At 53.4% G+C, this 122,836-nt stretch overlaps 8 protein-coding genes and 1 long non-coding RNA gene across 14 annotated transcripts in view; 4 read left to right on the forward strand and 5 right to left on the reverse strand.

The window, feature by feature from the left end:
* SCAMP2 (secretory carrier membrane protein 2) overlaps positions 1-16,013 on the forward strand; it is a 21,256-nt gene extending 5,243 nt beyond the window's left edge. The window contains exons 2-10 of one of the 2 annotated variants that reach the window (XM_024761742.1): positions 5,815-5,883; positions 6,322-6,420; positions 6,985-7,113; positions 8,384-8,501; positions 9,032-9,160; positions 9,853-10,012; positions 11,131-11,232; positions 14,105-14,222; positions 14,479-16,003. In XM_024761742.1, coding sequence (XP_024617510.1) covers positions 5,815-5,883; positions 6,322-6,420; positions 6,985-7,113; positions 8,384-8,501; positions 9,032-9,160; positions 9,853-10,012; positions 11,131-11,232; positions 14,105-14,222; positions 14,479-14,613 — 1,059 coding nt within the window. In that variant the 3' untranslated portion in view covers positions 14,614-16,003. Of the gene's footprint in view, positions 1-5,814; positions 5,884-6,321; positions 6,421-6,984; positions 7,114-8,383; positions 8,502-9,031; positions 9,161-9,852; positions 10,013-11,130; positions 11,233-14,104; positions 14,223-14,478 lie in introns of both variants that reach the window. The other variant, XM_024761741.1, reaches the window with a different exon arrangement.
* A 581-nt stretch (positions 16,014-16,594) lies between these two features.
* On the forward strand, positions 16,595-23,301 carry ULK3 (unc-51 like kinase 3). 3 transcript variants are annotated; one of them, XM_024761830.1, is made up of 16 exons: positions 16,654-16,791; positions 17,475-17,615; positions 17,700-17,820; positions 18,386-18,490; positions 18,992-19,135; positions 19,315-19,397; positions 19,922-20,077; positions 20,249-20,354; positions 20,562-20,602; positions 20,820-20,922; positions 21,059-21,123; positions 21,210-21,288; positions 21,364-21,404; positions 21,771-21,818; positions 21,974-22,040; positions 22,161-23,301. In XM_024761830.1, the coding sequence occupies exons 1-16, from the start codon at positions 16,690-16,692 to the stop codon at positions 22,175-22,177; spliced, it is 1,419 nt and encodes a 472-aa protein (XP_024617598.1). In that variant the 5' UTR covers positions 16,654-16,689; the 3' UTR covers positions 22,178-23,301. The 3 variants fall into 3 exon arrangements, with proteins under 3 accessions (XP_024617596.1, XP_024617597.1, XP_024617598.1); XM_024761828.1 differs by having other exon boundaries at positions 16,595-16,791; positions 21,210-21,404; positions 22,161-23,292; XM_024761829.1 differs by having other exon boundaries at positions 16,595-16,791; positions 17,743-17,815; positions 21,210-21,404; positions 22,161-23,292.
* A 2,829-nt stretch (positions 23,302-26,130) lies between these two features.
* Positions 26,131-30,910, reverse strand: CPLX3 (complexin 3). The gene is made up of 3 exons (XM_024761832.1): positions 30,604-30,910; positions 29,342-29,429; positions 26,131-27,628 (listed from the first exon to the last, which is right to left on the reverse strand). The coding sequence occupies exons 1-3, from the start codon at positions 30,765-30,767 to the stop codon at positions 27,404-27,406; spliced, it is 477 nt and encodes a 158-aa protein (XP_024617600.1). The 5' UTR covers positions 30,768-30,910; the 3' UTR covers positions 26,131-27,403.
* Positions 30,911-31,186: 276 nt separating this feature from the next.
* LMAN1L (lectin, mannose binding 1 like) lies at positions 31,187-40,304 on the reverse strand. The gene is given in 14 exon segments (XM_024761721.1): positions 31,187-31,953; positions 32,278-32,284; positions 33,006-33,133; positions 33,793-33,916; positions 34,840-35,000; positions 35,890-36,110; positions 36,419-36,551; positions 37,177-37,216; positions 37,218-37,227; positions 37,811-37,931; positions 38,299-38,398; positions 39,808-39,866; positions 39,958-40,076; positions 40,172-40,304. Coding segments are annotated over 14 exon segments (1,464 nt in total). The 5' UTR covers positions 40,290-40,304; the 3' UTR covers positions 31,187-31,830.
* An 8,002-nt stretch (positions 40,305-48,306) lies between these two features.
* On the reverse strand, positions 48,307-65,250 carry CSK (C-terminal Src kinase). Of its 2 annotated transcripts, none has more exons than XM_024761760.1 (13): positions 65,135-65,250; positions 53,217-53,296; positions 52,759-52,872; positions 52,542-52,654; positions 51,974-52,193; positions 51,070-51,163; positions 50,821-50,886; positions 50,633-50,732; positions 50,453-50,543; positions 49,889-49,962; positions 49,607-49,802; positions 49,412-49,498; positions 48,307-49,165 (listed from the first exon to the last, which is right to left on the reverse strand). In XM_024761760.1, exons 2-13 carry the CDS (start codon positions 53,229-53,231, stop codon positions 48,983-48,985), a joined length of 1,353 nt encoding a protein of 450 aa, XP_024617528.1. In that variant the 5' UTR covers positions 53,232-53,296; positions 65,135-65,250; the 3' UTR covers positions 48,307-48,982. The 2 variants fall into 2 exon arrangements, with proteins under 2 accessions (XP_024617528.1, XP_024617527.1); XM_024761759.1 differs by having other exon boundaries at positions 52,759-53,106.
* Positions 64,399-72,507, forward strand: LOC112410933 (uncharacterized). The gene is made up of 2 exons (XR_003005534.1): positions 64,399-65,088; positions 72,150-72,507. It is a non-coding gene; the product is annotated as an uncharacterized LOC112410933 (long non-coding RNA).
* A 20,908-nt stretch (positions 72,508-93,415) lies between these two features.
* Positions 93,416-94,905, reverse strand: LOC112410910 (cytochrome P450 1A2-like). The gene is made up of 3 exons (XM_024761722.1): positions 94,898-94,905; positions 94,648-94,734; positions 93,416-93,713 (listed from the first exon to the last, which is right to left on the reverse strand). Exons 1-3 carry the CDS (start codon positions 94,903-94,905, stop codon positions 93,416-93,418), a joined length of 393 nt encoding a protein of 130 aa, XP_024617490.1.
* Positions 94,906-94,973: 68 nt separating this feature from the next.
* On the reverse strand, positions 94,974-101,671 carry LOC112410949 (cytochrome P450 1A2). Its single transcript, XM_024761786.1, has 7 exons — positions 101,596-101,671; positions 99,474-100,313; positions 98,771-98,891; positions 98,211-98,300; positions 97,811-97,934; positions 96,570-96,656; positions 94,974-95,635 (listed from the first exon to the last, which is right to left on the reverse strand). Exons 2-7 carry the CDS (start codon positions 100,302-100,304, stop codon positions 95,338-95,340), a joined length of 1,551 nt encoding a protein of 516 aa, XP_024617554.1. The 5' UTR covers positions 100,305-100,313; positions 101,596-101,671; the 3' UTR covers positions 94,974-95,337.
* Positions 101,672-114,332: 12,661 nt separating this feature from the next.
* CYP1A1 (cytochrome P450 family 1 subfamily A member 1) lies at positions 114,333-121,202 on the forward strand. Of its 2 annotated transcripts, XM_024761833.1 has the most exons (7): positions 114,333-114,435; positions 117,262-118,126; positions 118,681-118,807; positions 118,896-118,985; positions 119,079-119,202; positions 119,348-119,434; positions 119,598-121,202. In XM_024761833.1, exons 2-7 carry the CDS (start codon positions 117,290-117,292, stop codon positions 119,881-119,883), a joined length of 1,551 nt encoding a protein of 516 aa, XP_024617601.1. In that variant the 5' UTR covers positions 114,333-114,435; positions 117,262-117,289; the 3' UTR covers positions 119,884-121,202. The 2 variants fall into 2 exon arrangements, with proteins under 2 accessions (XP_024617601.1, XP_024617602.1); XM_024761834.1 differs by lacking the exon at positions 119,348-119,434 and having other exon boundaries at positions 114,348-114,435; positions 119,598-120,400.
* The last annotated feature ends 1,634 nt before the right edge of the window (positions 121,203-122,836 follow it).

Genomic DNA, 122,836 nt, shown 5'->3' on the forward strand with positions numbered 1-122,836 from the left:
CTCCATACCTCGACCATCCCGGGGAGTGGCCAAGCCTGTACCACCTACCTGAGAAGGGTCTCTGGAGCCCGTACCCTCTTCTCTATCTCCAGAGTCATCCCTTAGTTCAGGCCTTATTATCACCCACGTGGATTCTTGTGTCCCAGTCAGTCTTCCCACCATCCTCCTTCCCTACACATCACACTCTCCTCACTGCTGGCAGAGGTGATCACTGCTCACAATCTCTAGTTGTCCACATTGCCCACAGGGTGAAGTCTGAACTCCTGCAGTACGGCCTGACCTATTCTGCAGGCTGGGTCCCTGGTGCTCCTCTCTGTATATACGCACTTCACCCCACTGCCTCCAGAACCTTCTCCCTGAACACACGCAAGCTCTTTTTAAAGATGCTGTGTCTTTGCAAATGCTGTTCTTCTCTTCCTCTTTAGTGCTTGCTAAATTTCTTTCCTCTTTCAAGATCCAGTTCAGATGCCACCTCAGTGAAGCCTTCCCTGAGTCTCCAACAGCTTCCTCACTCCCTCCTCTGCGAGCCTATTGCACTTGCGCGCACCTTGTTCAGCACTGATAACGTGCTGTCACTTCTTGCCCTGGCTTCTGTTGTGTTCTCTGTGCTCTTTGCTTCTTGGGGGCAGGAACCAAGGCTTTTTCTTTGTGCCCTTGCCCTGTGCTGGTGTGGAATGGTTTGTGTAGGGAGTAAACAGACCGAGGTGGAAGGAGATGGCGGGGGCTCCGTTTGATTGAGGACAGGCTGTTCCGAGAGGAGAGCTGGTGCCAGGTCAGGGAGGGCCTCAACGCCAGGCCGGGGACTTAGACTCACTTTTTTGGGTGCTTCTGTACATCACTGCTGTGGCAGGGAGGGAGCCCCCAAGGTGCATGTTGCTTATTTGGTGGGTTCTCAGGCTCTCTTTTTAAAAATAAGTGTGTACGTGGTGTACGTGTGTGTTTAACATAAACATAACATAATCACATTATAGAAAATTGGTAAAACAAAGTAAATCATCCATATTTCTACCAGTCTTTTACAACCATTGTTATTTTGATGTATTTTCTATATGAGTACTTCTGATAGAATTGTCATTTGATATTCATATAACCAAGCCTTTTCTCTATTGCTGCCCTGTGTTCATAGCTGTGATTTTTAGTGTCTGTTTAGGCCATTGAGGGGATGTGCACCAAAATGTACTTGTGCTCGCTGTCACTGGATATTTAAGTCATTCTCTGCTTTTTTTCCCCAGTTGTAAATACTGGTGCAATGAATACATTTGCAGATACAGATTTTTACATATTTTCCTCATGTTTCCTTTGGATGGCTTCTCAGGCTCTGGCTCAGAGAGTACCAAGGTTAACTGTGGCTCTTTGTATGCCTGGGACCCAGCCAGCCGATCTGGCGATGACTGCCCCTTCTTGTTCTATGACACACAGCCTTGTCGCTAAAGCAAATAGGACTTCACAGAGGTTCCAAAGGATTGGTGACTCTCTGCCTCCCAGAGAAAGTGGCCGAGTTTCTTTTAGTCCATGAGGTATTTATTTAATGTATTTGGAGCCTGAAATAAATCTCACATTGGGAGCCTGGGTGGAGTGTAGGGTGGGAAAGCAAGGAAGAGTCACAGTAAACTCGAGCACAGCCAGGACCTGGGAGATGCATGGAAAGGGGTTGCCAAACTAGTGAAAGCAAGTGTATTTTTCAAGGCCCTTCCCCGGCAGAGTTGCAGCCTAGCTGTGCTGCGTCTTTTTCTCAGTCCCTCACACCCCAGCTCCACGGAGTGTTCCTTTGCCCCGCAGCTGTGGTGGCCTGAGCTTTCTGACTGGGCCTTTGCTCCCCTTCCTCCCCTCCTCTTAGAACTGTGCCTTTCTCCAAGCCCGCCTGGGCCTCCTCTCCCCTCCCCTCCCCTCCCCTCCTCTCCCCTCCTGTTTTTACTCCCGTGCTGTGTGCACGTGTCTCAGCTACCAGACTTTGGTCTCCAGAAGGGCAATAGCTGCGTCCTTTTCCTCTTGGTGTGTCCCTCACACTGTTTGTGACTGCTTGCTGAGTGAAAAGAACTGAGATCAGGAGCCTTCTGTTTGTTATAAATTCAGTAAAGGGCATTAACCAGTTTGAGTCCTTTGGGCACTGAGGGAGTGTCAGGTTACTTCTTTGTAGTTGAAACTTAGCTCTCACCATGCTTTTAAATAACTACTTGACCCATTTGTGAGCCAGCTGATGCTGGGTGAGTGGGAAGGAAGGTTGCTGCTGTTGACTTCTTACTTGTGACTTGGAGTAAAATCTGAGGGTCCTCATTCAGGCCAGTCAGTGTGGTCCTTACTTGCAAGATTCTCTGCCTGTGTCCTACCAGGGGTGTTCGCCAGGAAAGACTGCTCTGAAGTCTGGGAATAAAGAGCCGAGCAGAAGCAGTCGTCCCAGTCACTCACGGTGCCCTTGTCAGCATCCCTCGACCCCTCAACCCCACGTTGACTGAACACCTTCCGTTGGTCAGCCCCCAAGCCAGGCTTTGGGGACGCACTGCCCACTCAGGTTTACCACTCGTGTCTTTGGAGACAGACAGACTTGGATTCAAAATTGGGCTCAGAGACTTCCCTGGTGGCGCAGTAGTTAAGAATCCGCCTGCCAATTCAGGGGACACGGGTTCGAGCCCTGGTCTGGGAAGATCCCACATGCCGCGGAGCAACTAAGCCTGTGTGCCACAACTACTGAGCCTGCGCTCTAGAGCCCTTGAGTCACAACTACTGAATCGCGCACCCTAGAGCCCGTGCTCCACAACAAGAGAAGCCACTGCAATGAGAAGCCTGTGCGCCACAACAAAGAGTAGCCCCTGCTCGCCGCAACTAGAGAAAGCCCCAACGCGACCATAACTAACTAACTAACTAACAAAAACAAAATCTGGCTCAGCCACTACAGTCCCTGAGGTCTTGGATGAGCTACTTCCCCTCTCTGAGCTGGGAACTTCCCCTCACAACAGGATGGTTGTGAGGTTGAATGAGGAGGTGCGTTGTAGCTTTTCTCAGCCAGTGCTGCTCAGCTGAGCTGTGGAACACAGAAGCTGAGTGCAGCTAGTGTTTTCTCCATTCTCCCAAGGATGGAACATAACCAGGACTGTTCTAGATGTGCAGGAGAGAAGTCAAGTCACTGCAGACAGTGGATGCCTTGGGGCAGTGGGGCTTAATTCTGTCGAGGAACCAGGTTGAAAAAGAACCTGGTAGAAGCTTCTTTTCTGGTGGCTTGACACAGTGGCCAGTTCTGGGATGACTAGAATTCCACAGTAGCATCGCTGTGTGATGAGCCTGGCACATGGTAGACACTCAGTAAATGTCTGCTCCCTTGTCTGTCCCTCTTCTTCCCTCCTTCTCTCACCAGGCCTCAGCCTCTCTTGAAGCCATATACATCTTTCAGAAAGAGCCTAGGTCTCCTCAGGTGGAAAGTACCCGTGTCTCCCAGAGTGTTCCAGGCTCCTTTTCCCAGGCAAGGTGCCTCTGGGCCTCAGGGCTGCTGCTGTGATGCAAGTGGCCCTCCCCTTCTGTGTGCCCTAGCATTTGGGCAGTAGCTCCTGGAGAAAGCAGAGGAGGGCCTGCAGCATCTAGCACTTATTCTCAAACATTACCTGAGCTTCTGCTTGCATCAGGCTCTCTTCACCAAGCACTGGGGAGCCAGAAATACGAACTAGATCCAGAAACACCTGGTTACAGAGTTTATAGCCTGCTAGAGTAGACAGGATTTGTTTGTGGTGAGCCTGGTGAGGGTCCAGGGCCGATTTTTTTAAGATTTTAGAGAAAGGAGGAGGGGTCACTATGGATAGGGTAGTCAGTCCCCCTGCCTCCCAGAATCCTCTTCTGGCTGACCTTGGTAAAGGAAATGATGTCTCTTCATGGCTCTGGAGGCTGCCTACTAAACATGTGTATCACAGCCAGGCATGTGCGCTGGCTCCTGAAACTGCTGCTGGAGCTGCCCTGCTGTCCTTGTCCTGTAGTGACAGACTCAAGTTCCTTGGACAGTGGATCTAATTTCAGTGACTGCAGCTCACTTTCTCTGCTGTGGCTTGATGTCTGTAGAGTCTGAAAGGGGAACAGATACTGAGCCCCAGATCTTTCATGCAGGAAGGCAGCTCAGTAATTCTGGGATAAATCTGCTAGATGTTCAGCCAACAACCTCAAGGCCAGTTCGCCAACTTCAGGTGGCCTCTCAAGCCTCACCTTGTCACTTTGTCCAAGTTGCAGGAGCCACCAGGCAGGGATGGTGTCCAGCAGAAAGGACACAGCCACACTGCCTCTTTGCAGAGGAGACTGGGTGAGGTGCAGAGGACAAGGACCATCCAGAGACGGGAAGTGAGTTGGGGCTGGGCTAGGCCCTGGGACCCTGCAGACACAGGCTCACCTTCTAGGAGCTGACGGCCTTGGTAGGAAGTTAGTGTGTGTGAAAAAGGTATGTTCGGTGCTGACCCGTGGCTCTATAAATGTTCAGAATAGCGAGCCAGCTCCCATTTTGAGACCTAGGACAAGTACTGCACTGTGGCGAATATCCGTTTCCACATCTAAAAATTGAGGGGTGGTTCTCTGAGGGTCTGTTGTTAACGTGTTTAAGAATCCAATCTATGGAGGCTTCCTGCTGGAGGGGAAGCTGGGCATGAAGGACAGGAGCATCCGGACCAGTAGTGAGGGACTAGGGGTGAGGTGTACAGACAGGGAAGCCTAGGTGAGGCCTTATAATGGGGACCTTGGCAGAGTCTGGTGGCAGCTGTTTCCCTCAGAGGCATCTCTGTCCAGCTGGACCTGAGCCCCATGCTATTTTGTATGGGGAAGGGGAGGGAGTGTACAGGAGCTCTGTTGGGTGAGGGGCAGGATGAAGACAGCCCGGCCTCAGGCCAGCACGGAAGCTGCTCTGGTGGAGAGGGTGGCGGAGATCCCTGTGTGAGGCCCTCAGCATGAAGGGTTGGCCTCGGCAGAGATCAGATGGGAAAGGGAAGATTGAAAACTCGGGAAAAGGCTGTGTTCTGAGGACATTTTTGCATTTTCTGAAAAGAATCTGGAAAAAAAAAACCCAAAACAATTTCTTGGCTTTTCATCTGAGTCCTTCATATCTGTATTCCTAGCAAGTGTGCATGATTTAATAAAACTAGCACTGGCAGCCAGCAGCATGTTTTTGTTCCAGAATCTTAAACTGTCCTTTAAAAAATAAGAGGAATAAATGTTTTCTGTAAAATAATAAATAAGACAGTACAGAGAGGTTAGAAAGTGAAAAGTACATATCCATCCACACCACCTCATTTACCCGCCTCCCCCACCTGCTTCCCCTCCAAAAAAAAAAAACAAACCCTCCCTGGAGGTTAATACTATAAACCATTTTAAATTTCTTTGTTTTCTTTGTTGTTGTTTTTTTTTGGCTGTGCTGCGTGGCTTGTGGGATCTTAGTTCCCCGATCTTAGTTCACTGGCTTGAACCCGGGCCCCGGCAGTGAAAGCGCCAAGTCCCAACCACTGGAGTGCCAGGGAATTCCCTAACCGTTTTGAATTTCTAAAGGGCACTAATAGGAACTTGTGTGGTGTGTATTCCCATGCCTCAGAGTGTAGACCTTGCTCTGGGTCTCTTCCGGGAAGTCATCTGGGCTGAACCGCTTCTTTTCCAGAAAGGGAAAAGCGATTGCAGCTGTGGTGTGGCAGAGGCTGGGCACAGGAGCCTTCGGGAGAGGCTTTCCAGGGCACTAGGAAGGGCCATCAGCAGCCTTCAGCCAGGTGTCCCTGGGAGGGGCCAAGAGATGGTGATCTCCCTCTGCCTCACCAAGGTTCTCCCTTTTCCCTAGCGTCTAATGGCTCTTTTTCACTTTCTCAGGATCCCTCTGTGACCCAGCTGACCAGTGCGCCACAAGGAGGCCTGGCTGAATTCAACCCCTTCTCCGAGGTTGGTGAGCATGCCCTCTTTCTGAGTCCCTGGGTCCTCTGGGTGGTGCTGGCGTCTCTGGGGTAAGGAGACTTGGCAGAGACAGAGACAGAATAGCTGCAGTCCTCAAAGGGACAGTCCTAATGTGAACTCAGGGGGGTGGGGTAAGGATGAGGAACTCATCCATTCTCCCCCTGGGGTCCGTGATCTGGGCCCCTCCCAGAACAGGGCCAGGCAATGCTGGGGAGCTCTGGATCCAGCAGGGGTCTGGGTTAGGCATCACATCGCCCAGAGCCTGAGGCTCGTTGGCCAAGAAGCTGCAGAAGGAGGCCCAGGGAAGGCCCAGAGGGAGTGCCCCTCACAGGCAGGGGCATATCACTCACCCTGCTGTGGGTTTGTCCCCACATGGCCAACTAGTGGAGGCCCACTCACCTCCCTCCTCTGATCTGCCCCGTGCAGACAAATGCAGCGACAACGGTTCCTGTCACACAGCACCCTGGGCCCTCGCAGCCGGCAGTTCTCCAGCCCTCAGTGGAGCCAACACAGCCAACCCCCCAGGTACTGTTGACAGGATCCCTGTGACTGCTCCTTTCCAGAAAGGGGCACACCCAGACCAGTAGCTGAGCCCTGAGATTGAGGGGTGGGCAGAGGGCTTTCATCCTGGCTTCCCTTTCAGGGTCCTTTGGATCATCTCTTGGAAGTTGGTCACTTGCAGATGGAGAGTCTGCTCTGCCAACCTATATCATCTCCCAATATCCTCTCCCCCACCCTACTTCCACCACCCAAAATAAGCTCTACTCACCAGGCCAGGGTCCTTGGTGTCAGAGAGAGCATTTGATCCTGTTGTGCTGTTCCACACCCTCCTTGGGCCTTCGGTTTGTTCTCTCTTACACAGGGCCCAGAATCTCTCCTCTCCCTCCCTCCCTCTCTCTCTCTCCTCCTTCTTTTTTTTTTTTAACCTCATTTATTCCTGCCCACCTTCCTGTTTTCCTTTGTCCCTTCACCAAATACTGTGAATCTTTCTGCTTTGTGCCCGACACTCCCCTCCATGCCTCACTGCCCTACCCCACGCTCCTCACTGCCCCCGGTGAGTATGGCCCACAGTGGAGTTGTATGTTGCAGCTCCTGCTTAGACAGGCCAGCAAGTTCCTGCCTACCAGATTCCTGGCAGTGAGCGAGCTCTCAGAGAGGCAGATGCTACTAGGAGGAGATAGTATTCTCAAAGACAGCCACATGCGAAACCTTCCGAAGGTAGGCAAAGTATAGATGAGCAAGAGTGAGGGCAAGGCCCCTGGAGCCTGCCCAAGCTGGGCTGTGGACTCTAGCGGGCCCCAGGCTGCCCCTACCGTCTGACTGGACTTGCTCTGAACGTTCTGCCCTGCCTGGGCCCCTGAGCCCCACCCATGGCCCTAGAACCCTGTGGAGGTGAGGCAAGGCTTAGGGGCAGGGGTGACTTTGCTGTTCGGCTGGGTGGTGGGCCGTAGGGACCTGGTCCTAGTCAGCTGAAGTTGCAGACTTGGGAGAGGAGGCTAAGCCCCTCCACGTGGTTTCGGGTGGTCAATTCTTCCGCCCCCACTGCCTGAAGTTTACCTCCTGAAGGTAGCCTTAGCTCTTTGGAGAACGCCTTTTGGAGAGAGAGCGCACGCGCGTAGCTACGTATGTACAGGTATGCCTGCCTTGTCATCCTGTGAGATGACCTGTTTGATACCTGCTCCCTAAAGAGGACTGTAGACTTCAGGAGGAACCAGGTCCCAACAGGGGGAGCAGGGCCCTGGGCTGGAACACCAGACCCAAGCCCAGCCGTATTCAGCCTCACGTGTAGTATCCTAGCTGCCTCACTCAGAGGCCCAGCTCTGCCTGGAGAGGGAGAGAGCTTGGACTCTTCATGCCATGAAAGCCGGGCGAGGCAGGGCCAAACCTAAAGGGCTGTCCTGGGTTATACTGGGTAACAGTTCAGGTGGACCTCTGGGCAGCTCCTGGGGGTGGGGCGGGGGGTGGTGCTTAAACATAGATCCCCGAGGCTCTGGGTACCCAAGGCTGCGCTCGAGTATCTCCCTTCCCCTCGCACTGATGTCAGGTTTGCACTGTTTCCCCTTCACACACACACACACACACACACACACACACACACACTCTTCAAGTGAGGTTGGGTCTCTGGGTTTCTGGTTGTAGGTTAGTTTCTTGTGAGGTCTTTTTCCCTTTGCCGTTACTCCAGAAATCACTTTAACTGAACTTTGCCTGGTCTCCAATATGGGAAATAACCCTAACCCTAACTCAAGCTCAGGGATGAAGGGGAGAGAAGAGACCTGGTAATGGCTAAGGGGCCAGAGGTGGTATAGAGGTGGTAGGGGGCAGGTCACCTTGGCCTCTCTACGGTGGTCTCAGGTACCCAAGACACCCTGGGGCTAGGACTCTGGGCTCTCCCTGCATGGGGGCAAGGCCCCTCTGACTTCTACTCATGCTGACACTGTCTCACTGTCTCTTGTGTCTGGCCACCCGCCACCTCCTCTGTTCCCTCCAGGCTGTGGCCTCTGCAGCCCAGGCAAGCCTGCTCCGGCAGCAGGAAGAACTGGACAGGAAAGCAGCTGAGCTGGAACGCAAGGAGCGGGAGCTGCAGAGCACTGTAACCAACTTACACAGTAAGGGAGGCCACCGTGCTTGGCTTAGGGAGTTCCCCAAGCCCTCTTGTTCTGGGGCAGCCTCGGAGCTTTGCTGAACTCCTGTTCATCTTAGAATGGCATTGGCCTTGGGGAATACCAAGTAAGGTGGAGGTTAGGAGACTTGCCATGTAGTCCTAATGGATATAGATTATTTCTACACTCCTTCCCAGCTCTAGAATTCTTAGATAGAGTGGGGGCACTGATCCCAGGATTCCTTACTCATGATGAGGACCCTTTGCGCTTATGGTCTGGTTGTTAATGAAAATAATCACTTAGGCTGTTGAGCTCTGTGTTTCCCAGTACATTTGGGGTCCATTATCTTGGCGTGAGCTCATGGGTATTTGTGTCCCATCACCCTTTTCCCATCTCACTCCGTATCCATAGACCCCGAGCCCCGCCTGCTGGCGCCGCTCTGGGAGCCCTGGTTTGACCCATGAATGAGGCCAGTGTGTGCATTCCGCCAAGCTGCTGCTGAGGCTGGGCTCACGTCCTCACCTCTTTCCACACAGTGAGAGAGAACAACTGGCCGCCCCTGCCCGTGTGGTGCCCTGTCAAGCCCTGCTTCTATCAGGATTTCTCCACAGAGATCCCTGCCGACTACCAGCGGATATGCAAGATGCTCTACTATCTCTGGATGTGTGAGTCCTGCTCCTGCCCCTTTGAGCTCCAGGGTGAAATGGGCTGTGACTCAAGAGCCCTATCTCTGCTCTGGCGGCTCCTCCCTGGCGGGCTCCAGCCTTTCTGAGTGCTGGGCTGGGGGGTGCCTTCTGCCCACATAATTGGCCTTCTACAGTCTGCTGCCTGTCCTGGGAACCTCCCCTCAAGGGCCACTCCAGACCATGGATCGGGTAGAGTGGGACTAGCTGGAGGCTTCTGAGTTCCTGCAGAGCTCACTGCACTAAAGGACCCTCCTTAGGTGAAGGCCTCCCCTCCCCACAGTCCGCTCAGCTCCTAGGAGTGAGGATAAAAGACTTCCTGTAGCTCCATTGTGGGCTGTGCAGGACCAGGGGAAAGAGTTGCTGAGAGAAAGACTTCATTCCCCAAGGGTCAGCCCTTGGGTCTGCATCTGCCCCTCCACTGCCATTCCTCATACACCTACGCTGTTCCATCGTCTCTTTAGGAACTTGGTTTGGTCCCTGGTTTTAAGGTCGCAGAAAACCAGGATTTGGGAACTAACCCCGCCGATGTACAGACTGAGGTCCTCTAGTATTTCTGCAGCTGCCCTCATAGCCTGGACTTCTTTTCCTTTGCAGGGGGTGGTTTGCCTTGTTGGGGAAGCCTTCAGTCACCTTGGTACAAGCCTCTCTATCTCTCCCCTCTCCTTTCCCAGTGCATTCAGTGACCCTGTTTTTGAACCTGCTTGCCTGCCTGGCCTGGTTCTTAGTCGACACCTCCAAGGGAGTAGACTTTGGCCTCTCGATCTTGTGGTTTGTGATCTTCACCCCCTGTGCCTTCCTTTGTTGGTACCGACCCATCTACAAGGCTTTTAGGTGAGTGGGGCTGGGGCAAGGGGTGAAGCTGGCATCCCCGGTCGCAGGCCAAGGGCCATAAGCCCTGGGGCCCCATCCCAGTCTTAGAGCAGAATGGATTGGTGGGGAAATTCACTTTCCCATTTCAAGCCATAGTGAGAGCAGACAGGAAAGCTGTTTTCCTCAGTTGTACCTGAGGTCTGCTCTGGGCCCTGTCCTTGGACTAGACACAGGAGACCTAGAGAGGAAATCAGGAGCCTTACTTGCCTTCCCCCTGCTCCCAGTTTGTCTGGTTCAGTGGGATTTTAGTCACTGGGAAGAGGGTGTGCTTCTCTGATAGAAGTGGGACTTCTCTGATAGACAGAGTCTGACAGAGTCGGATAAGCTCTCAATGGCTTACCCCTCCATGCTCATTTCTGCTCCTCCCCCACCTCCCCAGTAACTCTTGAGCATCGCTGAGTGCCAGTATTTGACCGGTTGACCTAGAGTCGATTCTGTGGACATGAATGAATACACCTCACAACCCCCTAGGGCTTTAGAATTGTGCCTCAGAGTTGATGCTTTCAGGACAGAGCCCAGCAGGCCCCTGGAAGAGGGGGCGGGGCAAGTGGCTGAACCCTCCCATGCACTCAGCAGGGTTGCACTCACTGAATATGCACTCACTGCATTCTTGCCCTCCAGGACACCGAGATGGAAGTACTCAAAACACCAGTTTTGTCTGATATTCCCTACTCCCCAAATACCTTTTCTTCTGCCCAGAACTACAGTTCTATTATAAAAGATTTATCATCTTTATAACAGGCTTAGATTTTCTTCCCTGTTATAATGCAAATAAGTACTCCAGGAAATGGACTGTTAGGCTGTTTACATTGTCCTTGGAGTGAGCAACTTTATTAGTTCTTTGAGGAAGCAGTCAAGCACTGACCCCTTAAATTGGAAGGCAGTGGAAGGCAAGCCCTTTTTGATTATGGTGGTGAGTGCCTGTGTCCTTATGGACAGTGTGGCTGGCCCGCTGGAGCTCTTTCTACTAGCATCCTACCTCCTGGCTCCTAGCGAGGAAGGTGTCATAGCAAGTGAGGAAGGCTGAGGAATGAGCCCCAAACCCTCTTGTGACTTCTCGTTTCCCCCTCTCTCCACAGGTCTGACAACTCTTTCAGCTTCTTCGTGTTCTTCTTTGTATTTTTTTGTCAAATAGGGATCTACATCATCCAGTTGATCGGCATCCCTAGCTTGGGGGACAGGTGAGAGCTGGGGTAGCACAGAGGGAGTTGTGCCCTGTTTCTCTGCTCCTAGAAAGCCCCCACAGATGACCCATCTTCCACCATGGCAGGGAGAGGGGACGGTGGGTCAGCTGGGGTCTGCCTTCGTGCCCCCATCCACTTCTTCACTGGTAACCTACACTCACTGTCTTGCCTTGCTCACCACTTTCTGGGGCATTGTGAGTGGACTTGGCCTGAATCCTTAGGCTACCAGGGCTGTGTCCTGCCCGGGATGGCCTCCTCTTCCTTTTCTCCTGCCATGGCCTCCTAGAGGCTGGTGCTACTCTCATAGGCCCCAGACAAGCCCTGAGGTTTGGGCAGCTGCTGATGGGTGTCCTGGCCTTTGCAAACTGTGAGCTATGACTTTTTGCAGAGGCCCTGTCATCTCAGGAGATGGAGCCCTTGCCCCTTGTGAATCGGCTCCTTCTGGCTGCTCTCCTTGAGCACAGCTGGCTTGAGTGTCCTGGCTACTGCAGTCTTCAGCTCAGAATTAGTCTCAAAAAGAAAAGCCAATGGCTGATGTTTTCCTTTCTGCTCCAGTGCACAGGGAACATTACAGAAAGGTCAGGCTGGCACTTGGCTGAAAGCCTGAGCCTGGAAGGGCTGTACTATTTTGGTCCCCTCCCTCCAGTGGAGCTGGCAAGTCCAGAGTGGTGGGGAGGGGTGACTCAGCTCGCACTCGGAGCAAGTGCACGCTGCCCTCCCCCCACCCCTCTTCCTTCTCACCTTGCTGTTTCTAATCTGGCCCCTTTTCTCTTTGACTGGTGATCCAGTTTCATTACTCATTACCCTAAGTGAGGTCCTGGTAAAAAGCTGTGATTAATAACTGCTGTTTATACCCTGGACTGGGAGCCAGAAGGCTTGAGTTCTGGTCCTGGCTCAGCCACTCACTGCCCTGCCTGGATGAGCTCTGCAGCCTCCAGCCTCCCAGTGCCTTTCTCATCTCACCTCAGAACCCCCCCGATTGGGTGGATATAATCCCCCCTCCCTTTTTTGTTATTGATTGTAAAATACACATAACATAAAATTTATCATTTTATTTACCACTTAAACCATTTTAAAATGTACAATTCAGTGGCATTTAGTACATTCACAGTGTTGTGCAAACATCACCACTGTCTAGTTCCAGAACATTTGCTTCACCCCATAAGGAAACTCCATGCCCATTAAGCAATCACTCCTCATTCCCTCGTTCCCTTGTTCCCTGAGCCCCTGGCAACCACTGAGCTGCTTTCTGTCTCTCTGGATTTGCCTATTCTGAACATCTCATATAAATGGAATCATACAACATGTGGCTTTTTGTGCCTGGCTTCTTTCACTCAGCATAATGTTTTCAAGGTTCATGTTATTACTTCATTCCATTTTATGGCTAAATAATATTACATTGTTTTTGGAGATACTGCATTTTGTTTATCCACTCATCGCTTGATAAACACTTGGGTTTCCACCTTTTTGCTGCTGTGTATAGTGCTGCTGTGAACATTTGTGTACAGGTTTTTGAGTACCTGTTTTCAGTTCTTTGGGGTATGTATCCTGGGGTGGAATTGCTGGGTCATATGGTAATTCTGTGTGTAATTTATTGAGGAACTGCCAAACTGTTTCCCACAGAGGCTGAACCATTTCACGTTCCCAATAGCAATGTATGAGAGTTCCGGTCCCTCCATATCCTCATCAGCATTTGTTATTTTCCTCTTTTTTTTCCTTTTTTCTATTATAGCCAGTCGAGAAGTGTGGTAATTCATTGTGGTTTTGATTGCTGTTTCCTGAATGATTGTGATGTTGGCCATCTTTTATATGCTTGTTTGGCCATTTGTATATTTTCTTTGGAGAAATGTCTATTCATATCATTTGCTAATTTAGTAATTGGGTTGTCTATTGTTGAGTTCTTTATATATTCAGCATTGTAGCTGCTTATCAGATATAATTTCTTTTCCTTTCTGTGTGTTGTTTTTCACTCTTGATAGTATCCTTTGATGTACAAAGATTTTAAATTTTGATGAAATCCAGTAGTTTTAGTTATTATTAGGTTTGAGTTAATTTTTGTATGTGGTCAAAGTAGGGTCCCCCGTCATTGTTTTGCATGTGGATATCCAGTTGTCCCTGCACCATTTGTTGAAGAGGCCATTCTTTCCCCATTCAGTGGTCTTGGCACACTTGTCAAAAGTCAGTTGACGATTGGGATTTCCCTGGCGGTCCAGTGGTTGGGACTCCACGCTTCCGGGGAACTAAGATCCCACATGCCACATGGCCAAAAAAAATCAGTTGACGATAATATATAGGTTTGTTTCTGGGCTCTCAATTCTATTCCATTGATCTATACATCTGTCCTGATGCCAGTACCGTACTGTTTTGATAGCTATAGCTTTGTAGTAAGTTTTAAAATCAGAAAATGTGAGGACATCCCCTTTATAGATGAGGACACTGGGGCTCAGGAAGGAGACATGACTGGCTGGAGGCAGAGGGGCTGTCCCTGGGCTGCAGTGGGAGGAGCTGAGGTGAGAGGATGAATGTAGTGGGTTGGCCAGTGGTCCTCCTTCCCAGAGAGGGGGCCCTCAGGAGTGAGTAGCCAGGCTTTCCATGTCCCCCCTAACCCCCAGAGCAGCAGGAAAAGGCTCTACCCAGGGCTATTCCTGACTGTGAAGGCAGCAGCCACATCCTCCCTTCCAGACCTCACATGGCCCAAAGATTCCCAATGGGCAGTGTGGGGCCTGATGGCCTTCACAGAGGCATGGCCTCTGCAGGGAGATGCCTGGGCGGTGTTCAGCACACAGTGGCCATTTGGAGAAGAGCCCCTCACGGGGAGCTCTGGGGCCCAATCCCACTACACCCCCTACGGCCTCTTCCTCCCTTGCAGTGGTTGGATTGCAGCCCTGTCTATACTGAAGCAAGACTTGGCTGTGTCGATCATCATGATGGTGGTGGCTGGCTTCTTCACCCTCTGTGCCGTGCTCTCACTCTTCCTCCTGAAGCGGGTGAGTGGTGGGTGCTGGGCCAGCTGCAAACCCAAGGAAGCAGGCACCTCTCTCCTGCCTTCTCCATGGGGGTGTTCATCACTACAGCAGTTGGGCCTCCTGTGTCCTCAAAGGTCCAGCAGCTTCCTCCAAGGTTCTGGGTGGGAGGTCAGGCAGGCTGGGGTTTGTGGTGGCTCCCTTGGGAATATAACCTGGATGACTTGGTTCCTGGTGGCCCACAGGGCGGGGCTTTTCTCACCACAGCCTCTTTCCGCAGGTGCACTCCCTGTACCGCCGGACGGGGGCCAGCTTCCAGCAGGCCCAAGAGGAGTTTTCCCAGGGCATCTTCAGTAACAGGACCTTCCGCAGCGCCACCTCATCTGCTGCCCGAGGAGCCTTCCAGGGGAATTAGTCCTCCTGACTCTCTCTTCCTCTGCCCTGGCCTTTTCTCTCACCTGCCTTCTGAGCTGCACTTTCCGTGGGTGCCTTAAGCAGTGGCTATGCCCAGCACAGACCTGGGGAGGGTCTTGTCCGTGGCTCTTCCTCCTTCCTCAGCAACCAGCTCTCCCTTCCACCCGAGGAAAGTGGCGGGAGGGACAGGGACTGTTTTTTACACAAGAGGAAAAAAAACAGCTGTCTTTCCTTCTCTGGTGGTGGTTTGGTAGGATTTTTTGGTCTCTCTGGAAGCAGCAGGACCCAAAGTTCTCTTCTCCCTACACACATACACACACATGTACTCACACACATACACACGTGTAAACACTTGGGGTCACTGGCAGCCCTGGGCCCACCCCAGCTGGAGTTTTATTTCTGCTGGAGTCCTGAGATTCCACTCTTTCCCCAACAGGCCTGGCCTGAGTCTGGTGTCACAGACCCAGCCTGTGGCTCCCACAGTCCTGCCCTTCTTTCCTGCCCAGGCTGGGGTAGCCTCCTAAGGGCTCCCCTTTAGATGAGCTGCAGTCTGAACTCTGTTCCTCAGATCACTGGAGTGGTCTCCGGGCTTCCAGAGCCTCTAACCTGGTTGCCCCAGCCTCTTTTCCTGCCTCATGTTTCTCACAAACAGTTTCATAGCCCTTTAGGCCCCCTGCACCCTCCCAGTGTGCCCTCTGGGGCCCTTCCCTCTTTAGACTTACTGAACGTGCAATGGGGTTGGTAGGGATTTGCGGATGGAGAGGGATAGAGGACGCCGACCCAAAGTTGTCTTGGCCAGCCTTTGGCTGTCTTCTAGGAAGGTGGGTTTGACTGTTTGCTTGTGGTTTATTTGGTCCTGGTTTGATTTCTTCTCTTCCGGAGAGGTAGCTGCCCTTTCCCTTGGCCTCAGATTCTGCCCTCCCCCACCCCTGCCCCCCACCATCAGCAATATCTAGCTTGTATGACTCAGAGGGAGGGCAGGGGGAATCAGTTCAGAACTGCATCCTTCAGGCCACCTTTCTGAGGGTTCCAGACTAATCCTCTAGGGTTCTCCCATACTCCCAAGTAAAGTATAGGTCACCTTCCACTAGTCCTGGGGATTCCCAAGGAGGTGTGTCACTGTGATGGGTGCTTAGGAGTTCACGGTTAAAACCTGTACCCTGTCCTCCAGAGGTGGTAGGAGTCGGTGGGTGGACTGAGGGGACTTCTCAAAAAGCTGGCCAACCTGCTACCCAGAGACAGCCCTCAAGCTGCCAGCTTACACAGCCCCAGAGCCACTGAATGATAATGGCAGTGACCAAGGTTTTGTAAACTCCTTTCTGGTATTTTTTTCTCCGTGTATAAATGTATATGTTATGTCTCAATTTTGTCCTTAAATAAAAACAAGACATTTTCAGACAATACTGGTCCTCATGTCTGCTGGACTTGGGAGGATGGGAGTGGCCCATAGGGTAGGGGCTGAGGCACGCCAGCCATAGGCGAGAGGAGACAGTGAAGACTCTGCGTCTGGCTGCTCTACTCCCTGGCTGGCCCCGTACTGAGATTGCTTGTTGTCTTCCATGGTACTTTCTCGTCCCAGTACTTCCACTTTCAGAGCTGCTGGTCTTGGGGGCGGGGGACCTCTTTGAACCCCCCCTCCCCGTCTTACACACCTGCTCAGCCGGGCTTCTCTCTTATCGCCCCTTCACGTGGGCGATCTCTAGGATGCTGTCTGAGCCTGGATGGGATTCCCTAGGTGACCTCGTCAGCTGGCCTCCACTAACTCCTGTTAGGCCCGCGAGCTCCTCAGTATCCCCAAACGGATCTTGCGGGTACTGGCGGGTCATGTGATTTCCAATGCGGGTGGAGGCGGTGGAGGCGCCCAGGAGCAGCCACTGGAGCCCCTGGAGGGGGCGGGGCTCGGGGGCGGTGGGGAGCCGGCGCCCCGCCCCGCCCGCCGCGCTGCACTTTCGGCGGGCTCCGCTGGGGGCAGCGTGGAGTTCTGTCCTACAGCCGCGCGCTGTCCGTTCTGGGCTCCTGGCCGGAACCCGGCGCCGGAAATCAGGAAGCGCCCGGCAGCGGGCGCGCGGCGGTGGGGATGGCTGGCCCTGGCTGGGGCCCTCCGCGGCTGGACGGTTTCATTCTCACCGAGCGCCTGGGCAGTGGCACGTACGCCACGGTGTACAAGGCCTACGCCAAGGTGGGTGCGGGGCGCCCCGGGGCTTCTGTGCGAGGCAGGAATCGGGGGCACGAGAACTTTTGAGGGCCTGGCCCCGGTGCCCGCCAGACCCTGAGCAAGCCCAGGCGGGTGCCGGGCCGGGAAACTAGAAAGGGTTAGAGAGGGTGTGAGAGCCGTTAGCGGCCCACGGCCTGCCCTGTCCCAGGCCGACCTTCCGTGGAGGAGGTGGGTGGTGACCGCCACCAATAGGTCTTCAAAACAAACACACATACACACACCCCTGTTGTGTGAAGAGACAGGTGGAGACCTCGATGGAGCCTCGGTGTCAGTGGCTGAAGAACAGGCTCGAAACAGGGAGGATACCTATGGTCTGGGAGGAGTATGGGGCAGGGTTCTAGAAGGCTGGACCCACTTAGGAAGCAGAGTGGGCAGTTTAGAACAGTGAATAACATGCTTTAGCAGGGGCACTCTAGAATACAATGAAAGGGATTGTGGAGCAGAGAACACCAGGCTGGTGGGGAAGCCGGGATTCCAGAATCCGGGTGCCTCATTGGCCTGAGAAGGGGCAGCTGGGAAGCCTGGATGCTAGTGTGAGTGGGTAGGCCCTGTGAGGGGGAGAGGGGCAGAGGGAACCAGAGCCCTTCTGGCCACACATAGTCCCTGGTACCCTCAAGGCAGAGCCGTCAAATCTCCTTTCCCCACAGAAGGATACTCGTGAGGTGGTAGCCATAAAGTGCGTGTCCAAGAAGAGTCTGAACAAGGCATCTGTGGAAAACCTCCTGACAGAGATTGAGATCCTCAAGGGCATTCGACACCGCCACATCGTACAGCTGAAAGACTTCCAGGTGTGGGCCTGGGATGGGGCCACCCCTAAAGGGGGCTGGAGAAGAGACACTCTCCTCAAGCCTCCTCTCTGCCTTTAACCACAGTGGGACAGTGACAACATCTACCTCATCATGGAATTCTGTGCAGGAGGTGACCTGTCTCGCTTCATCCATACCCGCAGGATTCTGCCTGAGAAGGTGGCTCGGGTCTTCATGCAGCAGTTGGGTAAAAGCCTCTGACCCCAGCCTGACACCCCTTCCCATGATCTCTGCCCTCTCACACTACCCCTGCCCCAGGCTTAGTGCTCTGACACTCTTAGCAGTCGTCTCCCAGCCCAGCTTGGATTTTTAGGGCCCATCCTTGCTATGTGCCCATCCCTGGCTTAAGGATGCTGTGAGGGAGACGGGGAGGAGCCCCGATCTGTGGGGAGTGCAGGCTTCCACACGTGGAATGTAATGCAAAGACCTTATAGAACATACCAAAGACCCAAGTGCTTTGCTAAGGAAGAGAGCAAGGACCTAAAGGGCTGGGGCATCTAGGGAAGCTTCTAGGAGGATGGGAGACTTGTGAAGGGGTACAAGGGAGGAAAGGAGGTCACTTGAGGTGGGGGTGGGGAAAATTCTTAGCAGAAGGGGGAGCCTGGTGCTTGTATGTAAAGCATTTGGTAGACCAGTCAGGTCAGAACTGGGGTTGTGCAGGCTTGAAGGGGCAGATATAAGGCTGGGGAGGTGAGAGGGTGTGGGAGATGGGCTTCTCTGACCTGTCTCTCTGCATGGGTCCTACTCCCCAGCTAGTGCCCTGCAGTTCCTGCATGAACGGAACATCTCTCACCTGGACCTGAAGCCACAGAACATTCTGCTGAGCTCCTTGGAGAAGCCCCACCTTAAGTTGGCAGGTATGAGTCTGGAACAAAAGGCATGGAGGTTTGGAGGGTGGCTCTCATGGAGCCCTCTACTGAGTCATCAAACAGTGACAGACTGGGGAGGTCCAGGGATGGGCCCCATCACCAAAAGGTAGTGCCTTTCTCAGGCTACCCAGGCTCGACTCCAGCAGTGTCATGGGCAGGCTCAGGGCTCAGTGTGTGACCAGAGTCAGGCTTCAGAGTGTGACCAGGGTTAGTACTTTATCTGTCACCAAGATTGGGGCTCAAAGTATGACTCAATCTGTGGTGGCAGTGTTGGAGAGTGTGAGGTGGGAAAGCAGTGGTTGTGGCCCCTGATAAAATTTGGAGGAGAACTGACTTGAAACTGGAGGCCAGAGAGGCCCCTTAACCTGAAACTGGAGGCCAGAGAGGCCCATTAACCTGAAACTGCACTGGAGCCCAGGGTGAGGCTGTAAAGGCCAGGAGCAGAAGCAGCTGGAATCTGAGCCCTGCTGCCTGGCCTCTTGCCTGCAGACTTTGGCTTTGCACAGCACATGTCCCCCTGGGATGAGAAGCATGTGCTCCGTGGCTCTCCCCTCTACATGGCTCCCGAGATGGTGTGTCAGCGGCAGTACGATGCCCGTGTGGACCTCTGGTCCGTGGGGGTCATCCTGTATGGTGAGAGCGCTGTCCCCTGCCCCCACCTGGAGGCCTGCACTGCAAGGCCTCTCTGGGCCACTCCTGAAGCGTTTTAATGAGAACGCTGACTCTCCTGGTCTGGGGCTGCTCCCCAGGAGTGGGCCAGGCCAGGCTTGACCCTATCCCCTGCCAGCCTCCCCTCTGCCTCCCTTCCACAGAAGCCCTCTTCGGGCAGCCCCCCTTTGCCTCCAGGTCGTTCTCGGAGCTGGAAGAGAAGATCCGGAGCAACCGGGTTATTGAGGTAGGTCTAGCAGGGCCTCGGCACCTGCTGTGGGGCGGAGAGAGTCAGGGCCCTGAGGTAGGAGACCTCACTGCCACCTGCACAGACTGGGGTGTGGTCTCCAGGCCACCTTCGTGGAGCTGGGACACACCCTAGCCTGGAAGTCGGCTCCATTCAGTTCCAGGGACTCAGATCAGCCACAACAGGGAGCAAAGCCCGCTGCAGGCCCTCCATGGGGAGAAGGCCAAAGCAGACCTAGGCCCAGCCTTCCCCGAAACATATTCCAGAGAGGGGAAAAGGATCTGGAAACAGGGTTCCATGACAGCTACGGGTTCCAGTGAGGGCGTGGACAGGAGCCTGGGGGAGGAGGCTTGGCTCTCACTGGCTGTGACACTTTGACCCATCACTGTTCTTCCTGGTCTCACTTTATCTGCCTAATGTGTATCTCTGGGGCGTCCCAGGACAGGGTGGTCCTGACCGGCGCCTGGGGCTGGGGGCCGAGGTGCCGGAGCCCAGTGTGATCTGTACCTCCCCCACCCCCGCAGCTCCCCCTGCGTCCTGCCCTCTCCCAGGACTGCCGGGACCTGCTGCAGCGGCTTCTGGAGCGGGACCCCAGCCGCCGCATCTCCTTCCAGGACTTCTTTGCCCACCCTTGGGTGGACCTGGAGCACATGCCGAGTGGGGAGAGCCTGGCACAAGCAGTGAGCAACCAATGGAGATGGGTGGGCCGAGGGCAGGTTGGGGGTTTCATCTACCCCTTTCAGTGGTGACCAGGTGATTTGCCCAGCAGGAGGCAGAGGGTGGGCTCAGGGCATCGCCCCTTGTGGTGAGTATGGGGGGTGGGCATGACTTCTCATTTGTCTGTCCCCCAGACCGCCTTGGTGGTGCAGGCTGTGAAGAAGGACCAGGAGGGGGACGCCGCGGCCGCTTTATCTCTCTACTGCAAGGCTCTGGACTTCTTCGTGCCTGCCCTGCACTGTGAGTGCCAGGCCGGGTGCAGCAGGGGTGGGGTCAGCCATAGCTGCAGTGGCTGGATTCCAGAAGCAGCTCCCCTTCCAGAATTTTGTGGGAGACAAGGCAGAGGGTAAATCTGGAACTTAGTGCTCTGGGGGATTCCAGAGGGTCTGGTGTGGGGCAGCCGTCTCCTTGCTCTAGACTCCTCGTATAAACCCGCACTTTCTGCAGATGAAGTGGACACCCAGCGGAAGGAGGCAATTAAGGCAAAGGTGAATGAGAGTCCCCTGAGGAAATGGGTGAGGGATCCCAGGGCCTCTGGGGATTGGCTCTTAGAGGAACCTCTCTCCCTGGGAAGGGGGTCAGGCCAGCCTCAGTTGACCTCTGACATTACAGTTTGGGGCGGTCCCTGAGGGAGAACCTGGAGGTGGGTGCTGGTGAGGCAGGCAAGGTGAGAGAGCCCTTCCTCGGCCCCTTGTCCTCCTGCAGGTGGGACAGTACGTGTCCCGGGCTGAGGAGCTCAAGGCCATCGTCTCCTCCTCCAATCGGGCCCTGTTGAGGCAGGGGACCTCTGCCCGAGACCTGCTCAGAGGTAGGCCCCAATCCTGGCTGACCACCAGTTCCCAGCAACTTCCCTCCAGCCTGAGGGGGAGGCAGGTTGGGGTCGGCATCCTGAGATGAGAAAGCAGGCTGCTCCCCTCACCCTGAGCCTTTGCGCCTCGTCCCAGAGATGGCCCGGGACAAGCCGCGCCTCCTAGCTGCCCTGGAAGTGGCTTCAGCTGCCGTGGCTAAGGTTTGTATCCAGGGGGAGGGGTCTGGGCAGGGCAGGGAGGAATCCAAGTCATGCCCCTAAATGACCTGGTGTCTCTGTGGCTGCAGGAGGATGAGGCTGGCGGGGAGCAGGATGCTCTGGCCCTGTACCAGCACGGCCTGGGGGAGCTGCTTCTACTGCTGGCAGGTGAGGCCCCATCACCGTACACCCCTAAGCCTCTGGCTGCCCTGCCCTCACCACGTGCCCTCCCTCTCTCTGCAGCGGAGCCCCCAGGCCGGAGGCGGGAGCTGCTTCACACTGAGGTGCCCACTGGGGTCGGGAGGCTTGGGGGGCTTCCTCTTCCCCGTTTGCCCCGCTCCCATTTGTGGGGACCTCCTTGGGTTCCCTCAGGGTGCTCCAAGTCTGGGAGTTAGACCACACAGACTTGCTAAGTTGGTGGCCCCTCGCACTCTGTCAGGGCTTGGGTGCTCAGGTCAGGGCAAGGGGACAGGCAGGATCTGGGAACTCAGCAGCAATCGGGAGGCTTCCTGGAGGAAGGAGCAGATAAGAACTCAGCGGCAAGTTGTTCTAATGAGGCAGAGGGTTCTGGAGAGCATCGGGAGTGAGGAGGAGCTCCATTTGGAGGCCTCTCCTCGCCCCACGTCCATGGGCATGTCTTCCCTTGTCAGGTTCAGAATCTCATGGCTCGAGCTGAATACCTGAAGGAGCAGGTCAAGGTGGGCACATGGGGGCCCACACTGGGATGAAGCTGTATGTGTTCTGTTCCTCTCTGCCTGTGGCCGTCTGTCCCCTGCTCCCCACTGTGTATGTCTTCCTCTCGTCTCTGTCTGAAGGCCTCTCCATCACTGTCTCTGCCCTTTATGTTCCGCAGATGAGGGAGTCTCATTGGGAAGCTGAGACCCTGGACAAAGAGGGGCTGTCGGAGTCTGTTCGTAGCTGTGAGTCCTGCCCTGGGGTCTGACCCTCCCCGCAAGGAGGGGTGAGAGCTGGGGCAGCCCTGGATTCTGCCTCTTTTGCCAGAGACCTGAGACTGACGCTCCCCACTTTCCCCTCCACAGCTTGTACTCTGCAGTGACGCTGCAGGATGATTGGACAGGTCACTGGGAATTGGGGGCACGCTCACCCCAGCTGACCCTCAGAATTCTGTGGCCCTCTGCCACCCTGCGGAGCAGGCTTCCTGGATGGGCAACTCTGGGACACCCCACATCCCAGCATCCCCAGCACCACTTGAAAAACTCTTAACTCCCTACCCACTGTGTGTACTGGGAGCACTGGGGTGGGGAGGACTCTGGGAGAAGAGTGTTTCTTTCACGTGACTTCTGTTATTTGGTGGTTGCTGAGCCCTGAGCCTGTTGATTTCTGTTTTTGCTCTGAGACGATCAGGGAGCCCTCTGCAGGGCACTTGTTCTCTTTCCCCTCCTTGCCAGGAGGCAGCTGTGCCCACCCCTTTCCTTCCTGGGAGCCTTTATTGCAACTTACCTCCCTCCTTGCAGTGGAGCAGGGCACTCCAAGACCCCTCAGGGAGCACCCATCCCACTATATGCACTCAGCCCCACAGAACTCACCAGTCTTCCTGGGAGCTGACCCCTGCCCACCCTCTCAATATTTTAAGATAATCCTTCATGCATGAAAATAATATCTTTTGTAGAGGTGAGGCAAATTTGAGAAATCCCATGCCTTGTTCTTGCCCTGGCCTGGGGGGTACAAGGGGAGGGGTCCTCAGTCATTCCTCCCACCTTCATCCCTCTGTGGGGAATGCCCCTACTGGCCTCAGAGCTGGTCCTGGCCTGGGATGGGGAGGCATGGGGGCTGCCTGGCCTTTCAGGCTCCAGGGGACCCAGTGATCCAGGAGACCTGATTCTAGGTCTGACACTGCTGCTACTCCAGTGTGTGACCCCGGGCAAGCTCCTTCCCCTTTCTGGGCCTGGGTCTCCCCATCTCTCCAATGGGACTGCTACTATCTCCTCAACCCCCTACATGGGCTTTTAGGAGAACAAAGTGACTTTAATCTGGAAAGAATATATACACCTAGAGTTATTTAGGGGTTTCTTTTCTAAAAAGTCAGAGAGGGTGTTAGTGATTTCTAACCCTTCTGCCCTGAAATGCCTCCTTGGGGCAAGAGTTGTCTGCTTTCCCTATAGGAGGCTGGGTGTAAAGAATGTAATTCATTGTTTTTCTATTAAATTATTTTCTAAACTTGTTCTTCTCTTCTTGACCTGGGAGAAACTGGAGGTAGCCCCTGTTCACAGGCTGGGACTAGAGGAGCCCCAGGAAAAGCTGGGTGACATGAGGGAGGGCTGGGGAGGCCCCAGGGTGGGGGAGTGAGAGCCACATCTGCCTCCTGCCCTTAGCCCCTGGGAGATCTGGGAGAGTCAGGTGGACCAGCCACCAGTCCTCCCACCACCCAGGAGACCAGCACAGGCCTGGGAGCCCAGGCAAGGCCCTTCCTCTCTGCACGTGGAGGAGGGCTCAATGGCAAGGGTGCAGTCCTGTTACCCTCTGTGCTCTGCACTGCACACTCCCTCACCCCAGTCGCTACCCCCTCTTACCCTGGGCCAGTGAGTGGGCAGTGAGCTAGATCGGGGAAAGGGCATCCTCTAGGGTGTCCTGTGTTCATGCTCAGCTCCCCAGACCCCCCAAGTTGGGGTGGTTTCCAGCAGCCCTCACCCCAGCCACTGATGGGGTCTTGGCCTGAATGGCACTCAGGAGCATCTTTGGGGACTTAGGGGAAGGGGAGCTCACCCCCTGGCCAGCCACCAAGGCTGCTCAGCCTTCCGTGCAGACCTTAAAGGGCTGCTGTACAGGGAAGGAAACGTTAGGAGGGACCTAATTTCCCTGAAGCCTGACTGTTGGGAGGCAGTGTAGAGCAGTGGCCCAGAGGGCAGGAGGCATAGCTAAAATTCTGGCCTTGCCATTTGGCCCTGAAGCTTGGGACCCACTGATTAGCCTGTTTCTCAGTAAAATGAGGATGAACATAAATGCCCCGTGGGAATGTTAAGGATTAAATGAGTCACCGTACATGAGCCTGGCACCCAGAATTCAATAAATGTTATTTTCAGTTGGGGAACGGGCTGGATGAAAAAGCCTCAGTGAGTAAAATGAGGGGAAGGAAGGAGGAGAATGAATGGACCCAGCTGGGTGGGTGAGTGGAGAAGAATGGGTGGGAGGGAGAGTGGGAGTGAGGAGGACAGGGTTTGTGAAAGACTAATTGAATAGAAGGATGATGGGATGAAAGGTTGGCCCCTCAGACCCCAGTTGTTGGTGATGTCTGCATTGGCTGTCTGAGAACAGGGGCCTGGTATTATACATGCGGATGTGGAGAGGAGTGGGCCCCCATGGGGGCACTGGGTACAGGAAAGGCCTGGGAGGCTGAGGCAGGTGGAGGAGGCCCTGGGGAAGGGCCCTTCCTGGGCAAGACATTTAGATGTGTCTAAGCCACCTGCCAAGGAGGGAGGCAGCCAGCCAGAGGAGGTGGGGCTCCCTAGGGCTTTCTTTGAATGACAGAGGCCTATGGGAAATACGCTAACCTGCTTTTTTAATAATATGGTTTTTCTCCTAGGAGTGAGAGTTGTTTCTGCCTCTCACCTTTAAAACCTTGAAAGTGCCCAAGTGTTTGTGATGTATCTATGGTTCTTGACTACCAGTTAGAACTAGGTCTGTTAAAAAAAAAAAAAAAAAAAAGAGAAAAAAGCCCAAGGCGGCAGGCCTCCTCCACCCCCTGCTGCCCACCGCCCCCTCCAGCATCTGGGCGCTTACTCTGCCCTGTCCTCCTACCTCCACTAAGTCCCCCAAGCCCAGCCAGCGTTGGACTCTTCTCCCAAAGGACCAACCCTGGGAGAAGAGCAGGGGAAGGAAGCGGGAGGCGGGGGAGGCCAGCAGAGCCTGGGGACCCCTCAGCCTGCCCTCCGTGCCCAACTCTGCCTGAGCCCCAGAGCCAGCTCCTGCCCCAGAGCCTCCACTACCCACCCCCCACCCCGATTCCAGGGACGTGCAGACAGGTCAGAGCTGCTCAGGGTTCTTAGGCTGTGAGGAAGGAACCTGCCGCTCCCTAACCCCAGGCCCCAGCCAGCCCACTGTGTGAGGGTTCAGTGAGTGCTCACCCCCCAGCCTCCCCATGGCCCACATTCCTGCCTCTTTTGCTCTTGGTCCTGAAAACCACTGAGGGGAAAGGGGTCTGTCCAATCCCATTAGGCAGAAGGCCCCGGAGGGTGGAGTGCTGACGTGAGCCTTGCTGCTGACGCTGCCAAGGAGGCCCATGCCCGTCCCCCACACAGAGCCTGGGGCCGGGACTTGGTCTCCTCCAGCTCCAGGAAGATCAGGAGGGGTTTTTGTCCAGTGACTGCCCCGGGAGGCAGCCTAGGAGCAGCTCAGAGGCCCAGACCCCTTCCCCTGGGATGCTCAAGAGAGAAGGCGCAGCGTGACAGCCTGAGCAGCAGTGCCCAGCTCCTGGGCCTGCGTCCTTCCCTGCCTCCACCCTCCTAACTCCTCGTCTTCTCTCCTCCACCTGTCCCTCCCCACATTACCTATTGCACAGGTTTTATGTTCCTTGTTCTTATTTTACAAAGGAGGCCTAACAGAAGCTTTGCCCTTGAAACCAAACCCGCAGCTCTTCCACCTGTAAATCTTGGCTGGCTTCTCCACAGGCTGGTGTCAAGTGGGGGCACCAGGGTCAGCACCTTGTTCCTCTCAGGCCCCTGGGATGGCCTGCTTGTGGACCCTCCTGGTTGGTCTCCTGGATACCCCCCCCACACACACACAGACACCAGTGAGCAGGATGAGAGGATGAGATTTGGACTCTTCACTTTTCTTTAAAGAATGGGTTACCATTTATTGATATGGTCCATCATGTGCCAAGGGCTTTACAAATGGTCACCTTTTGAAACAGGTATTATTGGGTGGGGTGGGGCTCTTAATTTCACAGGGGGGAAAACAGGTTCAGAGAAGGAAAGGGACCTGCTCAAAGTCACACAGCAGTGCCTGGGCTGGAACACAGTTGCCCTGCCTTCTTTTTGTTACACCTTCCTTTTCCAAGGTGTGGAGGGGGATATAGGCACAGGTGCCAGAGAGAGCTGTGGTTGAGCCTCAGCCCCTCCTATAGTCTCAGGTAGTGACCCAGCCTTCCTGAGGTGCCGCCCATCCAGATGGCTGCCACAGCCTCCTCAAAGCCCAGAGTTATTTCATCTGGCCACAGGCTGAACCTGGTGCTCAGTCAGTGCAGGGACCCCGCCCCAGTCCAGGGCCCTGAGAGGGCAGAGCTTGAATATCCTATAGGAGCTGGCACTCCTGTGAAGCTGTGGGTGGGAGGTAGAGGACACCCCTCCAAGGGCAGGGTTAGGGGCCTGTGAAACCCAAGACTCCTGGAGGTCAGTAAGAAGTGGAAGAATAGGCAGGTCATCTGGAATTTTTATTTTTCACTGAGCTGAGAGAGGAAATCCAGCTATGGAATCCAGAGAGAGTTCTACAGGAACAGAACAGAAATTGGCTGGGCCCTGGGCCCAGAGAAGGCCCGGAGCCACCTGGGCTGCTGTTCAGTGCCAGCTTCATCCTTGGCACTAGGCCCCTCATAGCATCACTCAGCTTCTGAGAGCCGGAGCCCACGGTGGCAGCCCCTTAAGGCTATGGCTGCAGCTGCTACCCTACCCAACGAGGGCTGTGGGGTTGACTCTTAGGGGCCAGGGAGGCCAAGCTAGAAAGTCTTAGAAATCACCCAGTCCATTCCCATTTTACAGATGATGAAATAAGGCCCAGAAAGGGCACTGGGTTTTAAGGAGAATAAATGTGGAGGCTTGAACTCAGGCCTCCTGACTGCTGAGGGTGTCTGCCCCAAGACCCTCTCTAAGCGCATCTGAATGTTGGTGTCTAGAGGAGCTAGGCACCCAGGGGAGCTGGCCTGTGTTTGTGTTTGCGTGGGCCAGGATGCATCTATGCCATATCCCTCTGCACATGCCAGGGTCTCTGTATCCCTCTGTGTGTCCCTCTATGTGTGCTTCTATGTTCAGGAACTTGGGGCCATGGCCAGAGAGGGTCGGGCCTATTCTTACAATCTTGGGAGGCCTTCCCAGGCTGAGTAGGGAGGGTGGGTCCTGAGGGGTAGGGTGAGGAATGGGGACTTTGGTCCCATTGGAGAGGGAGAAAGCAGAAGGCAGATTGGAACCATGGATGAGAAGGGTCCTGGGGCTGGCCTGGGGCAGGGAAACAAAGCCAAGATGGGATATGGGTCCCTGGAATTAGAGGCATGCTGTTAGCACTTATGTGGGGCCAGCCCTCTGGTCACCCCAGTGGGCAACCCCAGAGGAAGTAGTCACATGATGTGGCACTTCTCAGCTGATTGCTTGAGGTCCCCCAGTGTGGTCTGGGCCTTGTCCTTAAGTGAGCCAAGGTCCAAGCCAGGGAGACTGGGCAGCTGCCCAAGGACCGAGGCCCTTTCCTCCTCCTCCTCTGTGTCCTCCTCAATCATCTTGGCCAGCTCCCGGGGCAGCTCCACGTCTCCACCTGCCATCTGGATCTGGCTCTCATCTGTCTCATTCTGAAGGGAAGAGGAAAAGGAGTGGGGTGGGGTTGGAGGTCTGTGAGAATCCAGAGTTGAGTGGCAGGGAGGAGGCATGGGCTGGGTTCCAGGCCCCAAGATTCTGGAGCTCCATGTTCCAGTGAGCTCAGTCCCCCTCCCCCATCCCAGGATCAAGCTTTTGACGCTTGGATATGGAGACCTTGCACTTTTACACCACCTCACTTCACTCTGAGATGCTGAAGGTAAGACACTAGCATAGTGAGTAATGACAACATGAAAATCCTTCAGAGACAGACTGAGTCAGCTAAGTCGTGTGTTGACTATCATTACACTGAAGGATGTTACCAATCACAGTGATGGGTTCCATTCACCAAACACCTATCCTGTGGCTGACACTGAGCTGAGTGCTTTTAATTCTCACAACAACCCTGTGAGGTAGGTATTGTTTTCCCCATTTTACAAAAAAGGAAATTGAGGCTCAGATAACTTAAGTAACTTGCCCAAGGTCACACCACTAGGAAGTGAGGGAGCTAGATTTAAACCTATGTCCCTGATTCCAACATCTGTGCTCTCCTTGCACAGCACCTGCCTACTGGTTGTCATTGCACTTCCCTGTCCCTTTGGGGGCCCTGGGGCTTTCCACTTTATGTCCTACTGAGTTAACAGCCAAGTCTGCTCTCTCCTAATGGACTCAGTGTTCCCCGATGGCAGAGTTGTGTCTCTTATACGCTTAGTGCGAGCATTGGAGGAATGACTCCATTCCTAGCTGAGTTTAACTCTCCCTTTGAGAAATTTTCAAAAGACTAGTGTGCTGTGGGGAGTCAGAGGCAGCCACGGGCTCAGTGAACATTTGTTGAGTGAGTGAATGTGACATTCACATATCTGATCTTCCAATTCAAGTGGAAGATCAAGGTCAGGTGTACCGTAGCCTGTGTTTATGTGTCTCTTCAGAGTCTAGCACAATTCTGGGCACGGGGAGTGGCTTGTGCCTCAGTTCCCTCCTTAGGCAACAGGAGTAGAACACTTACATGGTCATCTGATGCTGCAGTACCTAGGGGAGACATCCTCCTGGCTGCCTGGCCAACCAAAGGGGTTCCTTTGCTCTCTGCAGACAGACTTCATACTCTGGAAGGCAGCAAGGGGTCCGGGAGCAAGTGTAGGCTCAGCATGCAGAGGCTTGATCTCTGATTCCGGTTCCATCACTCGCTGGCTGTATGGCCTTAGCCAAGTCCCTTAATCTCTCTGAGCCTCAGTTTCCTTATTTGTAGGTGTGGGTAGTAGCTACCTGGCAGAGTCACTGAGGGGTTAGGTAAGGGTGTGAAGGTCAAGTGCCTGGCCCACAGAAGGTGCTGCCTTCTTTCCACCCACCTCCCTCCCTGGGTGTTCAGAAGCCCCAAGAGATTTTACCTGTGGTAAAATCTACTGCCTTCCAACTCTCCATCTGCCTAGGCCTGACTCTGGGTTGGGTGAGTGGGGGTTGGAGGAGAGAAGGGGCCTGGAATGGCTCCAGAAAAACAAACCTATCAGTCCCCCGAGGACTGGACTACCCCTCAGCACCAAGCCCTGGCTTGGCCGGCTCCAGTTAACAGTGAATGAATGAACGAGTGAGAGAACCCATGATTTAATCAAACACTCCCTGAGAGCTGCGGCGCCGGGAGTGGGGCAAAGGAGTCCGGAGCCCAGAGCTCAGGGGTCCCGGTGGTGCCTTACAGCCCGGGCTCTTAAGCTTACCTTGGGCAGCCGGTATTTGTCTCGGAAGTGGCTCCGCAGCGTGGCCCGCTCTGCCTTCCTCTGAGTGAACTGCGCGTCCCGCTCCATCCTGTGGGGGCACCGGGGGCGGAATCACTGCCCGGGCTGTGAAAATGGGCGGGGTCTGCGAGGAAGGGGAGGGAAGGGTCTCTGGGTCCTGGCCGCAGTTTGCATCCTCCTGCCCGAGGGCCTGTATTTTGGGTGCTCGGTGCTCTGACCAGCCGGAATTAATCTTTACTGCCTCTCCCAGCTATCACAGAGCCCTTTATCGCCTCCGTACCCGTCGCTGGACGGGAGCTATCGGGGCGGGGGTGTCTGTCTGGCTGTCTCTGCAGACCCTAACATATGTCCCTCGCGGTCTCCGACTCGGTCTTTTCCTTTCCTGACAGGTTGTGTCGTGTGGGGCCAAGTATTCAGGACAGACATGGGTTCGCGTCCTGAATCCACTACCACTTTATGTCTTTGAGTAAGTCACTTACCTTCCTCTTTTGTAAAATGGGGATAAGACCTTGCAACTCACAAAACTGTTATCACGATTAAGTGAAATAATAGCTAACCTTTAATGATTTGCCATGTTCCAGGTGCTCCACTAAGCAGTTTATGTGCATTAAGTAATTTAACCCTCATAAATATATAAGGCATGTTTTATTACCATTGCCATTTTACAGAAGATACCGAGGCACAGAAAGGTTAAGTAACTTGCCTAGGGTCACCCAGATAAAAAGAAACGAAGCCAGGATCTGACCCAAACAGCTTAGCTGTGGAGTTCAGGCCCTAACGCCACCCCAGCTCCCTCTCTGTCCCAGCGTCGTCCTCACACAAGTAGCCTCAATTATCTATGAGTGACCCCATCTCAGGATTTGTCTCCATGACTGATTCTGCCTCAGCTGCACCGCTTTTCTCAGAGCCTCAGGCTCAGAGGAGCTCCAGCTGGAAGACACAGACGGCTGGGACCAGATCGGATTAAGGGATTACTTGTTTCGTCAGAAACAAGTAATGCACGTGCCCTCACCTTGTCCCAGGCCCCTATCTCCCCGTCCCCCACTCCTGGGCCCGAGTGTGGAGCGGGGTTCTGGGTTTGAGATGGGATGGCTCTGGGGGCAGCCTAGAGGGCGCATCCCAGCCTCTCACCTCGTCTAGAAAAGTAGGGGAGGGGCTCGGGGTCTGAGACTGCCCTAAGGGTGGGCCGCGCGGCCCTTGGGGGGTGGGGAGGGCTGCTGGAGCCAGGAAGGGATCCCACTCACTTCTCTTCCACCAGTTGCTTCTGGTATTCCTCATACTCCTCTCGGCTCATGCCCTGCGCTTCGGCGGCCGACTTGTCCCCGTCCCCCTTGTCCTCGCCGCCCCCCAGGCTCCCAGTAAGGTTCTTCAGCTGGCCGCCCACCATGGTCTTCACCATGAACGCCATGGTCTTCGCTGGCCCGGGCACCGGGCGCCGGGTACCACGCGGGGGGAACCCAAGCACGTCCGCGCCTACTTCAGCACTACGGCTTACGGACAGCTCCTGCCTGCGGCAGGAGCCCCACGCTCTGCACCGCCCACCGCCCGCCCCTGTCCGGGCCCGCCTCCACCTCCCCAAACCCCTCCTCACAGGGGGCGGGGGGCATGCACGGGGCTGAGGAGGCGGGACCACGTGCTCGCTCCTCACACCCGCCTACCCCACGTGCCTCCTTCAATGCCAAGCTCCTCTGGGCACTGCTGCCAACGGATTGGGGCCGGCCGCGAGGGGTTCGGGGAGGGGGTCGCTCCCCAGGGGAACGAGCTGTGCTGTTATGCGCCTAGTACACAGCTCCCTATTCTCCCGCCCACTTCCTCCTCCCCCGGGTAGCCAGGATTTCAGCTGGGAATGCGAGTAGCCCTGGTCCCTCCCCAACCTTCTTTCCAACCCACTGCCCCAGCAGCTGCCCAGAGAGCTTGACACTGGGAAAGGGAGGGAGATCAGAGAGCAGGGAATCCCAATTATGGCTCCATGGGTTGCCTCTCAGAGTTCTGGGTCACACGCCTGCCCTGCTGACCCCTGGAGCTACAGGGAGCATCGAGAGAGAGTTGTTCATGGTGATGCTGCCTGGGCTGGACCAGGAGGCACCACTCCTTGTTCTGGCTGAATTTGGGGACAGAATTATACACAGCTGTGACTCCATCTCCCACCATAGCCCAGGGTTCAAGGCCTGTGGGGTATCTGGTCTTTCGTCAGTCAAGCCAGTCCTTGGCCTTCTTGCCTGCTTGGAGCCCACTCTCAGCTACCATCTAGAAGAGGTTGCCTTCAGAGAGATTAAGGTGAAGCTGGAAGGTAAATGAGCATATCAAAGCATGAGGAGAGGGAAATCAGGTTGGAGCTCCCCAAAAGCTAAGGTGTGGGTAAGAGCTGGGTACCCAGAGGCAGAGAACACTGGCCAAGCTCTCCACCTCCCAGACATAGAGTGACTTCCTAGTGATGAGAAGTGGACATTTCTTCAGGGCGTTGAGGTAGGTCACCCATGTATGCTGGGGGAGAGGGGCTGCCTCCTCAGAGCCCCCAGGGTCCTAGGGACTTGTAGTGCAGGACTCAAAGGAAGGCTGCCTGTGGACAAATAGTCCTGAAGGTTCTTGTCCAGCTTGCTGCCAGGGAGAGAAGAAGTTTACTTGGGCTTCTCCCTTCTGGGCTCTTGAGACCAGGCTCCTTATATTTACCCACCTCCCTACACTCACTGCACCATAGCACCCCCTGCTCTGGGGCCTTCTATGGCTCCCTTGGCCTGCTCCATCAGTACCACACTTTCCTCCTGGCATTCAAGGTCTGTCCAGGTGGTTCCAGCCTTATGGCCACCATTGCACTCATATATAACACATAAGCCTGTCATCATTTCCACCTCATACCTTTGCTGTTCTCCACATCTGCCGGCCAGCCCCTCTCCCACTGTGCTTTTAAAACAGCACACTTCACTCCTCCTCCAGGACCATCCCAGCGCACGCTGATTCTTCTTGTCTTGAAATACCACCAACAAGGACTGTCCCGTTTCTAAGCTCCTTAGCGCACCTTACATCTCTAAGTGTTTCATTCATTTACGAACACTCATTAAGCAGAAACGGTGACCTCCCCCCAACCTTTAAATTCTCTTTGCCCAGTTTCACAAACTGGTCCCACCCTTTGCTCTACAGTATTGAACTTGCCACTTTTTCTCCAAAATATATATTTTTTCATGCTTCCATGCCTTTTCTCATGCTTTTTCCTCTATATCAGTGCCTTTACTTATCTTGTCAGGCTGGAAATCTCCTAGTGGCCTTGAGGACCCATAGCAAATGTCCCTTCCAGGTGATTCCCTGATCTCCCCAAGCTGGCTCAAGTACTTTTTCCTGCACTCTTATAGCCCCTGAGCTTCTTGCCATCATGGCATTGACCACAAAGGATGTGACTGTCAGTTACTTGTCAGTTTCTCACATTAGAGAGAGTTCTGTGAGGGTAGGACCTAGATGGGACCAGCAGATGAGCAGTCATTAGTCTCTATTGAAAAAAAGGGTCCTAACTTGGGTGCTGCTTCTTGCCAGCTGGGGGACCATGCAGGTCCCCCGCTGGGCCTCAGTATCCCCTCTCTCAAATTAAATGGCTATGGCCCAGACCCAAGAGATGCTAGTTAGGTGTGGGAAGTCCTGCCATGGGAAGGCCCACCTGAAGTGTACATAGCAGAAGAAGCCTGCAGTCTGGATGAGGAGGAAGAACAGGAAGATTCCAGGCTGCAGACACGAGGAAACCCCTGGGGGCTGACCAGGTGGGCAGGAGTCCTTGGCTGCCGCTTTCTGAAAGGAGATGTTCTAAGACCCTGCATCAGCTTCTTACCCAGAAGGAGGGAGGGGACCTAGAATCTGGGCCACTGTTGGCTTTGTTTCCCTCTCCCAGTGTTGGGGTACCCTGACTCTCATCCAGGGAACTTGGAGAGAGGGCAGAGTACAAAGCTGCCTCCCCACCCCAGATCCCATGGCTCCATCTGTGGGAACAGCTGGGAGGGCCTGGGGCCTGGGATCTCCAGGGGGCCGAAGTCTCTAGAGATAAGCAAGAGAGAGAAGTAGAGAGCAAAAGACAGAGTGATGGAGAGGGCAAGGAAAAGAGCAAGATGGGGTGGGGCACAAGGAAGAGTGGACTTCACCATGAAGCTTTGAATGATCTTGGGCACAGCCTATTCCCGTTTATCTTCTGGTCATTGTGGAAGCTGGGCCAAGTGGTCTCCAGGGCCCTGCTGGTACTGAGTCTGTGGGACTCTCCAGAGAGCAGAGAAGGCAGAGAGAAGATGAGATCTATGTGCCTGCATGCCTGTGTGCATGCACACACAGACACAGACACAGGTGTGCCTGACAGGAGTCCCAGGAGGGGAGGGCAAAAGCAGGAGGCGCCTGGGGCTGCAGAAGTGCTGGAAGAAGGGGGCTGAGCCCCACGGCCCCCCCGCTTCCTTGCCCCTCACCACTGGACCCCGCAGGTCCTTCTGCAGAAGGCTCAGGATCTGGGCCAGCTCTAAGAAATGATGCTTGGTGCCCACAGGCAGGTAGAAGACCTGGGCTCTTGAGGCCATGTGAGCAGCTGCATCCCTGGTGCAGGGTGGAAACCAAGGGAAAGAGCTCATTATCCCCTCTGATTGCACCCAAACTGCCTAACCATTTCTCATAATCCCCAAAGGCAGCACCTGGGTGAGAAACAGACACCATCCATATGGCTCCTTTTGGGGACTGGTCTTTTTACCCCAGAGCTTCTCCTCAAGACAGCTTTAGCTCAGAGAAGCATCTCTCTAAAGCTGTCTGTCTCAACCCCAGGCTCCCTGGGCTCTGCCTTCAGTCTCTGGCCCCCAGGCATCTAGATGTAAGGAGGAGGGCTGGGGTTGGGGTGCAGCCACAGCATACAACCTGAAGCCATCCTCCTCCCATGGCATCAAGGTGACCCCCTGCCCCCGGGGCTCCATGGGTAACTCCAGAGGCCTGGCCTAGAGAGGGCTGCTGGGAGGCTGGAGGAGGGTAAAATGAAGTCATGGACTGCCCACTCCCCAGCTGGGCCTGATTTTGGTTGTGCTCCCTCCAAGAACCCCATCAAAATGTTCCCCGCTGGGACTTCCCTGGCAGTCCAGTGGTTAAGACTCCATGCTGCCAGTGCAAGGGGCGCGGGTTCGATCCCGCATGCCGCGTGGAGTGGTCAAAAAAAAACTTCCCTCCTTCCAGAAGCTATCACTGAAGGAAGGCTCAAATTTACTAACCCTCCTGGGGTAAGAATGTCTCAGGGAGTTGTGCTTAAACTAGGAGTTTCAAAATTTTAACTTGATTCAGTTCATTTCAGGTCAGTTCAACAAACCTAACTTGGCCCCTAGCCCCTCGCTATGCTCCAGACTTTGTGCTGGGTGCTCGGGAAACGATGAAAGGAATAAAGGACTAATGGGGGGGGGTCTTCAGGCAGAGAAGCCAAGTTGGTGGATGGGGACTTCTCCTTCCTCTCCCCCAGGATCCTCATCCCCCTGTGCCCTTACCTCATCTCTTGCAGGTCTTGGAGCAGAGTCTGCTGTCCACGGAGTAGGGCACTGACCTTAGCTGAGTCCTGCAGGAGTGCCAGCCTCTTCTCTAGGGCCCAGGGCACAGCCCCTCTCTTTTCAGAGTTCACCTTCCCCAGGGATTTGCAGCCCTCTTCCTTCTAGAGGCCTTACACCATTACCTGGGCCCTCCTCATTTGGGATACATTAGGTTTATCTAACCCTCTCCACCTGGGCTTCTGACTCCCGCCTCCTCTCAAAGCCTTTCCTTCAGGATGGTGGCTTCCCCCTTGACAGTGGCCAATTGGGAGCTTTCTCAAAGTTCCTCCCCTTTCCAGAAGTGGTTCTGCCCCAAAAGGAGGCCAGTCCTCTCCTCCCCACTTCCCCTAGGGCACAGTCAACTCCCGGTGCTTGGGTCGTTGGCCACCTCTTTCAGGGGTGGGTAGAACCTGGCAGGGGGAGTCCTGGGCCTGGCCTTGGAGTGTGGCCTCCCTCCCCTCTGCCCCACTCCAGCAGCCCAGCCTCAGCTGCTCTGTCCTGAGGACATGATTCAAACCTAGAGCTGCCAGAGCCCAGCAAAGCTCACAGGAGCCGCTGGCCTCTTCTGCCCAGCATCTAACATCTTGACTGAGCTCAGCTCTCAGGCCCCAGGCTGGGTCTGCCATGGGACATGACTCCCAAGGGGAGAAGCCAGGATGGCAGTGGAGGGGAAATGAGGATTCTGAGCATTAAGCAAACGTATGTGAATCAAATCACACGTGGAGCTACATGCAAATAAACACCCGGTCTATTTCTGTCACTTGTCTGGAGACCCACATCTAAATACGTGGCAACTCATTTCCCCAGCCCCAGCCGTGGGGCTCTGTGAGCCTTTGCTTGTGCAGAGCCGCCCTCCTGCCCATTCCCCTGCCTGGCAGGTCCACCCCATCCTGCGACCTGCAGCATTTCACCCCTGCCCTCCGTTCCCTCCAGACCTTGGGGGAGACTAGTTCCCAAATGCGGTGCTTGCTCCTCTTTCTGGACAGAGGGGACGCACTGGTGCCATCAGACCCAGTGCCTGTGGGGCTCGGCTTCTCCAGGCCTGCAGGCAGACCCTTGGTTGCCTGAGGGGCCACTCACCCAGGCTTCCTCCGGCCTGGCCTGGCCTGGGGACACCAGCTGCTTCTTCCATTGCCTCTCAGCCTGTGCCAAGTGCTTGGAGAGACCCTGGAGATCCTGCAGAATCTGGCTGTGTCTGTGCAGTGTCTCCTCCAGGGCAAAGCTTCTTCCCCCTGGGGATAGGGGCAGAGCTGGGATAGGCAGCTGGCAGCTGGGGTGGGGCAACAGATCCTATCTTTCAAAGGCTTCTTGGAGGGCCAGAAAGGTGTGGCTTCTGCCTCCAAGACTCTCCCCTGGAAAGAGGTGTTTGGGTGGTGGGGCAGGGACAGGACACATCACCTGGGCCCCAGAGCCTGCTTACATATGGCCTCCTCAGGCCTCCGTGTCCCCACTGGTTAAAGGACTCCTGGTTCGAAGGGAAGAGGATCCTGTGACCCTCAATCGAACCCTTGCCCCACCTGCCCGTTCCCTGGGTCCCTACCCTCTTCCTGGACTTCACAGTTCGGCTTTGGAATCATGTCCTCCTTGGTGCCCAGGGCCAGCCTTGCCCGCAGCCTTTCCAGCTGCCTTGCCAGGCGGAGCTGCTCTGTCTCCAGGAAGGGCTGCGGGGGAGGCTGGAGGAAGAAGATGAAAACTTAGGCCCCAAACCCATGGGAGATCTGGGGGCCGGGGAGTCTCCTCACAGGGCCTCCCACAAGCCCAGTCCCCCTCCCTGACCAAACATTCACCCCAGGATGGGAAGACACCCCCACCCCGCTGGTTCTCTTTCCCATACAGCTGGTTCTCCTTCTGCCACCAGGCCCAGAACTTTCCAGTCCTCCCAGCCCCACTGCACTGCCGACCCTCACACCCTTCTCTCCTGCTGCAGCCCAGACCCCAGCAGCTCTCTCAGGCCTCAGGCCTTTGTCCATGCCACTCCCTGTGTTCTTTCAAGCTCATCTTTGCCATGCGGTCTTCCCTGCTCTCCTGGCTGGTTAGGACCCCTCTGTGCTCCCATAGATCCTAGTCAGGCTGGGAGGTCCTTGAGGACAGACAGGGCCTGGCTCTGGGTCACCTCTGGTCCCCAGCACTGCCCAGCACAAGACTTGGCCTGAGCAGAGCTCCATGAGCCGGTAGAGATAAGGGTTGGAATGACAGGTCTGGTAGCTGGACATGAGAAGAGCATCTGGGGAGGGAAGGGATCCCTGGGCTACCTCTCCCCCAGCCCTACCCCCAGGGAAGGCCCAGGGCCAGCGCTACCTCTGCACCCAGCTCACGCAGACTGAAGGCCAGGAAGGACATCATGGTCATCTGGAACGGGGGGTAGAGAGGGAAGGTAGCTCCCACCTGGCAACTCACCCACTCAGCCCTCTCTCCCCAGCCTCCATTATGTTCCTGGCAGGCAAGAGATCTGGGTGACTTTGGGCAGCTCTGACCCTTGTCTTGTTCACTTCATGGGAAAGGTGTGAGGATCAGACCAGCAGATGGGTGGGCTGTGAGGGTTGACCCACACACAGAGCCAGAGGGGGACCACCAGTGAGCGAGAAAACTGGACAGTCCTGACCTAGAGCCATGACCACAGGCCGAGCAGCACCCTCAGGCCCAGAGCCTGGCTGCCGCTGGCAGGAGCCACCACACAGAGGCCACCTCCTCCGCGTGGCTCTGACCACGTCACTGTCCTCCTCAGAAACCTTCCGTGGCTCCCCAGCACCCAGAGTGTAAAGACCAAAGCCCTGTCATTCCAGGACTCCCACCTCTGGTTGCTCCCTGCTTCCCAGCTGAGTTCCTCCACGGGTTCTCTGTTATATCACATCCTTTTGCTCCATTTCTCTAAATGTCCCTTGCGGCTGTCCCTCTTCCTCTTGCCACACAGCTCCCAGCTAGGGGCCCTCACCTGCCAGGGTGCTGGTGGCTGCCGAGACCCCAAAGAAACCTCCAGGGGCCAAAAGCAGGGGCCCCACATCGACACAGACCTCATCCGGGTCGCTGGGAGTGAGGTCACTGTTCAAGGACACCTGAGGGGCACAGAGGGCATGGGCCCCTTGCAGAGGGAGCCCACTCCTCTCCCCTGACCCCGGCAAGGGGATCGTCCCCACCTGACTCACTGGCTCCCCTGGCCCGGAAGGCGGGCAGCAGCTTGGTGTCAGAGTGGTGCAGAGGGGCTCGCACACCCGGTCTCACGCCAGCCCTCCCAAGCACGTGCTCAGGGCCAGTTAGGAGTCTGTGTAGGGAGGAGGATCCCTGGGGTGCTGCCTGAATGGACCAGGGACACTGTGTGGTGTCACAGGTATGTCTGTGGGGTCATGGGCGTTCATAAAGCTCGAGCCCTGTCATCTGCACTCCCTGCCTGGTGGTCCCACAAAAGCAGGAGGGGAGACTCACACGCAGCCTCTGCCCCCAGTAGGTGATCTGTGCCCTGAAGGGGTAAGGCCGGTTCCGGAAGTCCTGGTGGCAGGAGCCCAGCACCCGGCTGGCTCCATCCCTGTGGGCACTTGGAATCCAGCCAGGCCACACAGGACCAAAGGCCTAACCAGCAGGTGTGGTCCCAGAGGCCGTTCTTCCCAGGCCTGCAGTGCCAGCCACCCGCACTGGTGCAGGACCTGTCCTTGCTGTCTAGCTCGAGCCTCCCTTGCTGTCTTCTGCTCCTGTAGCGGAAGAGAGGGGAGCGGGGAAGCAGGCCTTGCCTGGCGGAATGCTGGGACTTGGCCCTCCCTGGGACTCCTCCCTAGGGGGCAGAGCCTGGACCAACAGTGGGGTTTCCACCCCCAGTCCCCTGGGCCTCATCCCACGGGCTTCCCTCTGGGTACGGCTTCTCTTTCCTCTCCCTTCTGCCAAGCTTGGCCTGCAGCAGGACAGACAACACGAGACTCATCCTAGCAGCCAAGGACAGTATGACCAGCCTGCCTCCCCCGCAGGGGCGGTGCCGCTAGCTCTGGGTGTTTGTTAGGAGTTGACGTCCTGAGTCTCTCTGGGCTCATGGACACACAGAAGCTCTCACACCAGAGAGCCTGTCACCACTGCCTTCAGCCAAGAGGGAGGCGGCGCGGGGCAGGGGAGGAGCCGTGTGACCTGGGGCAAGTTACCTCAGCTTTCCAAACGCTAGTTTCCCCACCTTTAAAATGAAGATAATAATTGAGATTCCCTCATAACATTGTTATGAGGGTCAACCAAGTAATGAATGTGAAGTACTTGGCGCTGTGCCTGGCGTACAGTAAGCTCAGGTCATAAACGTTAGCAATTATTCTAATTGTTACGAGCTAGGGGATGCCTGCCGAGAGACACTGACGAACTGGCCCAGCTACTGAGGAGGCAGCCTGGCTCAGGAGGGATGGGCAGCCACGTCATCTGAGAGAAAGAGACGGTGCAGGCAGGCAGCTGGTGCGGGAAAGGCGCGGACGCTCCATGGGCAAATCTGCCCTCGTATCTCAGCTCTGTGCACAACGGTGTGACCTGGGGCAAATCACTTCCCCTCTCTGGGCCTCAGTGTCCTCACCTGTAACTGGGCACGAATGATCCCCACTTCTCAAGAGTGTCAATAGGAGATGATGTGAGTGAAAACACTGAGCACGGGCCCCACCTCGCATCATTTCTCTGCTCCCGCTGCCTGGGGCTGTTGGGTTGAATGAGTTGAGGACTCAGTGGGGGGTTCCCAGGAACAGCAAGCAAACTCTGGTCCCAGGCCCCGGAGGAGGAGGCACCTCTGGGACCGAGTGGGATGGAGTCCCAGGGCAGTGCCATCAGCTTAGATGAGAGACCAGAAAGGAGGGCACCGCCCTAGGAGGGGGGCTCCTCACCAGAGGCCAGGGCAGGGGCGTGGTGGGCAGAGCGGGTAACCGCCAAGCCCCTAGCAGCGCAGGAATGGCGTGTGGGGCAGGCCAGGCGGGGCCTTACCCAAGCGCCTCGTAGGGGTTGTGCCCATCACCGGGCAGCACACGGATGGCAGGGCTGTTCTGTGTGGGAGGTGACAAGCAGCCTGGGCTACGGGCACAGGGAGGAGGGTGAGGGTGTGGGCGGGACGGCGGGCAGGAGACCATGACTCACCTGGGTGTCCTCAGCTGAGGAGTCGAAGAGGGTCCCAATGCCGTCCGAGTCCAGCGCCCCCAGGACAGAGCCTACTTGGCCCCTGTCCTGGGTGTACCACACGGCCTGCGGGTCCCCAGCTGCTCAGCTCAAGGGTCCCTGCAGGACACAGGAACCCTGGGCTCACCACCAGCCCCGCTGACTCACCCCCTCTACTGGACCTTGGTGGGGCCACTCATCATGCCCTGGGCTCCCCGGCACCCCAGCCCAGTCACCCTCATTTGCATTTCCACCTCCCAGGCAGAGAAGAGGACACGGTTCCTGCTCCACGCGGCACCATTCCGGTTCCGCATGGCTGGGGCCAGCCGTACCTCCTCCAGGCCAGGGATGGCATCTGCGGACCAGGGCAGCTCAGGGCCTGGGCCCCACCAGCCCCTGCTCCCCCATCATTCTCTCTCATTGGTCAAGGCTGGGCTCCAGGAGGAGGAAGAAGGTAACATCACAGCCATTAGATAACAGGCTGGCTAGTCCGACACAGGAATCTACCGAAGAAGTGAGACCCCAGCGCGGCTGGATGGGCCTTTGCCAGGGGAGGGCAAAGGAGGCCAAAGCCACACAGAGCACTTTCCCCGAGTTCTCGTGTAAGCCTCACCACAGGTCTGTGTAGCCTGCTTTTATAAGACCCCCTTTTATAGATGAGGAAGCTGAGGCTCAGAAAAGTTAAGGAACTAAGTGAACTGGAACTCAGCTCTGTCTGACTCCAGAGTACAAGCTTTTTCCGCCATGAGACAGATTTGTGTCCAACCCTTTGTGTTTCTCAGATGAGGAAACAGAGGCCCTATGAGGGAAAGGACATGCCTGAGACCACAGAACACAGGGGATCACCTGGAGAGAATAACCACGTGGACGGTCAGAACTCTAGACCCTGAACAGACACTTGGGTGTGTCCAGACGAGCTGGGCCTTCCTGATGGGGGCACCTAGGGGACATCTCAAGGTGGGGAAAGTATGAAAGCGAAGGTGGGAACTGGTCTGCGGGACTGAGGAAAGGGTGAGGGATGGAGTGAGTGTGAGAATTACCACTGGTGCGGGCGGGGTGGGGGAGGAGGGAAGAAAGGGGTGAGAAACTGAGGCAGGCTTGGCAGGAAAAGGAGAAAGGTGATCAGAGGCCCCGCCCCTGCTGGCTCCCCTCCTCTGCGGCCTGCCAGCCTGGAACCTGGCCCAGGGCCCAGTCCCTGCCGGCCGTTCTAGAGACTGATAATCCAGCCTGTTTGCTTGGCAAAGGCCAGAGCTGGGGGCAGGGAGGCTCAGAGGCTGCAAGGCCAGGAGTGCTGGAGCCCTTGGGAGCCACCACTGCCCCTGGAGTGGCAGGCAGGAGGCAGAGATCGCCCACACCTGCCACCCTTCTGTGCTCTGCCTCAGGTGGATTGTTCATGGGACCTCCCCCTAGACTGTGGGCTCCTTGAACCAGACTCAGCCCCGTGGCTCTGGGCTGGGCACACAGGGCATGGGGTGAGTCTGATACAAGGAGGAATGAATGAATGGACAGTGAGCATATCACTGGGTGGCCTTGAAGAATATACCTCTGCTACCCTATATGGCCTGGGACACCCCAGACTTGGCATGGCCCAGAGCGTGAGTGTGGTATGGGCCTTGCCATCCTGGTCCTCAGGCATCCTGGCCCCGGGGCAGGGCCTGGCTCCGGGCTATGAGGAACAGCCCCCTCCGTTGCTTACCTCCTGTGTCTCTGCGAGGGAGGACTGGGCCTAAACCCTGCCGAGAGGGCCGGTCTTCTTAAAGGGATATTTGTTCTGGCCTCAGTTAGGAATCATGCTGTTTTTCAGAAATTTCATCTCACAGACACGGAAATACACAATGGATCTGCTTTCTCTCTTTGGTTTGTCTGCTAGGAGGCTCTGAACCAGATCCACGGCCCAACTCTGAAGGGTAGGCAGACTTCACAGCATATGTTTTGGCAACAAGCCACATTCTTGGACTCATTTCAGGCCTCAACCCTAAGTCTTATTCTTCTTGCTCACTCCTAATTTAAACTTCTCTCTATTGCATAGGCCCTTATAAGTCCTCCAGAATCTTTTTAGAACAAGACCAGGCAGAAGACAGATTCTTCGTAGGTCTGGATTTAGAAGGCCCTGGATACAAAGTATGGGCTAAGATGCTCTCATGCTTGCTTCCACCCAACAAACATACAGGGCAGGGCTGGGGCCCTCTCTGGCAAAACAGCTGGCCATGGGGATGCCTCCCTCCAGGCAGCCCCCTAGTTCTCTTGGACAGCCACAGACCCAACAGCGTGGAGCCAAAGTGTAGGTTGCTGCTGGTCCAAGTTGCCTGGTGTCTGTGTGTCTGGGACTCATCCTATGAACGTGTGTGTGTGTGTGTGTGTGTGTGTGTGTGTGTGTTCACAGGTCCAAGAGGCAGGGTGAGGGGTCCTCCAAGGAGGGGTAAAAAGAGAAGAGAGGGCTTCCCTGGTGGCACAGTGGTTGAAAGTCCACCTGTGATGCAGGGGACACGGTTCGTGCCCCAATCTGGGAAGATCCCACATGCCGTGGAGTGGCTGGGCCCGTGAGCCATGGCCGTTGAGCCTGCGCGTCCGGAGCCTGGGCTCCGCAACGGGAGAGGCTACAACAGTGAGAGGCCCGCGTACTGCAAAAAATAAAAATAAAAAAATAAAGAGAGAAGAGAGAAGCCCCAGGGCAAAGAAGAGGAGAAGCAGAGAGGAGAAACTGAGGCTGCTGGGTGGGGGTGGGGCTGTCGTGGAGCAGCAGACAGGTCTGGGAGGGGTCCTGGGCCCCTGGCACTGGCTGCCCAGGCCTGGCCCCATCTTGGGCAGTGGCTGGTACTGGCAGGCCTGCTCTCCACCAAGTCACAGCCACCCAGAGCTGGTCAGCCCCTCCAGTGTTCCGCCCTGGGCATGGCTGGCCCCCTTACCTCCGTGATGGCTCCAGAAGGGTATTCCAGCCCCAGGCGCCTCTGAAGCTGAGCTTGTAATCAAACCTTCGCTGAGGAGGATGGCCCCACTCAGGGCTGTGAGGGTCCAGGAGTAAGAAGAGGAGGAGAGGCAGAGCAAGGGATCCAGGCCACCGACCACCAGCATTGTGAAAGGATCTGGTATCTGGGCCTAAGGGTGGATTTGCAGCTGGGAGGCCAGGGAGGGCCTCCTGGGATGGGGCCAGGTGGGGAGGAGCCGGGATGGGCCAGGAGCTGGGTTTTGGCACTGTCCTCTCCCCACCTGCCCAGCACAGACATCCTGTTCCTTCCAGGCCTGACCTCAGGCCCTGCCCGTCACTTCACCTCCAGCCTGATGGGCAGCCTGACCTCTTGCCAACCTGAGCTCTGTCCCTGCTCCTCGTCTCAGGTCATCCTTCTACCTCCCTTCTGCCCCAGTGGCTGCAGGGCCTCAGGGGTCACTGGGATGGGCCACCCTCCGCAGCTCTGTCTTTCTTCCCTGCCTGGGATGGGCCCCTACAGCCTGCCTCCTTCCCACAGATGGATGTCCCCACTGTCTGGCCATTACCTACCCACCCCATCCTTCCCTATCCTGCTCTCCCTGCTGCAATACTCCGCTCTCTGCCATATTCCCAAACACTCATGCCTCCAAGCAACCTAGTTTCCTCAACAAATAAAGTATATGAAAATAGAAAGGGAGCCTTAAGAGACAGAGTAAATAAATGCAATGCATAGACTTTGTTTGGAGCCTAATTTTAACCAACTAAATGTGGGAAAAATGAGACAATTGGGGAAATTTGCACAATGGATATTTGATTAAATTAAGGAATTCTTGTTAGAATTTTTAGGAGTAATAATGGTATTGTGGTAGTGTTTTGTTTTTTTTTCTTATGTCTTCTGGAGAAACATACTAAAGCTTTACAGATGAACTGATGTAACATCTAGGATTTGCTTCCAAATATCCCAGAGCTTGAGGGGAACAGCGTGCGCATGGTACAGGATTGACCTTGAGCTAATAACTGATAAAGTTGGGTTGTGGGGACGTGAGGCTTGCTTATATTCTTCTCTCTACTTTTATCTGTTTGATAATTTCCATAATAAAAAAAGTTTTTAAAAAGTAAGAAATCCTATACTTCAAATATTTTCATCCAAGTACATTTTGGTTTTCCAGCGTAGCTCGTTTGCCAAGATTTCTGGGTAGCTGAAGTTTTACTGTACTTTGTAAACCCCCAGTAGGATTAAGATTCTGAAGCTCCACAAAGTAATTAAAACCAAGGCTGTAAATGGAAAATTTTAGGACACGCTAAAAGAAGAACTTCATTTCTCTACACTAAGCCCTCAGCTACCTCCACCTGCTCTCCCGCTTCACCTTCACAGCCAAGCTGCGGAAAGGTGGGCTCCCCTCCAGCCCTGCTTCCTCGCCTCCCCCTAAGACCTTCCAGCTCCTGCCCTCCCCACCTCCGCCTCCCAGGAAAACTGCTCCAGCAAGGCCTGACGATGCCCGTTCTCTGTGCCTAGCAGACAATTCTCAACACGGTCTCTGCAACGTGAAATGCTGTGGACACCCCCTCTCTTCCCCCTGCTCTGAGAACCCCTGCCCCAGGGCTCACCTGCCTCTCTGCTGCCCTGGGCCATCCCAGGAGCTGCTTCTGGGTCACTCTTCTCCCTCCCTGGCCCCTTACGGGTCACGTCTCTCCTCAGCCTCCACGTGCTACCTGGCCAAGCTCGTTCACGTCCATGGCTTCAAGCACCATTGCTGTGCCCATGATCCCCAAATCTCTACTTTCAGCCTGGCTTCTCCTGCAGCCACAGCCCCGAATGAATGTCTAACCCTGGAGTAGACCTCTCTGCTTGGATGTCTCAAAGGCCCCCAGACAACACGTCCAAACCAAACTCCTCTTCTCCAACCCCCAGCACATCCTCCTCCAGGGCTGAGGGGAAATGGGTGGCACCACCCACCTTATCAAGCTGGAGACTGAAACCGCCCCCAGATCCCTTCCTCTGCCTCATCCTCGCATCAGCCATCAGCAAGCTCTTCAATTTGCTCCTGCCACTCTCATACTGTTACTGGATGCTTTAATCTCTCCAAGCCTCACTTTCCTTACCTGTAAAACGGAGATAATAATAGCGTATATCTCCAAGAGTTGTTTGGAGGGTTACGTGAGATACTACATCCATCAGAACAAGGCGTGACAGAACTCAGCTCAGTAAAACACCGTGTTCGTCTTCCTCTCCACTTCCTACCAGCTTCCCTAGTCCAGGCCACCATCAGTCACCTCCTGTCTGGCCTCTCAGCCTCCCCACCATCTCCCTGTCTCCACTCCGGACACCACCACCCTGTTGCCAAAATCTTGGCTCTCTGTGCACTGATGCCGAACAGAAATACGGAGACAGAGTTATGGAGGAGAAAGAGAGAGCGGCTCCTAGTTCCTGAGGCGCTAGACTACTGTGTTACCTCTTTGCCTGGCAAAGAAATAAAGCCACTCTCTCTTTCTCCTCTATAACTCTGTCTCCGTATTTCCGTTCGGCAGCGGTGCACAGAGAGCCAAGATCTTGGCAACAACCTCCTCTAGCCAGACTGCAGCCAGAATGATCTTTCTAAAGTGCAGATCTATGTCACTCCGCCCTAAATCCTTCAATTGCTCTTGGTCATCTTTGTGTAAAGTTAAACTCCTTGAGGGGCCTGCAAAGCCAGGTAGGGTCTGGGCCCTGATTTCTCTTCAGCCTCACTTGCTCCCAAACTACACCCCTTGGCACCTTATCCCGGCCACACTTAAGCACCTCACCGCCTTTGCCCAGTCAGTGCCCTTCCCTTGCCAGGATCGCCCCACCCCGTCCCTGACTGCTCTCCACACGTCTGAGAAGCCGCCCCACGCCTCCGTCCTCTGCCTCACAGGCTTGGTGCTGGCGGTGGGCAACATCCACCAGATTTCTGGGCACCGAGCTGAGCCCTGAGCGGATTCCCCCAGGTCTGTAAGCTCCTTGGGTGAGAATTTTGTCTCGCTCATCTATGACATGCCAGTTGCCAGTAGTTGCCAGTAGAGCACAAGGGGAGGATAAGAGAAGAAAGAGGGGGAAAATAAAAAACCATAAACCAAGGGAGAGAGGGGAGAAGTAATGAAGGAATGGGAGCAGGAGGGGGGCTCACATGCCACCAGGTAGAAGGAACATCCCGGTACCTGCGCCTGCATTCCCGCAGCGCCCCATCAGCCGGAACTTGCCCCTTTATTCTTTTTTTTTTTTTTTTTTCGGTACGCGGGCCTCTCACTGCTGTGGCCTCTCCCGTCGCGGAGCACAGGCTCCAGACGCGCAGGCTCAACGGCCATGGCTCACGGGCCCAGCCGCTCCGCGGCATGTGGGATCTACCTGGACCGGGGCACGAACCCGCGTCCCCTGCATCGGCAGGCGGACTCTCAAAACCACTGCGCCACCAGGGAAGCCCGCCCCTTTATTCTTGCTTGTCACACTTGGTGCAATTCTCCATTATGACGCCTGCCTGGCCCCCCTTGTGGCCTCATGGCCACAGGCATCTTTGCATGTTTCTGAACCTGAACTGGCTTCCAGACCAGCTAGTGAGAGCCAATTGTCAGAGTCCGCCCTGATCCCTGCTTTCAGTGAAGTCAGGTTGGTAGCATGAAATCTACCCTGGCAGAGGGTACACCATGGACACTGGCACACTATACATCAGAGCTCCCTTCCCCCACACCTGCCCTAGACCTGAGTGTCAGACATTTACCACTGCGTGATTCCCTCTCCTTGGCAGTCTCACCAGGACAGTCCCTCTCCCATCGCAGACCCACTGCCCCTTACGGTCTGGATTCCAGCTGCCCGACCTTGCTCTAGGGAAGGTTCCACCTTCAATCACTACCACGACCTCCCCTCTATATTTTCCGCCTCCCTCTCAGTATGTGGACGCTATACCAAGGTAAACGTCCTTCCCTTTGGCGGTCAGATTTGCTCAAGCCTCTGCTGCCTTAAATATCCTCTCACCCCCTCTCCTCTTCATTACGACCAGGCTCCTCCAAAGACTGCCTACCTTCCCGCATTCCTCGCACCTCCTCTAGCCATTGTGATCTGGAATCCACCCCCAGCAAGCTCAGGTCTTGCTAAAGTCACCAGCAACCTCCTTGTGGCTAACACCTATGGCAGGCTCAGTTCCCCTCTCCAGTGATTTCTGGGAAGCAGGGACCAGCTGGCTCCTCCCTCTTGGTATGCTGCTACCCACTCCCTTACCCTCCCGTTCATCCTTCTAACGCTGCATCTTCTGGGAAGCCCTCCCTGATCTACAGTCAAGGCCCGATTCCCAGGATGTATGTTTCTTTCACAGCACTTATCAGTTTGTAATTGTCTATGTGATTGTCTTCCCAACTGTGAACTCCACGGGGTCTGTTTTGCTCACTGCTGAACCCCAGTCCTACACACAGCAGGTATCCAAATATTTGTTGTTGAATGAAGTCTAGTTTTAGAAAAATGAGTCTGGCTGTGTGCAGACAGAACGGACTCGGGGAGGTGAGGAGTGGCAACACTGGGCTGTGGGAGGTGATGGTGCTGGACCACGGTGGGCCAAGGAGCTGCAGACGCGAGGCGTACTGCCAGGTCAGAACTGCCTGGATTTCAGGGTTTGCTGGCTAGGAAAGGCGGGCGCGGAGTGCCAACAACAAGGGGAACCCCACCCCTGCTGCCTGTCTCAGTGAATGAGGTGAGCCTGCCCTCAGAGGTTCCACACTGACCACTGGCCCTGGGGAACCCGAGGGGAGAAAACCCCATGGCTGGTCCGCGTTCTCCATCTGTGCCCCACAAGGTGCGGTGGGGAAGACCCCCCCCACCTTTGTGTCCTCAGGCACGGTGCTGGGCACACACAGGGCTGGGGACGGGGCGGCAGTGCTACATCTTAGGCGGACTGTGAGAACCACCAGCGTATCAGAGTCTCCCCTTCCCCCTCCCACTCCAGGTCACCATCTCCTCTGAAGCACCAGACGTTTATCCTGCCTCCTACCAAGGGGAGCCCATCTCCAGCTGGTCAGGCCTGGCTTTCTCCCCCGTCCGTGGCTCCAGCCCTCCTCGTGCTGAGGGCCTGAACAACACGGCAGGAGAGGCGGCTGGGATGCCCAGGCATCACCCTGTGGACGGCACCCAAGCCCGGGGCGGCCTCAGGGCCAAACCTGCCTGGCAGCGGGACACTGGGAGAGGCAGGTAGTGAGAGCTCTCCCATGGCAGACACAGGACACTCGCTCGTGCAGCTGACATAAGGCGGCGGCTACATCTGCCCGCGGTGCTCCCCACCCCGCCCCACTCACAGGGCAAGCACAGCCTCACTCACAGAGACAGGGGGATGGACAAGATGGCACGGGGATGGGAGGCCGGGTGGGACAGGCAGGCTCGGCGGAGGAAGCGCCGAGACTGGGCGGCGGGGTCCTCATGGAGTGGTTTATTACGATTCCATCTCACAAGGCCGGCGGGTGGGCGGGCGGCAGCGGCACACGGACTCCAAGCCCCTGACAGACGTCTGCCTCGGGCGCATGCAAACAGTGCAACATGGTCAAGCGCAGACACGGGGCGACCGAGGCAACACGGACAAGGAACACGGGGTGGGGAACGAGGCTGGGGCGATGTGTCCCTAGAGAGGGGCCTGGTCTCCCCAACCCTTGTGGGCAGGACAGGAAAAATAAGATTCGTACTTCTTGTAAAATGCCCATTTGCTGGGTACTTTCTTTCTCCTTATCTTGAAAAATAATAAAAAATAAACACACGGAAAAAAATCTCAAAAAAGGAAAGGGATAAAACTCTAAGAAGGCGAGATACGGGAGGCCAGGGGGAGCCTGACCCCAGTAGGGCTCCTCAGCCTCCTCCCTTCTTGGCCCTTGGGCGGGGTTCCCAAAGCCCCACAGGTGGGTCCATGAGAGAAGGTGCCAGGCCTAGGCGGGGTCTCCGGGGGCCAGAAGGGGCGCAGGCTGCGACAGAGAAAAGAGGCCCACGGTCCTGCTGGGCTCAGTTCGGGTTTGGGCCCAGCGAGTGGGGCACCAGGTCCGCAATCTCTCTGGGTTCAGTCCCCACAGGCCCCCGACCTGGGCGGAGGCCGGCAGTCACAGGTGCAGCTCGTGGGTTTTGATGTGCTCCAGCTGCTCACGGAGCTGCAGGAAGGAGGGCCGCATGGCGGCGTCCAGGTGCCAGCAGTTCTTCATGACCTCGTAGACTGCAGGTGGGCAGCCATCGGGGGCGTCCATCTTGTAGCCCTTCTCCACCCGCGGGACAACGTCCTTCAGGGGCTGCGGGCAGGTGGGTGGTACGCATCGGTGTAAGGCCTGACCCCGAGGGGACCCCCCACTCAGCGTTGCTCTCCAAGAACCCCCCTAGTTCCGCCTCAGCCCCGGCCAGGGGAGCGCCTGGAAGGTCCCGAGGGCAGGTCTGCAGCTTCTAGGCCTCAGGCCGGGGAGGTGGGGATCAGCCGGTCCCCCTCCCTGTCACCCCCTCCCTTGCTCCAAGCCCCACCCAGCCCCAGCGCCCACACTCACAATTCTTGGATAAGGCACTCGCCCGAAAGAGTAGATTTCCCAGAGGAGGATCCCAAAACTCCACACGTCAGACTTGGTGGAGAATTTCTGCCACGTGGATGGGAGAGGCAGTGTCAGGTCCTGGGAACTGGGGGGTGCAGGTGACCCGGGAACCCCACCCACCACTGCTCAGGCCCTGAGGAGAGGCGCGCCCACCTTCTCTCTCAGGGCCTCGGGGGCTGTCCACTTGACTGGCAGCTTGCCCGTGTCCTGGGTGCTGGAAGCTTCCTTGGTGAGGCCGAAGTCGCTGACCTTGGCCACGTTGTCCTCGGACACCAGCACGTTGCGGGCTGCCAGGTCCCGGTGCACGAAGTTGTTGCCCTCCAGGTATTCCATGGCCTCGCAGACATCTCTGGGGGCGAGCCAGCCACATGTCCTCTCAGACAGGGATCCCATAGCAGCCACCCCCCGCCCCCAATCAGGCATTGCTTCACTCACAGTGAGAACTTGAGGAGACAGTCTCCGCCCAGCACCGACCGACCCCGAGACCGCAGGTAGTCCACCAGACTCCCCTGGGGGCAGGACAGACAGACCAACAGGCCCTATAAGTCAGACTTGCCCTCTAGACCCTGGGAACAGTGGGCCTGGGGCTGGGTAAATGGCGACACTCAAGGGAGGTGTCAGGAGAGGGGAGGGGCAGGGGAGAGGTCAGGACGTCACTACTGAAGGAATATCAGAGTCTGGACACTGGACGCTGTGCTCAGCAATTATCATGCATTATCTCTTAATCTTCATAAATCTCTGAGGTAAACTTTGTTACTACCTCCATTCACAGATGAGGACCTGAGGTTTGGAGGGGTGACACAACTTTTCCAAGGTCGTAGTGAATAAATGATGAGTCAAGACAAAAGCCAAGCCCTGGTGACTTCAAAGACCAGTTGGAGAGAAGGGACTGAGGGAGCAGGGGCCCAAGGGTATGGTGGGGGGCTTGGGGCAGCTGGAAGGCTCGAGCCCCAGTGTTTAGCTCCAGGCTGGCAACTGGATCGCGGGGCAGGAACACACCTTGGCCATGTACTCGGTGACGATGTAGAGCCCACCTTTCTCCTCTACGATCACGCCCAGAAGCTGTACCAGGTTGCTATGCCGAAGTTGCCTGGGGCAGGACGGGGTGGTCAGAGCCTGCCAAGCCTCCCCATCACCTCTTGGCCCCGGGTGACCTCCCCACCCCCTGCCCTAACTCACGTCATGACCGAGGCTTCAGCCAGGAAGGCCTGGGCAGTGGCGTCGTTCTTAATGCACTTGACGGCGACTTTGTTCCCTCGGTAGTCACCTAGCATCACGTCTGGGGCAAGAGAGTTGGGGGTCGTTTCCTGGACCCTCCCTCCCCCCGTCATCAGCCTCTCCGAGGGCCCCCACTCTCTCTGGCTCACCTCCAAACTCCCCCTTCCCAATGGGCTGCAGCAGCTTCAGGTCCTTCATGTTCAGCGCCCAGCCGCCTGTGGGGGGAGTGGGTGGTGAGTGAGGGGTGCTGAAGCCAGAGCGAGGGTCACAGCAGAAGCAGACTGGACTGTGACTTATGTGGGGTTCCCAGAGCCTCCAGGAGGGGGTAGTGCCAGGAAGCCCGGGTGGGAGGAGGCGGGTGGGCAAGTGAGGAGTGGGCGTGGGGGGGTGGCACTCACTGCGGAAGAACTCATCCTGGGCCGCCACGGTGCCCTCCATGACCTTTGGCTTGATGAGGCGAGTACAGAGTCCATCTGCGTCTGAGGTGTAGTGCTGTAGAGGGCAGGGCAGGCGATCAGGGCCAGCCCCCTGTGTACCACCCGCGGCTCCCGTGCACTGCCCTGGTCTGACCACCAGATGGCAGCAGAGGCCGGTCCCACCCAGCCCAGAGTTGCTTTGGGTCAGGAGGGCTCTCCATTTCTAGCAGGGGTTAGGGAGGCCCCAGACACATGGTCCATCTCCCATGCCACCCCACACCCAGGTGCTGGACGGATACCGGGTTGTTGTGATCACTCTGGGCCTCACCAGCATCCCAAAGCAGAGGACAAGCCCTGGCTCAGTCTAATACCAGCCTCTAGCCGGGTGTGCACAGGACCCTCCCCTGTCATAGGCCAAGCCAGGCCAACAGGGGGAAGGTGCTGAGAGTGAGTACAGGAGGCATCTGGAGGCTGCCTGGGGTAGAGATGGCCTTGGGAGCTGCAGGGACATGTGGGCCATCAAGGTGAAGCTCAGGAGGACATGTTTACGTACGCACAGCTGGGCATACAGCTCTATGAGTGGCTGGAAGGAAGCTAGTTCTAGGATCAGAATACTCAGATTCTAGTCCTGGCGCCTTCAAGTCACAGCTGTGTGACCAGAGGCAGGTCTCTTAACCGCTCTGAACCTCTGTTTCCTGGCCTATGAACTGGGGTACCACCTCCCTGGGCAGGCATTGTGGGGTCAGAGCTCAACGCTGGCACACAGCACGGGCTCTATCGAGGCATGAGGAAACGTGGGCTCGCAGAGGCTGCAGGACGTGCCCAAGGTCATCCAGCTAGAGTGGTGGGACTGTAGCCGGAACCAGGGCCGGCGCGCTCCGCTCACCTCCACCAGCTGCATGAGGTTCTCAAAGTACACCTCCTCGTCGATGCTAAGCTTGCTGGCGTGGTATATGATGCGGTAGTGCTCCACCTTGCCGTCACAGCTCACGCACAGAGTGTAGTCCCCGGGGTAGTTGGTGCTCTCCCGTACCAGGAACAGGCCTGTCTCTGGTGGGCACAGGAGCCGCTCTGCCTGCTCCCGCGTGATCTTGCCATGGAACCAGCTGCGGGGAGGCCAGGCCTGGGGTCATGGTGGCCCAAGGGCACTGCCAGGCTCCACTTCCCGAAGGCCCTCCCTCTGGCTGGCACCACTCCACAGTTCAGGGCTCAGACAGGCTCTGGAGGCCCTCATCCTCTGCCTCCTGCCCTTCTTTCTTCAGCTCTCCTAGCTCCGTCCTCCCCTTTGAGGTCCGGCACCCATGCCCTTGCCCTCGTCTCGAGAGGCCCTCACAGACATCCCAGCCCCTCACTCTCGCCTCCCTGCTCTCCGGACTCTCTTCTAGGGGTAACAGGGCTCCCCGTCCTCCTTCCTCCCAGACTGGGAATTCCCAACCGTACCCAGAGGTACTCACGGCATGAGGCTGAGCTTGGTGCCTGCCTTCACGCCCTCCCGCTTCTGGACGTAGTTGGCTGGGATGATGCCCTCACGGCCCACCTTGTTCTTGGCTTTGTACCAGTTGGGGTCCTGGGGAGAGGGGAGCCCAGACACGCTCTCAGGCTCACCCTCCCGTGCAGGGGAGACAAAACCCAGAGGTAGGAAGTGGGTAGGGGTGTGAAGTCCCTGGTTACCTTGGTGACAGCTACAATGGTGAGCACGTCTCCTTTGCAGAAGGGAAGGTCCTGCTCAGCAGTGCCGTGAAAGTTGTACTTGGCAATACATTCTGTACCGGATGGCCAGGCAGCCTGCAGGGCAGGCGACACGTGGGCGGAGAAGCCTGGGGCCCCACCCACCTGCAAGCCCTCAAGGTCACAGCCTCTCGGCTGGCCTCCTTGAGTCTGGGTGAGGTGCCCTTCCCCTGGAGAGCTCTGGGTGTCTTCTAGCTGAGACTTCCCCACGGCCCCCAGACCTGTGCTCCCATCTTGAGGGCCGTGCATCTGACAGTGGGCCCTGGAATTCCATTTTGCTGAAAGCCAGGACTGGGGAAAAGGGGAATGAATCGACCTGAATCCTCATTCTCACTCTTCTCAGCACCCCCGTGGTGGTGGTGGGGATACTCCACTGCCCTAGACCCCTGCCCCTGCAGTACCTGAATTGCCGACATCTTCTCAGAAGATCTGGTATCCCCGTGTCACAGGAAGGCCAACCTGTCACTTGGTACCATGAGAGCTGTGGGGAGAGGGGAAGATTGAGGGAAGGCTGTGAGAGGAGATGGTTCCCTCCATCACTGAGACCCTACTCCTTCCCCATAGCAATGCGAACAGATGCCAGAGGCTTCCAGAGCTGGGACCTGGGGCAAGGGCTGTCCTTTCCAGTCTCAGCAGGCTGAGGGCACGGGGCAGGGGAGGAGGCAGGGGATGAGGGCTGAGGACCCCCAAGGACAGAGGGCCGTCAACCCTGAGCCCATCGTGGCCTTACAGCCCTTGGAGTGACCAACAGAGGCTACAAAGCGTAGTGGGTGAGTAGTGCCTGCCCCACCAGCCCCCCATGGCTGGATATCAGCTAAGTGGTCTGTGGGGGACCACAGGGCAGCTGTGAACCTGGGGAAGGTGCTTGGGACCTTGGGAAAGTCCCTTGTCCTCTGTGGGCCTCTTAGTTCTGTCACCTATAAAAACTCACCCAGGCAGTATCTCTGAAGCCAAATGTATGCCAACCCCATGGCCTGGCAGCCCTACTTCCCAGCACACACCCAAGAGAGAACAGGGCAGGCACTGCTGACACAGGTACAAGAGCACACACAGCAGCACGGTCTGTAGCAAACCTCACACTGGGAACTGCCCAGACGCCCATGAGGAGTGAGACGGCTAAACTGTGTACATTCACTGAGTACTGGCCAGCAGTAAACATGAATAAACTACAGCTAGGAAACAACACTGATGCATCTGAACATGCTAACCAAGACGCCAGACAGAAAGCACACATGCCTTGTGATTCCATTTGTATAAACTCCACAGTCAGGGGATTTTCCAGTGCAGGATGGCGACTCCCCTTGGAGGACGCAGTGACTGGAAGGGGGCAAGTGCCTAGGGGTGTGAGGTGAGTGAGGACTGCAGAGCTTAGGTGGGCTTCCTGGAGGAAGGAGCGCTGGAGCTGAGCCCTGAAGGCTAGAGGGCTAAAAAAGGCAGGGGCATCCCAGGCTGGAAGCCCATGGTGAGGAGGGCGGGAAACAGACCCTGACGGTCTGAGCACCCTGTCAGTCTGCGGCAGGAGACCGTGTGTACTGGGTCCGCCTGGCACAAAACTTGCAGGGATGCGGGGGCTTCAAACGCTGACGTGAGGAAACAGGGTTTGCTTCTGAGGGCCATGGGGTCTGTGGGCCTCAGCAGGGGAGTATGTGGTCTTGGAGACCAGAAGGAGCCGGGGAGAACAGAGGTGGGGAGAAGCACCACTGCATCCAGGCCCCACTTCCAGGCTTCCCTTCCTCCCGGCATACATAGTGCTTCCTGTCCCAAGGGCAGCCCGTCAACCTCTGCCATCTGGGCAGGGAGCCTGGGGCACAAGAAGGATGAGCCCGGACTCCCCTACACACACATACATTGACACGACTGAGCCACCATGAGTATAGGAAGCACCTCCAGGCTCCCAAGAACCACATGTGGGAGCCGTGAGCTCCTCTTGCCCCCATTTTGTAGAAATGGAAACTGAGGCTCATGAGGTTTGAACAACTTGCCCTACGTCGCACAGCTAGTTAGGGGCGATGGTCCGGAACTTGAACTGGGGTCCCTCTGTGGCTGGCTGGGTCCCCAACCTTCAAGACCTTCTGAATAGGGGCTCTGCCAGCTCTCCACATCCCCTCGCCTCCCCCTCCCTCGCAAGATTCACCACCACCAAGGGAGAGAGGGCGAGGAGGCTGAGGCACCATTAGTCACCCTCCCAGCTGTCAGTTTGCAAACACTCCCTCCCCTGCAGGCCTGCAGCTGCTGCTGCTGCCGCCTCCCCACTGACTAGATGATAATAACAAAAATAATAATAGGTCCTGTTTGCTGAGCACTTATTCTGTGCTGCGCCCTGTCCTTGGCACGTTATGGCTCATCAAATCCTCTGACAACTGAGAGGGAGAGGCTATTATTATCCCCATTTTACAGATGAGCCAGGCTGAGAGGCAAGTGGCCTCACCTGAGGCTACACCTCCAGTGAGCATCCTGCCCCACGCAGATGTCATGTGCCTGAGCCAGCAGGCCAGTTGGACCCCCAGCCCTGGTGCCTCCTGCCTTATGTGCACGCACCATGCGGGGGCTGCCAGCAGGCGGGGACCACACTGGCCTCGAGAAGAGAGTGCAAGGGAAGAGGGAGGATCAAGCAGTGCTCAGAGGAAGGGGCAAGGCCAGGAGGGTCAGGGTGGCCTTCCTTGAGGGTCTGGGTTTTGACAGATGTGGAAACGAGAGGGAGGAGCTAGACTCTCCCCTTTGCTCTACTGGCTATGACTTCAGGACTCAGTTTCCCCATCTGTACAATGGGCTGGTGACAGCCCTACAGCTCCCAGGGCTGTTCTGAAGCCTGCTTTCTTCCCACAGAAATCCTGCCAGCAGGAGCTGCAGACCCTCTCTGATGGCTCCTCCCTGGCGAAGTCACGAGGCCAGGAAGGTCCCGTCCTTAGGGCTCTGAGGGTCCAGCCGGGCTATCCCCTTCCAGGTCAGAGGCCAAGAGTCAGAGTGGCTGGGAGGGGCTACTGCGAACCTAGGCCTCTAGTCAGGCCTTGATTAGGCACAGAGGGGCCCTTCCAGGGTTATGTGAACCTTGTTTCAGGCCACTTTGTGGAAGAAGTGCAGGAACATTGTCCAGGGAGTCAAGGGCTCTCAGTCCTGTTCCTGGCTCTGCCACCAACTTGTTGTGTGACCTTGGGAAAGTCCCTTGACCCTTCTGGGACTCACTGGCTCTCCAGCACCTGAACCAGATCCCCTTCTCACCCGCTGCTCCTAGGACCCTGGTACCCCACCCACCTTCCCGCCTTGGCATTCCCTCTCCACTCCTTCCCCCTTCTCTACCCAAGGAACCTCCACTCAACCTTCAGGGGTTGCACGTGTGCCTAAGAAAATGTAGTAGGACAGTCCCTGCAGTACTGTTTGTTGTAGCAAGAGATTGGGAGACAACCTTTATGTCCGTTAATAAAGAACCAAGTAAATATGTGACCAGATAGCCTGAAAAGGCAACAACACAACTCCAGCTGTTATGGGGCCAGGACGGATCTCCGGGTGCTGATACAGAAACCTCCCCATGATAGAGTAAGTAGAAATGGCAAAAAGCCAGCTCAAGTCACGAAGGAAACGTTGCTGGGGGAATAGGACAGTGACATGGCATCTAAGTACCACCCTCCAGATTAATCAGAGAGAGGAAAAAGCACCTCCACCACAGGGAGATGTGGCAGATACCTCGTTAACCGAGTGATCAAATTAAGCATCACCAATAATGAGAGGCGCACACCGCGTGCCTCCTGCACTAAGGAGGGCACAGCATCCTCTGTGCGATGGGCCCGCAGAGCTGCTTAACCTGACTCCAATCAGGAAGACGTAGGCAGGCAGAGACCAAATAACCGGCCTGGACTCTTAGAGTCAATGTCATAAAAGACAAAACAAACAAAGAAAGGCTGGGGAATGTTCTGGATTAAACAAGACACAAAAGAAACATGACACAACAACAAAATGGTAATTATGTGAGGTGAAGTGTTAAGTAACCTCACTGTGGTAATCGTTTCACAATATGCACATATATCAAATCGTCACACTGTATACCTTAAACTTACACAACATAAAATCGCAATTATATCTCAACAAAGCTGCAAAAGAAAAAAAGAAAAGAAAAGACACATGATAGCAAGATTCCATGAGTGATTCTGAATAAGATTCTGGATCAGAGGGAAAAAATAGCTGTAAAGATCATTTGGGGACAACTGGGAAAATGAAAATGTTAGATAATGTTATGGAATTAATGTTAATTTTCTTAGGTGTGATCATGGTACTGTGATTATGTAAGAGATACACGATAAAGTACTCAGGAGAGAAAGGTACGATGCCTGCAACTAACACTCAAATAAATCAGCAAAAAAAAATACGTATACACATATGTCCATGTATATAAAAGAGGAGGTAAAGCGAATGTGGCAAAATGTTAAGAACTGGTGAAACTGGGTAAAGTATACATGGGTGTTCATTATACCATTATTTCAGCTTTTTGGTAGGTCTGAAATACTCAAAGACCGAAAAAAAAGCAGGGTGCAGGACATCACCCATGGTATTTTACAAATTACTGTTTTTTAAAAGGACATACCATTCACCCCTAACCTTAGATATGCACGGATTATCTCTGAAAGATAGAAGAAACTGATAACAGAGGTTGTCTCTGGGAATGGGAAGGAGTAGTAAGTATCAAGTTCAAGGGAAACTTACTGTTCGTTGTATATTTGCTATTTTGTTCTTTTAACTTTTGTTTTTTTAACCACATGCATCTATTACCTTCTCCCTAAAAATAAGATTAGTAAGAAAATCAATAACTTTGAAAACCACTTGTGCCAGGAGCCTTCCGTGGCTCCCCAGCTGTGGTGGCTGCTCCGGGCCTCCAGAGCCTCTCATGCCCCCTGCTCCAGCGAGAAGCTCACTGACCCTGGCCCGGGAGCCCCTGCAGGAGGACAGCCGGGCCCAGGGCGGCTGCTCAGCACGTTAGTGCTGAATGAATGAATGAACCAACAAACAACAGGGGGAAGCTAGGCTGGCTGCACCACACTGCGGTCCCATAACCGACAGGACTATACTTAACCCCAAAGGGACAGCGGCTGCCACCCCACCCCCACAGGGCTGGGGGACAGGGGGCTTTCACTCCGACTTCCTGCCCCAAACCCTGCTCCCAGGAGTTCTTGTGCTGGGGTCCCAGGAACAGGCTGGGCATTGTGCCCAAGCGCTGAGGTCAGTGACCACAGCCTCAGGCAGGCCTTTCTTGGGAGCCCAGGCTGGCAGGCAGGGGGGAAGCCCAGCAACTGCCCTTTCCCTGCCTTGGGGAAGCTGTAGACCCTCACAGCCTAGCACGTGCTGAGGGCCAGTGTAGGTTAAGGGGCTCCTGCCCTGCCCCCCTCACCAAAACTCCACTGCCTAATGGGGCGTGGGAGCCTTCAGTAACTGTTTACACCCAGCTAAAAATAGCCACTGAAAAGGGAAGTGCACAAGAGACCTGGGGGAACTCTGGGGGCCATGGCCCCCAGAGACTCTGGTCCTGCCACAGGACCCAGCTGGAGCCTCTGCGGGGCAGGGCAGCCCCCAGAGGCAACAAGCAGGTCCACCTTGCCCTCTTATTCTTTGAGCCACTGTTTCAAGAGGCTCCCTGTGAGCCCAGCTCCATGTGTGGTGGCCAGGAGGGACAGGAGGGGGGAAGGGCCCAGGAGGTCCTGCCCCTGGGACCCCAGGAATGCTACTCGGCATCTCTCCTCTGTGCCCAGCCCTGCTCCAGCCCTCCTGGCTACCAGTTGGTCAGCCACGGCCAGGTGTGCTTGGTGCCTCGGCAGAGGAGACAGACAAAGGCCGCTGGGGAAGGCTTCCAGGAAGAGGGGGAGGGGAGGGGAGGATCTCAGGTAGAAGTGACTGTGCTAGATCCGGCCAGGATTAGGATTTCAAACCGTGGTACAGAGAGAGTTAATGAAGGCTGGAGGAGGCTCAGGGTGAGGTGGGTGAGGGTCAACAGAGGCTCTGAACCCAGGCAGTCTGGCACACAGCTCTGCGTTTCTGATTGGCCACGCCCCTCCGAAAGACACCTGAGGAGGGCGGGGCACCAACAGCAGCTGGGCTGGTTTGGCAGCAGTAAAATCAGCCCCACCTCTGGTTCTAGAAGCACAGGGCACCCAGGCTGACGGCACTGTGATGCCCCTGGCGACACACCAGGCCATGGGCTGGAGGCTGGTTCCCACTGAGCCAGATGGGTGGTCCCAGAGCCCTCAGCTGGGCAGCTGCAGAATTGGGCACAAGACCCTTGGAGAGGCCTGAACCTCCCCGGGGGTCAGGAGAGGGCTGGAAGGATGGACGGTCCCACTTTGTCTCCAGTGTGAGCTGCCCCACCCTCACCCCCAGGGTTCCCTCAGCATCCAGCACCCCTGCCCTAAGGGGAGGGGTGAGTTTAATGGCTGCAAAGTGTTAAAAACCAAATTACAGCAACTCACTGGCTTTTTTCCTGCCCCCCAGTGGCTCGGGGCGGGGCTGGAGCTAGAGGAGGCTAGTAAGGGGAGCCGCCTTCCCCAGGCGCTGCTGCAGCCTGAGGCTGACACTCCTGGCCCAGAAAGGTTTCTAATTACCGCTCAGGAGCCTAATTACCTACATGCACTGGGCAGTGGGGACTCCAGGCCTCTGTTCCGCCACCCACCTCAGCACAGGCTGTGGTCTTTGCATCTTCATTTGCCTACATTTACATACAGCCTCTCAGCACTGACCTCCAATGAACCCTTAAAAACCACCTCCAACGAACCCTTCAAAACCAGAGCGTCCTTGTCCCTCACCCCAAAGTCCCCTAGGCACGTTACAGGTGGGGAGATTGCGGCCCAGAGGCCGGTGAGCTGGCCACCAGATTCCTGGTCTCCCCATCTCAGAACTGGGACCCCGAGAACACATGGCTCAGAAGGTAAAGCTGAGGGGGCCCAACTCAAAGGACGTACAGTCTTGCTACCCAGTGTAGGGAGAAGGGTTACCAACACCCTCGCCCCACGGGATGGACTGTAAAAATGAAAGCATGAAGAGTGAGAGCCTACTGACCCAATCCTGCCTTAGTTACTTAATCCTCCAAAAAACCCCATGAGGTTTTACTGCTGATCTGTTTGACAGAGGAGGAGCCAGGCTGAGGAGGATCACCCAGCTTCCAAGGGGTAGAGCAAAGATTTCAGCTCAGATTTGTCTGAACCTGGTCGGGAGAAAACCCCTCCACCCTTTCCTTGGGCAAGACAGATGACACCCTGGACAGAGAGGTGCGAGTGGGCAGCTGAGAGGAGGTCCACCCAGAGATCGGCCCTCCTGCCCTGGGAAGGATGGGTCACATCTGTGCCATACCGTGCCTCGCACAGAGTATGTGCCATACCGTGCCTCGCACAGCAACTAGAGAAGCCAGCAGCCCTAGAGAGTGGAGGAGCTCTAAGCAAGGACCTCTGCCCCTACCCTGTCTGTTTCTCAAACGCTTCTTGATTTTCATGGCCCTTCCTCTCCAGGAAGCCCTCCTGGCTGCTCCAGCCTACGCAGATCCCCAGCTTCTGAGCTCCCCGGAGCCCTGCCAGGAAGTTGGAACCACAGGCCTCTCCCTACTGACTGACTCCTCTCTGACTCTGGCCTCTGCTATTGGTTGGCAGGGGGGCCTCAGGGTTCCTTCTCTCCTCTCCCCTCCAGCCTCCCTGACAGCATGGGCCACAGACGTCCGGCCGGCTGGGGAGCAGCAACTGGGCTGGGCAGGGCTGAGAAGCAGCAGCCTGGGTGTGCAGGCGTCAGATGACACCCAGGTTTTTACCCACCCACAAGGCTTCCAACTGTGCAGAGGAGGACCCGCGGGGAGGAGGGGGGCACCAGGCAGCCTCTCCTGCTTCTAGGGGCCTAGACCACAAGGGAAGCTGCGGTTGGAGGCCCAGTCCCACTGAGGCGTACAGAGCTGGTGTGTGATGAGAAGCTACCCTCATCACAGTACCTCAAAACCAGGAAGAGAAACTGAGCTGGCAGAAGGGCGAGCTGGGCTGCATGGGGCCCTCAGGTCCCTGGGGGCCTGCCAAGGGGAGCTCTTTGGACAGTCGCTGGACAAACCACTTGTCCCTCCCAGGCCTCAGTTTCCCCACGGGAAAAATGGGATTCTCTCCCTGGTCCTGCCAGTCTGACCCTGATTGGTACAGGCTGCATCATGCCTGACACAAGAGACGCCCCCCAGTTAGTGGAGTACTCCTGGTCCTCCAGCAGGCTCTGGCCTCTCCAGGGTAGCAGGGCTTGGCCCCCCGAAGCGAGCCTCGCCCTGCCTGCTTCTCCCCTCAGCCACGCAGGGAGCACGCTAGCTCTTCCTCACCAGCTCTTTATTTTTAGGTCTGAATTTGACTTTAATCATTACTTAGCGGGTTCTATTTCCAGCCCTTGGATGAAGGGACCCAGAGGAGAGGAGGAGGGGAGGCAGTGCTCCCTGCCTGGTGTGGAGGGTGGCCTGCCTCCTCCACCCATCCTGTCCCTAACCAAGGAGGGGGGGCACTGAGAAACTCCCAAAGTGCTCACCCCAGCCAGGCCAGCATCTTGGAGAGGACCGCACCCTGTGACCTCATCCCAGCCCGAGCTGTGGGACAGGAGGGCAGTTGTAATGCCCGCCTCCCCTGCGCCAAGACCAGGGACGAGGGGGACACTCCAAAGGCAAAAGTCTGGTGGCCGGAGTCCGAGGTCATGTGCCTGGGAGCCCTCTGCAATGAATGGGCCACATTGGGGAGGACCCTCTACCTAGGTTAGTCCTGAGCCATACCAGGGTCAGCTGGGGCTATGGTCTCCTAGGCCCTGGGAGTGCCAAGCTGAGACTATTTTCCTCCTACCGTCCATGGGCTGACCCTAGCAGGGCACTCCCAGTTCTCTGATCTCCACAGACGTGGAGCAAGAGGAAGTAAGCGATGTCACAGCAGTACACGCTCAGATTACACCTGGGGAGCACCTGCTGAAGAGAAGGACACTAACACACAAGACTTCCCTAGTGATTTGTGGACCATCTATGTTGCTCTTCAACTCCCAGCTGGGAGGCTCTAGAATCTCTGCCTCTGACCCCAACTTTCTTCCCTTCCCCAGCCACTGGGCAGGAGGATGAGGCTGGCATGGCTGTCCCTGGCTTGGGGCTCCGGATGCCGGGGTTCCTTGCTAAGACTCAGTTTTCCCAGGAAAAGTAGGCCTCTATCTCCACTGGGGAAATGTGGGGCTGGCCTAGGAAGTAGTTGAAGCTGGGGGACAGGAGGCAGCCAGGCTCTCAGAGAAAAAGCCTTGTCCATTCAGCTCTGATGCTGAAAGAACAGAGGGAGAATGGGTAGGGCCAGGCCCCAGAAACCAACCAGTAGCCCACCTTCCACATGGTGATGGGGACGGGGGAAGGCAGAGATGGGGGACAGGATACTGGCCAGAGCAGTTTCTGAACACAGGGTTTCTGAAGGGCTCCCTGGGCAGAGACCACCCTTGGCTAGGTAAGCCATCAGCCAGCCCTGGCCCAGGTGTCCTCTGCACACGCTGAGGCAGCCTGCAGTGGGCACTCCTTCAGCAAAGCCTACGCCTTCTCACAGAGCGCCTAGTGGATGCCAGGGGGTGTGCCAGGCACCTTCTAGTACCTTGGTTAGTTAGTTCCGTGTCCGCACACTCCCCTCTGAAGTAGGTATCACCGTCCCTGTTGTGTATATAAAGGAACTCTGGCTCAAAGGATGACCTGTCCAAGGTCCCTCTTCCCTGGCCTAAATGGCACAGCTGGGCCTGGAATCACGTTGGTTGGGTGCCAAGCTGCCCACTCTCTCCAATACCCTCAGCTGCTTTGGGGGCCTGCAGTAACAACAATTACAACAGCAACAGACGGGAAACAACAATGCACAAGCTTGGTAAGAGGGTTGGGGTAAGGTTGCTGCGGCAGAGCTTTCGGGAATATTTTGTAGCTTTTTAGGAGCAAAGTTGCACAGATTGTGTAGCAACATGAGAAAATGCCCAGATATGGTATTAAATGAAAAAAGGTGTGATGGCACGCATACCCAAATGAAAACAGCGACAAAGGCAAAAAAGATCAGGAAAAGACTGGCTGGGAGCTCCAAGATACTAACAGTCACTGTGCCGGTGAAGAAACAGTGGGTGAATTTTCTGTGCTCTAAATTTTCTGTAGTGCTGTTTTGTTACTTTCTAAATTAAGAACCCTAATACTATTTACCTACATACGTAGTTTTCTGAGCTCAGATTTGCTTCCTGGGGACCCACCTGCCACCCAGCTCTGGTCCTGGTGTCTGGGACATCAAGGGATGGCCTTTCTGATTTGGGACAGCCCCTCAGACACATGAGGGTGCTTCCCTACCTTCTTGTTCCCAGACCAAACACCTTTGGGGCCAATGAGGTTCAAAACCTCCCAAAGAACAAGCTCAGGACTGGACCCAAGCCGTCCTGCCAGATCAGGCTTGTTGGGGCGGCCACGTCACACTGTGAGCCCTGGGCCTCTGTCTCTGCCTGTACTCTGGTCTGCTCTGTGATGGCTCAACCCCTTGGGGCCTGGTGCCCTCTGCAGCAGTGCTGGGGACCGTCTTCTGGTCCTTCTCTGTCCCAGACCCAAGGCAGAGAGAAGAGCAGGGAGGAAGACACCAAGCTCGCCACATAAAAAGTGAAGCCCTGCACACGTGCTTGCCTGAAGCCAGACCCCTTTCTACAAGGGTCTTGGGGCCCCGGCCTGCACCCAACAGCTCACAGGCGTCCAACCATGTCAGGCTTCAGCCCCAGGCCCTCAGGCTGGCAAGGAAGTTAGGGCTGGGTGAGGGGAGCCTCACAGGCCCAACACATCTGTGTCCCCTCCACTGTGCATGTCAGGGCAACCGGAAACAACTCTAAATCAAGGGCAGAGGCCTGAGTGGGACAAAACTGCTAGCAGCCCCAAGGGGCCCCAGACACGGCTAAGTATCCTCCAGGGAACCTCCCACACTTCCAGCAGCAAAAGGATCCTGCCACAGTCCCAGCCTCCTTCCTGCTGCCTTCACCCTGCTCCTGCTGGGGCCCCACCAAGAAAGACACTGGGAACACCAGGGTGTAGGGAGCTTGGAAGAGACACCCTGGGTGTCCCCACTCTGACAATGTTCCCATGCCAAGGCTGAAGGGTGCTCCTTGTGGAAACAGGGCTCTCGCCTTCCCCATCCAGATCCCATTCACCAGCTGAGCCAAAGGTGTATAGGAGGGAGGGGTCAGGAATGACCACCAGGCTGCTTCAGCTCAGCACCAGGGCTGCACCCCATGGGTGCCCCACACACTCACCGCATCCCTCAGTGGGACCCAGCCTCAGGCACCAGGGGGAAATCCCACGGGCAGTGCCAATACTGCCCGAGCCCAGACCCAGGCAGAGCCGGGGCCGGAAGCCCTCTCCCTTCTCTCTAGCCCTCTGTAGGGGAGCACGTGCTCACCCCACAAGGACCCATGGGCCAAGCTGGGGGCTTATGTCCCTGGTGGGTAAAGGCACCTGGCTGGTTTCTCTCTGCCCACAGCAGTCCAGCTCTGCAGAGCCGGGGGGATGAAAGGACAGACAGCCTAACTCTGCCAGAGGCCTGGGATAGCAACTCCCCCTTTAAGCCTCAGTCCGCCGGTCTACAAAACAGGAGAGAAGATAAACCCCTAGTTAAGCTCCAAGAATCTAGTGGCTGGACACGCCCCTTCCTGACACCTGGCTGGGCCCTGAGGAGCCTGCGAAAAGGGGCTGACAAGGCTGCCAGGAGGTGGGGCATGGTCCTAATGCCCAGTGTCACCTCCACCAGGACAGAGGCCCAGCCCAGTTTCCCCACCCTAGGGTCAGAGGTCCCTTGGCTTAGGCCTGGTCTTCTGGGAGGCCGAGGGTGACAGGCTCAACCTCTGGCAGGCTCAAGGGAGGTGGCTGGGCCCTGGGCTTCCTGGAGACGGCAGGGGCTCCGCAGGGGAATGCGGGAGGGGTCAGAACCAGGCAGGCCAAGGAACCTGCAGGGAGGCCCTGGGCCGGGAATGGAAAACCGCCCATTCTCCTGGGCCCTGGCCCACGCCGACCCCCTCCCTCCAGGCTCCAGCCAGCCCCCCCAAGAGGGGGAGGACAGACTCGGGGTGGCCACAGACAAGTCTGTGGGGCTCGAAAGGTAGTACCTCCCTCCTGCGCTCCCGTCCCAGTCGGGCTGGGCTGACAGTGACTCCCGGGAGATTTCGAACCCGGGAAGGAGGGTGTAAGGGAGGTGGGGGATGGGTGTGGACGCCACGGCAGCTGCAACAGAAGCAACAGAAGCGGGACGAGCGACCTCCACCCACCTCCCGCCGGTAAGCACTCGGACGCCCACCTCCTCCAGGTCTGTCAGGCACTCACCTCTCTCGGGGCACTGCGGTCCGGGCCACCTCGCTGCGGGCGGCATCAGCGGCCTGCGGGGCAGTCCATGCGGCCAGGGGGGAGGGGAGGGGCGCAGGGGCCCCAGGGTAGGGCGGCGGGGCGGCGCCCCCTGCCGGGCGCCGGGGGCACTGCGGGGGGGTGTGTCCGCGCCCACGCCCTGCCCCCACCTGCCCACTGGCGCTGAAGGATCCTGAAGGCCCCCTCACCGAGGGCCGACCAGCCCGCCTTGGAGCAACCTCCAAGCCTTCCTCGGGCGCGGCTCCCCCGATGTAGAAGCGATTGAGGCCAGGCCTGGTCCCCTCTCCTCGGATCTGTTTGTCGAGAGTGGGCCTCACTCACAGCAGCATTTATAGATTCACAAGCATTTACCTGGCGCTGAGAATGTGACAATTCAGGAGTCTACTAGTAGGACCACTTCGTTACCGTCAAGGAGTTCCCAGTACTGACAGGCCAACAGACAAGCGCCAAGAGATAACTGATAAAAGTGAAGAAGTGGTGTACAAGGTCCACAGGAAGCAGAAAAGAGGGAAGGCCTAATGAGGCTTCACAGAGCTGGGACCTTAGGCAGAAGGAACAGCATGGACAAAGGTAGGGAGAGGTGAGAGCACTTGATGGCTCTGGGAACTATAAATAGCTCAGTACGGCCGCAGTTTGCAGTGTGGGTCCAGGAAAGTAGTGGGAGATGGGGTCCCTGCAAGCCCCAGAGACAAGAGAGATCCAAAGGGCCTTATGGAACTTTCCTGGACTTTGTTTTCAGCTTGGCAGCAGTGAGGAAGTTGTCAGTAGCTATGTGATTTGGGGAAAGTTACTTAACCTCTCTGTGCTCTAGTTTACCAAATGGGGGAAGTAATAGCACCAACTTCTTAAGGTTTTGTGGGGAGGAAATGAGTTAATACGCTTAAAGGGCTTAGCGTGCAGTGGGCGGCACATGGTTAGCCCTTAGCTAAGTATCGCCTGTTATTATATATTACTGTTAATGAGGAGCAGGGCGTGATCTGCTCTGAGCTCAGGAGCAGACAGTGTGTGTGTGTGTGTGTGTGTGTGTGTGTGTGTGAGTGTGAGGGGGGCGCATAGAGTTGGGGGCGGGGGCAATGATGGAGGAGAGACCAGAGACTCCAGTGTGGGTACAAGGAGGCAGGCTACTCCCTAGGGACTGGGCCCTGAAGGAAGGGTCAGGATTGGTGGGGCATTCTGTGGTGGGGAAAATGAGGTGTACAGGCAAAGTCTTGAAATTCAAAATAAGTGAGGGACTAGGGTCCTGGAGGAGAGTGAGTTGAGAAGGCAGTGTGGCTGTACATTGCAAAGAGCAGAAGTTGGGTGTGCCTCCCCAGACAAACTGCAGGATGGCCCTCTGACCCAATGCACCCCTTGGCCAGTTTCCAGAAAGGAGCCAGCCCTTCAAGGAGGGAAGTGGTAGTCACACCACTGCCCTTTGGGGAGACATCCAGTAAGTCTCGGAGATAGCTATGGTGTAACGGGAAAAAGCATGGATTTGGGATTCAAATTGTAAAGTTAAATTTCAGCTGGGCCACTTCCTAGTTGTGTGATCTTGGGCTAGTTACTTAACGTCCCTGAGCTCAGTTTCCTCCTCTGTAAGATCAAGCTTAAATGCAGCTGTCTCACAAGAGATGGTGCAGATGAAGCAAGATAATGGCCTAGGGGTGGGCGAGGTGGGGAGGGTGTTCAGCTTGGCTGGTTTCCCTTTCTTTCTGCTGAGGTCAAGATGGAATGATAAAGTGGGACCGGATGGGGCCATCTCTCAGCCTGAAGGAAAGCACTTCAGCAGCTCTGCAAAGGCTTCTGGAAGGGCCAAGTTGATATCTCCTCTCCCCTGACTGAATCAGCTGGCAAAATGGGAAAGGGCTGTGGGGATATGTGGAAAATGCTCTAATCCCTGTCCCAGTTTTTCACCAATGCATTTTCCTTTACCCCCCCGAAACGTGTTTGACGTTTTCCCCTGGGTTTGCTGTGGCCTAAGTGTGAACTTTGGAGTCAAATAGACTTGTATTTGCCTCCTGGTGCCACCTCTTCACGGTAGAATGCAATAAATTTGTTAACTTCCCTGAACCCCAGGCACAGGGGACAAATCAATAAAGGGTCCTGCCTCACAGAGCTATCCTCCAGTGGAAGAGCCAATGAACTTCCAACCTCACCACCATTCATTCATTCATTCATTCATTCCCTCACTCAAATACTTACTGAGCACCTACTAAGTGCCTGGCACTATCCTGGATGCAGGAGTTGAAAGGGCGAGAAAGACCACTGTGGATAACCATGTGGTTATCCCCTCATGGGATAAATAAATAAGCAGGGCAATCAGACACTGTGGCATGGGGGCAGTGAATGCTTGACGGAGGAGAGCGCGGGACGGGGAAAAGACACAGAGGGCCCAGCAGCTTAAGGGACAGCCAGAAGGCCAAGGTGACAAGACCAGCAAGCGAGGGGGAGTAGTATGAGAGGAAGGGGCTGGATCTGGTAGCGTGTTATGGGGCGGGGGTTTTATTACGTGAGTTTGGATCTTATTACATGAGTGCTGGGGAGCCGCTGAAGGATTTTTAAGCAGGGGAGTGACACGATTGAGCAGAGGTCAAGAGACCAGTGAGGAGACTTTGCATATTATGGCCAGTGATGATGGGCATGGACCCCAGTGGACAAAAGGGAGCCACGTGGCAGCTCTGGGTGATGGGCTGTTTGGGGGAGTGAGGCCCCAGGAGAAAGGGGGCCTGATCCTTAGGTACAGCTGGAACATGGGGAAATGCTGGTGCTTTTTGCTGAGGTAGGGAGGACCTGGGAGAGGGGCAGGCTGGGGGTAGCGCTCAGGAGCTGTACTTTGGACAAGCTAAAGTTAAGACACCTGTGAGACAGGGAGATGTCAAGATGGTGTTTGGAGCCACGTTTTACGGACAAGGCCACTGAGGCTTGAAGCACTCAGAACTTTCCCAGAGTCCCACTCCCAGAATTGGGGTTCCAATCTGAGGACCTCCAAAGCCTGGGGCACCAAACAGCCTCCCCTCTCAGCAGACCCTAGGAAAGGAACTCATCAGAGAAGAGTCTTCGGGTTCTAGGATAGGGGAGGAAATTTAAGAGGAGCCCCTCCCTGCTAGGGAGGCTCAAGTGCTAGCTTTCCCAGGCTGAGCTGTTGTCCCCACCTTGGGGGAATGGAGAAAAGAGGGGAGGCTTGAGACCCCTGGATGTGGGAACAGGGCTTAGGACTTCTGACTGCATTTGATGACACAATGCCACTGCAGTAGCTCGATAAAAAGTTGGGTTGGTAGCCAGAAATCCAGAGCTTAAGCACCTTTATGGGTGGACTGAGCTCTGATCCCAGGGTCCCCAGGGAAGGAAAGGACTTCCCGCCATGCTGCCTCCTCCTCTCCCCCAGCCTCTTTGCTCTGAAATGACAGTTTAGAGAAACTGGTGTGAAATAGTTTGAAACTCAGATGTCTGGGCAGTCCCTCAGGGCAGAAAACAGGAAGCCAAGATTAAAGGCAGATTTCCAGCAAAGTCCCCTTCTACTTCCTGCAGAGCAGGTGCTCAGGCTGAGCTGACTGTGGGCAGCTTCCCTCGCTGACAGCACCTCTGGGTGGCTCTGCAGAGGCCGGCTCTCCTGCTTTAGGAGCTGTTCTTCAACCTCGTCATCACCATCCCCACAGGAAGCTCCTGCCAGGCCCTTGGGGGAATGAGCCTCCTGGAGAGAGAGGCTGTGGAAGGTGGAAGGAAGCACCAACAGGAAACAGTACCTGGGGACACCTAGGAGGCAGTGAGGCCAGGCGGAGAGGGCATGGGCTTTGGAATCGTTCAGCCCGGGTGTGAATGCCACTTCTTGCTGTAGGGTCTCACTGACCTGTGGGAGTGGGTCGAGGGGTAGGAGCAATGCAAACGGGGGCTTCAGGGAAGGTAGCCGGTGAGACTGGACCAGTGCTGGGGCCTGGGAGGCCTAGGGGAGGGCAGAAGCAGGAGAAAGCAAGTGGCCACAGTGGCCATCTCAACATCAGGGACCACTCGGCGGAGTGGCCAAGCTGATATCCACAGCTGCTAAAGTCTCAGGGAACCAGGGGCCAGCATGGGCCTCCCCCGTGATCTCTTTCCCTTCCTGACCCGCAGGAGAGCTGGCTTCCGTGGGCTCCGTCAAGGCAAGAAGCTACGCCTGCCTCATTCAGAGGCAAAGCCGTGACCTTCCAGATTAGCCCTGTGTTCTCCTCAAGGGGCCTGAGACCCCACCCTCACAAAGCTGTCCTTGGGAGGACACCTGCATCCAGAGGCATCATGCATTGGAAACCTCCCTTCTTGGGTGGCTGAGTTTATCACGAGGACAAGGCATTGGCCTGGGAGACCCAGGTTCTAGGGACAGACTGGCTTCTGATTTGGGGCAAGTCCTCCCCATCCAGGCCTCAGTTTCCCCTCCTGTGTACCGAAGGGTTGCATCTGGTGATCTCCTGCAGCTCTGACTTCGTGTGCACAGGTGGAGGCCCTGGGCATGGGGAGGGTGGGCAGCTGTCAACGAACTCCAACTTCTGTCCCCCTGGGACCAGGGAACTACCATTTACTGAGCACCTGCTACGTGCCCGATACTTTATTATTATTACTGATGATGATACTGATATTTACTGGACACTTACTAGGCACAAACATTTTTAATGTCAGATTAAAGTCTCTTCTCTTTACCACAACAGTTTGCTCTAAGGGGATTTCTAAGGAAGCTTGTTTGTTTGTTTCCACCATGACGGTGGCAGAAGTCTTGGTGCTGATGGCTTGGTGGCTTTTTGGCTTTTGTGGTGTTAGCGGTGGTGGTGACGCAACCGAGAGGCCATTGAGAGCTGGAGGACCTCACTCTTGTGGCTTGAGGCAGCTGGTACATAGGGCTTCCTCGACCACACCACAGGGGCTAATTGGCTGGTCTCCTGACCTTGAAGGTCATGGGTCTGGGCTTCGCAATTCAGAATCTCTCTGGAGCAGGCAGATGCAGAACGAAGTTCATGACGTGAATTGGTCAAGGAACCTGGGATCCCTGCGAACTATCTGGTGCCTTCCTCCAGGAAGGCATATTTCCTCCAGTAAGGTAGCACATATTTCTTTCCTCCTTGGTCCTTGGTCTTGCAGTGTTCTGTCTGGTGGGGCACAGATGTTCAACGGCGTGATGAGAGTTACTAGGAGGGATGTGCAGGTGCGATGCAGGTGCTCAGCAGAGGAGCCCTCCTCACCTGAGTGCTCAGACCCTGCAGGAGGAGAGATGCCTGGAATAATAGGAGCAGAGGCCCTGGAGCTGGAAGGGGTTGAGCTTTGGGAGAAGCAGAAAGAGGCTAGGATGGGCTGAGGTGCAGGGCGTGGGGGGCAGTCTTGGGAGCAGAGGTCAGTGACCAGAGCCTGCAGGGCCTCCTGTGTCCACCTCAGGGCAGAGGGACCCTGCTCTTTGAGGGTTTCGCCAATGCCTCAGCTGTGTGTTTGCATTTTCAAAAAAATATTTATTTTTTGGCTGCGTTGGGTCTTCGCTGCTGCACGCAGGCCTTCTCTAGTTGAGGCGAGCAGGGGCTACTCTTCATTGCGGTGTGGGGGCTTTGCGTTGCAGTGGCTTCTCTTGTTGTGGAGCACAGGATCAAGGTGCACGGGCATCAGTAGTTGTGGCGCACAGGCTCAGTAGCTGCGGCTTGCGGGCTCTAGAGCACAGGCTCAGTAGTTGTGGCGCACGGGTTTAGTTGCTCTGTGCATGTGGGATCTTCCCGGACCAGGGATCAAACCTGTGTCCCCTGCGTTGGCAGGCAGATTCTTAACCACTGTGCCACCAGGGAAGTCCCTGTGTTTGCTTTTTTTTTGTAGTACGTGGGCCTCTCACTGTTGTGGCCTCTCCCATTGCGCTCTGGATGCGCAGGCCCAGCGGCCATGGCTCATGGGCCTAGCCGTCCCGCCGCGGCATGTGGGATCTTCCTGGACCAGGGCACGAACCCGTGTCCCCTGCATCGGCAGGCGGACTCTCAACCAGTGCGCTACCAGGGAAGCCCTGTGTTTGCATTTTTAAAAGATCACTTCTTCCTGTTGATGGAGAATTGACTGGCTTTTTGTCCTCCAGGAAGCTGCAATGGCCTTTCCCAAATCCCCAGGCTAGATCACTCCCCTCTGCAGTGCCCCTCAGTGGGCCCTCTTCTCAGCTTTGTAGCATTGACTACCTGCTTTGTGCAAGTTTCCTGGTCTGCCACTGGAGGCTGAAACATGGTGTTCAGATGTTGGTTGAATGACTGAGTGATGTGAATTTTAATTAATAATAATAATAACAATAGTTAACACCGATATAGGCTTTACCATATGCCAGACACTGTCCTAAGCACTTTACATGTCTTAAGTGTCATTTAATCCTTGTAATATATTTCCAAGGTATGTATCATTATTCTCTCCATTTTGCAGAAAAGGAACTGAAGGGGATTCCATGAGGGAACTCAGCCACCAGACCCTGCATAGGAGAGGAAGGATTCAGGATGCCATTGTATCATTCTCACCCAATTTATTTTAACAGCTTCTGGGTTTGAGTCCTGGCCTCACTCCTGCCCAGCTGTGTGACCTTAAGTAAAGGTCATATAACTTTCTGAGCCTCAGTTTCCTGATCTCTAAAATGAGAGGTTCACCTCACTTGTGATGCTAAACAGAGAAGAAGAAAAGCTAATCACTTAGCACAGTGCTTTGGCCCCAGGCACACTTGAACTCACTGGCAGTGAGACGAATATTTTTTCTCTGACTCCTGAAACAGGCTGTGTAGTACTGGCTCTCCCCTGCTGTCCTCTAAGTCCAGCTTCCTGAGGCTTTTGTCTGTTCCTGAGCCTACAGTTTCACAATGGCTCCTGAACAGTAACCCTCCTCCATCCATTCCCCAAATATTGAGGGCATGTGTACTACTTCCCAGGCACCAGAGCCCCTGGGGTTAGGCAGAGCCCGAGCTTCCTTGGTTCTTGGTACCCGGAGTCCTGGGCTCGGAAAGCTTCTGAAAGTTTGATGCTTCCCCCTCAAGGCTGCCTGGAGACCGTATCCTGCTGCGTGCCATCTTTGAGCTGGACCAGCCTCCACCCAGAAGTCCCCGGGCTCAGCTGCACAGATTGGAAACCCAGTTGGTGTTGTTCTGCCTTTCTCATGGGAACTGTTTGGGGGAAAGCCGAAAAGGGGTTCTGGGTTCTTCACGGTACAAAAGTTGGACACTTGGCCTAGGATGGGGGTGGGCAAGGAGAAGAAGCAGGAGGTTTACCTGGCTTGGGCTGCAAAGGGAGAACAGCTGGGTGCTGCTACGCCTCAGGCCGAGCTTTTGCAAATCACATGCAAATCCTCTTGCCCAGGTGTTGTACCTGTGAATAAACTTGTGTGTCTGTGTCTGAGATCAGGGGAGCTTTTGGAAGAGTGGGCTGAAACCGCGCAGGGAGGAGATCCTCCGTGAGCTGAGGAGGTTTTAGAAGCTGCCTGAGACAGGGATGGGCACCTGGAGGGACATGTCCCTTCCCTTTGGTTTTTAAGGCCCTCAGAGTTTAGTTCTGAAGAGCGGGTGCCTGGGTGGAGAGGAGAGGGATTGTCTCTCCATGGGGCAAACAGAGCCTGTAGCAGTAAACGTGTATTGAGTGAATAAGTGAGCAACCGAATTCTCCTTGGGGTCTCTGGCTGCCATTCTTGCCATAGGTCTCAGGGCTCCCATCTCAAGGAAAAGGACCTTGCCTGCCTCCCTGTTGTCTTTCCCCCAGCCCATCTTCTTAGACCCCTGCTCTTAACCACTGGGTCTCCAGGAGTGCTCTCCTGACATAGAGGTCCAGGTCACATCTCTCTCCAGCCAAAGCCAGTTCTGGTTGTAGAGGTGGTCCTCTTATCTCCAAAGACCTGCCCCCCCCCCCCATCCCTGGGGCCGAGCAACTCCAGTTTCAGGTACACCTAGTGCAGCCAGCCTTCCCCCCCTCCCACTGGCCCTCAACCGTGTGTGGCCAGTCAGCATTGAGGGTGGCAGCCTCAGAGGAAAGGCGGGCCTGCCTGAGTCTGGGGACTGGGTCCTAGGTGCCTGATGTTGATATGAGTGAAGGATGAAGATTGGGGTGATAGGACCAAAACTTGGGAGGAGCTGGTTGCTTCCCTGAGCTCGTGGTGCAAGGGAACATGAAGCTTCAAGTCAGCGAGGGTGAGGGTGTGTAACAGAGGAAAGCAGTGCCACGAACTCTAGGGACCCTTGATTATTTTCAGTTGCAGCTGGGAGCAGCATCCTCTTCAAACCGCACTGGAGGCCTGATGTTGGCTGTCTTCTTTGAGTGACTATCTTTTCTGTTTTTTTGGTGAACAGCACATTTAGTTTCTGCTTGTTAGCCAGAGGTCGGTTTCTGTTGTTTGTGACTCAGAACCCCACCCCGTGCCCCCGACCCCACCCCCATTGTGGCGGCTGGAGGGTGAGGTACGGTCCTGCGTGGGAAGTGCCAGATTCATAGCAGCGATCAGACAAAGGCCATTGTCTTCCCCTTGCAGTCTCCGCTATGACTTGCCTTTTGCTGTCTCTTAGAATTTGGTCTCATTTAACGATGAGGCTTGTGGTCTCATCGGGTCTGAGGGGGAACAGCGCCTCCTGGTGGCCAGAGTGCAGATCCCAAGGGGAAGGGAACGTGATGGGGCTGGAGGCAAGGCAGTCTCAAGGTCCTGGCCAGCAGTCCCAGGGCCTCACCTGTAGAGCAGGTGTCTGCTCTGAAAAAGTTGGCTTCTAGAAGCCTGGGCAGGACCCTGTCCAGGGCTCAACGAGGGCCAGAGCCAGAGCTGACCCTCACCAACTGAGAGTGCCACGGGGCGGGTTCTGAGCAGGGCTGGCCAGGGTAGATGAGGACAGAGAACCCAGGGCAGCTAGAAGGGGAGAAGATAAGACCACCTCTGGAAAGCATGGGTGGATTGGTCATCCCTTTACAGAGGGGCAGAATCCAGCTGTTCCAGAAACCACCCCCAGTGGCTGTTGTCTGGCTCTGGAAGGGCTTTTCCTCATGGGATGCTGGTGGGGGACAGCCAGATCTGTCCTGGCTGCCAGAATTCCCCAGGGTCCCCCACCTTGGACTGTTCTCTGATTCCAAGGCCATTACCACACTGGTCCCAGGTGCCTGACTGGCCTGAGCATTGCTGATTCTCCTGGTATTCTTCCGAATAACAAGGCAAGGTCGAGAAGGAAGGCATGCTTTGTTGAGCACCTACTGTGTGCTGGGTGTTTGTACATTGGATTTCATTTGATCACTGTCCATCAAGGAAAACAGTAGCATCTAGATCTTATCTGTATGGCCAGGGAGGTCCACAGAAGGTGATCTGCAGAACCACCTCGAAGCCTGGGCTCTCTCTCCTGCCCCATCAGGTTGGTCTCAGATGGCAGTTCCAGAGTCCCCAGGCCATAGGTTTGCTTGGCAGTGAAGGGGCAGTGAGCTGTGGGGAGGATGTTTATATCCCGCCTGCCAGTCCTCCCTCGAGGTATAGAGGAGCTGCTGGTGCAGGGCAGGAGGGTCTGGTTGGAATGGCCCCGGGCCTCAAGGTGGGGGCACTGGTGGAGACAGAGCTGGAAGGGAGGGGCATGAGGGGGCAGGCTGGGATCAAACTTCTGGCTTCAGAGTCCACCCTGAACCTTCTCAGCAGGTCTGACTTGGGCCCAGACGTCATGCATTGGGGCAAGGTAGTCTGCACAAGCTGCAGGAGCCACCAGCAAGGCTGAGGTCAAGTCCAACTCTGCAAATGACTAGCCATGACATCCTGGGTGGGTGATCTCCCGCTCTGCACCCCATCCCCATCTGCCCAGCAGACACGAGTGCACTGCCCTTACAGTGTTGTGAGGACTAAGTGGGGCAAAGTACCAGGAGGGACCTGGCAGAGAGCAAGTGCTCAGGGGACTCTGGCTGATTCTCAAGCAGAATTAAGGGGGCAGTTAGCCTCCAGATATCTTCAAGATTCCAGGGCTAAATTCCTGACTACAAGACCCCTGAGAAGGGCTTCCCTGGTGGCGCAGTGGTTAAGAATCCACCTGCCAATGCAGGGGACACGGGTTCGAGCCCTAGTCCAGGAGGATCTCACATGGCACGGAGCGGCTAGGCCCCCGTGCGCCACAACTACTGAGCCTGTGTGCCACAACTGCTGAAGCCTGCGCACCTGGAGCCCGTGCTCCGCTGCAAGAGAAGCCACTGCAATGAGAAGCCCGCACACCAAAACGAAGAGTAGTCCCAGCTCGCTGCAACTAGAGAAAGCCCGTGTGCAGCAACGAAGACCCAACGCAGCCAAAAAAACCACAAAAAGACCCCTGAGAAGAGGTAGGTGAATGTGTAGGTCCTTGTAGCACTGGCCACGCCCATCTCTGTGCTGATCAGTGCACCTGAGGCCCTTGTTTGCTTACCTGAGCAGTGTGAGTCCTAGGAGATCAGGGGTGGGTCTACATTGTCAGTGTTCCTGGTGCCCCAGAACAGAAAAGATGATGGGACACCCTTGGGCGAGTTCCCTGTCTCTGGAAGTAAGAGAATGGAAGTGAACGCCTATCAGGAAGCTGGACAGGGAATTTCTACTTTAGGTGTGTCTCTGAAGACCAGGCCAGGGAATGATGGGGAAGGGGTTGGGAGGAGAGTCCTCTGGCCATTCTTAGTGGCTTCTCCACAATTTCTGGGAAGGAAGGACTTGAGAGTTGTCTTGAAGCTGCACTTGCGAAATAAACTCACTTTTCCTTAGATTGTCTGTTTATTTGGCATGGGTTTCCCGGGGCTGCAGGTGATGGGTCAGTGGCTTCGGGAAGCATGTGCTTCTCTGAGTGGTCACGAGGGGGCAGCCCAGACTGCATTATCGCTGCTCCAGCTCCAAGCAGGAGGAAGGAGGATGGGGGCAGATCCTGATCTGAGATCTGGAGGCAGGAAGAGGGGCACAGAATTGAACAGCTGCAGGGGCGGGGCACTCTAGGGACAGATTCCCCCTCCTCTGGGGCAAGGAGAATGTAAGCATATGGCTGCTGAGAGGAGGGAGGAGGGGGCCTAGAGCACAGGAGGAGAGGAGCCCCGAGGGCAGTGCTGACCCCAGGTGGGAGGCATGGTGGGTGGCGAGCTGTGGGCTATAGCCCTTCCTGGAGTACCTCTCATCATCCCCTGGGAGGGCAGACTGTGGTGCAGGCTTTCCAGTATCCTGGGCTTGCACATCCCTCCAGGGAAACAGACCTTGCAGGGAAAGGAGGCTAAAGGGGGGCTCTGGTGTGGGAGGGAGCAGGCCTGTGTGTAATGAGTATACCCATTTCAGAGCTCCTGGCCTCCTCCCAGGTCAGCTGCTCCCCTGGGCTCTGCATGGGCCTAGCACAGGCACAGCTGTGGGTAAGCAAAGGACTTCCACCTGCCCTCAGAGTGGGGCCTGGGGCCCTCTCTGGGTGAGAAGATAGGGTGAGGGAGTAGCCTAGGGAGAAGGCAGCCCCTTGTCACACTCACTCATCATCCGGTGCATCCCTGGGGGTGCAGGGCAGAGAAGGCCAGGACTCCCTCGGGCTGCATGTTGGGGGTACAGGGCAGGGGCCAGAGAGTTCAGCTACATCCCAGGATGGCAAAGAGGATATCCTGCCCATTCCCATCTACTGCCTGCCTGCCCAGCTGTGTGGGAGCCCGGCAGGAGGAGGACAGGATCTTGCAGTCCTGAGGAGGGTGGCTTCTGGGAGGGGGCCCGCCCGGGAAGAATGAAGGCTGGGGTTTTAGCCTTGCCTACGTCAGCTTGCTAGGTTCCTATCTAGATCTCAGTTTCCCCATGTATGCCATGAGGCTCACTCATTCATTTATTCATTGCATGTTTATCTAGTGTTGAGCTAAGGGCAGGGGCTTTGCCATCCCACACTCCTGGGTCTGAGTCTTTGCCACTTACTTGCTGGACAACTTATGTGATGATCTGGGCCTCAGTTTCCTCATCTGTAAAAAGGGGTGAATAATAGTGTGTGCCCCATAGGATTGTTGATTAAATTATTATTACACAACGAGGAAAATGGGAACTGGATGCTGTTCTTGGGAAACGCACAGTGTAAACACACTGAGAATACTCACACATAAGCTTGCAGATGCATAAGGACACGCATACTTGCATGCCCTGAGGTTTGTACACAAAAGAAGCAGCATTCTAAAAGAGGCACCTTTCGAGACTTCCCTGGTGGTCCAGTGGCTAAGACTCCATGCTCCCAATGCAGGGGGCCCGGGTTCAATCCCTGGTCAGGGAACTAGATCCCACATGCTGCAACTAAGAGTTTGCATGCTGCAGCTAAAGATCCTGCATGCCGCAACTGAAAAAGATCCCATGTGCTGCAACTAAGACCCAGCATAGCCAAATAAATAAATAAATATTAAAAAAAAATTTTTTTTTAAAAGAGGCACATTTCAAAGTCTGGGGCAAAGTAGAGGGCGTATCTGACTTCAGGCCTGAGATGACCATGGTAGGTTAGCAGCTCAGCTGTCCGGGGTGTGGTTGGTGCTCAATGGTGTGTGTGTGTACACACTTGCACATGCACGAAGCCTCTGATTTCCCCCTCCCTCAGGCCCTGAGATGGTGGAAAGAGCCAGGGGAATGGCCAACTTTTCCCCTCTTTACCTCTGCTCCTGGTCTCTGTGATCCTGCAAAAAGTCCCCAAATGAACTGAGAATAGCTCTGAGTTCATGGACTCAAAAGATACAGGTGTTGGTCCTGCCTCGTCAACTTTCCTGGGGAAGCCGTCTTCCCTGTCTGAGGCTCTGTCTCTCCATCTCTTAAATGGAGTTATTTCACTTGTGAGGCTGTGCTTCCCTGAGAAGGGCGATGATTTGCCCTGGGCACACAGTAAGCCCCTTCCTGCCTCAGGACCTTTGCGCACATTGCTCCCTCTGCCCAGAACTCTTTTTTCCTCTTCCCTTCCTATTTAATTCTTCCTCCTGGGAGAAGCCTGCCTTGATCCAACCATCTAAAGCCATCATCCTTGTTTGTCTCTTTATTACACTTTTGCTTCTTCTTCAGAAATCTCATTACAATTTGTAATTGGGTATTTACATTTATGTTTACTTTTTTTAGTCTGTTTCTTCACTAGACTTTAAGCTCTATGGGAGCAGAAATAACCATATGCTGATCTTGTTCACAGCTATGTCTCCACCAGCCAGCACAGAACCTAGTACATAGTAGATATTCAATCAATATGATGTAAATTCCTTTTTTTTTTTTTCGTGATACGCGGGCCTCTCACTGTTGTGGCCTCTCCCGTTGCGGAGCACAGGCTCCGGATGTGCAGTCTCAGCGGCCATGGCTTACGGGCCCAGCCGCTCCGTGGCATGTGGGATCTTCCCGGACCGGGGCACGAACCCGTGTCCCTTGCATCGGCAGGCGGACTCCCAACCACTGCGCCACTAGGGAAGCCCGTAAATTCCTTTTTTGGCATAGGAAGTCTATACACATGATACAAAATTCAAAAGTTACAAAAGGATAAAATCTCTCTCAAACGTGTCCTCTGGACATCCGTTACTATCTTTAGAGAAGAGACTTACTTTTTCTTATACATCCTTGCAGGATCTTCTCTGCATGTATTAGTATAGTGTGTTTAAAAACATAAATGGTAACAAAACTAGATACTTTGTTCTGGAGAATCTTCCATATCATACATATTATTTTGTATGGATCTATCATAATTTACTTAGTCATTTCCAGATTATTGGAAATAATGTAATGCTGCAGCAAAGATCCTTGAACATATTATTGTCATTTGTATAAGCTTAACTGAAGGATCAATTTCTAGAAGTGGAATTGCTGGGTCAAAGAGTATGTACTTTGAAAATTTTGATGAATACTATCAGATTCATTTTTTAGAGGTTTACTTTTTAACTTAAATGCACCTTCACCAAAATGAATATGAGTGCCTGTTTTCAACACCCTTTCCATCACAGTGTGTTAGCAGACATTTCATCTTTGCCGATCTGATTAGTGAAAAATTGTATATCGTTTATATTTCTTTTATTATAAGCGAGGTCAAGCATCTCTCTCTTTTGTTTTGTTTTTTATTAAGGTATAGTTGATGTACAATATTGTATAAGTACCTCTTTATAGTTTAAAATTTATTTGTATTTTCCTCTTCTGTTAATCATGTTTTTTGTCCGTTTTTTATTGGATTGCTGTTTTCTGGTTGGACCTCTTTGCATATTAAGGACATTATTCTTTTATCTGTGTATCACGCAGCATTCCAGCAGGAAACTGTTGGAATTCTCAATTCAGGTTAATTTGGAGAAGGGTTAATAAGGGATTATTTACAAGGCTATATAGGCAGGGAGTAGTGGGGGCTCTCGGGGTAGTTCAGTTGCCTGAAGGATGCCACTAGAGGGAGCTGTTACTAGACCCCCAGGGAAAGAGCTGCGCGCGGAGGGATGCCTGAGAGGTCACCTTTCCCATCTCCCATTAGAGATTCGGTTCCAGGAAACCAAATAGAAAGCAGGGGGCAAGGGTGCCTGTGGCTGAGGCCCCTGCAGGCCAGCTTCACAAGACAGAGAGCAGGGTAGACAAGGGTAGAGAGGGGATCTGGAGGGGCAAAATGGAAGAGATCAGCACACATTTGTTGTATGTCTTTTGACTTTACGATTCTTTTAAATGTAGAAATGATTTACTTTTATGTAGTAGGATCGATCTTTTCAATTATTTTCAACATCATTTATTCAGTAACATATCTTTGCCCCATTGATTTGAAATGTTACCTTTTAGTAAAAACTTATATGAATGAATGAACGAATCGGTAGCATTTCTGGGCACAAAAACTCACTGCTCTATCATTTGTTACACAGCACTAGACCCCATTGTTACCCGGGGGCCCTGCCTGGGGTTCATGTCCAAAGCCCTGCCATACCCCTAGTATCCTCTGAACTGCCAAAGTGGACATGGTGTGGGTCCATAAGAAGATGGAGGGCTTCCCTGTTGGAGCAGTGGTTAAGAATCCGCCTGCTAATGCAGGGGACACGGGTTCGAGCTCCGGTCTGGGAAGATCCCACACGCCGCGGAGCAGCAGGGCCCGTGAGCCACAACTACTGAGCCTGCGCTCTAGAGCCCGTGAGCCACAACTACTGAAGCCCGTGCACCTAGAGAAGCCACCGCGACGAGAAGCCCGCGCACGACATTGAAGAGTAGCTCCCACTCGCCGCAACTAGGGAAAGCCTGCGTGCAGCAATGAAGACCCAACGCAGCCATTAAACAAAAAAAAGATAAATAAAAGTTTAAAAAAAAGGCAGGTGGCGTTCCTGTGGGGTGGCCCAGCCAAGAGTACCAGTGGGCTGGTGGGGAGTGGGGTGGGGGTGGGCATTCATGTCAAGGCTAGTCCTGGGGGTTGGATAAGCCCGCAGATGTGGGGCACCCTCTCTCTGTGCGTGCGTGCACATGGGCAAGCATGAGCCTGGCGTGGTCAGGTGTATACCTGTGCGTGAGCCTGCCAGGTGTGCGTTCAGGTGGGTCAGCATGCCAGCCAGGTATGTGCGTGCTTGCAGCCAGGCGTGTGTTTGCAGGTGTGCCTGCTGTCTCCTGTGCCCTCAGGGCCACGGGAGCTGCTTGCTCGCGTGCCTGAGAGTCCTTCTTGCCGTGGGAATTGAGGAAACTCTCAGGCCCCAGGTTAGCACGTCCTCCAAGGTGGGGGTGGAGGTGGGGAGGCGGCCGGTGGGGTAACCAGTCAGGTTTGTGGAGCATGTCTCTGCTCCTCCCTCTCGCTGACGATTGTCACACCTGAGAGCCTGGAGACCTGGACCTGGTGACGCCATCTGCCTGGACAGGGCGAGCTGAGACCCTGCCCAGAGCTTTGGGGGGTTGTGGTGTTGAAAAAGGGTAGCGGAGAGAGATGCAGATCAGACAGAGCTGTGCACTGGGCAGCCAGGCCAGGAGGGCCCAGCTACGGGGATGGTCCCACCCAGTCCACTCCCCACACAGGCTGCCACGTGGGGAAACTGAGGCCCAGACAGGGTGCATCTTGTCCAGAACCTCTGCTCAGCAGCCCACCAGGGGTGAACCCTCCGAGACATCCTGCTGGGTGTGGACAGGCACAGTGGAAGAGCTCCCTCCCCCCACATCAGAGGGCTCCCCGTCTGAGGGTGGAGGCGCTGGACCCACCTGGAGTGAGGGTGATTGTGCATGAGAGAGGAAGTTGGGGGTGTAGGTGAAGATGCTGCTACATAAGTGAAACCCTGAGTACCGGAAGGACTTCTGTGGGGAGAACATCCTCGGTCCCCCAGCAGTGTGCCCTGTGCTCTCTGGGGGGATTTCTGGGGCTCTGACCTCATCCCTATCTGCAGTGTAGGAGTTTTGGCTGAGCCCTGAGATGGATCCTTCCCTCTCTCTCATCTTTCCTGGCTCAGCCCCTGGGCCCTGACCATCCCTGGACTGGCTTCTTATTTACTCAGTTGGTCAACACTCATCAATTGGGACTGCTCTGGCCAGGCCACTCTGGGGCCACAGAGATGAATGAGAACAGGCCCCTGGACTCTTGCAGGAGGACCCAGCCCAGCCCCTGGAGAGGGGGTCAGGGATGCCTCTGAAAGGAGGTGGGGGAGGCCAGTCTAGGTTCAAGGACAGAATGTACCAAGAATGAGAGTCCTAGAGTGCACAGGCCCTCCCCTTGAGCAGCATGGGGGGTCTCCAGTCTTCCCTGGGGCAGTCATCAGGGGGGTGGTGGCCTGTCCCACAGGGAGGTGAGTTTCCTTCCGGCAGCTCCTTCTCACGCAATGGTCCGGAAGGGGTTGGGGGCCCATTGTTCCCTGTCACGCCAGCACCCCCAGCCCTCCCCAGCTGCTGGGTGGGGGGAGCAGTGGAAGGAAGTAGGCTGAGACCAGGCCCTGGCAAGACCCCAGTGAGAGGGTGTGGGGTCCTGGGAATGCTGGCTCACACACAGACCTGGTATATGCACAGCTGCACATGCCATGCCCATGTCCCGGGTTCAGTCCTGCCCCCAGACCACCTTTCCCAGCATTCCTGGTGTGCATGCATCTGTGTGTGTGTGTGTGTGAGTGTGTGTAGCATTGATTTAATACCTGACACTTTACACACTCCATCTCATTAGGCCCTCCCCAACCCTGTGGGGTAGGATTATCATCCCCAGTTGCAAGCTGAGAAAATCTAGACTCAGGGAGGTTATGCAACTGGCCCAGCATTAGTGGGCGAGCTGGGATTTAGACCTCTCTTTGTGAGCCAGCCTCCTACTTATCCCCTTTCCCTTTCCCAGGCCCTGCTGGGGATTAGACTCTTATCATTAATTACTGACCCAGGATAGCATAGAGGGTGCACAGGTGAGGGGGTGGTTTGGGGAAGCATATCAAGTATCACCATGTCGTCCTTCTAATACTAGAAACATCTGCTGGCACGCAGGGCTGGCAGGAGAGCGCAGGTGGCCTCAGTGGAGACCAGAGGCTGCCTCCCTCATCAGTGCAGGTTGAGGGCTGTTGGGTAGGCTCCCTATCCAAAAATGCCCCCTCCCCTGCACAACCTGAGAGCTGCTGCTACAGTTGCACAACCTTGAATCACGGCCCCAATTCCAGGGGCACCCTGCGAACCTGGTGTTATGTCGTGGTACAGGGGTAACCAGAGTGCAGGATCTTGGGGGGCAAATTTTGAGAGAGGGGATCATTAAGGGATGGGGGACTTGGCTCAGGGTGTGATGACCTCTGGTGGCAGCCCCCTCTCAGGGACAGGAGCCAATGACAGGGATAAAGTGGAGGGCTGACTCATGGATTGCGTCTTTGAACCATATAAACTTTGGACTAAGAAAATCCAGCCTCTGGTTTCCCCCAGCCAGATGGTGCACTCACCACCCTTCTTTCAGAAGTCTGCTCCCTCCTCAGAGTCATTTGTCACTTGGAAAATCCTTACTTGGGGAGCAAGTTGCCTTTGGACTAAGACTTATCTGGGCAGATCTGGGGGGTGTCCCCAGTGACTGGGTTCATTTGCATAGGGACCAAGGGGATCCTGGGAGGAGGTTACCTTCACCCTGAGGAAAAAAGGAGCCAAGCAGGACCACCTACCCCAGTGTCACAGTCCCTATCAGAAAAAGGATGAGCTGGGCCAAAATAAGAATAGTGATTTTTTTTCGGTAATTTGTCAAGAAACCTAACCTTTTGGAGTCTCAGGGAGGACTGGGAATGAGGGCAAGATTGCTTTGTACTGAAGATATGGGGAGGGGTGGGCAGGGCAGGAGAAAATAACAAATGGAGTCTTTTGTGTGGCTCCGTAAGCTTTCTCCTGTGCCACTGTCTTTCCTGGGCCTGGTGTGCAGGGTCCACCTGCCAAGGTGGCGTGTGTGCTGTGACTACTTGGACCAGACACAGATGTTGCTCCAAGGGGACTCAACACTGACTGACACATGGCCTGGTTCAATCAAACTCCTTTCTCAAGAACCTGAACTGAGTTAAGTAAAGCAAAGAGCTGGTTAGTGGTGGATGCTTGAGATAAAAGGAGTTGAGAGACTGAACTGAACAAGCTGGGAGACTTAGGGAAATCACTTAATTTTCCCTGTGAGGCTGACATGGGATTCTCAGCCCAGGGCTTTTCCCACCATTTCATGGGATTCCCAACCCAGGGCTTTTCCCATCATTTCATCTTAACCAAATTACCCCTTCCCAGTGCACTGCACCCCACAGTTTGCCAGATTCTCACGGGATTTCGCCCACAGCCTTAAGTGAGGCTGGAAGACCAGGGGTCGTTGCCAATGGCCTGATCTTCAGGTTTATGGTGCTGGAGAAGACCTCAGAGGTGGCTGAAGATGGGGGATCTGAGGCCCAGAGAGAGGAAGGGACTTGTCCAAGGTCACCCACAGGTAAAACCTGAGCTTAGGACTCCTAATCCTCCAGCCCAGTGTTCTTTCCAACTCTGCACATGGTTCAATGGTCGTGTTGCCTTTCTGAGCTGCCCTGTTCTATCCGAACAGTCCTGGCTATGTGGGTGAGGCAGGAGAAGAGACCCTGCACAGGGTATAAGAGACACAGCCCTGAGTCCCTCCCCAACCACTTCCCAGCTCAGGCTTCTGAGCCTTGTGTTCCTTATCTCAAAAGGGGCTATAGTGGTGTCTGCCTCCTGAGGTTGTCGTGAGAACAGCCTGGGATGGTGTGTGTCCGGGACCTACCCAGGGAGGGGCAGGACAGAACCGTTGCAGTCTACCTCCAGCCTGCTGTGGGGGGCAAAGTCTCCATGTCCAGTTTCTCCTCCTTTGGCTCTGACCAGAGGGGAGCCCTAAGCCAGCCCAAGTGAGTTAAAGATTGGCCAGGTGTGCGTGAGAAGGCTCAGGCCAGTTCCTGACTACAGGGAGCCAGACAGGGCAGTGACCCTGAGTGACCACTGGGCCTGAAATTCCCCAGGGAGCTGGGCCTCTGCTGAGTCTTGGATTGACGAAGTATGGCAGTGTCTGTTTGTTGCTTGTTGGGGGTCTTTACGTGTGCCACTAGGGTGCTTCGATGGAATTTTCCACTAGTTAGGGGCTCTGAAGGATAGCACCATGTCCCCGACAGACTGGAGCTCCCAGAACAAGGGTTTGTCTCCTTCCTCAGACAGGGCCATGTTTCCTGAGATTCCGGGGGATGAGCTGCATCCCCCTCATCAGACTGGGACTTTTAGAGCAGGTTCATTTCCCCCTCAGACTGGAGCCCCCAGGTAGGCCTGTGTCTCCCTGCTCCGCTTGTGACGTGCAGGACAGGGTTACGTCCTGCTCACCCTCAGGCTCCCAGGATAGGACTATCTTCCCCTCAGACTGGAGTTCCCTAGGGCAGAGCTGAGCCTCCTTTGTCTGACAGGTGAGCTGAGTTTCCTCAAGGGGTTCCTTGAGGAGTTTGCTTTGGGTTTGAGGACAGACAAGTGGAGCTCAGGTGAGGTGCTTCCTCCCTCCAGGACTTTAGCACAGAATCCGGCTGATTTTATTCTTAAATTTTTTATTTTCTTCAAAGTCACAGACAGCCGTGATTATTTCCAGAATGTTGAGGCAATTCTGCCACTGGATGAACCCTTTGAAAATGAGGTCTGGCTCATTTTCATCTCATTTCAGAAAATCATAATTTGTAGGACAGATAAGGCCGAGTCTTGATTAGTAATAGAGAAGGCAAAAACAAACTGACGGGGCTTCCCTGGTGGCACAGTGGTTAAGAATCCGCCTGCCAATGCAGGGGACACGGGTTCGAGCCCTTGCCCCAGAAGATCCCACATGCCACAGGGCAACTAAGCCCGTGCATCGCAACTACTGAGCCTGCGCTCTAGAGCCCGCGAGCCACAACTACTGAGCCCGCATGCCACAACTACTGGGCCCGCATGCCACAACTACTGAAGCCCGCGTGCCTAGAGCCCATACTCTGTAACAAGAGAAGTCACCACAATGAGAAGCCCGCACACGACAACAAAGAGTAGCCCCGGCTCGCCGCCAACTAAAAAAAGCCTGCGTGCAGCAATGAAGACCCAATGCAGCCAAAAATAAAAAAAGAAACAAATAATAAAGTTCCCTTTAAAAAAACAGAAATGGGGCTTCCCTAGTGACGCAGTGGTTGAGAGACCGCCTGCCGATGCAGGGGACACGGGTTCGTGCCCAGGTCCGGGAGGATCCCACATGCCATGGAGCGGCTGGGCCCGTGAGCCATGGCCGCTGAGCCTGCACGTCCGGAGCCTGTGCTCCGCAACGGGAGAGGCCACAACAGTGAGAGGCCCGCGTATCGGGGGAAAAAAAAAAAAAAAAAAAAAAAAGGCAATAGGAAAATAGGATTCACTTTGCAGAGATCCGCTCTACTGCCCATGTGGCTGGATGAGGCTATTCCAGAAAACAGGGCATCAGGATAGATGTGCAGGCACAGCCATTCTTTCTGTGTCATTCTCTTCTATCTCCTTCTAGGACCCTCCCTGAGAATTCCTCCATCATTTTCCTTCCTTTATCCCTAACACCCAGGGTGGGTACTTTGGAGTCACACTATACCCAGGTGATCCCTCCAGGCATAAAGGTATGTCCTTGGAAAGAGCCTTGGGCTGGAGGGACAATAAGGAAGCAGTGGTCAGTTCAGGTGTGTGTGGGAAGGGACAAAGCCCAAATCTCAGCGTCCTCAAGCTCTGTTTCTCTGTATCCATTTTTTTCAGTGGTGAAGGGCCTTGCTCATGCATATAAAGCATAATGAACAGGTCTTTCATTTTGTGAAGACCAAAGCAAACTTATTATGCGCTTAGAATCGAGGGCTCTTATGAGATAAACTAATTCAACTCTTTGCCTCCATTTTTCAGGTGGAAACACTAGAGGTGAAATTAGGGAGCTTCGGAGCAGAAAAGGGGCCTCTGGCACTAAGGAAGTGAGCACAGTGACTGCTCCAACCCCCAGGGCTATGTGAAGAGAGGGTAAGGCCTGGGCCTTTTTTCCCTAATGTTTTGCCAATATTTTATTGGATTACTTGCCTTTTGTGTTTTTGATTGATAGACTTTAGTTTTGGAGCAGTTGTAGGTTATAGAAAAATGAGCAGAAGGTACCGAGAGTGGGCATGTACCTGCTCTCCCTGCTCCCAGTTTTCCCTGTTATTAACATCTTACATTAGTAGGTAATTATTTTACAATTGATGAACCAGTATTGATACACTTTTATTAACTAGAGTCCATAGTTTACATTAGGATTCACTCTTCGTGTTGTACATTCTTTTTTTCTTTTTTTTTTTGCGGTACGCGGGCCTCTCACTGTTGCGGCCTCTCCCGTTGCGGAGCACAGGCTCCGGACGCGCAGGCTCAGCGGCCATGGCTCACGGGCCCAGCCGCTCCGCGGCATGTGGGATCTTCCCGGACCGGTGCACGAACCCACGTCCCCTGCATCGGCAGGTGGACTCTCAACCACTGCGCCACCAGGGAAGCCCATGTTGTACATTCCTTGGGTTTTGACAAATGTATAATGCTGTGTACCCACCATTACAGTATTATACAGAATCGTCTCACTGCCCTAAAAACTCTCTGTGCTCCACCTGTTCATCTCCCCCTCCTCCCACCCACCCCCTCACCCCTGAAATCCTGGCAACCACTGATGGTCTCCATAGTTTTGCCTTTTCCAGGATGTCATATAGTTGGATTCATAAAATAGGTAACCTTTTCAGATTGGCTTCTTTCACTTAGCAATATGCATTTAAAGTTCCTCCATGTCTTTTTGTGGTTTTGACGCTTGTTTCTTTTCATTGTACACAATGTTTTATTGTGTTACTTGCCTTTAAAAATTGTGGTAAGGTTGGAAGGACCTAGAGTCTGTCATACAGAGTGAAGTAAGTCAGAAAGAGAAAGACATATACCGTATGCTAACACATATATATAGAATCTAAGAAAAAAAAAATGTCATGAAGAACCTAGGGGTAAGACGGGAATAAAGACACAGACCTACTAGGGAATGGACTTGAGGATATGGGGAGGGGGAAGGGTAAGCTGGGACAAAGTGAGAGAGTGGCATGGACATATATACACTACCAAACGTAAAATAGCTAGTGGGAAGCAGCCACATAGCACAGGGAGATCAGCTCGGTGCTTTGTGACCACCTAGAGGGGTGGGATAGGGAGGGTGGGAGGGATGGAGACGCAAGAGGGAATAGATATGGGAACATATGTATATGTATAACTGATTCACTTTGTTATAAAGCAGAAACTAACACGCCATTGTAAAGCAACTATACTCCAATAAAGATGTACAAAAAAAAAATAAATTGTAGTAAGGAACTTCCCTGGCAGTCCAGTGGTTAAGACTCCATGCTGCCAATGAAGGGGGCGCAGGTTCGATTCCTGGTCAGGGAAATAAGATCCCATATGCTGTGTGGTGGGGCCAAAAGATAAAAAAAAAAAATTTGTGGTAAAATATACATAAAATTTACCATTTTAACCACTTTTAAGTGTATAATTCAGTGGCATGAAGTATATTCACAATGCTGTACCACTATCACTACTATTCATTTCTAGAACTTTTTCATTGTCCCAAACAGAAACCCTGCACTCATTAAACAATAACTCTGTATTCTTCCCTCCCCACCCCACCTGCCTCAGCCCTGGTAACCTCTATAATACTTTCTTTCTCTGTAAATTTGCCTAATCTAGATACCTCATGTAAGTGGAATCATATAATATTTGTCCTTTTGTACCTGGCTTATTTCACTTGGTATAATGTTTTCAAAGTTTACCCGTGTTGTAGAATGCATCAGAATGCCATTCCTTTTTATGGCTGAATAATATTCCATTGTATGTCTAGGCTACATTTTATTTATCCATATATCTGTTGCTGGACACTTGTTTCCACCTTTTGATTATTGAGAATAATGCTGCTATGAGCATTCCTGTGCCAGTTTTTGTTTGAACACCTGTTTTCAATTCTTTTGGGTAGACACCTAGGAGTGAACTTGTTGGGTTATATGTAATTATATGCTTAACTTTTTTTTTTTTTTTTTGTGGTACGCGGGCCTCTCACTGTTGTAGCCTCTCCCGTTGCGGAGCACAGGCTCCGGATGCGCAGGCTCAGCGGCCATGGCTCACGGGCCCAGCCGCTCTGCGGCATGTGGGATCTTCCCGGACTGGGGCACGAACTCGTGTCCCCTGCATCAGCAGGCGGACGCTCAACCACTGCGCCGCCAGGCAAGCCCCTATATGCTTAACTTTTTGAGGAACTACCAAAGCATTTTCCACAGGGACTGTACCATTTTGTATTCCCACTTGTAATGCACAAGGGTCACAATTTTTCCATGTCCTCACCAACACATTAATGTCCATTTTTTTAATTGAGATATAATTGACGTATAACATTATATTAGTGTCAGGTGTAAAACATAATAATTCAATACTTGTATATATTGCAAAATGATCACCACAATAAATCTAGTTAACATCAGCCACCATGCATAGTTACAATTTTTTTCTTGTGATGAGAACTTTTAAGATTTACTCTCTTAACAAGTTTCAAATATTCAGTATAATATTTTTAACACTAGTCACCATGCTGTATATTACATTCCCATTACTTACTTATTTTATATCCGGAAGTTTGTACTTTTAAACACACTTGACCCATTTTGCACCCCCTGCCCTCACCCAAACCTCTGGCAACCACCAATTTGTTCTCTATACCTGTGAGCTTGGTCTTTTTGTTTGTTTGGGGGTGTTGGGGGTTTTTGTTTGTTTGTTTTTGGATTTCACATATAAGTGAGTTGATATGGTATTTGGCTTTCTCCGCCTGACTTATTTCACTTAGCAGAATGCCCTCAAGATTCATTCATGTTGTTGCAAATTGCAAGACTTCCTTTTTTATGGCTGAATTATAAATATATATAATCATAATATATATATCCCATATTTTCTTTATTCATTCATCCGTTGATGGACCGTTGGATGGATGGATAATAGCCATTCTGACAGATGTGAGGTGATATCTCATTGTGGCTTTGATTTGTATTTCCCTGGTGATTGGTGGTATTGAGCACCTTTCATTTATCTGTTGGCTATCTGTATGTCTTCTTTGGAAAAATGTCTATTCAGTTCCTCTGCCCATTTTTAAATTGGACTGTTTGGGGGTTTTGCTACTGCATTGTGTGAGTTTTTATATATTTTGGATATTAACCAAAATATCAGATATAGGATTTGCAAATATTTCCTCCTATTCTGTCAGTTGCCTTTTTATTTTGTTGATGGTTTCCTTTACTATGCAAAAGGTTTTTAGTTTGATGTAGTCCTATTTGTTTATCTTTGCTTTTGCTGCCTTTGCCTTTGGTATCAAACCCAAAAAATCATTACCAAGATAGATGTCAAGAAGCTTACCACTTGTGTTTCCTTTCAGGAGTTTTATGGCTTCAGGCCTTATGGACAAATCTTTGATCCATTTTGAATTACTTTTTGTGTATTGTGTGAGATAGTGGTCCAGTTTCATTCGTTTGCATGTGGCTGTCCAGTGTTCCCAACACCAGTTGTTGAAGAGGCTATCCTTTCCCCATTGGATATTTGTGGCTCCTTTGTAATAAATTGATTGACCATAAATGCATGGATTTATTTCTGGGCTCTCTATTCTGTTCCATTGATCCATGTGTCTGTTTTTATGCCAATACCTTACTCTTTTGATTACTATAGCTTTGTAATACAGTTTGAAATCAGGGATCGTGATGCCTCCAGCTGTATTCTTCCTTCTCAAGATTGCTTTGGTCATTCGGGATGTTTTTTATGCTTCCATGCAAATTTTAGGATTGTTTGTTCTATAGCTGTGAAAAATGCCATTGAAATTTTGATAGGGATTGTCTTGAATCTGTAGATTGCTTTGGACAGTATGGACATTTTACAATATTAATTCTTCCAATCCATGAACACAGAAAATCTTTCCATTTATTTGTCTTCTTCAATTTCTTTCACCAGTGTCATATAGTTTTCAGTGTATGGGTCTTTTACCTCCTTAGTTAAATTTATTTGTAGATATTTTATTCTTTTTGAAGCAATGAGATTGTTTTCTTAATTTCTCTTTCCCATAGTTTGTTATCAGTGTATAGAAATGCAACAGATATTTATATATTGATTTTGTATCCTGAAATTTTACTGAATTTGTTTATAATTTCTAACAAATTTTTTTTTTTTTTTTTGCAGTACGTGGACCTCTCACTGTTGTGGCCTCTCCCGTTGCGGAGCATAGGCTCCGGACGCGCAGGCCCAGCGGCCATGGCTCACGGGCCCAGCCGCTCCGCGGCATGTGGGATCTTCCCGGACCGGGGCATGAACCCGTGTCCCCTGCATCGGCAGGCGGACTCTCAACCACTGCGTCACCAGGGAAGCCCTCTAACAAATTTTTTAGTGGAGTCTAGGGTTTTCTATATATATCATGTCATCTGCAAATAGGACAGTTTTACTTCTTCCTTTCCAATTTGGATGCTTTTTTATTTCTTTTTCTTGCCTAAATGATCTAGCTAGGGCTTCCAATACTATGTTGAATAAAAGTGGTGATAGTGGGCATCCTTGTCTTGTTCCTGATCTTAGAAGAAAGCTTTTAGCTTTCACCACTGAGTATGATGTTAACTGTGAGCTTATCATATATGGCCTTTATTATGTTAAGGTACATCCCCGCTATATCCACTTTGTTGGGAGGGTTTTTGTTTTTATCATAAATGGATGTTGAATTTTGTCAAATGCTTTTTCTGCATCTATTGAGGTGATCATATGATCACAGTCTAGCAGGTTTTTTTGTTGGTTTGTTTTTCGTTTTTGGCTACACCACGTGGCTTGCGGGATCTTAGTTCCCCAACCAGGGATAGAACGTGGGCCCCCTGCAGTGGAAGCGTGGAGTCCTAACCACTGGACCGCCAGGGCATTCCCAAATAGCTCTCTAGTTTTTAATTTTTATTTATTTATTTATTTATCGTTGCGGTTCGCGGACTTCTCACTGCGGTAGCTTCTCTTGTTGCGGAGAACCGGCTCTAGGCGCGTGGGCTTCAGTAGTTGTGGCGCTCGGGCTTAGTTGCTCCGCGGCATGTGGGATCTTCTTGGACCAGGGCTCGAGCCCATGTCTCCTGCATTGGCAGGCAGATTCTTAACCTCTGCGTCACCAGGGAAGTCCCTAGTTTTTAATTTTTATTGTAGCCATTCTAGTAGGTGTGAAATGGTACCTCATTGTGGTTTTGATTTGCATGTCCCTAATAACTTTGAGTGTTTTTTCATGTACTTGTCCATTTGCATATCTTCTTTAGAGAACTGTTTATCCAAGTCTTTTGCCCATTTCTGTTTGTCTTTTTTCCTTTTAGTTTTGTTGAGATACGATTGACATACAGCATGATATAAGTTTAAGGTGTACAGCATAATGACGTGACTTACAAACATCATGAAATGATTATCACAGTAAGTTTAGTGAGCATCTATCATCTTGTATAGATACAAAAAAATTAAAGAAATAGAAAAAAAGTTTTCTTGTGATGAGAACTTTTAGGATTTACTCTCTTAACAACTTTCATATATAATGTAGAGCAGTGTTAATTATATTAATCACATTGCACATTACATTCTTAGTACTTATTTATTTATCTTATAACTGGAAATTTGTGCCTTTTGACCACCTTCATTCAAATTCCCCTGCCCTCCCCCTATCTCTGGTAACCACAAATCTAATCTCTTTTTCTATGAGTTTGTTTGTTTGTTTCTTTGAAGTATAACTGACCTACAAAACTATGTTAGTCCCTGATGCCCAACGTAGTGATTCGATATTTCTATACATTACAAAACGATCACCACTTTTTTGCCCATTTTAAAAATTGGGTTGTTTGGTTTTTTTGTTGTTGATTTGTAGGAGTTCCTTATATATTTTGGATATTAATCCTTTACAGATATGTGAATTGCAAATATTTTCTCCCATTCTGTGGCTTATCTTTTCACTCTTTTTTTTTTTTTTGTGGTATGCAGGCCTCTCACTGTTGTGGCCTCTCCCGTTGCAGAGCACAGGCTCCGGACGCGTAGGCTCAGCGGCCATGGCTCACGGGCCCAGCCGCTCCGCGGCATGTGGGATCTTCCCGGACCGGGGCACGAACCCGTGTCCCCTGCATTGGCAGGTGGACTCTCAACCACTGTGCCACCAGGGAAGCCCTCTTTTCACTCTTTTGATAGTCCCCTTTTGATGGGACCTGCGATTTTTGCAGGTAACCCAAGCATTTCTGGGGGGCTTATCTTCCCCTAGCTATGGATGAACAAATCAGAACATTGTGAGAGGTCAGATGTTCTCTACCTTTTGAGGATAGGACATGAGGGATCCCCCTTCACCCATCTGGGTTTGGCCTACAAGGCTGGGTCCCTTCTTCTCTGTTCCCTTCAAGTGTTCCAAGACGTGAATCATACAGGAAAGAAGTAAGAATAGTGAACTGAGCCTAGTCTCAGGACTCAAGAAAACAGGGCTTACTGACACATACTACAACATGGATGAACTTTGAAAACATCATGCTAAGTGAAGGAGCCAGTCACAAAAGACCATTTATTGTATAATTGCATTTATATGAAATGCCCAGAGCAGGCAAATCTGAACACACAGAAAGTAGATCAGTAGTTTTCTAGCGCTAACGGGGTAGGGAAGGTGGGTTAGGGGGAGATGGGGAGTGACTGCTGAGGGGTATGGGTTTCTTTACTGGGTGATGAGAAGGTTCTAAGATTGATTGTGGTGTGATAGTACAACTCTGTGATATACTAAAAGCCATTGGATCGTATACTTTAAGGAGGTGAATTATATGGTCTATGAATTATATCTCTATAAAGCTATTAGTTAAAAAAAAAAGAAAAGAAAAGAAACAAAGATTCCTCAGTGACCTCCACCCTTCCCTCTGCCTCAGAATGCTTGTAACTTCTTCACTTGATGGGGAAGCGCAGCCGTGCCTGGACATGCTTGCAGCGGGCAGGCTTCATGGTCAGCCCGTAGGTAGGGGTTAGGTCCACTTTCACACCTGGTGGCACACTGAACTCCAGCTGCTGAAGCAAGATGGCCAGGAAGAGGAAGATCTCCCACTTGGCCAGGACCTCCCCTATGCACCGGCGCTTGCCCATGCCGAAGAGCATCATTTTCTCACTCAAGGTCTTGCTGATGGTGGTGTCATGGGCAGTGAGGAATCTCTCCGGCCGGAACTCAGATGGGTCCCCCCACAGCTTCCTGCGAGATGAACAGAGGAAGTGGTATCTCTGGGCTGGGGAGGCCCTTTGGGAAAGGGCTGGGTGGGGGACATCTGTGTTAGAATAGATCTAGCGCAATGAAAGGAGAGTGGGGAAAGGGGCCAAACTGTATTTTGATGTTTATTTCTTTTACATAGCTCTCTCTAAAATCACCAGCCTTGAAAATAGTGCTTTCTAATATTATTTATTTATTTATTTATTATTATTATTATTTTTGCTGTACGCGGGCCTCTCACTGTTGTGGCCTCTCCCATTGCGGAGCACAGGCTCCGGACGCGCAGGCTCAGCGGCCACAGCTCACGGGCCCAGACGCTCCACGGCATGTGGGATCTTCCCGGACTGGGACACGAGCCTGTGTCCCCTGCATCAGCAGGCGGACTCTCAACCACTGCGCCACCAGGGAAGCCCTAATATTAATTTTTTATTTTAAAGAAATAATACTTTAACTAAAAGAAATTAAAAGAAGGAACACATGTCCATCTCTATCCTACTCAATATACAAGGGGAATCAACCATCCATCCTGGTTTATGCTTATTGTTTTGGAGTAATTATTTACAGCATCCTTTTTCACACACAGAAGTGCCCTAGTTTGGATGGTAAATTATATGATCCTCCTATCTATAAAGTGAGATTTTCCAAAGAGGTCCCTAAGCCATTCACATCAGAATCACCTGAGATACTCCACCTTACCTACCGAAGAGGATTCTCGGGGGACTGGGCACCGAAATCTAAAACCAACTTCCTGGTCAATGCATTAAAGTTTGAGAAACATGGACCTGAATTTTGTCCCTTAGAGCAGGCTGCAGAGCCATCGAGGCACCATTCCCTTATTGTATAACCAGTTCCTAGGGGCACAAACAGCCTTCCTGACTGCTGAACTTCACACATTTTTCAGTGGGGGATATGTACTCACGGGTCATGATTGACCTGCCACTGGTTTATGAAGACACAGCGTTCCTTGGGGATGTAGAAGCCGTTCAGTGTTGTGTCCTTTATTGTGCTAAGGAGGGAAGAGGGCTCTGTCAGGCTCAGGGGCTGGAAAACTGGAGTGTGTCTCTGGGAGGTTGTTTTTTTTTCTTTTTAACAATTACGTGAATCATACAGGAAAGAAGTAAGAATAGTGAACTGAGCCTAGTCTCAGGACTCAAGAAAACAGGGCTTACTGACACATACTACAACATGGATGAACTTTGAAAACATCATGCTAAGTGAAGGAGCCAGTCACAAAAGACCATTTATTGTATAATTGCATTTATATGAAATGCCCAGAGCAGGCAAATCTGAACACACAGAAAGTAGATCAGTAGTTTTCTAGCGCTAACGGGGTAGGGAAGGTGGGTTAGGGGGAGATGGGGAGTGACTGCTGAGGGGTATGGGTTTCTTTACTGGGTGATGAGAAGGTTCTAAGATTGATTGTGGTGTGATAGTACAACTCTGTGATATACTAAAAGCCATTGGATCGTATACTTTAAGGAGGTGAATTATATGGTCTATGAATTATATCTCTATAAAGCTATTAGTTAAAAAAAAAAGAAAAGAAAAGAAACAAAGATTCCTCAGTGACCTCCACCCTTCCCTCTGCCTCAGAATGCTTGTAACTTCTTCACTTGATGGGGAAGCGCAGCCGTGCCTGGACATGCTTGCAGCGGGCAGGCTTCATGGTCAGCCCGTAGGTAGGGGTTAGGTCCACTTTCACACCTGGTGGCACACTGAACTCCAGCTGCTGAAGCAAGATGGCCAGGAAGAGGAAGATCTCCCACTTGGCCAGGACCTCCCCTATGCACCGGCGCTTGCCCATGCCGAAGAGCATCATTTTCTCACTCAAGGTCTTGCTGATGGTGGTGTCATGGGCAGTGAGGAATCTCTCCGGCCGGAACTCAGATGGGTCCCCCCACAGCTTCCTGCGAGATGAACAGAGGAAGTGGTATCTCTGGGCTGGGGAGGCCCTTTGGGAAAGGGCTGGGTGGGGGACATCTGTGTTAGAATAGATCTAGCGCAATGAAAGGAGAGTGGGGAAAGGGGCCAAACTGTATTTTGATGTTTATTTCTTTTACATAGCTCTCTCTAAAATCACCAGCCTTGAAAATAGTGCTTTCTAATATTATTTATTTATTTATTTATTATTATTATTATTTTTGCTGTACGCGGGCCTCTCACTGTTGTGGCCTCTCCCATTGCGGAGCACAGGCTCCGGACGCGCAGGCTCAGCGGCCACAGCTCACGGGCCCAGACGCTCCACGGCATGTGGGATCTTCCCGGACTGGGACACGAGCCTGTGTCCCCTGCATCAGCAGGCGGACTCTCAACCACTGCGCCACCAGGGAAGCCCTAATATTAATTTTTTATTTTAAAGAAATAATACTTTAACTAAAAGAAATTAAAAGAAGGAACACATGTCCATCTCTATCCTACTCAATATACAAGGGGAATCAACCATCCATCCTGGTTTATGCTTATTGTTTTGGAGTAATTATTTACAGCATCCTTTTTCACACACAGAAGTGCCCTAGTTTGGATGGTAAATTATATGATCCTCCTATCTATAAAGTGAGATTTTCCAAAGAGGTCCCTAAGCCATTCACATCAGAATCACCTGAGATACTCCACCTTACCTACCGAAGAGGATTCTCGGGGGACTGGGCACCGAAATCTAAAACCAACTTCCTGGTCAATGCATTAAAGTTTGAGAAACATGGACCTGAATTTTGTCCCTTAGAGCAGGCTGCAGAGCCATCGAGGCACCATTCCCTTATTGTATAACCAGTTCCTAGGGGCACAAACAGCCTTCCTGACTGCTGAACTTCACACATTTTTCAGTGGGGGATATGTACTCACGGGTCATGATTGACCTGCCACTGGTTTATGAAGACACAGCGTTCCTTGGGGATGTAGAAGCCGTTCAGTGTTGTGTCCTTTATTGTGCTAAGGAGGGAAGAGGGCTCTGTCAGGCTCAGGGGCTGGAAAACTGGAGTGTGTCTCTGGGAGGTTGTTTTTTTTTCTTTTTAACAATTTAAAAAAAAAGTTGACTATAGTTAATTTACAATGTTGTGTTAGTTTCAGATGTACAGCAAAGTGATTCAGCCATATATATACCTATATATTCTTTTTCAGGTTTTTTCCATTATAGGTTATTACAAGATATCGACTATAGTTCCCTGTGCTATACAGTAGGTTTTTGTTGTTTATCTAATTTATATGTAGTAGTTGTGTATATATTAATCCCAAACTCCTGATTTATACCCCCCCACAGAGGTTCTTGCTCTTTCACCCCACTCCAATAGCCTGTCCACCATGGTTTCTATACCGTACACTAGGAGGCAATGGCAGGGGCAAGGAAGGGTTGAAATTATTCTTCCCCTTTCTCAGATCCTGTTCTTCAACAAACGTTTACTAAACTTTTCTCTGTACCCAGCTGTGTGCCCTTGGCCATTCTCTGGAGCCAAGAAGCAGGCAGTCTGGGCCAGTCCTGGGGAGTTCCCAGCTTGGCTGAGGCATCAGGCCCCTTCCTCTGGGTATAACTAGACCAAAATATGGGCTGAAGTAAATGTTCACTAACTCTCCTGACATTGTTAAAATCCCAGGACCTAATCAAGGACCAATGGCTGTAAGTCCTACAAAATATCAGAATGAAGTTATGCTAGCTGGATGAATCGAGAAAGGCTTCTAGGGGAGGGGAAGTTTGTGTCAGGATAAGGTAGGATAGGATTCTGGTAGCCAGAGAAGACTGTAGACCTTCCAAGCAGAAGGTCCAACATAAGCAAAATTGGAGACTGGCTGGTTCATGCTTGTAAGGGATGGTGAGGCCAGCCTGGCAGGGTTGAGAGTACCTGTAGGGAGGGAATGTGAGCAGAGGTGAATGAGAGCTGAGGTCAGAAGTGTGGTTTTTCTCCTGAGAGCCGGGTACTCTGATCATGTTTGGACTGGATGGGGGCAGAGTAGAGGCCAAGGTCTGTGAGGAATCTGGTGTCATGGTCAGGAAGAAGTTGCTGAGGTCTGACCAGGGCCAGGGCTGAGAAGCTGGGGAGAAAACATGGCAATGATTTCAGAGGTGGGAGGGCAGAATAGGCAGGCCTCACCTGTGGGGGATGGTGAAGGGGACGAAGGAGGAGTGTCGGAAGGTCTCCAGGATGAAGGCCTCCAAATAAGGCAGCTGGGATCTGTCGGAGAGCCGGGGCCGCCGCGCCCTGCCAATCACTGTGTCTGCAGAACACAGAGGATGGACAAGGCTTAGGGGTTGTCCAGACTGCTCCATGGCATCTGCATCCACAATCATACCAGGTGTCACTCTATGTGGTACTATGTCTGTTTACAGGTCTGAGACACACTGACCCACCCAGTATCATCTAGGCAAGGGTGGGCACCATTGTATGCCCAGGGCTTGTACTTAGTAGGTACATAACAGCTATATATAGATTGAACAGATGACCTGGGACCCCAAGGCTTCTCTCCACCAGAGGGTTAGGGCTCACTACATACCCAGCTCCTCCTGGATCTTCCTCTGTATCTCAGGATTTGTCACAAGGTACAGAAGGCTCCAGGAGATGGCTGTTGTGATCGGATCAAACCCTGGGCAGCATGGGGCAAGGTTAGGAAAAAAGGAAGACAGGAACAAGAAGGCAGCATTTACCAAGCACCCACCATGTATGTAGCAAACATTGTCTTTCTCTGCCTCCTTTTCCCCCAAAGCCCCTCACCCTGAATTTTCTAAGGGCAGAGGTGGAGTCACCTCAGCACAAACTTGAGTCACTGCTTTCATGATTAGTTGCTGGAATTACAAGGGCCTAGACTTACAGCCCAGAGAACCTTTATTGTTTAGTTGGGGAAACTGAGGCCCAGAGGAGGAGAGGGACTTGGCTGAGTTTTCACTGGGAGTTGGTGGTACAGCCTGGGCTCAAACCTTGAGCCTGGGCCTGGTCTCTGTGTCCTGCACCATCTGACACGTAGTTGGTGAGTTATCTGATGGACCCCGGGGCTGGGCAAGGCTGTGTGTGAACAGCAGGCACTGAGGGATGGAGGGGCAGGGGTCTGGCTCCTACCGGCTCCAAAGATGTCGTTGACAAGGTTGACAGTCTTCTTCTGGGGTATGAGGCCCCCACTAGCTCTGGAGTTATCCTCGTAGTGCTTGAGCAGGGCACCTACGATGTCCTGGACTCTGTTCTGAGGGGGCACAAGCTTAGGAGCACCCCAGCACTTCTGGGGTGGAAGTCTGGACCTTGCCCCATCCCATCTGGCACTGCCAGCTGGCCTCTGGGCAGTGGGTTGAGCTCACGACAGGAGCTGGTAGCAGCCCAAGGTAGGACTTAAAGTATCATTTCATGCCCCGTTGACTCTTCCTCCCAATAACCCCAGGGGTCCAATTTCAGAGAAGGAGGTTGGGGTGAGTACAGGGAAGTAAAGTGACACCCGAGCTGGGAATTAGTCTCTGTCTGGGTTCAGTTTCCAGCAGAAAAAAAGCCTTCTCATGATAACAGCACCCCACATTACAGGGCTCTGCCAGGGCCCCATTCACGACCTTATCTCCCTGGGGCTCGGAGCAGCCCTGAGAGGGAGGCTATAGGCATGAAGAAACTGAGGCCAGAGAGGGAGAGGGCTTGGCTCCAGGTCACACAGGTGATCTGAGATGTCCCAGAGCCTTCCTAGGCCTTGGCTGCACACCAGGTGTGGGTACCTTGGAGCTGGGTAAGCGGGGCCACATACAGACTCTTGGGTGCCCTCACACTTCCCGTACCCTGGGCTTACCTTGTCAAAGTCCTGATAGCACTCCTGGACCATTTTCTTCAGGAACTGCAGGAACCTCTGGTTGAAGCTCTTGTACTTTTGCAGAGCAGGGTTGGGCAGGTATTTAAGGATGGGGAAGTAGTCCACGGGGCTCCCGGAGGAGGCAGTCTCCACGAAATCATGGGTGTTTGTCACAAGACTGACCATCTCCTCACTGCTCTGGGGGAAGTGCTGCCCGAAGCACATGGCACCAATGACCTTGGCCACGGACACCACCACGTGGTCATAGGGGTCAAAGCGCCCAGGTCCTGCCATCAGCTCCTGGAACTTGCTGATGAGGGCCTTAGCCTCCTTGCGCACATGCATCTCCAGGTAGCAGGAGGATGAGGAAGCTGGGTCTGAGGCAACGGAGAAGGACTTGAGAGCATTCTGGGCCAGGCGTCGCCGGGCAGCCCACACTGGTCCAGAGTCTGGGTTGAAGGTCATACTCTGGCCATCAGCGACTAAGGTGAAGCTGTAGAGGTCAGGCCGGCCCTTGAAATCATCACCCTGCCGCACCAGGGCCTGCTGGATGGTGTCCAGGCCGCTGAGCACCAGCACGGGTGTGCAGCCAATGCGGATCTGCAGCACGTCTCCATAGCGCTGGCTCAGCCGCGACAGGGCCAAGTGTGGGCTCTTCCCCAAGGTCAGCACGTGCCCGATCAGGGGCCAGCTCCAGGGCCCTGGTGGACTCTTCAGGCCTTTAGGGACCCGAGGCTGCCAGGCCCTGACCACCCAGAATACCAGGCAGAAGGTGGCAGAGGCCAGGAGAAGCTCTGTGGCTGAGAAGGGAGTGGCCTGGGACAATGCCATTTGTACCAACTACAGGGGAAGAGAACGGAGGAGCCAGACTGAGGGACGAGATAAAGCCACTCATTCATTCATTTACTCAGTCAATAAGCACTTGTACATATTCTGTGCTTGGCTCCCAGCTGGACACCAGAAAGACTAAGTTGCATTCACTAAATTACATGGATCCTTCATCCCAGGAGCTCACCCATGGTGTATCACAGAATCTGAGCGCTGGAAAAGAGCCCTGAGATTCCCAGCTTGAGCGTCTGAAATCCCAGCCCTGGCCATCCCCTTACCAATTCTGAGGCTGAAGTGATCACTTCAAAACGGAGCACTCTTGTGGACCCCAGTGCAGCGTGTATGCTGGGCATTGTACCGCGGGGATCCTTCCTGCTGATACCTCCTCATACCCTCGGAACAGGGAACTGCTCCCCGCTAGCAACACTGATGGGATCAAGGTCCCAGGGCTGATGCAAATGGCTTCTGATACCCCCTTCCCCAGGGCATTCTTTATCAAGACCAACCAGGACACCTCCTCCAAGGACAAGTCCCCATTCTCTCAGAGTCTTTTTTTTTCTTGGTTGCATGGCACAGCATGTGGGAATCTTAGTTCCCAAACCAGTGATCAAACCCGTGCCCCCTGCAGTGGAGGCGTGGAGTCCTAACCACTGGACCACCAGGGAAGTCCACCCCCCCGCCCCCAGCCCCATCCTCTCACAGTCTGGAAGGCTGAGGTTGGGCTGCAGCCAGAGCCAGGGCTGCCCTCATGCCAGGTGGGGAGCCCTACCCACCTCTTCAATCCAGTCACACTAAGGGTCCTTAGAGGTGGCCCAGTCCAAGCTTCTCATTTAAAAATGGGGAAACCAAAGTCTGGAGCTGGGCAGCAAGAACTAGAACTCAGGACTTCCCTGGTGGCACAGTAGTTAAGAATCCACTTGCCATTTCAGGGGACACGGGTTTGAGCCGTGGTCCAGAAAGATCTCACATGCCGCAGAGCAACTAAGCCCATGCGCCACAACTACTGAGCCTGTGCTCTAGAGCTCGTGAGCCGTAACTACTGAGCCCACATGCAACTACTGAAGCCCGAGTGCCTAGAGCCTGTGCTCCGCAACAAGAGAAGGCCCCGCTCGCCGTAACTAGAGAAAGCCCACGTGCAGCAATGAAGACCCAATGCAACCAAAAAAAAAAAAAAACCAGAACTCAGACCTCCTACACCTAACCCGGTGTTCCCCCCTATCCCTCCATCTCCACTGGTTCCCAGGATATTTGATGGGGAATCCCAAGGGCTAAGAAATGAGCCCAAGATAGGTACCTGTAGAGGCAGGTGCTTGAGATCAGCAGGATTGTGGAAGCTGATACAGAGCTTCTGGCTCTGGGTGAGTGGCCTTTCATAACTACCACCCCAATCAGGTTGGCCTTGCTGTCCCGGTCACCTGATATCAAAGTCACCAAAAAAAGTTGAAAGGATCAGCTCTTGGCCTTGGGCCATGATCCCTCAGCTCCACCTACCTCCTAGGGCCCAGGGGCAGCTCTTCTGGGGATAGGTACTATGTCCCCGGGGAGGAATGTCCAGCTCCTTTCAGAACCCAGAGTCTGGAGGTAATGCTTATTTCTCTCAAGGGCAAGGCAGGGTGCTGGGAGTGAAAGTTCTCTGGGCTAGTCCAACCTACTTTCCCATTGTACCCACGAGGAGGGACCCTGTCTGGGGGCACTCAGTCCAGGCTGATCAGCGGGGGAGACTCACTGCTCCTCTCCAGAAAGGTGCCCTGTAATACCCCTCGAACAACCTGTGAAACCAGATAAGAAATAGGTATGTTCTGACCACCTCTGAATTTCAGCCCTGGTCCTTAATCTGAAAACAAGAAATGATGAGGATCCTATATTGTAAAGAGAGGCCCCCTCAGCCTCCTCCCTCTTGGTGAGAGATGGTAAAAGTGAATGAAGAAAATTCATGTTGTGGGGGCATAGCAACTGGCTTGGAATCTTCAAAGTGGTCAATGTCATTAAGAAAGAAAGAAAAAAAAAAGACAAGGGCCTTTCCTAGAGCAAAGAGACTAAAGAGACAACCAAATGCCAAAAATGTGTGAACGTTGGGGCTTCCCTGGTGGTGCAGTGATTGAGAGTCCGCCTGCCGATGCAGGGGACACAGGTTCGTGCCCCGGTCCGGGAAGATCCCACATGCCGTGGAGCAAATAAGCCTGTGCACCACAACTACTGAGCCTGCGCTCTACAGCCCGCGAGCCACAGCTACTGAAGCCCACGTGCCACAACTACTGAAGCCCGTGCGCCTAGAGGCCATGCTCTGCAACAAGAGAAGCCACCGCAATGAGAATCCCCATCACCACAACGAAAAGTAGCCCCTGCTCGCTGCAACTAGAGAAAGCCCGCGCGCAGCAATGAAGACACAACACAGCCAAAAATAAATAAATAAATTTCTAAAATACTTAAAAAAACAAACAAAAAACAAAAGGCAAGGCTGGGGAATCTGGCAAAGCCACAGGGCCTGTTTGAAGACTGTGGCTGAGAGGAAAGGGAAGATGTTTTCTCTCTGTACCTTCATTGGGTTCAGCTCACTCTATAAAAAAGGTCAAGGTTTGAAGTTAGAGTAGGTTTTGTAGAAAACTTTCTCTCTGTCTCTCTCCCCTCCTGTCTTTTCCTCTCTCTCTCCCTCTCTGTCTCTCTCTCTCTCTCTAATTACCTAAAGTCGTACTTTGTTCAGATTTTCTTCGTTTTTGCCTAACGTCCTTTTGTCCTTTCTTGTTCCAGGATCCCATCAAGGAGGACACCACATTGCACTGAGTCACCATATCTCTTTAGGTTCCCCTTGATTGAGACATTTCTCAGACTCTTTTTTCAGAACTGGTCAGGTATTTTGTAGAATGTCCCACTATCGTGATTTGCCTGATGTTTTTCTCATGGTAAGACAGGGGTTATGGGTTATTGGTAGGAAGACCACAAGAGTAAAGAGCCATTTGCATCATATCATATCAAGGGTACATACTATCAACTTGACAGGAAGGTTGACGTTGGTGTTGGTCAGCTGGGCTGCAGTAGTGATTTTCAGGTTTCTCCATGGGAACGTTACTCTTTTCCCCTTTCTGTACTGTGCTCCTTGGAAGGGAGTCACGTGTACAGCCCACACCAACAAATGGAGAGTTCTGCTCCCCTCCTTGAGGACGGTCTCTGTGTAAATTATTTGGACTTCTGCATAAGAGATGAGTTATCTTTTTATTTTAAATATTTTCTTAAAACTTTATTAAAAAAAAAAACTTTATTAAATTACAAGATACATACAGAAAAGTGCAGATAATCTGTACAGTTCAATGAATTTTTTTACAGACTTAACAAAAGTCTTGTAACCAGTCCTCAGATCAAAAGACACAATGTTACCAGCACCCTAGAAACCCCTCGCGCTCTCTCCCTAAGGATAACAATGACCCCAACTTCTAATAGCATAAATTAGTTTTGTTAGTTTTTGTTTTTCATGTAAATTAAATCATGCTGTGTACTTTTTTTGGCACGGAACTTTAAAAATTTAATAGATTTCATTTTTATAGCAGTTTTAGGTTTACAGAAAAATGAAATGAAAGTACAGAGAGCTCCCATATGCCTCCTCCCCCAATCAGTTTCCCCTGTTATTAACATCTTGCATTAGTGTGATACATTTATTACAATTGGTGAATGAATATTAATACAATATTATCAACTAAAGTCCATAGGTTACATTAAGATGAACTCTTTGTGTTATGCAGTTCTATGAATTTTCTTTCACTTTTAAAAATTGTGGTAAAATATAAAATTTACTGTTTCAAACTTTTTTTTTTTTTTTTTGAGGTACGTGGGCCTCTCACTGTTGTGGCCTCTCCCGTTGCGGAGCACAGGCTCCGGACGCACAGGCTCAGCGGCCATGGCTCACGGGCCCAGCCGCTCCGCGGCATGTGGGATCTTCCCAGACCGGGGCACGAACCCGTGTTCCCTGCATCGGCAGGTGGATCAACCACCGCGCCACCAGGGAAGCCCCCATTGGATTGTTTTTAATCTTTAGACTTCAGCCATCCTTGAGTGTCTGTTGACTACTTCCCTTTTGAAAACCCCTCAATGTTCCCCATAGATTTCAAGATAAAAACTGAACTCCTTTGCTTGGCACCCAAAGGCTTCTGCGGCAGCTCTTGCTTAACCTCTCTGGCCTCGTTGCCACCACATCCCACTTGCCCCGCCTCCACTGTTTTTCTCCATATATTGATCCCTTTACTGGAAACCTGCACCCCATCCTGTGTTCCCTGGCCAACTCCTGCTCATCATTTTATACGCTGCTCAGCTGCCACCGTGCTGGCTGGGTCTGAGCCCCTCCTCTGAGATCCCACAGGCCCCAGACTGCCCTCCTCGACAGCCCCCATCATGCTGTTTCCCCCATGTACTGTGAGATCCTTGAAGGTCAAGGCAACCTCTGCTTTTCTTCAGATCTCTAGTCTCTAGCACAGGGACTGACACACAGCATGTATTTAGAAAAAGATTTGTTGAATCAATTAGCGTTCACAAGTGAGAGTGCTAGCCTGTGTTAAGAGTTTCGCGAAGACTGCTTTCAGCATTTTCCTGCATTGGTTTTATAGAAATTACAAGTCATAATCCTTACAGTTGAAATTTATTGAGTACCCACTATGCCCCAAGGTCTGTGCTGTATGTTTAACACTGGCCGTCTCTTTGAGCTTCATAGCAGCGCTATGAGATGGGTACTATTATTGGCCTCATTTACAGTTGATGAAATGAAAGCCTAAAGATGTTAAGTAATTTTCCCCAGAGCCAGAATACCAGGGAAAAGCAGTTCAGTGGGCACGGGGCAGGGGAGTGGGCAAATCAGGAAGCTATCATGAGAGAAGGCACGTTGAGAGTTGACTATCCAGGGGGGAGCCCAGGGAGAGGCAGGGTGTGGCTACGGTTAGGGCGAGGGTCACTCAACAAGTTTATTTACTGCACATTCACCAGCCTGGCCAGTGGTCAGAACACAGTAAATGGCAGCCTCTTCCCTGCTTCTGTGGGGCAAGTCCTCCTCTGTGCCCCTCATCACTCCATTCTCACCTCTGTTGTGGATCTAGCCACAAAGAGCTGTAGTTTGGGGCTGGATCATCATCTAAACTAAACCCTAAATCAGACTGTGGGTCCCTTGAAGACAGAGGCTGAGTCCCATTCATCTCTGTGCCCAGACCTGGCAGAGAGGAAGGACCATGGTGGACACAGGTGCTGTGGGAAGCACAGGCAAATAATTAAAGCTGGGTCAGGTGTGTGTCTCACAATCTATCATATAAGGACCGGGAGATTCAGTCCTGGACATCCAATCACCCGCTACTGCATGTGTCCACCCAGAGGGCCCCTGCCCCTTCCTCCTCAACATGTCCAAATGGATGATGTCACCTCCCTGCCCAAACACCTTCCCTCTGAGTCATCACTCCAGCTAGAAACCTGGGAATCCACAAAGACTCCTTCTCTTATTCACCTCCCACCAAACTCTCAAGATTCTACCACCTAAATACCTCTTGCGTCTGACCACTTTCTCCATCACTGTGGCGCTGCCTGGAGAAGACTCTCAGCGCCGCTTCCCACCTGGACTTTTGCAGGAACCTCCTATCTGGCATCACTGTCTCTAGGGCAGTGTTGCCCAGTAGAACTTTCTGTGATGATGGAAGTATTCTAAGTCTGTGCTATCCAATAAGGTAGCCACCAGTCACATGTGGCTACCGAGCATTTGAAACAGCTGGTACAACAGAAATACTGAATTTTTAATTCTGTTTAATTTTAAATGTAAGTACCTGCATGTGGCTAGTGGCTACTGTATTGGATGGCACAGTTCTAGGCTCCCTCCATCCCACCCCTCCAATCTGGGCTCCACACTGCCACCCAAGCGAACTTCCTGAAATTGCAAATCTGAGCAATCCATATCCCTTTGTAAAATCCCTTAGTACTAATTTCTTAAGACATTCAAAAACCAAACCAAACTCCTTAGCTCAGCATGTGAGCCAGTTCCTACTCACTTCTCTCACCTTGTTTCCCACGACTCCCTCCCTCTCATGCATCTTTCCCACCAGTCAGAAGGAACTCTTAGAATTCTTCTAGTTCTCTGCCTCTGTGCATTCAGACGTGTTGTTCCCTCTGCTTGGAACACCCTACCCTCCTCTCAACCACCTCTTCCCCATCCAACAAACACTCTCGTGGAAATGCATTGCTTCCAGGTTAGAGATGCTTACTTATATTGCAGTACTATGATGCATATATGACAAAGCATTCTCATCTCTCCATTAAAGCAAAGCCTCCAAAACTCTGCTCCAGGTCCACCTCCTCTGGGGTGTGTCCTGACCCCCTACTCTGGTTTAGATCCTCCTCCTTTGGGCATAGCTCTCCCGTGGCACAAACACCACGGTGGCATATTGCTTTGGTTTCCTTTGTCCTCTCTAGACCACGAACAACTTGAAGCAAACTATGTTCTCATTTACTCGGTTTTTAGTACAGTACCTGTCACATAGTGGACGTTCAGCCATATTCTTTGAGCATAAATTATGTTGCCAGCCACTGTTCTCAGAGGAAACTTAGAGCAGTGAATAAGACAGACCTTGCCTTTGTGGAGGAGACTGACAACAAGCAAGCAAACGATGAATGAGATCATTGCGGACCCAGGTTGTGCTGAAAATCCTCTTTGTCCTCCACATCCACTCCCCCCCTTCTCCACCCCACTCTATGCACTGAGAGGCTGACCTCAGTAGACTGTGTCAGTGGGCTCCCCATCCTCTGGTGACTTGTTGGGTTCAGTCAATGGGAGGCATGGGCATGAGATGGGAGGGTGGGAGGAGAGTGAGTCTGGGGTATTTTTTCTCCAGACCCTCCCTGCAAAGTCACCATGCTAGGCCACAGCTCCTGCCAGGCAGCTCTCCTCTCCTTACAGTTCTCTCTCTCTGGGTTCCAGAAACAAATCCTTCCTCTTGCTCCTTCAGGCTCAAGATAGTAAGGGCTCTTCTCTGTTACTAGTCATATGGTACCACACTATCCTGTGTTAGTTTCTCTATAACCTGTCAACACCTTTGTAAATAGTCCCCTTATTAAACTCTTCTCAATGATTCAGTTTTGAATGGATTCTGTTCTTGCAAGGACCGTGAATAACAAAGTGGTTCTTTGCAAATTTCTGCTCCACCATCCTCGGAATATCAGCCTTTCCCCAAGGTCACAATATGGCTGCTACAGTTCCAGCTATCACATCCGGACATGACAAGGGCCAGAGGGACAAGAGCGCATCTCTTGTCATGCATCCCTTTTTAAAAAAATTAATTAATTTATTTATTATTAGGCTGTGTTGGGTCTTCGTTGCTGCGCGTGGGCTTTCTCTAGTTGCGGTGAGTGGGGGCTACTCTTCGTTGTGTTGCATGGGCTTCTCATTGTGGTGGCTTCTCTTGTTGCAGAGCACGGGCTGTAGGTGCACGGGCTTCAGTGGCTGTAGCACGTGGGCTCAGTAGTTGTGGCTCGCAGGCTCTAGAGCGCAGGCTCAGTAGTTGTGGCACACAGGCTTAGTTGCTCCACGGCATGTGGGATCTTCCTGGACCAGGGTTCGAATCCGTGTCTCCTGCATTGGCAGGTGGATTCTTAACCACTGCACTATCAGGGAAGTCCCAGATCAGAATATTAGGCTCTCTCCCTGTAGGGTCTTTGCATGCTAGCAGCAACTCTCTACTGAAGGCCACAGCTCCTCTCTATAGCCTCTCCACAGCCACCTCCTCTGGGTTCTGTCCCGCTCTTTCCCCTCATCACTTCTGGCCTTGCTGCTGCTAGCCCTGGACTGCTGCATTGTCCCTATTGATTTCCCTAAACGCTGAACCTTCGTAAATGGTCCCTTTATTAAATTCTCCTCAATGACTTAGTTTGAGAGGGCTCTCTGTTTCCTGCAGGGGCTGACCCTGACAGATACAGGGAGGGACTTGCCTGGTGTGTCTTAGGAACCTCAGGCTACTCTTGTGCCTGGAGAGGAGTGAGCCGGGGAAGCAGGAATAACAGGTGAAGAGGTCAGAGGGATAATGGGAGCCACATCTGGAAGGGCCCTGCAGGCCATTGTAAGGACTGTTTCCTCTGAGATTCTTCAAAAACTTCCTCCTGAAAACTTCAACTTGGGGAAAGGATGGGGTCTCTTCCTCAGCTAGGAGCTGGGAGTGCAAATGGGGCACCTTCTTTCTCAGGGCATCCCAGCCAGCAGGGTGTGAACTCTGCTCCCAGAGCAGTGGGATGGCACAGACTCATCTGATGATCTCTGCCTTGAGTGTGGGTTCTCTCCAGGCACTTCCCAGCCAACAACTCCTCACCTCCACCATGGGGTGTTCTGGAGATAAAACTAGCCGCTCACAGTGGTGCTTATGGTGGCATTGTTGGCACAGAGGCAAACCAGTGGGAAGCTATTAGATAGGAATAACTTCTTAGGATTCTGTCCAACCTGCCCAGGCCTTTTTGGATCTGTCTCAAGTTCCGAGGTTTAATCACTCAGAGAATGCTGTTGGGTAAGCCTCTCCGGCCTGCAGGTTTTGGTTATAATTCTTCCAGTTGCAAATCCCCAAATCCACTCCTACTAGAAGAGAAAGATGAGGAGGAGGAGAAGGAGGAGAAAGAAGAAGAGAAAGAGGAAACAGTAAAGAAGAAGGAAGAAGGGGGAAAGGAGGAGACGGTGGAGGTGGTGATGTTATTGACTCACATAACGGAGATGTTTTATGGTGAACTTCATTGGCTTCAGGAATAACTGGATCTAGGTGCTCAATGTCATCAATTTTTTCCCTCCCTCCCCTCATCTCCCGGTTCTTCTTTCCTCTAATGGGCTTCTCAAAAAATGGCCACTGGTAGGTCCAGAATTATTTTCTAACCAGCTTAGCCACCATTGGCAGAAAGAGAACATTTCTTTTCCAACAATTTCATTAAAACCCCACAGGGCGGGCTTCCCCGGTGGCGCAGTGGTTGAGAGTCCGCCTGCCGATGCAGGGGACACAGGTTCGTGCCCCGGTCCGGGAGGATCCCACATGCCACGGAGCGGCTGGGCCCGTGAGCCATGGCCGCTGGGCTTGTGCGTCCGGAGCCTGTGCTCCACAACGGGAGAGGCCACAACAGTGAGAGGCCCGCGCACAGCAAAAAAAAAAAAAAAAAAACCCCACAGGGCTCTCAGTGGCTTGGTCTGAGTCATGTGTCAGCCTGGTAGCCTGGGGTAGGGTTAGTTCCACCAAGCCTATTGGCTAAGAGTAGGGGTGGGGTGGTCCCCAAAGGACAATTGAAGTGGTATTTCAAGAAGAGAGGATGGATGCTGGGCACACGAAACCACTCACATGTCGACTATCACTGGTGTGACCATATAATTTATTGCCCAAGCCAGGACACTTTTGAGAAGGAAAGAGGGCATTTTTTTTTTTTTTTTTTTGCGGTACGCGGGCCTCCCACTGCTGTGGCCTCCCCGTTGCGTAGCACAGGCTCCGGACGCGCAGGCTCAGCAGCCATGGCTCACGGGCCCAGCCGCTCCGCGGCACGTGGGATCCTCCCGGACTGGGGCACGAACCCGCGTCCCCTGCATCGGCAGGCGGACTCTCAACCACTGCGCCACCAGGAAGCCCCCAGAGGGTACTTTTAATAGACAAGACTTAATAGGCTTAGTCCAAGACTATCCTAGGAAAGTATTGTCACCATATCTATAGCAGCCAAGAGCCAGAGAGCCAGGGGCTGTCCCATCTGAGCCTTGGATCCTGCAAACCAAATCTCTCTGGCTCTCTGGGCACAGGTAGGAGAGGAGAAGGCGCTCAGGGCTCAGATCTCAGGTGGGGTGGAGGGTGGCTTGGTGGGGTGAGGACACGTTGGAAGACAAGTCCCAGTTCTCCACATCCACTCAAACTCCACTCTTCTCAAACTGCCTCACCTCCACCTCCCACTTGTTCAAGTTATGGCCCCTCCTTATGCCAGGTGTGCCCTTCCTGTACTCCTCATACACCAGGACCCTTCTCTAGTCCTCTGCTCTCCCCCAGGGGTCTCAGCCTTCTCACAGCTCCTGTAGCATTTCCAGATTTAGCATAGGCTCTGTTCAGCGTGCTTCCTGCTTCCACCATGGGGTAGGGGTTTTATTCTGGGTCTTGTCTCCTCATCCCCTTGCCATGTAGCCCTCAGCAATGCTGACTGAAGACTCTAAGCTGGGTCACTCTGCTGGGCCAAAACCCTCAGCTGTCTCTCTCCCTCCAGCCCAGAGCCCTCTCCTTTCTGCCCTGCCCACCCCTTCCTTTGTGTTCCTGGTATCGATCGCTAGGGAATCCTAGCCAAAGGGCTTCTCACGCAAAGGCATACAAACTTTGACCCAGGATTGGCTGTTCAGCTCCGGGTCAAGGTCCTCTAACCTCCTGCCTGTCTCCCTCTTTCTCTGCCCCATGCTCCTGAGTGTCCCCTCCTATCTTGAGAGCTGTTCCCCAAGACAGGGCTTGGTGATGAGAAGTGCAGGGCCTCCCATAACCCCAGTGCCCCAGACTCTTGTCCAGGAAGATGGGGCGATGGGGGGCCCTGACCTAGAGGCTGAGCCTGTCTACCTTTTGCCCCCTGGGGCTTTGCTGGTAGTCTGGGACAATAAACCATGGTAGGAAGAGCCCTGGCCTGAAAGCAAGGGGCTAGAGTTCCGGGCTCTGCTTTGATTTGTCATTTGTCCTCGGGCCTTCTTCTTTCTGGCATCGGTCTCTCCAGCTGAGAAGTGGGAGAGGAATTGGCTTAATTAGCTAATGAATTTCTTTGGGATTACGAGCCCCTTGGAGAATGTGAGAAAAGCAGTGTATCTTCTACCAAGAGAAGTGGTTTTCTGTGTCCTGGTCAGGAACCCCAGCAGATGGTCTTCCAGCCACGATGAGCAGGCTGCCATGATCCTCTAGAGCTAGGGCATTGGTGGGGACTCTGAGTGCAAAGGGAGAGATTGGGCTACAGAGCAGTGATGGATTTGGGAGTACCTTGCTTCCCACTTCCTTGCCATGGCTTCTACACAAGTTTTTTCCACTCTCTGTGGCTCTAGCCCCAGTTGGGATTAAAGGACAGACCTCTCTTGGGTACCATGGAGTTTCTCAGGCTGAGCCAGAGATGCAAAGGTGAAATGAATGGAAGGATGCTGGACAGAATGGAAGCTCAGCAATACCTCCCTTGCCTCCTGCTTGTTCTGTTACCTAAATTCCACCATTATATCATTAGTACTTTGGGCTCAACACCCTGGTCATGTGCCCCATTCGTAATACAGCTGGGTTTAACTCCTTTACCAAGTCCTTTATCTTGCAAGGACTTGGCTTATTAGATCAATTTCCCACAGGCTGGTTTTCTGTGTTAGAGCATGGGGGATGGAGTGACAGGTTGGGTTGGGGTGCTAGCAAGAGTCAAATGTCCTGGGAATTACCATGGAATAGTGTTGGAAACAGACCAGGAGAAATCTAACTTGCTGTGGAAAGGATCCAGGAAGTCTTCTCAGAGGAAGGAATGTCTTAGCTGAGACTTTAAGTAGGGGAGATTAGAAGTAGAGGTGGGCATTCCTGGTAGGTTCTGCTAAAGATTCTGGTTTCTATTCAGATGGGAGCTACTGAAGGGGCAAGGTGGTGTTAGAATGAGATTTTGCATTTTTGAAAAGACCACTTTGGATGCCACAGGGTGGAGAAGGAATTGGAGAGAGTGAAAGGCAGATGGTACCCAGGCTTCGAGGCTGTTAGTACTCTAGGGAGCAATGATGGGGGCCTGGATGAGGTTGTGGCAGTGGGGCTGGACAGATACCAAAGTGGAGAAATATGTCCTTTACCCCTTCAGTCTGTTCTCAGCACAGTAGCCGGTGATCTTCCTTGACTCAGACCCCACAATGTCTCTATCTCACACAAAGAAAGTCCCATGTGTCTCAGTGAGGTGTTCCCTGCACCTGGGGCAGGGTTCCCCTGCCCCCCCCCACCCCGTCCCAGCATCCCACTCCCTGGGGGCACTAAATTCCAGGAGAACTCCCCAGTCACAAGACACTGCATATTTCCAGTGCCCCTGGTACTGCTCCTTCTCCCAAGGACTGCTGTGCAGGGCTTTTGAACTTGCTGTTCCTTCTGCCAGGTGCACTCTTCTTCCAGATATCTGCCTTGATTCTTGATTTCACCCTCCTGCCTGGGCTGGGTGTCATTTTCTCAGTGAGGCCTTCCCTAACCAGCCTTTTTTGAATTGCAGTCTGACCCCACACGATTCCTACCCCTTCTCTGCCTTATTTTTCTCTATAGCACTTTTCACTCTCTGAGACTCTGCGTTTTCTGTCTCCACCTCCCACCCCCCTTGCCTCACAATGTAAGCGACATGAAAGCAGGAGGTTGTCAGTTTTGTTCACCTCTATATCAATCACCAGCGTCCAGAACTGTGTCTGGCACATAGTAGACACTTGGTAAATATTTATCTGTGCAGTGCACGAGGTGGCATCCAACTGCTGTGGAAGGTGACGGGGCAGGATGAGGCTCCGTTTCCTGGTCTGGGCCAGTGGATGGCAGTGCTATTCGTAGCGTTGGGGAGCGCGGCGGCGAGGGCGGGTGATGTGGTTAGTTGGGGACACGTTGAGCTAAACACGCAAATACACCTGGACACCCTACATCGGGAAGCCTCGGCAGGGACGAGGACAGTGTCGGAGGCAGCCGGCCAGGCGACCCGGGCTGTGCTGGGGCTGCATGTCCCGCCACAGGCGTGGACCAAAAATAAGGACACACTCAGGAGCCCGCTTGCTTGCAAAAGCCCAGCTATGCACGCAAACCTAGGCCCTTTGCACGCCCCCTCCCCCGCCCGCCCCATCCAATCACGCACCTACGAGGGTTCGGCGGCTCCTCTCCCTCCACCTCTACCCCCATGCTCCACTAGAGACTGGCCCTTTAAGAGCCCCGCTCCCGACTCCTCCCCCCACCCCACACCCCCCTACCCTCACGCCGGCGCTCGCGTGACTGTGCTGGGACTGAGCCGGGCCCGGGAGTTGGGCGGCTGGGTGGCTGCGCGGGCCTCCGGGTCCTTCTCACGCAACTTCTGGGCACCGCGCCCCTAGCCAGGTGCGGCCGGGATGGACCGCGTGACCTCTGCCCCCTGGAGGGATGTGCCAGACTCATGCACGCTAGCCTGGGGAGGCATGTGCGCCGGGCGCACCCCTCTTTAGTCCCTGGGTCCCCTCTCTTGCCCGCCCAAGCGCCTGCCTCTAACCCTTTTCTCGGCCACCAGGAGATCCACTCGCTGCCCGATTTCTCTGCCATGCCAAAGCGCTAGCAACCCTGGGAACTTCGAGGGCCCGTGGGTCCTGGCTAGAAGTACCCTTGGTTTGCAGCATTCCAAAGTGGCCCTAGAGGCGCCTCAACGTGTCCCCGCTAGTGCGCGCTCGGCGATACTGCACTTTCTCCATCCCTTCCCGCCCCTCCGTCAGGGAACGCTGACTTCTGCTAGTCGTCCGGGCTCTGGGGTGGGTGGGTGGAGGGCTCTGGGGGAAGGGGCCAGCCCATCGGCGCCTCTGGTCTTCCGGCCCCGGTGACCTCGGGGCTGGGGTCGTCGTGCTTCTCACGCGAGCATGGACTCAATAACCCGGTTTAGGATGTCATCACCCGCAGCTCCGCCCCTCCCTGCCTGCCTGGCTCCCATCCGCTAGTAGTGAGGAGGAAGCAATTGCACCCCCAAAGTTCAATGGGTGCAAAAATGAGGGAGAGGGGTCCCTGTGCCCGGGGATAGAACACCCCCATACCCTCTTTCGGGCTATCATGGGACTACTTCCCCAAAACCTTCTCAGCTGGGCTCTGCCCTATCCATGGGGTACCTCGGAACTGGGGGTCCCAGGTACACCCCTTTAAGTGCCGACACTTGGTTGAGGCATCCCATAGTGGGTTCTTAGCTATCCCCTTGCGTCCTGTCTCCCCACTCCTCTCTCCATCCTAGAGCGACCATTCGCCAGCCGCACCCCACCCCCACCCCCGCCCCATCCCAGCGCTCCAGGAGGCGTGGCCACACGCGAAGGGCGCCTATAAAGGTGGCAGTGCCTTCACGCTCACCCTGAAGGTAACAGTTCCTTGGAGCCTTCCCTGATCTTCTTCGGGGGTCCCTGGCTCAAGGGACCACTCTTCCCAGCTCAGCTCTGCAGCGCCCCCCGCAGACGCAGGTGAGTGCTGGGGGCTTCTGGGTTGTCCCTTCCCTCCCCGCAAAGGAAAATTTTGATGCATCAAGGTCTTTCTGGTCTAGCACCTCAAAAAAAGGAGACTAAGAGTGTCCTTAGTGAGGAGGCAGTCTAGCTTCCCCACTAAGTGGGGAAACTGAAGCCTGAGGAAGGGCAGGACTTGCCCGAGGTCCCACGACTAGTATCAGAACTCTAGATGCAGACGCTCCCCTCTCAGGGCTCCAGGACCCAGGCTCCAGCTCCATCTCCCACTGACTCCATGAATGCCTTGGGGCTTCCCCATGAGGCTCACCTGGGAGGCTGGAATAAGGACACAGGTGAGCCAGTGCAGCCCTCCTTCAGGCTGTGTGAGGGGGGCTTCTCCTGGGTGGTCAGGGTAGATGGAGGGGGCAGGTTGGGTTCTTACTAGCTGTACCCTGACTTGTCTAAAAGCTACCCCTGGCTGGAGACACCCTCCCAAGGCATAGCTTGTCAGTGCTGAGGTGTGCTGGCCCGACATGGGAGGCTGATCTGAGTGGGAGTCCTGGGCACTGCCGAGGGGCCTACCCTGTTCCATTGACTGACTGTCTTCTCTGTCCTCTGCTGGGGGCAGTCAATGTGAGAGGCTGCCCGCTGCAGAAAGCTTGACCCTGAAAACTCAGCAGTCACACCTCTCTTGGCCTCCTACCATCTTTTTTTTTTCAAAATTAACAGCCACAATAGTTTATTTACCATTGAACTCTTTATAAGATATTTACAAGACAACCAATTTTACACATCAGAAATGGTATAAAAGTATGAATTACAACACAGAAAACAATATGAAATGGGCATAAAACAAAGCTGAAGTGGACAGAAAAGCAATTTCTCTTTTTAATTTATTAACACTAGCTTAAACCTTGTTAAGGAAAGAAACAAAGAACTGTGTTTTAGGAGAATTGCTGGGCCTTCAGTTGAAGGTTGAATTTCACAGTGTTGTATCCCACGTAGGGAAAAAATAAGACTAATTTCCCCCACACACTTTAACACACTGTAATTTTGCTCTTGGAACTTTGCTAATCTACTCTCTAACCTCCTTCTCAACAAAACTTCAACATATCCAAATCAAAGGAGAATTGATCAAATGATTGGCCTCCTACCATCTTATGAAGGCTAGAGGTCTTTGGGGCACCCACTGTGCAGAAGGGAAAACCATGGCACACCAAGCCCTAGCAGTATCCCCAATTCACTCAAGGAATTGGGACTAAAGTGTGCTTTGGGATTCAGCTCCTCCAGGAAGCCTCCCTAGACAGATGGCTATAGTAGTTGAGGTAGGAACCATATAACCTCCCCATCTTGGCTGGCTCTTCTGTGGGGAAACCTCACTAGTCAGACTGTGAGTTTCCCCAGGTCAGATCTGGGTTTTCTCTTCTCAGCTGGGCACCCTGAATCAGAGATCATGTCGCACTCCCTCTCTCAGGTGATGTGACTGGAGCTGAAAAGGGTAAAATGAACCGACTAATCCAAGGCCACATCATAGAGCCTGGAACACTGGGTGTCCTGACCACCGGTCCAGGGCACCAGTAAGATGTCCCAGTCTGAGCCCCATGCCTCGAAGAGAGTAGTCCATGAATTTGTACACCCTTTCTAGACCGAACCTAGAGAGAAAGTATTGTCTCAGCCTCTGTTAAACTCAGCTCCATTCCTAGTTTCCCAGATTCCAGCCTGGAGTTTTCTCGCAACCTTTGCCTGGTGGGAGCCTTCCATTTATTCACAGCTCTCTTGTGACTGGCAAATGCGGGAGGCCCAGACTATTCATTCATTGAGAATTGAGCCCAGTGAAAAGCCTGGCCTGGAATTCTGTGACCGGGAGCCTCAATCTCGCTGGCCTCCAGCTGCTTTTAAACCGTGGGTCAGTTGAACTCAGAGAGCTGGGGATGAGGGCAGAGTGGCTTGGACAGTAAGTAAGGGGGCAGTGCCCTGTCCCTGCCCCACCCTGTCCCAGAGTCTGGCAGGATTCCCTAGACCCTGGGTTTGAGCAATAGAGAACTGAGGGTTCTGGGAAAATCCCTTTTCATCAATTGATCTGACCACTCTTCCAAGGGAAGTGCCTATGACAGGAGCTGGAAACTTCCCAGGGAACTTTCCCTAAGAGGTCTGAGTCCTGGCTCTGTCTGAGTGCTGGGTGGCTTTAGCCAAGTCAGTGCCTCCTCTGGAGGTGAGTTTCCCCAAATGTGAAACGAGGCTGAAGGAGTGGATGATCCGTTGCTCTCTGACAGTGTTTTCCCTAGTTGGGTGGGTAGTACTCAAGGGGAATTGGGTGATACACATCGATTATGTGTTTATTTTAATATATATCAGGGGAAAAAACACCTGTACTTTCACACAGATATTATGGTTTGGAATGCTGCTAAGTGTGTGGATTTAAAGTTGATTTTAGAAAAATATGATGTACATAATAGTATAGGTGCTCTATGGAAATCACAGGCTGATGTTTAGATTGGTGCAGCAGTTAAGAGAAAGTGCTCTGGAATTAGGCAAATTTGGATTGGGATTTGGATCCTATACGTCCTGGCTGTGTGACCCTGGGCAAGTTACATATCTTCTCTGAGCCTCACTGCAGTCTACCACATAGGCTGTGGCCAGGACTGAATGAAGAATAACTAAAATTCTTGGCACATAGTAGCAGCTCAACAAACAGCTTCTCCTACCTCCTGTTCCCCTTCATGTCCAGTGAACAGTTCTGGATAAGGTTTTCCATTTCTTTGACCAGTGTGCTGACACTTTAGGACACTGGCTCCTCCCAGCTCCCCATCTGATGTCTTGATCTTTCCCTCCTATCCCACCTCTCAGCGGCCACCTTGGAATCTCTACACTGATCATGTTCTCTGTGTTTGGACTCTCCATCCCCATCTCGGCCACAGAGCTTCTCCTGGCCTCTGCCACCTTCTGCCTGGTATTCTGGGTGGTCAGGGCCTGGCAGCCTCGGGTCCCTAAAGGCCTGAAGAGTCCACCAGGGCCCTGGAGCTGGCCCCTGATCGGGCACGTGCTGACCTTGGGGAAGAGCCCACACTTGGCCCTGTCGCGGCTGAGCCAGCGCTATGGAGACGTGCTGCAGATCCGCATTGGCTGCACACCCGTGCTGGTGCTCAGCGGCCTGGACACCATCCAGCAGGCCCTGGTGCGGCAGGGTGATGATTTCAAGGGCCGGCCTGACCTCTACAGCTTCACCTTAGTCGCTGATGGCCAGAGTATGACCTTCAACCCAGACTCTGGACCAGTGTGGGCTGCCCGGCGACGCCTGGCCCAGAATGCTCTCAAGTCCTTCTCCGTTGCCTCAGACCCGGCTTCCTCATCCTCCTGTTACCTGGAAGAGCACGTGAGCAAGGAGGCTGAGGTCCTCATCAGCAAGTTCCAGGAGCTGATGGCAGAGTCTGGGCGCTTTGACCCCTACAGGTATGTAGTGGTGTCAGTGGCCAATGTCATCTGTGCCATGTGCTTTGGCCGACGCTATGACCATGACAGCCAAGAGCTGCTTAACATAGTCAGTCTGAGTAATGAGTTCGGGGAGGTGGCTGCCTCTGGGAACCCAGCCGACTTCATCCCTATCCTCCGTTACCTGCCCAACACTGCCCTGGATGTCTTCAAGGACTTGAATCAGAGGTTCTACATTTTCATGCAGAAGATTCTCAAGGAACACTATAAAACGTTTGAGAAGGTACAGGCTCGGGAGGGGCAGATGAGTGGTCGGAGTGGGTAGGGTCAGGGGTCAGGAGGTCAGAGATAACTGGAGCAGCATAGGGTTTGGCAGGCTCCCGCAGGCCTTCACCCTGGGATTTTGAAGCCAGTAGTGGAGGGGACTCCATCCTTGGCAGGGAGATAGAACTTTTTCTTGACCAGCCCTTCTATCTTTCCATCAGACAGCAATATTTACTGAATAGCCTGTCCATGCAGGACCCTAGGCCAGTTATTGTGGGGACCAGAAAGAGTTAAAGAGTTGGTCTTCCGGCCTCATGGGAGAGAAAAGGGTAAAAAACATGTCCAGATGGTAATGGTACTGGACTCTGTGTCACGTGTCCCTCGAGTTGGGGCTGCAAGTATCCTGAGTCAGGAGACAGCCTTGGAGAGGCAAGAGAAGCTGCAATGGTAGTCTCGGGCGTGGGGCAGTCACCTGCTGAAGGAAGATGCTATAGGGATGGGAAGGGACCAGGCCTGGATGAGAGGCAAGTCTAGGTTTGGGATCTTGCTCACCCGTGGGCCTTCCCTACCCAGGGCCACATTCGGGACATCACAGACAGCCTGATTGAGCGCTGTCAGGACAAGAGACTGGATGAGAATGCCAATATCCAGGTGTCAGATGAGAAGATCGTTAATGTCGTCATGGACCTCTTTGGAGCTGGTATGAGCTACCCCGTTGTGCCCTTCCTCTTCCCAGCTGTCCTGACCCGCCAACCACCTAACTTTGCCCTCTATTCTCCCCTGGCCAGGGTTTGACACAGTCACAACTGCCATCTCCTGGAGCCTCATGTACCTGGTGACAAGCCCCAGCGTGCAGAAGAAGATTCAGGAGGAGCTGGGTAGGTGGTGGCTTCCTTCAGTGTGCTCAAGGCAGGAGGTCCGGCCAAGGTCTGAGTGGCCCCTTCATCTGTCTGGTCCTTTCTGTTCTGCAGACACAGTGATTGGCAGCGCACGGCAGCCCCGGCTCTCTGACAGACCCCAGCTGCCCTATTTGGAGGCGTTCATTCTGGAGACCTTCCGACATTCCTCTTTCGTCCCCTTCACCATCCCCCACAGGTGAGGCTCCACGGGTCCGCTGCTGTCTGATGCTGGGCCTTACTCCAGTTCATGTACCTGATCAGGGTGGTGGGAGGGACACGGTATGGGAGGCAGGGGGATCTCCTTGTGGCCCTGAGCCTAACTGAGCTTCCCCCCTCCCCAGTACCACAAGAGACACAAGTCTGAATGGCTTTTACATCCCCAAGGGGCGTTGTGTCTTTGTAAACCAGTGGCAGATCAACCATGACCAGTAAGTTGAGAGGGGGCAGGGGAAGCTTCACTCTCTCCTAAGCTTCAGACTCTCCTGTCCCTGAGCTACTTGCCTAAACCCTATTCTTCTGAGCTGGGGCTCAACCCACCTGATGGTTCTGAGCCCCCAAGCTGCTACTTCAGCTGCCTCTCTTCAATTACAGGAAGCTGTGGGATAATCCATCTGCCTTCTGGCCAGAACGGTTTCTCACTGCTGATGGCACCATTAACAAAGCACTCAGTGAGAAGGTGATTCTTTTCGGTTTGGGCAAGCGGAAGTGCATCGGTGAGACCATCGCCCGCTGGGAGGTCTTTCTCTTCCTGGCCATCCTCCTGCAGCAGGTGGAATTCCGTGTGACCCCGGGTGTGAAGGTGGACATGACCCCCATTTACGGGCTGACCATGAAGCATGCCCACTGTGAGCACTTCCAGGTGCACATGCGCTCTTAGGGGACGGAGAGCCCTGCAGCCTAGACTCTCTACTGGCCTGTCTGGGCAGCCAGGCCAGGGGGCTGACCCAGGGAGTCTAAACTTTGGCCTAAACGCACAGATATTGTCTGGCTGACTTTTTGCTGTCTGAGCTGTGGGCAAACCTGAGAGATTATACCTGCCCCCTACCCTGGACTTGTCCTTCTGTGCACTGACCACAGACAGTGGACACAGCAGGGGTCACACAGGAGCTGATGGAGCCCTTCCGAAGTTGTGCTTAAGCTAGGAGGCCTGGAAGGGATAGGGGGTCCTCAGGCCTCTGGAAACCTCTAAAGAGCTCTCTGGAAGCCCCTGGGCTCACCAGCTGGCTGGCTCTCTGTTCAGGCTGACTGGCTTGAGAAACATTTAGAGCAGGCAACACCAGGGCCTGTCCAATCTCTTTGACAATTGGGAGCCGTCAAGAGTGAAGGGGAGGGATTTCCCTGGTGGCGCAGTGGTTAAGAATCCGCCTGCCAATGCAGGGGACACGGATTCGATCCCTGGTCCAGGAAGATCCCACATGCCACAGAGCAACTAACCCCGTGCACCACAGCTACTGAGCCTGCACTCTAGAGCCCATGAGCCACAACTACTGAGCCTGCGTCCTGCAACTACTGAAGCCCCCATGCCTAGAGCCCGTGCTCCGCAACAAGAGAATCCACCGTAATGAGAAGCCCATGCACCACAACAAAGAGTAGCCCCCACTCGCCATAACTGAAGAAAGCCTGCACGCAGCAACAAAGACCCAAAGTAACCAAAAGTAAATAAATAAATTTATTAGGGAAAAAAAAAAGAGTGAAAGGGAGAGGCAGTCCAGGATACCGACACAGTGGTGGTCTCCCCGCTTATACAAGGCTGAGCAATCTGACCACTAGGGTCTGGGACACTGTGCCTGGGAGATCGCCTTCCTCTCTGCAGGCAGGAACAGGTCTGCCTCCTGGCCTTGCAAGGTCCCTGTTCCTGTCCAGGATGGGCTGGGGACTTGTGTTTAAGGGGAGCAGAGAGCAGAGGGAGTGCCCAAATCCAAGCACCAGGACCAGGTCAGGAGGGAAGGGGTAGTAATTCAATCACCTTCTACTGGGTCTCCTTTCCCTATGCCCTGTGTTAAAACGTCTTTTTAAAATGTTTGTATGCAAGGGCCTTTTTATTTTAGCCTGTATTGTACTTGTATGTTTGCATTTACCATATATGAGAGCTTAAGAACAGTTTATTGAGTGCTATGGAAAAAGTTCTAACCCAAGTATCCAGAAATGTGTGGGAAGCATCTACCTGAGCTAAATAAAGATATTATCCAAAAGTCGTATAGGTGGAGAGTTTTAAAATCTTGAGTGAAGCCATCACTCATCTATGTTCCCACTCTGAGCCCAATCTCATGTCGGGTTTTACTGTGGGAGGACGAAGGGGAGGAGGAGGCGGTGGAGAGGTGAAGCTGCTGCTCTCAGGCAGCTCACGGTCTGGCTGGACACAAGACTCTATCACTTCACTGGCTTCCTCCTTCTCTAACTCATCACACATTGATGAAGAACATTCTCTGGACCAGGCACGGGGGGGAGATAAAGTGAATAGAACACGGTTCCTTCAAGAGCTTCCCAAGCTAGTTGGGGGAACTAACTCATGAAAACATCACCCAATTCATTGTGGTCAGGCCTCTACCAGACAGATACATACAGGAGGGTGAAGCCCAGAGCCAGAGGGGGCTGGGTGGGTTGGCGGGGAGTGGGTGCTGGGAAAGGTTACTAGGTCTTGGGGATATCTGCATGGGGCCCTCCTTGGAGGTTGGGAGGCAGACTCATTTGGGACTCACAGCATTAGATGCTCAGGTCCAACAGGTGGACTCTGGTCATGGTGTGGGGGAGAGGAAAGGTTCTCAGCTCAGAAGTCATGGTCTGCTCCTCACTAGCCATGCCCGGTTCAGGTCCTGCACCCCTATTAGAACCCAGAACTGGTCACAGATGGAGAACAAAGTGTTTGATTATCAGGCCCCATAGGCCGACTGTTGCCCAGATTTCAACATTGAGATCATCCCTCTCCACCTGGGATGGCAGAGTAGTGGTGCCAAGTTGGGGCAGAGGCTGGACCCACATAGTCAGGAGCTATTCCGGCTAAGGGACTGAAGAGAGATGCACTGTGACCACAGCCCACCTTTCCTCCTGAAGCATTGTGCAGTGGCCAGGAATTGCCATTCATGCACTGTGCTTTCTGGCAGGAGTGGATAGCTCCCACTCACCAAGAGTTTCAGGCCTCTGCAAGGAAAGAGCTGAAGTCAGCTGGAGCAACCCTGTTTATATAGGAAGATGAGGAATTTGGCATCCAATCATTCCTGTACTGACTTAAAAAATAACTTGTATTATATGCTATAACATAGATGAGCCTTGAAAACATCATGCTAAGTGAAAGAAGCCAGACACAAAACGCTACATGTTGTATGCTCCCATTTATATGAAATGTCTAGAACATGCAAATCTGGAGAGTCGGAAAGTAGATTAGTGGATGACAGAGGATATGCGCAGAGAGAATGGAAGGCGCAGGCCTTCTTTTAGGGGTGGTGGAAATATTCTGGAATAAGATTGTGGTGATGGTTATATAAATTTGTGAATATACTAAAACCCGCTGAATTATGCAGTTTAAAATAGTTAAAACAGTAGAAAAAAAAAGTATGCCAATCTTTATTCTAAAAAAAAGGGAGGAATGGGGACAGCATATGCAAAACAATTTATGGAACTGTTCTCACTAATCATATTGGTAATGGTAATATTAGTATATTTATTTTGAGACTATAGAGTAATGTGGGTTAAAACAAAGAGCAACTAATAATGAGAATATTCTAATTCATCATCCCCTATATCCTTGAGAACCAGGATCTTTGGCGTGGAAAAAAGGAGGTACACATGTAACATATAAAAGTTTGAGTTAAAAAATATGTTGTGTATATATA

This window comes from Neophocaena asiaeorientalis, unplaced genomic scaffold (genome assembly GCF_003031525.2).
Source record: "Neophocaena asiaeorientalis asiaeorientalis breed wild unplaced genomic scaffold, Neophocaena_asiaeorientalis_V1.1 scaffold54, whole genome shotgun sequence".
Lineage (NCBI taxonomy): Eukaryota > Metazoa > Chordata > Mammalia > Artiodactyla > Phocoenidae > Neophocaena > Neophocaena asiaeorientalis.

Bases quoted from the DNA above. Each gene is read 5' to 3' on its own strand.
- ULK3 (XM_024761828.1), top strand. From the start codon at position 16,690: ATGGCTGGCCCTGGCTGGGGCCCTCCGCGGCTGGACGGTTTCATTCTC. The intron at 16,792-17,474 runs GTGGGTGCGGGG...CTTTCCCCACAG, and splicing joins TGTACAAGGCCTACGCCAAG to AAGGATACTCGTGAGGTGGT. The intron at 21,819-21,973 runs GTGGGCACATGG...TATGTTCCGCAG, and splicing joins ACCTGAAGGAGCAGGTCAAG to ATGAGGGAGTCTCATTGGGA.
- CPLX3 (XM_024761832.1), bottom strand. From the start codon at position 30,767: ATGGCGTTCATGGTGAAGACCATGGTGGGCGGCCAGCTGAAGAACCTT. The intron at 29,430-30,603 runs GTGAGTGGGATC...GTGCCCCCACAG, and splicing joins AAGCAACTGGTGGAAGAGAA to GATGGAGCGGGACGCGCAGT. The intron at 27,629-29,341 runs GTAAGCTTAAGA...TCTTCCCTTCAG, and splicing joins ACAAATACCGGCTGCCCAAG to AATGAGACAGATGAGAGCCA.
- CSK (XM_024761759.1), bottom strand. The intron at 50,887-51,069 runs GTGAGTGCCACC...CTCCCCCCACAG, and splicing joins CCAGGATGAGTTCTTCCGCA to GCGGCTGGGCGCTGAACATG. The intron at 49,499-49,606 runs GTGGGCGCGCCT...TCCACGTGGCAG, and splicing joins CCGAGGCCCTGAGAGAGAAG to AAATTCTCCACCAAGTCTGA.
- LOC112410910 (XM_024761722.1), bottom strand. The intron at 93,714-94,647 runs GTGAGTACATAT...TTCATCTCGCAG, and splicing joins TGGCAGGTCAATCATGACCC to GAAGCTGTGGGGGGACCCAT.
- LOC112410949 (XM_024761786.1), bottom strand. From the start codon at position 100,304: ATGGCATTGTCCCAGGCCACTCCCTTCTCAGCCACAGAGCTTCTCCTG. The intron at 97,935-98,210 runs GTATGTAGTGAG...TGTGTTCTGCAG, and splicing joins GAAGATCCAGGAGGAGCTGG to ACACAGTGATTGGCAGGGCG. The intron at 95,636-96,569 runs GTGAGTACATAT...TTCATCTCGCAG, and splicing joins TGGCAGGTCAATCATGACCC to GAAGCTGTGGGGGGACCCAT.
- CYP1A1 (XM_024761833.1), top strand. From the start codon at position 117,290: ATGTTCTCTGTGTTTGGACTCTCCATCCCCATCTCGGCCACAGAGCTT. The intron at 118,986-119,078 runs GTAGGTGGTGGC...TCTGTTCTGCAG, and splicing joins GAAGATTCAGGAGGAGCTGG to ACACAGTGATTGGCAGCGCA. The intron at 119,435-119,597 runs GTAAGTTGAGAG...CTTCAATTACAG, and splicing joins TGGCAGATCAACCATGACCA to GAAGCTGTGGGATAATCCAT.